General features: G+C 50.6%; 2 protein-coding genes across 14 annotated transcripts; one reads left to right on the forward strand and one right to left on the reverse strand.

Annotated features, from left to right (window-relative positions):
• The first annotated feature begins 27,293 nt into the window (after window positions 1-27,293).
• Window positions 27,294-81,225, forward strand: Pknox1 (PBX/knotted 1 homeobox 1). 9 transcript variants are annotated; one of them, XM_047563829.1, is made up of 14 exons: window positions 27,368-27,413; window positions 34,928-35,086; window positions 40,966-41,868; window positions 48,145-48,212; window positions 50,201-50,309; window positions 53,170-53,297; window positions 57,165-57,336; window positions 59,244-59,414; window positions 63,241-63,340; window positions 64,290-64,387; window positions 68,888-69,016; window positions 71,585-71,661; window positions 74,720-74,892; window positions 78,137-81,225. In XM_047563829.1, the coding sequence occupies exons 5-14, from the start codon at window positions 50,259-50,261 to the stop codon at window positions 78,346-78,348; spliced, it is 1,311 nt and encodes a 436-aa protein (XP_047419785.1). In that variant the 5' UTR covers window positions 27,368-27,413; window positions 34,928-35,086; window positions 40,966-41,868; window positions 48,145-48,212; window positions 50,201-50,258; the 3' UTR covers window positions 78,349-81,225. The 9 variants fall into 9 exon arrangements, with proteins under 9 accessions (XP_047419784.1, XP_047419790.1, XP_047419788.1 ...); XM_047563828.1 differs by lacking the exons at window positions 34,928-35,086; window positions 40,966-41,868 and having other exon boundaries at window positions 27,294-27,413; XM_047563834.1 differs by lacking the exons at window positions 34,928-35,086; window positions 40,966-41,868 and having other exon boundaries at window positions 27,294-27,413; window positions 63,244-63,340.
• Window positions 81,226-93,498: 12,273 nt separating this feature from the next.
• On the reverse strand, window positions 93,499-119,840 carry Cbs (cystathionine beta-synthase). 5 transcript variants are annotated; one of them, XM_047564465.1, is made up of 19 exons: window positions 119,683-119,840; window positions 119,087-119,598; window positions 118,413-118,577; window positions 109,878-110,082; window positions 107,159-107,265; window positions 105,487-105,621; window positions 105,325-105,404; window positions 105,113-105,247; window positions 104,686-104,755; window positions 103,609-103,700; window positions 102,825-102,950; window positions 102,159-102,243; window positions 100,753-100,858; window positions 99,453-99,530; window positions 99,232-99,366; window positions 98,649-98,757; window positions 96,497-96,581; window positions 95,580-95,621; window positions 93,499-94,131 (listed from the first exon to the last, which is right to left on the reverse strand). In XM_047564465.1, the coding sequence occupies exons 4-19, from the start codon at window positions 110,072-110,074 to the stop codon at window positions 94,028-94,030; spliced, it is 1,686 nt and encodes a 561-aa protein (XP_047420421.1). In that variant the 5' UTR covers window positions 110,075-110,082; window positions 118,413-118,577; window positions 119,087-119,598; window positions 119,683-119,840; the 3' UTR covers window positions 93,499-94,027. The 5 variants fall into 5 exon arrangements, with proteins under 5 accessions (XP_047420421.1, XP_047420422.1, XP_047420419.1 ...); XM_047564466.1 differs by lacking the exon at window positions 118,413-118,577; XM_047564463.1 differs by lacking the exons at window positions 118,413-118,577; window positions 119,087-119,598; window positions 119,683-119,840 and adding an exon at window positions 118,578-118,733.
• Between the last annotated feature and the right edge of the window lie 12,880 nt (window positions 119,841-132,720).

Here is a 132,720-nt window from a genome sequence, read left to right on the forward strand (position 1 = left end):
ACGTCAGCATCCAGGAGCTGAGTTCACCTTAGAACTCAGGACTGGGTCAGCCCTGGAGCCTGTCCCAGGTGGAGTTGGTGCTCAGCACCTGGGGCGGCTGTGGTCAAGGCAGAATGCACTCGTCACCCTGAAGGAAGGGAAAATAGCACCCACCAGAGGTAGAGGAGGGACGGCGTCGGGAGGGCCTCGGGAGCCTCTTGGCCGCCCAGTCGGCAGCGCTGTGGGACGTTCACCCCGCGAGCCCGCTGCCCCCAGTCTGCTGCTCAGGCTTCCTGGGCACTTTCTAGGAGCAGTACCTTAAAAATTCATTTGTCTGAGGCTTAGCAATTCCTTTTTTTTTTGTTTCTTTTCTTGGTTAAATTTAATATTTTAATATGTAATTTCATACCTAAACATGAAGTGCTTAATTGATTAACATTTAATGAATTATTTTAAATCTGAGAGGAGATTCTTATATAGAAAAGACCAAGGATTTCAAAAATTAATAGTTAATCATGTTAAACATCTAACTGTTCTTAAAGTTTTAGGCTTACTAATCTTATTCATTTATTTATAAATAAGTTCAGATTTTTGTGCAAGACCCTAAATTCAGTTCCCAGCACCCCAAATAACTAAATCAAATATTAATGAACATTTTAAACTTGAAAAGTAGAACTTGATTGGATGACATTTCTTAGTTGGAGGTTGGAACTCTTTTTCCAAGTAGCTTAAGGCTGTGGAACTGTGATCTGGACCTTGAGTGTCCCCAAAGGCTCGTGTGTCCCCAGTATGGTGCTGGGGAGTGGCGGGGCCTCTGGGGGCAGTCAGGTCACCGCGTGTGCCCTCCGGCCTCTTCTTCCTCTCTCCTGCTTCCTGGCCCCCAGGTGAGCAGCCCAGTCCACCACTGGTTCCCCGATCGCTGCGCTGCCTCAGCACAGGACCCAAACGAGGCCACCGACTCACGACCCAAAATCTGCAGAACAGCTAAGAGAAGCCTTTTTGCCTTATGAGTTGGTTATTGAAGGTATTTTGCCACAGTGTTAGAAAGCACACTAAGAGACGAGGTCAGTGATCACAACAGGGGTGGGTGATGCGGCCGTTGTCAGGGACGGTGGGTTCAGGGAGCTATTCAGTAAAAATAACACAGAATCATGAATTCAAATCAGCTGCGAAAGTCAACGCCACCAAGTGAGAAAAACAGCCTGTACATTTTAAAAGCTGATAACTATGAACATTGCAAAAATCCAGGGAAAATGACCCTTGAACTACATGCCAGGCAGTCAAAAATTATTTGTAAATATTCTTAGTTGTAGGTGGACACATACCTTTATTTTACTTGTTTACATGCGGTGCCAGAGATCAAACCCAGTGCCTCACAAATGCTAGGCAAGTGCTTTACCACTGAGCCACAACCCCAGCCCACTAAATATTATTTTTAACTACACGTTTTGTTTTGTTTTGTTTTGAATTTTGAGACAGGGCCTCAATAAGTTGCCCAGGAGACCTGGAACTTGTGACCCTCCAGCCTCATCCTCCCAGGTAGCCGGGATCGTGAGCATGCACCACCGTGTCCGTATTCTGTTCTTAACAGAAACATGAACATGGGACCGGGAAGGCGTGGCCATGCGGTCGCGCTGCCCTGACGCAGGAGGCTCTGCCCCGCCTCTGCCTCTTGCCCTGGAGACCGTCTCTCCCCGCGTGAGGCTCCATCGCAGGCTCCCTGCCGGGCGTGAGGGGGACTGGGCTGCTGATGACAGCCACCTGCCACCCTGTCTCCAGAACACTGGTGTCCAGGAAGAGCGTGTGGGAAGATGAGCGTGTACCAACTCCTTTCTCCAAAGTCCCTGCTGTGCTTGGAGTGTCCCCAAACCAAATGTAGGGACCTCCGTTCCTCCGTGCAGCAGTGTGGGGAAGTGGGGCCTGGCGGGAGGTTTCGGGACGTGGGAAAGCCCTGGTACATGGATGGATGTCTGTGGAGAGCAGGCTGTGCCTGCCTGAGTGACCCCAAGGGCTACAGGAAGCAGCTTTCAGTCCTCGCCTGCCCCAAGCGACTCCATGTTGAAAAGCAGCAGTTTGCCATGAGCTACTCCATTTTGAATACAAGTGCCAAGGTAGAAACCGATCATTTATTCATGCCAATAAAAAATTACCGAGAACTTACCTAACTCAGGAGTACATGGACACATGGCCATATCAGATCATCAGAAACACCAGACACATGAACTTACCAATCACACCAGACGTAATCCCTCACTTAAGACCCGTAAATGGAGGGGGACCTCAAACTGGCCCTGCAGGCACACTGACCAACCATTTGGTCACGTGTCCAGGTCTTGCAGGAAAATTGTCACAGCAATGAACTTCTGACTCTCTCTCTGCAGCTGTCAACTAAGTGGTTTCTCCTGCCCAAGAGGTAGGGCCCACTTCAAGTGACATGTCAAGCTGATACTTCAAAACTGCCTGCCACCCTGACCCTGACCCTGACTCTGGCAGCTCTGCCCTTGGGTTCCTTCGATGCTTATCTAGCCACCCGTATGGGCTCTCTGCCCTGGCTCTCACTGTGGCCTCTATGCCCTCTGGCTGCACTGACCCTTTCTTAGCTGTCCTGTATCCTGTATGTCAACATGTGAAATGTCATGTGTGGCATGAGTGTTACTGATAACAATAATTAAGATTGGATTGGAGCCTGTGCAGTGGTTCATGCTTGTAACCCCAGTGACGTGGGAAGCTGAGGAGAATTACAAGTTCAAGGCCAGCCTCAGCAACTTGGTGAGATCCTGTCTCAAAATAAAAATTAAAAGGGATAAGGATGTGGCTCAGTAAAGTGCCATGGGTTCAATCCCAATGAAATTGACCTAGCTGGTGAATTTATTATGATGCAATAAATTCTGACATTGTAGAACAACATGAATGTGTCTGCTCTATGTTAATGGCATAGCTCACTCATGACAATGCCTTTCTCTTAACAGGTTAGCAATTGAAGGAGTTCAGCCTCTTTTCTCTTCCTCATGTCTGCCCTCTCTTCCTTTCCACCTTCTGCCACATTATGAAGCAGCACAAGATGTGGCTGCCTAATCTCAGGCTTCCCAAACACCAGAATCATGAGCCCAAATAAACCTCTTTTCTTTATAAATTACCCACTCTCAGGTGTTTTATTACAGCAACAGAAAACAGACTTAACACACAACCCAGGTTGGGTGCTCCTGGCAAAGTCTATACCTTCAGGACTGCTGCTCTATAGCACACTAAACTAGCACAGGGCACTAGCACTTACAAAGCAGATTTTAACGATGTCATAATTGAGCTGAAATGGGAAAACTGAGTACCTTCCTTGGCTGCTGTGGGTGTAAGGCATGAAACCAGGTGTCCTGGAGAGTGGACTATTTGGGCTCCAATTAAGAAGTGATGCTTTTTACCAAAAGAGGTTGAAAGTCACTTCTCTTGACCCCAGGAAGTGTAGCTGTCTAGACAACTCAGGGAGTGGGGCACGGTGGGTGCCTTTGCGGCTGGTCTGATGAGTGAAGCAAGCAGCTGGCATCTTGCACTGTGTGTTAAAGAGAGCAAATAAGCAACCATGAGGTAGGTGAGGGAGGTAGTTGAACCTGTCACCTGGTCTCCAGGACAGTGGCCTCCGGGAGGCTCCAAGGACCCCAGAGCAGTTTCAAGGTGCCCGCGACCAATGCTTGGAGGGAAAAGTCGCACTTCTCCGAGTTGGTACTTGCTGGTCTTCTTTCTCCCCAGACACTGACTCTGAAGTCAGGAAACCCAAACAAACGGGAGCCCAGGTATGAGCGTATCTTGATGATCGTAGTGCCCCAGAGACCGACGGTGCCCGATATTATTTTTTGCAGGGTTGGGGATCAAATCCAGGCCTAGAGATGCTAAGTGAGTGCTCTGCCACGGAGCTGCCCTCCACCCTGTTGTTATTTGTAAATGTAGAGCTTAACCTACATCATCTCAGTTCTGAGCCAGCCAGGGGAGGCCAAAGGAAAGCTGTCTCTGCAGAACGTGCAGAATGTTGCTGCTGTCGCAAGCACAAGGATAGTCTAGAAAGGATGTTCTCATACCAGGGCGAAGCTTGAAGTCACCAAAGCTACTTTCAGGGTCTGGGTCCAGCTCAGCAGTTGAGTACCCTGGGTTCATCCCAATACATGACAAAAGCTATTTTCAGGGGGATTTTTAAACTATGGAATTCATGGGAAAAAGTAGAGACAGAGGAAGAGGCATGAGCCCCAGGGATCTGGCCTTCTCACTCAGGTGCCCAGCAGGGCAGGAGGGCAGGGGAGGCAGGGAGGCTGGGGCAGGGGTGGGGGGCGTCACCCAGCCCCACTGGGCCAGACACACCTGGTTGGCTCTCGCTCAGCCTGCGGCACTGCGGCCATGCAGGAAGGGCCTGTCTTCCCCTGGCTCCTGGTTTCCACCCTTCCTCCCTTTTCACTGCGCCGCTGGGTCCTTTAAAATCCCTGCTCGTCCTGCCAGAGACACGGCCAGACACTAAGGACATCTGCAGGCAGGAGGCAGCTCCTATGGTGCTTCTACTGTGCTTACGGGTCATTTTCCAGTACCTACTGGTGTTGGCTGTTTTTTTTTTTTTTTTCTTTTGAAAAAAGCTTTTAGTTATTTAAACTAAAATGCATAATATCTTGCCGTGATTTTAGCACTGGGGGGTTCCCACTTCTTTCCTCTAACAGCAAATGCTGTATTTGTTATTGTTAAAGATCTGACAGTGGAGTAGGACATTTTAGGTAGTGTTACTAGATACTCAAAGTTTCTGATTTTTTAGTTCGTTGCTGAAGTTAGTGTATCATCAGAGAAAACATAAGATGCAAAGGGGCTGTTGGCGGTGTAAGTGTGGAGCGCCAGGTTGGTGCGCAGCATTCGAGTCTGTGTAATGGAGAGCTTCTGTTCGCTATGAATTCTAAGTGACTCACAGACGTGTGGTGCCACAGCTGTTCCTCCCTGGCTGATGTGCGGGGCTGTGACTCAGAGCAGAGTCTGTGCCAGGGCGTCCTGTGATACTCCCTGCGGGAGCCGCTCATTGCTGGTGGTGATGGTGACGATGCAATGACAGGCTGCAGGCGAGGCTGGTGGCAGCAGCACTGTGGGCCGGCCGTCTCCAGAGCCCTTCCCAACAGACACACCCCAGCCTCAGAATCCCTGCAATGCACCCACTTAAACCCTTCTCTTTACAACACTCCCTACCCTGCAAACCAGTGGCTTCTGAGAAAAGTTCAAGAACTGATTCCCCAGCCCAGTGTCCACCAGGTCCTACCCCTGCTAATGTAAAGTGTCCAAGGTTCACCTGTTAGCCCTTGTGACACTGCTGGGTCACCCTGGCCTGAGGGCAGAGTTGCTCAAACTTGAGCAAGAGTAGGAGCGGCCCGCCGGCACTAGCTGCAGTGCTGACCCCTGATTTAGAAGGTCTGGGCCAGGCGTGGAGGGAGCGCGCACCTCAGTGGTAGAGCGTGTGCTTAGCATGGGCAAGGCCCTGGTTCAACCCCGGCAACCAAAGTGCCAAACGTGAGATCAATTTTATTCATGCTATCACAATAGGGAGGAGCCCCAGATTCAAGATCAGAGGTCTCTGCCGGTGGCTTGACCTTAGCCTGCTGTTGGCCACTGAGTCCGTAAGTTTGAGGTCGGCCTAGGCAAAATAGAAGGACCCTGTCTCAAAAGCAAACAAATGAAAAAACTGGTCCCCCTGAAACCAGCCAGACCCGACGAACATTTCCTGTTCACTGAGGGATGGCTCCCCCCCCCCCCATCCCAGCACAACCTGTGTCCCTCCTGCTCAGCCTCCAGAGTGGCTGGGACTGCAGGGGCATGTCCCTGCCCGAAGCAGGGGACAAACAATCCCAATCTCACTAATCATCTGTGAACAAAGAGTGCAAAGGTGCTGGGTCAAGTCTGGCATGTCCCAAGCCCGGGGGCGAGATGGGTGGGGAAGATGGAAGGCAGAGGAAGGGGCCTCTGGAGGTGGCGCTTTCTGAGGCACAGGCGCGTTCCGTTACTGGCAGTGCCCATAATGTCCATTTCTGGCACTGATGGAGATTAAGGATCAGGTGGAACTAGCCATACCTCGAGAAGCTCTCCAGGGCAGCAGAGTGACACAGGCACTGCCCGTGGCGCCCCAGGAACCCTCCGACTCCTGGCAGTGCCAGGGATGGAAGCCAGGCCCGTGCTCGTGCTGGACAAGCACTCCACCGCTGAGCTCCCCTGACCACACTTCTGGCCTTTCTTGGTTGGTGTTGCCTGTCATGGGAACCTGAGAGGCCAAGGCGTGGCTCAGGCAAGACCAGGACACCCAGGAGCCGCTCACCCTTCTCCAGCCTTTGCTGTTACCTCTGCTCATGAGGTCGATCGTTAAACTTTGGAGCCCTCAGGCCTATCCATCCCGTGATGGGCAAAGACACTCTTGACAGATGTCACACAGAGGGCCTGTAGCAGGGACGGCCCAGTCTGCCCAGCTGAGGGAGCTTGGCCTCTGCCTTCTCTCCTCGGTGATCTGGGACGACTCCATGACAAACCCTGGTGCTGAGCAGTGACCCTGGCCCAGGCTGCCTTCTGCTGCCCCTCCCCACCCCTGCCCTACGCGGGGGCCAGTGGGGTGCAGAATGCATGTGCAGACCAGACAGACTGAGGACACTCTCCCGGCACTGTCTCCAGGCTAAGGGAGGTGGCAGTGTCCCTGGGGAGGGGCAGCAAGGGATGGAGCGAGCTGGGGCTGTGAGCAGAGGGCTGCTGCAGCATGGAGCCCACCAAGAGCCCCGCCCCCTCCTCTTTCTTTCTGAATCCTGACAGGGGCCTCCACTTGGCCAGACCCAGTGGGAGCCAGAAAGGGAGGGAGCCTGTGTTTCAGCTGTGCAGGTGGCCCTGTAGGCCACAGGGCAGAGGCAGAAGGCCAGGGTAGCCGTGAGTAGCACCAGCCTGAGGGCCTCCCTGTGGGGAGCAGGGACAGCCTCAGATGGTTGGTGGTCCTTGAAAGCACGGACAGAACACCTTCCAGAGGGCGCGGTTGCCTCCGGGGTCACTGTTCATTCACTGAGTTGTCTGTTTTGTTATTACTTCTGTAGGGGTGGAGGGAACGTTCTCCTCCTCCCTCTGAAGTTCAGCTGGAATGAATGAACAATTTGTTGAACAAAAGAACAGGCAGATTTGTTAATGTGAAGAAGGGAAAAGTCACAGTGGGGGGAGGTGTCACAGGAGTGTGATTACCCACACCTCCCACGTGATCTGGAAATGGACATGCCCTTTCCTGATAGGGTGTGTGAGGAAGAGCAGGTGATTTGGGGGACTCTGTGGGTTTGGAGAGCACACTATGGCCTGGGACAAAGCCTGTTGGAACAGGCAGGGACTCTAAAGGAGTCACTGTAGGACAGAGGGGGACAATGGTGTGTGACAAAGGCAGCCCAGGTGTGTTGACAGACTCCAGCCTTTCCTCCTGCAGTGCAAGTTCAGTCCTCCCCGGGCAGGGACTTTTCAGAGGCCTGAAGGCTACTGTGCTCCTCTGTTGGCCATCCCTGATCCCTAGGGGACTTTGCAGGTCTCTTCCCTCCCCCCAGTGCATGGAGAGACAGGGAAGGTCTCAACGTCCTGGCTTCTGGCCAGGGAGCTCCAGGCGTCTCTCGGGTGTTGTTTTCTGAACCCGAGTACTCACTCATGCCGCTGGACTTCAACTGCATTGTGCTGCTCAGCGACTAAATCTAGCACGACTGTTCTAACACGTGAGTCGATAAGCTGGTGGCAGGAAGAAACACGGAGAGGGCAGCTCAGGAAAAGCCCGCGTGTCCCTGAGAAGGGTGGCTTGGGACTGCGTGGCCTGCATGGTCGAGGGGAGAGAGCCCGGGTCCCTAGACACTGGGTGGCACCTGGGGTGGTGGCGGGACTGAGAGGGACGAGGTATCCCAGGAAGGTTGCCAACCAAGAAGCCCATCTGAGGTCGAGGTCCACTCCTGGGCAGGATGGGACTGCAAGTAGAACAGAAGTATGAAGAGGCAGGTAGAGGAGGAGAGGAAGGGCAAGGAAAAGACAGCTTCCCTCAGAACCTCTCACCGCGGGTCCCCATCCCTCTACTCCCAGGCCAGTCTCAAATTTCTGGGAAATCTAAAAATCTTCACTAACAATCTTAAAGTTATCGGAAATCCACTTAAGAAACTTGCCCTGTGCACTGTTAACTAACCCACAGGGATTGAGCCCAGGGGTGCTCAAACGCTGAGCCACACCCCCAGCCCTTTGTAATATTTTATTTGGAGGCAGGGTCTCACTGAGTTGCTTAGCCCCTTGCTGTTGCTGAGGCTGGCTTTGAACTCGTGATCCTCCTGCCTCAGCCTCCCTAGTCACTGGCTTAATACATGTATTTTTAAAATGGACTGAGCAAAGGGATGCGAGACCTGTGACGTTGGTGCTTTGCTAGGTTATCTAATGATCAACTGAGGACCCTGAGAACCACCAGACCACCACACAGTGTCCTGCGATCACAGCCCCATGTCAGCCTACACACCACCACATGCCCAGCCCTTTAGAAGAAGAGCTGGGAACCCAGCTGTCCCTCTGGACGTGGCCAGGTTCTCCCTGGAAGTGCACACCTTGCTTTCCTGAATAAACCCCTGGGCTTCAATGCCTGATGCTGAGATTCTTTTCCATCACCTTCATCAGGGACCCTCATCCTGAGTTGAGGTCCCCCTCTCTGGGACCACCTTGGACCCGTTCTGGTGACAGAATCCCTGGCCACCAGACTGAATTCCATCTGCAACGCCCTCCTCCTGGGAGCTCATGCTGCTCTTTCTAGCCTGACCACCCCCATCCTGAGCGCACAGACCTACCACAGAGCAAAGACACTCAGAGTCCGGGGAATCAGAAGCTCTCTCGCAGGGACAAATTTTTGTTGTACCACAGCTCCCCAGTACCAGTGCAAGGGACCAAAGAAAATCTCCAGTTCAGTCTTCTGTCCTCTGGGGCCCATGCGGAGAGCCACACCTCTGAGAGGGCCTGAGCCTGCTGACCTGTCTGACCATATCCCCAACCCTCAAATAAGGGCCAGGAGAGACCCCCAGGAAGCTACGATGTTTTGGGTGGGAGGAGACATGCTCACTAAAAGTCTCCCCAGGACACTGTGCTCTAGACGCCACGCTGCCATTCGCAGTCGCAAAAGGAACAACCAGGAGTTCCTCCAGGGTCCCAGCTGGCCAAGGGGCATGCTCCTGTTCCCGTGACTCCTCATGCGTGGCTTTTGGAAAACATTCTTGTGGGTAGGTATAACTTGGGGGACTCAACTTCCTATTCATTATTTAAAGGTGAGGCAGGATAGTAGAAATAAAAAATAGGTAGAATAGAGAGTTAAAGGAAGAACACAGTAATAAGTGCTTTTTGGGGTTTTTTTGTTTTTGTTTTTTTGCAGCACTGGGAATTGAACCCAGGGGCCCTGACCACTGAGCCATATCCTCAGTCCTTTTATATATTTTATGTTGAGACAGGGTCTCACTGAGTTGCTTAGGGCCTCAACAAATTGCTGAGGCTGGCTTTGAACTCGCGATCCTCTTGCCTCAGCCTCCAAGCTTCTGGGATTATAGGCATGAGCCTCCGTACCTGGTTAGTAATAAGATTTTAATTCAGAAGTTCCACATACTTTTCCAGGCCTGCCACTCCCTAAGCCAGTCTCTTAAGGCCTGTTGCTCCCAAACTCCTGGGAGATCTGTAAATCTACCTGTGCACTATTAATTAACCTCCCAATAAATAAAACAAAGAGAGAGATGTTATCTTGAGGAACCTATAATTTAGGGGGCTTTCCAGAACTATGTATTGATCAGGTAATGAGGATCATGCCTGTCTGAGGTTCCCGAGACTGACTAGACCACTAGAGACGGGCCTGGAATCACCAGACTGACATCATTCCCAAATACCTTCCCATGGTTTCCTTTAAAAGAAGAGCTGAGAATCTCAAAACTGAATCTTTCACTCTGGAGATGATCCACACTTTCCCTTGAATGTGTATTTACTGCTGTGAGCAAGCCATGCTCTTAACATGGACCCAACACCCTTGTGTCTTTCCACAGTGTTGGAATTTACTGAATAAAAAGGAAATCATAGGGACTGGGGATATAACTCAGTTGGTAGAGTGCTTGCCTCGCATGCACAAAGCTCTGGGTTGAATCCCCAGCACCAAAAAAAAAAAAAACGAACTCACAAGATACATCACTTTCAGTGGTGCCAATTCACCAAATATTTGTGGATCACTTGACAGTTATAAGCTGGGCAGATACAAGTTCTTTTATTCTAGACTTCATTTCTAATATCTATAACACTCAAGTCACACAGCCTGCTCCACACGATGATGTACATCGCAGGAGGACTGCGAGGGGTCGAGGCATGGTTACAGGCTGCAGAGCCAAGATCCAGGCAGAGAGACGTGACTGCAGAGTCAAAGAGTGGTCAGAAGAGGGTTTTAACAAACCAGTTCCACAGAGTTGTCAAGGCAGAGGGTTTGGATGGATGGATGGACAGCAGTTTTAGAACATCAGCTTGAAGTGTTCGCTCAAAGTGCCAGCTGGGCATGGGCCACTCATGGTTGTCATGGGCAGAAGGAACCGCACTCTGCTGAAGCCCAATGGGGCAGGAAAATGCAGGCTTGTCACTGTAGTGATTATCTGGAAGAGGCTCTGACAAGTGGAGAGGTAACAGGATTGAGGCGCTGCGGCGTGCTGTCTCGGAGCTCCTCCTTTTGTGGGTCTTGGGGAGTTGCATCTGGTGAGGTGGAGAAGCTGCTGTGTCTGGTGTTGCTGCTATGATTTGGGATGTCCACGTGTCCAGGTGCTCCTGATTTAGTTTGATAAGTTGGCACAGGTAAGTATTTATCAGTGAGTGCCTTGTGGCTGTGCTGGCCGCTGGTGGGTGTGCACTGGCACAGACAAGGTGTGGAGTCACCTGCCTGGGCACCTGTGCTCCAGATGGAGCGGCTCATGGCAAACGGCTGCTTCACAGGGTGGAGTGACCGGGTGAGGCCAGCCTGAGGGCTGCTTTTCCGTGCGACATGGAGTAGCTCAGGGCAGGGCAGGGCCTGCTGTCCACATCTGCTTTCCTAAATAACCTCTGCCTATGCCTCTGACTAGCACGTGCAGAAATCCTTTCCGTCACATAGCTAAGGACCCTGGTGGTCCTGAGCTGAGTTCCCCCTCTCTCCAGGAGCTCCTTGGACCCTTCTCCGGGGGACCTCTTCTCCCGCGACAGAGGGACTCTGATTTTGAGTTTCCAGACGTTTACCTGGAACAGTCAGGGGTCACTCAGGGAGCAGACAAGTTTGGCCTGCTACCTGCTGGAAGCATGGTGTGTGTCTCTCCCCAGCCTCTCGCTCACTCGACGTTGCGGTTGAGTCTCTCCCTCTTTCTGCCTCACAAGGCACACATCTTTCCCTGACTTCTTAGTCTTTTTATCAGTTTGACCATAAAAGACCAGATGCAGGGTAAAAATCAGGATGGCGCCATGATGTCTTCAAGGCCAAGCCAATGGCTGGTCTGCATCTTTCACAAGGAGATTTCTTGTGGGGGAAAAAAAAATACACTCATGACCAGTGGAAAATGACCAGATTTGATCTGGCCCACCCAACAACTCCGTGAAGCTGGCCCATCCCTGGTTCTGGGAACAACCTGCTCTCTGGGTGCCATCTCCCTCTCCTGGAGCTAATCCCCCAACCAAAGCTGGGCCTTCCTGCTCTGCTCCTGGCTTAGTTTCCTTACCACTGTCACCAGGTCAGAAGTCCTGGAACCCAGTATCAAACTCCCAATTTACTTGAACACTATGACTAAAACAAATAAATCTGTGTCATTAATCTGTTTCAAAGTCATTGCCACAATTAATTTTTGTAGTAGGTGACATGCTTAACATGTAATTACATAACTAAGTGCTAAAAAGGTAACTAAGTAGCCGGGCATGGTGGTGCTCACTTGTGATGCAGGTCACTCAGGAGCCTGAGGCAGGAGGATGGCAAGTTTGAGGCCAGCCTGGGCAACTAAGCAAGTCCTCAGCAACTTAGCAAGACTCTGTCTAAAATAAAAGGGGCTGAGGATGTGGTGGAACGTTCCCGGGTTCAATCCCCAGTACCACCAAAGCAAACAGCAACAAAGCCGGTAACTAAGGAAAATATTTTTTAGAGATGTCTTCTTTCTTTTTCTTTGTTTCCCACTGTTGGGGACAGAACCCAGGGCCTCAGACATGCCACCGAGTGCTCTGCCTCTGAGTGCTTCTCCAGCCTGGGAGTGATTTCTTTAGCTCGTAGGAGCACTGCATTGGAAAGAAATTCTCTATGACATCCAGTTTTCCTACGGACTCTGTGTCATTTCGAGTGAAATTCTTAACTTTTCAGTACCTTTCCCCCAAAATTGAATTAATGATATGTGCCCCTGCTTCAGTGAAATAACGTGATGTCTGCGGTTTGCTTTAAAATCTGAAAACCTAAGGTTTACTGAAAAGAACAAATAAAAAATTTTTAAAAATAAAATATGTAAGGCGGGGTGGCTGGGGTGTAGCTCAGTGGTAGAGTGCTCGCCTAGCCCGTGAGGCCCTGGCAAGCACCCAGCAACACAAACAAAGAGCGGGGATGAGAACAGATACAAGATTGGCACAACGCTAACTGGCTTTGTGTGTGTGCACGTGCTGAGTGCACACTTTGCCACCGGGCTCGTCCCCAAACCCTAAGTTACAGCTGAATGCTGGGCACGTGGAGGCTCATTCCATCTACCCTTCTCTCTGCTTCCGTGCATGTGAAAATTTCCAAAATAAAATGTTAAAAAAAAAAAAAAATGCCTGGCCTTGCTAACACACGACATCACCGTAGCTTCGAAGTCTTCTTCGGGCACTTCCTGTTCCTGAGAGAAGGCTGCTGCCCGAACACAAGATCAAGTTTTACTCCGCGGCCCTGAAATCATCGCATCACACTGTGAGGTCCTGTCGACAAGGAGATAAAAACAGATCAGAACCCAGGGAAGCACAGTTATGCCAGACGAAGATAAAACTTTCAAAGATGAGAGGCTCTGCGGAGGATCTGGCCTTAGTGTGAAAACTGGGACTCCCACCTGGGAAGATTGGTGACACAGGAAATGAATGTGCAATACATCAAGAATATGTGGCCCAGTAGCTGACAATTTAGTTCTGGAATTCCACGTGTGTAACGGTTCCAGTCTCTTAAATGATAAATAGTAAGTTTTATTTATAACTCACTTCTTCCCAGAGGCAGATGAGCAGTGAGTGGAAGGGGCTCCGAGGAGGTGGGTTAGTCCCCAGTCCTGTCGACGCTCTGCTCTGTGAGTCGAGGGAGTTAGTGTGCCAGCAGGCGAATCCAAGGAGCGTAGGAAGCTAGCCTAGTAAGACACAAACACGACTGTGGGACGCGCAGTACAAGCCATCTAGAAGGAAAAGCGCTGAACTAGGTTCTGTGACAGTTATTAAACATCAGTAACAGCAACCTTGTCCCCACACGGAGGGACGTTATACCTGAGAATAAACTATTTTTGGCTCCTTTGAGGCCCCTGAGTTTTCTGTAATCATACAAAGTGAATTTTCTAGAGATTAGGAGTAAGTCTTCTGTGAAGCCCGGGAGGGAAGCATGGCTGCTCCCCATACCAAGAACCTTCCCTCAGAGAGCCGGGTGTCTGTTGATCCACACATGAACGGGGCCAGCCAAGGGGCACGGGGCTCCAGGTCTCCCCGAGACCACAACCAGCAAGAAAGGCGACATGACTCTTGCTGAAATCAGGGCAGGGGGGACCCCAAATTATTCAGGAGCTCCGTGGGTGAATGCAGTGAGCCCATCTCTCGGTGAGTGCGAAGCTGCTGGGCAGGTCCAGGAGATGGAGCAGCAAGAAAGGGTCATCACCTGTAGTAAGCAGGAAGCCCACGGGACTTAACTGGCAAAGCAGTGTTCTCTCCAAAGAGAGAAAGCAGGCTTCGCACTGTCACCCGCCCACAAGACCATTCCTGAGCTCAGTCCAAGTCAGAGGCGCGTGTTCACGCAGAGATGGTGGGCACATTCCTTGAGCATAGAATTTAGTCCTTGTACGCTTTCCAAAGAGCCTTAGCTGAAACAAAAAGAAAAACAACTCTGAGAACACGTCAGCAGTCTTTCCTGGGCAGCAGCTTCCCATCAGTTTAGGAGCCTGCCCCGCCCAGTGTCAGCCTCGCGGAGCTAGCCACTCAAGGCCGCCCCAAGCTTTTAAATCATAAAACACCCCATCGCTGCCAAAACAAAAACAAACAACAACAAAAACCTACAAAACAAACTCCAGTTACAGAAGTCTTTGGCAACACAGGATCACTGAAGATTGAAATGAGACAGGAGTTGAAGCTGATTTTTGTTCAGCCTTTGGTCCTGGGATTAGATGGTATAGAGCAGGCCTTGGGGGGAATCTGAGGAAGTAAGAAATGTTTCTTAAGGGACTTTGAAAACTTTTATATGACCTTAGCAAACACTAAATTATTACACATCATTTCCACCTAGCTGCTAAGTAATTCTTCTACAGATCTTTACTAGGCAAGATTTCTTATTTGAATTGAAAGTAGTGAAAGAAAACCAGGCATGGTAGCACACACCTGTAATCCCAGCAGTTTGAAAGGCTGAGGCAGGAGGAATGCAAGTTTGAGGCTACCTCAGCAACTTAGCAAGACCCTCTCTCAAAATAAAAGATAAAAAGGATTGGGGATGTGGTTCAGTGGTAAAGCACCTCTGAGTTCAATGCCTGGTGCCAAAAAAAAAAGTGAAAGAAGACACCCATTTGCAGGACATCAGAATAAGTCACCCAAATATGCCTTGTGGGCATGAGCTGATTATTTTGAAAACTAGCAGACACTGAAAGACACTGAAGCAGTTCTGAAGACAGAGTACAGGGTACTTTGTAAGGGAAATTCACATTTATCAAGGAAATCTTCATTTGTAAGAGTGGATTCTCTCTCTCTCTGTCTCTCGCTCTCTCGCTCTCTTTCTCTCTGAAAGATGACTAAATCACAAGAGACAGATCCGCATAAGGAGTGCTACCTAGGTTTACCTGGGCCACCTTCTCCCCTTCTGCCTCCCACACCCTTCCCTTCCTGAACCTGAAGGAGGTATCTAGACTGTTTACTGCCTCTTTGCATTCACTCATTCCCGAGTTTCTCCCACCCTTAGAAGAGTCACGTGTTAACCCACCTCCATTGGTTGGTCGCTTGTTCATATGCCTTTTCTAACAGGGGCCCCAGGGAGACACAGCAGGGTAGGAGGAAAGAGAGATTTCCCCTCCATAGGCTGCTGAGCACCAGCCAGGACCCGGAGCCAGCCTCCAGCTAGTGTCCTACAAAAGGACCAGGCGAGAGTCCTCCCAGGCTTAGAACTTCTCGTTTTACAACCTGCTCACTAATTTTCCCCCAAAGCTGACTGACACACTTACAGAAGTGCCTTTATCTGCAGGTGTGCAAGGAATGTGGACACAGCCCACGCAGAGTGCCGCCGACAGGCCGCAGGAGAGGCGCTCACTGGCCACCAGGAAGCCACCTGCGCTTCCGTCTTCCTGTTGTATTCTCGTTGGAAACACGTTGCAGACGCAGAGACTGTGTTCTTTGACGTCGCAGGACATCAGATGGCAGACACTCACTTTGGCGTGATGAGGTGGACAGGCAAGAAGAAGGGACAAGAAGTCCAACCAGATGCTCCTTTTAGTGCTGAACATGCCATCCTGGGCCCAGGAAGGCTGCGGGCCCGTCACCTCCGCCTGCCCTCAGGGTGCTCACCGTCAGCCTCCCCAGAGGAGCCACAGCAGTCTGAGTCCCTGGAAGGACTGGGCAGAGAGATGGACAGGCCTGTAGCCAGGCAGCCACGGTTTCTCCCTTGCCTCTCCACTCTCCCCACGGCTGAGCCAGGTTGAGAGGGGCCCAAGTCCCTCCAGGTTAAGGGCCCTGTGCGAGCAGACGCACAACTCTCCAGGTGACCCTGCTCTGCCGCAGAAGAGCAGGAAATGGGAATCTGAAAGCATCTTTTCCGTGGCCAGTCCTCAGCTGCACTGTCCGTCCCTCAAGAAGATCTGAGGGGCTCAGTTCACAATAGCCAGATTGTGGAACCAACCTAGATGTCCTTCAATTGATGAACGGATAAAGAAACTGTGGTATATATATATACAATGGAATATTACTCAGCCATAAAGAATGATAAAATTATGGCATTTGCAGGCAAATGGATGAAATTGGAGAATATCATGCTAAGTGAGATAAGCCAATCTCAAAAAACCAAAGGACGAATGATATCGCTAATAAGTGGATGATGACACATAATGGGGGGTGAGAGGGGTTAGTGTTAGGGTTAGAGTTAGGGTTAGGGAGGAGGGCAAGAATGGAGGAAGGAAGGACTGTATAGAGGGAAAAGAGGGATGGGAGGGATGGGAAAAAATAACAGAATGAATCAAACAACATTACCCTATGTAAATTTATGATTACACAAATGGTATGCCTTTACGCCATGTACAGACAGAGAAACAACATGTATCCCATTTGTTTACAATTAAAAAAAAAAGAAAAGAAAAAAAGAAAAAAAATAATAAATAATTTCTTCTTGTTTTTCTTTGAAAGTGTTTTATTGGCTATTATCTCACATTTAATCTCCAGAACTTCAGAATTATTTTTTAAAGTTCAAAAAAAAAAAAAAAGAAGAAGAAGAAAAAAGAGTCTGATACTTTGCTATAAAATTAAATCCTAGATTTTTTTTTTCATGAATTACCATGTTTATAATTTGTATCTTCTGGTCAGGAATAAACTGCTGTTAAGAGTCATCTTTCATAAAGAAAAAGAAGATCTGAGGGAGCGAGGTGAGCAGGACCATGGGCCTTCCAGGGTCTTCCCATGGTGGCCTTGACCATCCCGAGGATGGAAATGGTACAACAGACCCGTGAAGGACAGATGGCTGTAGCTCTCTATCTGTCTGTCTATCTCTACCTATTGAGAGAGACTGGAAGGGACTGGGGACTGGCTCGTCTGAGGTGTGCAGGTGTAGGGAGGTTCAAACTTGCCCTGCGAGGTTTGGTGATTGAGTAGATGCTTAGTCAATGGACAGCAGACAGATCGACAGGAGGGAAGGATTTCTGCCTGTGCACATGTGCACAGGAGCCTCACCAGGAAACTCAAAGGAGGGCCCAGGTGAAGACTGAGCACCCTCTTCATGGGGGAGAGGGATGGGGGCTAGAGGCCATTTTAGAGGGCCATGATTTTTTAGAGAAATAAATGGATCTGAAGAATGGACAACAGCCTGAGACAAAGCTCCCCAGGAGAGAAGGTGGCAACAGGATGGAGGGGAGGGTGGGACTGTCCTGGAACAAGTTGGCCTCTGCAGGAAAGGCTCTCTGTGCTCCTCGTAAGAGATGACACCTTTAGTCTGCTTTGCCAGTCACACTTCTTTGGAAGAACTCCCTCAGTCAGGGAACGGGGCTCCATGGGCACCCTCCTCCCCATGTGAAAATGGGAAAGCCCTGCTCTACAGCTTGCTTCCAGGGCCTCGTGGTTTCCCGTAGTTCTAAGTGCTCGGGAGCATCTTTTTTCCAAGTTTGAACACAGGGCAAGCCGCAACTGGGAGCTCCAGCAAGGCGTGATGTGCAGCCTGGAGTAGGAACGCTTGCTCACTGGGCCCCCAGGCTTTTCTCTGAAGGCCTCATCATTATGGAGAGTCATCCGCTCTGCTTATTAAAATGTCAGCCTCGCGGGTATGGTGGTGCACAACTGTAGGTAAGCCCAGCTACTTGGGAGGCTGAGGCAGGAGGATCACAAGTTTAAGGCCAGCCTGGACAACCTAGCAAGATCCTGTCTCAAAACAAAAAACAAAAAGGGCTGAGGGTATATTGCAGTGGTAAAGTACTCTTGGATTCAATCTCCTATAACAAAAAAAAAAAAAAAAAAAGAAATTAAATAATAATTAAATGACAAAATTAAAATATAAAATAAAACATTAGCCTTATTTAAAACTGCTCTTTCACAGAAACATCTTGTCTGCCTTTCACCATTTAACTGGGCACACAGCCTAGCCTTCTTGACCCCACAACCAACCGTCACAGGAACGTTGTCCTGTCCCAGCCCAGCTGCGACAGGGCCGGCGGACGCACCGGGGTTCCCAGAGCCTTCTCACGGAGCCCCTTCTGCTGCCCCGGTCTGTTTCCTTCCTGGCGCAGGCAGAGTCCACTGTCTGCCCAGAGTCCATGTTTTGTCTGTAACCCTAACTTTCCAGGAGGTGGAAGCCAGAGTATTGCTTGAGTCTGAGAGTCTGGGGCTGGCCTGAACAATGTGGTGAGAAAAAGAATTTTTTAATTGAGCAAAGCAGCTTGTCACTTCAACCATGGACGTCATTTGCCATCAGTGATAGAATCTGAGATTTCAAGCTGAAGTTAGAAGTCTGAAAAGCTTGTATTTGTCATTATGAACTTGACCACGTTCTAATATTCACTGATTTTCTTTCTGTGTGTGTGTGTGCGTGTGTGTGTGTGCATGCTCATGTGTGTACTGGGGATTGAACCCAGGGGTGCTCTACCACTGATCTATACCCCCAGCTCTTTTTGTTTTATTGAGAACTTGTCTCAGAATACCTTGAATCCTCCTGCCTCGGCCCACTGAGTAGCTGAGGATCACAGGTATGCACCACCACACCCGCACCTACTGACTTGTCTGATGAGAGTAATATTAACAACTGTGATTTTTAAATTTAGTTTGGAGAAGTGCACCAACATTTGGAAGGCCCACATAACTCAGTGAATTATTTTCCAAAAGGCCATGTTACAAAATCACTGGTGGGTAAGACCCACTAGATGTGCCAGGAAGAAAACGGCTTTGTCTATAGAGTACAGGTTCACCCATACGTGACCCACATCCATACAGACGGACCCATAAGGAGGTCCATGTGTCCACATTACCTGCAAAGGCTGTATGAAAACCCCTCCCTTTTCCCACACAAATCTCCACAAGTTCCAAGTTTCTTCACATGTGTCAACCAAAATGACCTATCGTGTTGGGCGCATATCACGTGGTTGTAGTCCCAATAACTCAGGAGGCTGAGGCAAGAGGATCACAAGTTTGAGGCCAGCCTCAGCAATTTAACAAGACCATCTCAAAATAAAAAACAAAAAGGGCTGGGGGAGTGGCTCAGTGGTAAAGCACACCTGGTTCAATCACCATTACCCCCACCCCCAGAAAACACAAAAAACATTACAACTTGCTGAATGAGAGGCAGGCAACAGCACTCTGGTCTTCTTCAGCCAAGTCAGACATCCAGGAGATTCTCAAAAATGTAAAACAAAGACTCCCTTTTCATTCATTATTATTTTTTTTTTGGGGGGGGGGAAACAGTTATTTTTCATAAAACCTGTTGTTTAGTCTATCATAGAATAACATGGAATAGGTCTCATTGTAATTTTAACAAGTTAACAAGTTTTTTAAAAAAGCCACTGGTTTTGCTTCCTAGCGCCACATACTTTCGTGAGCTCAACGGCTCCTGTGGAGGGAGTCCGCTCAGCCTCTGGCCGGGGGCGTTCAGAGTGGCATGAACGGACCCACCACCATGGCTCTGAGGAATTTAACCTTCTTAGTTCCTTTACTTAGGAAATTTCTTCTCATGAGCTAACTTTCCTGAATATTTTGGGAGCTCAGAGGGGAGAGAGAGGGCATTAAAGAGATTTGGAAACGAAGGGACCTTAAAAATCATGGCACCACTCCATACCCATCAGCACGGGTACAGCCAGAAACCCAGAAAATGGGACGTGCTGGTGAAGACTGGAGAGAGCAGCCCCTGCGCACTGCACTGCCGATGGGAATGCAGAAGGTGCAGCAGCCGTGCAGACAGGAGGCGCCTCCAGCAGCTCCCTTAGGGCTGCGTCCCCGGCACTGACGCCGTGGCCTGAAGAAGCATCCGCGCACCATGAGGGAGCCACCTTGTTCACGGCAGCCCACGGAGGGACCCGCTCAAGTGTCCATCGACAGAAAAGGACGAGCATGAGGTGGCCATCCGTACCACGGGGCATTGGTCAACTTCAAAAAGAAGGACCTCTTGGCCACGTGCTCCAGTGGGTGAACCTTGAGGACATTATGCCAAGTGAAATAGACCAGGGGCGCCAAGAAACAGTGGGAATGGATCGGTATTCACGCAGACAGCAGAGAGAAGCTCAGCTGCTGACTGATCCTCCCTCAGACCAGCGACGGGCATGCCAGGCTGCCGGCTGCCAGCAGCCCTGACATTGGGCTGCGGGACACACGGCGAAGCCTTCTTGGCCCTGTGAACTGTAATTTCAATGAGAAAAATGATATCCCACACAACCTCCCTTGACTGTAGATCTAATTTAGCAACTGGCCCAATCTTAAAAGAAGTTGAAGCCGCAGCTGGAAGGCAGACCCAGAGACATCTCCAGCCGTAGTGCAGATATTCCAGGCAGGCAGTGGGACAAAGGCCTCGAAAGCTGTCCAGTGCCTCACGTTGTTATGGCAATGCCAGGAACCCTGGAAGCAGAGCCACGTGTTGTCTGTGTGGCTGGTTAAAATTCCAGGTAGGTGAGCCCAGAGACCAGTGGCCACCACAGTACTGTCTCCAGGCACAGCCTCTGCACACCTTTCAGTGATGGGCAGATTTTAAGTAACCCACTAAGATATACCCTGAGTAAGAAGTGTCACTGTGGAGCCAGGGTTGAAGCTCATGGTACGGAGGACCTTCGATGTAGACAGGTGTGGCCTATTGTGGCTGTGCAGTGTCCAGCCATGAAACAGGTCATGGGATCCTGCTGACCTATTGGTAGTTATGGGGCAGGACAGACCCTCACAGAGCAGGGTCCTGGTGCCACGGATGCTGCAGTCAGAGCTCAGGTCCCAGGCCTCCCAACAACTCTGCCAGGACGACTATTTGCAGGTTGGGGTTTCTGACGGTGGGCTGAAGTGGGCTGAAGTGGGCTGTTCCTCCTACTGCTCACACACTGGAAGCAGGGCCCCTCCATGACCTTGCAGGTGCACTCTGCAAACAGCAGTTCGCTGGTGGACAACGTGGCTCAGTTTTGACACTATCCGACTGGAGACAGCATCAGACCCCACAGGTTAAGGGCTCAGTCCCCAAGACAACCCCACCTCAGACACCAGTCCTAAGTCTGGTTGGGACCTATGCTTCTGACCAACCCTCTGAATTGGAGGTTCCTATTCATCCCACCCCCTGACCCAGACCAGGCTTGACCATTTACTAGAAAGACTCACAGAACACAGGAAAACACTATACTCAGGTTGACCCATTTTTATAATGGATATAACTTGGGTTGTGACCAGCCCCCATCCAGGAGCCCACCAGGAACCACCTCATAGGGGCAAAAGATGATCCTGTCACCCTGGAAACTCCCAGGGATTAGGAGCTCTGGACTGAACCAGGGTTAAAGGCCAAATATTAGAACAAAAGATGTTACCAGCACCCCTTATTGCTCAGGAAATAGCAAGGATTTTAAGGAGTTCTGTGCCAGGCATGAAAGACAAAGATCAAAACATGTATTTCTGACTATAAATCACAATTTCACAAATTATGCCCCCCCAATTTATGTGTTGGTGTCTTAACCCCTGGTACCTAAGAATGTGCCCTTTCTTATAGATTTTAACTTTACCAAGTTAAAAAGAGGTTATCAGGGTGGGCTCTGATCTAACATGACTGGTGTCCTTACAAAAATGGGGAAATCTGCACACAGACACAGGTGCAGGGAGAGGATTGTGTGAAAGCACAGGGTAAGACTATGGCCATACTTTTATAAACCAAGGAACAGGAGAGATGGTCAGCAAGCTTCCAGACGTGGGTGGCTCCAGGGTCTGCCTCACAGTCTCCAGGGCATGTGGCCCATCTTGAGACTGGACTTCTGGCCTCTTGCATCGGTAGAGAAAAGGTGTCTGTTGTTTAAGTCACTCAGTTTGTAGGACTTGGTGACAGTAGCCCTAGGAAATGGACACACCTGATGTAAAGAGACTTGGAATGAGCAAAAATAAACAAATAAGTAGCTCCACTGGGAAATCACCCATTCTTTCTAACTTGCCCTCTTGGGTTATCTAGGCTAGCTTTTCATTGCCTTTGGACCAGTTCCATTTTTGAGTTTTAGATGAGGGATGAGAGTGGACATTATTATTATTATTATTATTTGGTACTGGAGATTGAACCCAGGGGCACTTAACCTCTGAGCCACATCCCCACCCCTTTTTTATGTTTTATTTAGAGACGAGATCTTACTAATTTGTTTAGGGCCTCACTAAGTTGCTGAGGCTGACTTTGAATTTGCCATCCTCCTGCCTCAGTCTTCTGAGACACTGGGATTACAGATGTGCACCACTGGGCCCCACTGTAAATTATTTTTGTCTATGCACAGGCTAATGCATTTGTGCAATGGAGGGACAACCCTGAGTCTCCCAAACTGCCCCATTCGAAAGTAAGTTTTGCACAATTTAAAAGCTCATTTAAATATACCTAACCCACGTGTGTGTTCTTCACATTCTCCTTTGAACTGGTTGTAACATCTTAGCAGTTCCTATTCAGTTAATGAATTCAAAACCATATTTACCACATGCCCAGGGCATAGCTATATGACAATCATGGTCTTTCTTCCTTTTCGGTCAAAATTATTATTTTTTAACATTGTAAAGTCTCAAATTTGGGCTGTGGCTGACATTTCCCTGCTGCATTTTGCTGGAGTCTTTGTGGGGGAAGGGCAGTGGTGGGGACAGCAGCCCTCCCTGATCTCTTTGGGGACTTTCCTGTTGGAATTGCTGTTTTGAGAAAATGTGAGGTTTAGGAATGAAGAACTGGGGGTCCTCCCCACGGTCCTGCCTGCTCCCAGTTCTCCACTCAGAGGCCTTACAATGCAGAAGGCTATTTCTGTGTGAAACCACTTCCTCTTCTGCATTCCATGAGAGATGCACTGTTGTCCTGCTTGAAGATGGAGGGAACTGGATCCCAGAAGTGGATCACCCCCTTTAGATCACGAGGCGAGTGCAAAGCAGTGCACATCTAGCACTCTGAGGATGGCACCATACCTGCCTCGTGTGGGCAGCCCAGACGGCCCCCAAGACCCCTCTCCCCTTGAGTGTGGGCAGGACTTCAACTTGCTTCTGTTTGGCAAAGGGGATGGGATGTCACCACTTGCGTGATTATGTAAGATCATAAAGTCTGTCTTCCAAGCAGAAGTTTTGATGACCCAGCTGCCATGTATGAGTTCCTTGTGGCAAGATCCACATGACCAGAAATCAGGGGAGCTCTAGCCAACACCCAGCAAGGAGCTGAGGCCTGCAGTGCATCTGTCCACACGGAATTTAAACCTGCCAACAACCAGACCCTTCCCCAGGGGATCTTCAGGAAAGACCCAGCCCTGGCCGACACTCCACTGCAGACTCGGGAGAGGCACCGAAACAGAAGACACTGTGCTGTGCCCAGACTCCCATTCACAGAGACTGAGCTCATGAGCGGGCATCGTTTTAAGCCACTACATCCACAATGATTGTTAGGACAGCAGTAGGTAGCTAACGCAGCAGGCTTTGGAAACATTCACTCACACATTCAACGTCCCAGGTGCTTGGTGCACATCTGTGAAAGAAATAGAGCAAAATTCCTGCTCTAATGGATCATGTTTTCTAGGGTCAGGATGTGTGCATGTTAGCAACAGACGTAAGAAATAAGTTATACAGAGGCATTAGCCAGGGTGCTCAGAGAGACGGGAGCAACAGGATATTCAGATGGAGACAGCGATGCACAAGAGTGAATGTACTGGGGAGCTGGCTTGCATGTTTATGGCAGGTGAGTGTTCCATAGTGGGCCATCTGCAGGCTGGAGACTCTGGGGTGGCTCCTCCATCCTAGTCCTAAGGCCTCCAAACCAGGGAGACCAATGGCACAATTTTCAAAGGCTGAAGACCTGGTAACCTGGAGAGGGACAAGCCTGGTGTTCTGGTGTCCAAGCAGGAGGTGGGCATGTCCCAGCTCTGTGGGGTGAGGGGACACCATTTCACCTTCTGTTTGTTCTGGTGCTCACCCACACTGAGGGTGGATCGTCCCCACCTGGTCCACTCAGACTCACATGCTAAGCTCCTCTGGAAATACCCCAGCACACACATGCAAAGTAATGCTTTGCCAGGTTTCTGGGTAATCCTTTGTCTAGCCAAGGTGGCGTGTGAAATTAGCCATCACAAGTGTCCTATCCGTTCAGCCTGCAGACCAGTGGCATATAAACAGGCATATTTTCCTCACAGTTGTGGAGACTGAGTCTGCTGTCAGGGGCCAGTGTAGTTGGGTGCTTGGTGAGGGCTCTTCTGATTCGGGGATGGCTGCCTCCATACTGTATCCTCACATGGTAACAACAGGGTGCTCTGGTTCCTTCCTCTCCACACCCATGGTTTCATCTAGGCCTAATCACCTTGGAGTCTGCACCTCCGAGCTTCACATTGGTGATTACAGTTCAACATCACAAATGCTGTGGTCACATTCAGTCCATAGCACATGCTATAGTTAAATGGTTATAAAACATGCTAGAAATACCTACACAACACTGGAAGGTAGGATGAGGAAGGTGGGGAGTGGGCTGGGCATTTGTTATTTTAAACCTGTCCTAGGAGAGTGATTGGGGCAAAGACTGCAGGAGGGAGACAGCCATGCAGATAGACTAGGGAGGAGCACTTCATGCAGAGGGACCAGCGAGTGCAAAGGCCCTGAGACTGAATCACCTCTGGAGTGAAGAGGAGAAGCCAGAGGCCCTGACTGGAGCAGATGAAAGGCAGGGTGGATAGAGCGGAGGTCAGTGGTGCAGACGCAGAGGGAAGATCTTGCAGGTCCTCATGGGTTACTGCAAGAACTTTGCTTTTACTCTTGGAGGAGTGACATGCTCTGACCATTAACCGCTGGTCACTCCACCTCCTGCCCACTCTTGCAAACTGGAGGAATTTATAAATCAGCCAAACGGCACCTTAATAAGCAAGATACTTGCCCTGCTTTGAGGTGGTTTTCTTGATGAAGACTTTTCAGGATCCCAAACATTTTCTGAGGACACCCAAAGCCCTGCCTTCTCCCACCTCCTCTAGCTATATTCTCAAATTCTCAGCAGGGTGGGCTGCATCCATCTGGTTGCTTCTGGCCTTTGTGCACTGTGCAGGAAGCTGTGCTGGGCAGGGCTTACATCCTACCTTTCTGTTAGGTGCCCAGGAGCTCTGTCTTTCTGGCTGGTACTTGGGCAGAGTTCTGCCATTCCTGTGGCTTTCTATGAAGAGCTTCTCCTCCAGCCTGTTCCTGCATCTGCCATACTTCTTCCTTGCAGCTCCAAGGCACACAGTCCATGCTTAGTGCCTGTGACCATCTGGTCCTCCCCTTCCCTATTTCACCAGTGGGGTTTACATATGCTGGAGCCATCAACACTTCAAGGATTAAAATGCCCTATTAATGAGGATGATAGATGAATTTTAAGGAATGCAATGAGTAAGGGTGTTGGTTGTTTAAATAAGTTCATGTCCAAGTGAAAGAGGGAAAAGCAGTTTGCATATTTAAATTCCAATGTTCTTTTAACATTACAAGTTGCACCCAGTGTTCCTGGCAACAGGAAAGGAATACCACTCATGTTTCTATAAAGAATAACTGTATATGTGGCTTTTAATTTTATACACCTAAACATGTTCTTTGGGGAAATAGTAACATATCTTTAGGAAACACACCCAAATTCAAAGTCTTGTCCTTAAGGAAGGTCCCCTAATGTATGAGTTTCAAGGCCCCTGATGTGTGGGCCCCTCTTTGGAGGTGATTGGAGATGATAATTTCTTCTTTCTGGAGACAAATTGGTGGCAAAGAAGGGAGAAGTGGCAGATCCTATTGGGAAAGGAACAGTGTTGCAGGCTGAGAAGGCTTAGCTGCTGATCCCTGGCACCCAGAGACCAGGTGGAAGGTGGGTAGGCCTCTTGTATGCCTCTGCAGTTTGGGGCAGCAGCTTGTACTAGGGTTCACCAGGTGACCACTGCTGCCTCACAGACTGGATGGGAATCAAATAAAAGCTTCAGACAGAGGCTCAGACTAGGTAAGGGCAGCAAGGCCAGGGACTCTTCATGGACGTGACCCAGCAGTGCTTGCAGGGCCCTGCGTAGGCGGGCCTATACTTGGTTCACTTTCTGCTGTTGCTGCCCAGAAATTCTTGATAATTTTTAAGACCTTATACTTCTATTTTGCACTAGGCCCTGCAAATTTTGTAGAGGTCTTGATTACCGAGTTTTTTGTGTCCCCTTGAAATTCTGCCCGAGGCAAAAATTCACTGACCTCCCCCTAGTGCCTGCTGCAAGCCCTTTCCACCCCAGCTGCGCTCCAGTCATTAGTTCTGGTCCTAGGTCTGGTTTCCTCCTGGGGCACCATGGGGTCAGCAGAGCTGCCCTCCTTCAAGCTGTGTGGACTCAATGCAATGACCACACTTGGTGAGCCACTGCATAAATCAATGTCCACAACTACGTGTGACCAGCCAGACCAACATCCTCTTCCCTTAGCGCTGCTCTTACGTCTTTGAGTGAAGCCAACAGTGGGACCTGTGGGTACACTGCGACAGATGATCTGGTCCAGACGGTTTTCTTAAGTACAGCTTGAAATGGAGACCACAATGTCCAACCATCCAAAGGAAGGACGACTTTTCCTGGAGCTAGGGTCACCTGGGCGGGAAGGTGCACTCCAGGGAGAGCAGGCAGGCAAAAGGTCAGCCCGAAGTCACGGCTGCGATGCTTCTTGGTGTGAAGCCCTCACACCAAAGGGAGAGGGTGCACGGGATTAGGTCTTTAGGGAGAGACCTCAGGCTCGGGGTACACCCGCCGCCAAAGATTGTTGTGCACGTTTGCATCCCCTACATCGCCCCAGCCGGCAACCACCAGGGCGGCAGAACTCCGGAAAGGCGGCGGCGGGGCGGACGAGTCTGCAACCAAAGAGCGTGTGGTTCGAAGCGCGGGACGTCCCGCGCGGCCATGGCCTCTAATGGTACATCCCTCACCCCCCAACTCAGGCCACAGTTGGTTCCGCCCGGCTCAGCACACTTCCCCCCAGCCGCGGCGGAGCGCTTAGAGGGGGCGTGATCATGCCCCGCTGAATAGTCATGAGTCGGGAAGCTCGGCCTCCGGGGCGGGGCAGGCCGTTGCTCGCGCCCCGACGCGGCCGGCCGGGGAGGGGCCTGACTGCGGTCGCGAGGGGCGGAGCCGAACGTCGCTCCGCCCCCGCGCAGGCCCCACCCCGCGCCCGCCGCCGCGCAGAGCGGGGGCGGGGCCCGTCGCCCGCAGGCCCCGCCCCCGCGGTGAATATTGATGCGGCGCGCGTCGGCGTCGCCCTCCTCCCATTGAGCGAAGCTGTGTCGCGTGGCCCGGCGTCGGCGTGACGGTTGGACGCGGGCGCGGCACTGCGGGTCCCGATTGCTGCAGCCGCTTGTCAGTGTGATGAAGATTGGCACCCAGGTAAGCTGTCACTCAACCGCTCCGCCGCCGCCGCCGCCGCTCTCGCCGCCGCCGTCCCTATCAATCACACCGGCCGCGGCCGCCGCTGCCGCACCGCTGCGCCGCCTCGGGTCGGGCGGGCGGCGCCCGGGGCCCGCACTTGCCCCGCCGCCCGGGGCTGGGGGCGGGCGCGGGGGAGGGGAGCGCGGCCGGGGGAGGGGGCGCCGTCCGCCCGCGGCGCGGGGGCGCGCCCGGCCTGTTTTCCTGTGTGGGCTCAGGGACGCGGAAATTTCTGGAAGGCGCCGCGGCCGCCGCTCAGGGCCCGCTCGCGGCGCGCGCTGCTAACCGTCCCTTTCGGAGCGCGGCGCGCGCCCCTGCGCGGGCGGCGGGGGCGGCGGGGGCGCGCCGAGCCGCGGGCGGGGCGCGGCCGGGGGCGCGCGGGCCGGGGCGGGGGCGGGCCGAGGGTCGGAGCGGGCGCGGCGGCCCGGGCCGGGCGGAGGGCCGCGGCGGAACATGGCGGCGGGGTCCCGGCGGTGCGGGGGCCGCGGCGGGCGGGCGGCTGCGGGCGGCGGAGACGCGTGCGGGAGGTGCCTGGCCCGGCTGCCCCGCAGCGCCGCTCGCGTTCCTTAGAGAGGTCGTGCCGCCCGAAGAAAACGTGAGGAGCACGGAGGCGCGGCGTTTCGCCGGGGTGCGGCGGCGCCTTCGGAGGGAGGCCCGGGACCGACCGCCGGGACCGACCGCCAGGCCCGCCGCGGACGCCCGCGCCCGGGACCCCTGCCCGGGGCTGCGTGTCGAGGCGGGTTCAAGTCGGCGAGCGGCGCCCGCATTTTGTCTGAATTTGATCGCAGACTCGCCGCAATCCAAGATGGATCTGACGTAGACAAGCGGTCTAAGTGAATATTTGGGCTGAGAGTTAGCTTTTTGTAAAAGTAACCCATTTTTCCTGAAGATACGGGTACTTCCCGCCAAAGGATGGATGGAAACCCCAGCTTCAGGCCTCATCTCAAGATCCTGAGTAAAGGAGCGTTCTGTTGGTATTGGATCTGATGGACTTAGGTGAAGGGCAGACGTGCTTGCCGGTGCACACGGTGATGCAGTCGAATCCGGTTGACTTGGAAGGGGGCGAGTGACTCTTTTCATCTCTTGTTCCTTAATGTGCTTAGTCTGGAGAGTGATGTGTGGATCGTCTAGTCGCAATAGTTGATTGGATCTAAAATGCACTATTGTTTTAGGTACTCTGCTCACAATTCCTACCGTTGCAGTGCTTTCTTAGCTGGGCGGTTGGAGTTGAAGCATTGAAGAGTTAAGTGTACTGTAGAATTGAGGAAACTTGGGGAATGAAGGATGGCTAGTTCCAAAGATTAACAGTCTGTTTATAATTTTAAGTGTCAGCAAGTTACCTGGTTAATGACTCGGGGTTCCTGTCCTCTAGCTTACATTTAGTTACATTTCTGACAGTGTATCCTAATTTTAGGGAAGTTCTAATTGTGAATAGCAGAAATAGAAAGTTGCAACTTGAGTAGTAACATTCTGTTTACAATTTTCATTTTTGTTTCAAATTGTTAACTGCCTGAAACTTTCAAAGAAAAGCCTGAAAGTGAGAAAGTGATGCAGAGTGTAGACCTCAGGGACCTTCACTCTCCAGGCCAAAATAAAAATATCAAGAGAATGAATGATATTTGAAATACAGTCATCAAAATATTGAACCAAATTGTTGATAGAGTCCAGTCTGAGCCTTCTGTTAGCGCAGTACATCACCCAGCTGTGACTCTGGTAAGTGTTTTGGAGTAGTAATGAGATTTCCTTGACAACTGGGCGCTTTGTGAACTTGTCTGTCACTGATCCTGCTGAAAATCCAGGGCTTATTGTCTGCTTTCCTCATTGAAGAAGTGCTAAATTTCAGCTGGAAGTTATGGCAGATAAAAGTTTTTTTCTTAGGTTCACATACTGGGTTCTTCAATAGAAGTTCATGTGCTCTGAGCCCATCCTTTTAGGAGTATGGATGGATGTGCCCCATTTCCCCCTTTTGACAGTTTCATTGATGGCAGAGGTGACTATGAATTTAGATAGCAGGGCTAGGGAAACAGCTTAGCTGTGTAGGCTCGTGTTGGGGCAAGGCTGTGAGGGTGAAAGACAAAGCCACAGCTGTAGGAGAGGCTCTCCCACTGGTTGTGCTAACTGCAGCTGTTATGGGTCTGTCCTAAGCTGTTTAAGAAAAAATGTAAAGTGGGTGCATGTTGTGCAAAAAATTCAGTCTGGAAATGGTGAACATTTGAGGAATGGGAGGCATGGTCATGTGTTGGGAAGTGCCTGTAGGCCTGGCCGCCAAAGGCTGCCAAGTGTCCTGTGTCCTGCAGATGAAAGTGAGTGCCAGGTACGTAGCCTGCTGTCTGCCTTCTGCAGGTGAATGGCAGTCCCTTGATAGACTCTGCCAGTCCCTGCCAGTTTTCTATTTCTGGAAAATTCACACCAAAGGCAGTGTGATATTACAGCAAATAAGTTGTTAGACCTGTAGTTTAAAACTTGTTTCTCTGAAGTTCTATGGTTCTGAGAACATGTCTTAGGGACTTGGGAAGGGGACAGAGCAGCCTTTTAATTCTATGTAAGATTTTTTGGGATAAAGGTCTACAGCTTTTCAAAAGTCTTGAAAACTGCCAATCTCCAGGTTCAGAGACTGAGGGTCTGTGAACTAGGACAGCATTTGTGTTTATTGTGCTGGGGATGTCACTTGGTAAAATGTATGCTCAGAGGGTGCAAAGCCCCAGGTTTGATCCTTGTGAGCGCTCGCGCGTGCACGCGCGCACACACACACACACACACACACACACACAAATGGGATTCATTTTACCATCTGGGGCCTTTCTCTAAAATGATGTCATGTGGTTATGCTGACAGGTCAAGCTGCCAGGCCCCTACCTTCACTCACTCATCAGGTTAAACTGCTCAGCATGAATTGTTAGTGTCCCTGCCTGGGGGAGATTATTTTTGCCCAGGGTGATATTGTTACCCTAAAGGTTTGTTTTCTTTGGCTTATCCTCTAGCAAGAGTAAACTTATCTCCAGGTGAGGCTGCAGAGGGAGGTCTGCTGTGATCACCAGGAATAAGCATAACAGAAATCTAGGAGGACCCCTGGAATCAACATTGCTGGATGTCTGGGCAACTGGACCATGGTCAACTCTGTGTTAGCTTGTCGTCACTGTGGCCAAAATACCTGACAACAACTTAGAGGAGGAAAAAGTATTTTGGACTCACAGTTTCAAAGGTTCAGTCCATGGTCGGCAGATTCCTTTGTTGTGGGCGTGAGTTGAAGTAGAACCTTATGGTGAAAGGGTGTGGGAGGAAAACTCTTTAACTCATGGCAGCCAGAAAGCAAGAGGTGGGAGGAGATAGAGCATGGACAAAATAGAGACCCCAAAAGCACACACCCAGTGACCTGCTTCCTCCAGCCATTGCACCACCTGCCTATGGTTGTCACCAATTAGTCCATTCAGATTATTAATCCATCAAATGGATTAATCCACTGGTTAGGGTACAGCTCTCAATTTAATCATTTCTCTGTTGGACATTTCTGCATTAGCACAGGAGCTTTGGGGAAACACCTCATACAAACCATAACAGGCTCTGACAGTATACAGCTGCCAACCAGGGATCTTGGCTGCCCTCAGGAAATTAGGCTGTTGCTCTCAGATCTGTGCTCCTTTCTGTACATTGACTCTCCAGTTTGGATCACACCCAGCTCTACCTGCCTCATCTTCTTCCCTTTCTCCAGCATACCTCAGTAAGACTGACCAAGTTCTTTACTCTGCATACCACATCCCAGGGGCTTCCAGGTGTAGTGAGGAAGGATGAGCCTCTGCATCTGCACAGTGTCCCCTTGCAGCAGGGCCTGTAGTTGGGATGGGTCACTTAGGCTGTGGATTGGTAGGTACCATGATTGCAATTTCTAGAACAGTCTGATCAGATTTGTGCAAAAATAATGCCTTCATGAGAGTTTGGTAAGCTTCCAATATGTTTTGTTATATGTTCTCCAAGATGTTTTATTATTAAGATCTGCATTTTTTTATACTAAAAGAATTTAAGGCTATAACTACAGGAAAAGAAAATGATAAACATTAAATTATCAAACTTTTAAAAATTAAAAAAATTTTTTTAAAAAAATTCCGTTTTTAAAAATTCAGTTATATGTTTATGTGTACTTTCTCCCAAACTTTTATTGTGGAGATTGATCTATCTATCTGGATACATAAACAAATTTTACTCTCTTGACCACTTTTAAGTGTACTGCTCCGTGGCATTTAGTTCATTCTTGTTCTGCATCCATCAATTTTCAGAACTGTTTTCTTAAACTGAAACTCCTCATCATTAAACTCCTCATTGACCCTCTTCCCAGCCCCTTGGCAACCACCAGTCTACTGTCTCTGAATTTGCCTGTGTACATTCCTCAGACAAGTACAGTCACACAGTACTTGTCTTTTTGTGTTTAGCTATTTTATTTAGCAAATGTTCATCCATGTTTTAGGATGTGTCAGAATTTTCATGTTTTTAAAGCAGATTAATCTTCTATTGCATGTAAGTATCATATTTTGTGTTTACATCTGTTGTTGGGTACTTGAGTTTGTTCCACTGTTCGGTTATTATGAATAATGTGGCTACAAACACAGGTGTGCAAAGACCCTGCATTCAGTTCCTCGGGGTATAGACTAAGAATTGGAATTCCTATACCATATATTAGTTATATGTTTAATCTTTTTTTTTTTTTCCCCTTCAGTACTGGTGATTGAACCAGGGTGTTCTACCACTGAGCTCCCTCCACAGCCCTTTTTATTTCGAGACAGGGTCTTGCTGAGTTGCTGAGACTGGCCTTGAACTTGGCAGTCTTGCCTTAGTCTCCTGAGTTGCTAGGATTATAGATGTGTGCCACTGCACGTGACTCTACGTGTAACTTCTTGAGGAACCACCATACTATTTCCTATAGTGTCTATACCAATTTATATTTCCAACAACACTGCACAAAGCTTCCAGTTCATATCTTCTCTATCATCTTCATTGTTTATGGTGCTTGGGGTAAAACCTAGGCCTTATGCAGCTAGGCAGGTGATCTATTACTGGACTATATCTCCAGGTCCAGTTTCCTATTTTTTGATAGTAGCCTTCCTAGTGGATGTGAGATGGCATCATATTATTTTGATTTACATTTCCCTAATGGTCAGTGTGATGTTGAGCTTCAAGTCCTTTGTCCATTTTTGAGTCTAGTGGTTTATGTACATACATTTTACATATTGATCTGTTAAGGTATTTTGTGTTGTATTGTCAGTTGATGTTGTAGGGTATTTTTGTGTATATTTACATAAATGTTTCTCATTAAAATCTAAGATCTAACAGTTTTTCAATTGTTTCTATGTCTGTGTATACACATAATTATTTATAGTCATGTCCAGTGTGTCAAAGTCTTTAGCACTTAGGTTTTTTGACATTTTATGTGTTTTGCCCTCTGAAAGCTGACTTTCCTCACCAAGCTTGGTGCTAGCCAGGTTGATTGGGAGTGTGGGTCTGAAGGGCAGCAGCTTCTGAAAGGGGTGGGCCTGCTAAGGCCATTTCTACACTACCGAATCTCTGAGCATAAGCAGTGCCATGGGAGAAAGACTGTCATTGGGAAAGGCTTCCTTGGTGTAAGGGTTAAGGCTCCTATTTTTCTTTCTTTTCTGGTGCTGGGGATTGCACTTAAGGCCTCATGCCTACTAAGCACATGCTCTACCACTGGGCTACATCCCCAACTCCCTCTTTTTCATATAGCTCATGCCGTGATCCTTAATAACAAGGACATGATGGAAGTTGTGCATGTCTCACTACTGGAAGATGTCTTGTGCTTTTAATTATGATGAACAGTGATAACATAGTAAGCTCATTTCTATAGTTCTGTACACTGAATGTGACAACTAGGAAAAGTAGTATAACATGATCCGAGGTGAACTCTAAACCATTTATAGAAGTTGGTTTTCTTGAATACGATAAAAATTGTGTTAACTTACAAAAAAAAAATTTGCATGCCAGTTTGTAACGATGTCAATGAGAGTTAATCTTTGATGTGAATGCAAATTTACTGCAATAGGTGTCTACTAAAATAAATTCTAAATGCACTAAAATGTTTTTGTTAGAATTTTGCTTTGTCTTCAGTAGACATGTACAGACTTTTGGATTAGAGATACTTTCTTTGTACAAGTTTTCAAAGAATTTAATATCTGTGATTTTATTTGGATGTTAAATTTCAGGTGGGACCCCCCCAAACCTTGTTTGAAAAATAAAGTAATTTCTTGGCAAATGCTTTTCGTTGAATGAAATTATTTGTTGATTGAACATCTCCGGGGTGGGAAATGAGGGGCTTGTCTTTTGAGCCCCAACTGGCTAAAACTTGTCAAAAATAGTGAAAACTCCCTAAATTATAGTGATGTGTAGTGTCCCAAAAGGTGGGTTAGAGAAGGTGTCTTTTATGAATATAGAATTTTGGCAATTTTCTTGGGTGCCTTGAGAGTTTTTGTAGGTTTGTTAATAGATTTAGTTTGGGAAAGGATCATCAGTTAAGTGTTTTTTGGAAAAAATAATGAGGAAAAAATCTAGAGATTCAGCCCCAGGACTCTTGCTATTGCCTCCAGTTCTTTTCTAGTTTCATAGCTATGTGTCTTAATAAGGCCTTTGACCTCGAAGATACTAGAACTGAGCTTACCCTTCTGTGCTGGGTAACATGTTCTGTGTTTTGCCAACAGCAGGGAGGTGCTCTGCTAGAGTGGTAGTCCTGTGGGTGTGGCAACTGGAGAGGAACTCGGGATGCTTGGACTTATCAGGCACCAGTGCATGATATATGTCATCAGAATGAGTAGAGAACTTTTCCACAGGGCTGAAAGAAGTACATTTTTTTTTTTTTTTTTTTTTTTTAAAGACATGGCTTTAAACAGCTGTACTTCAGGCCAGGGATTGGCAGACTCCAGGCCTGTGAGTCATATCCCAGTGCATTCTGGTTTCATATGCCCAGAGCTGAGAATGGTTCATACATATTTTTAAAAAAATCTATAAAGAATATGAATAGAAGTAGTATGTGGTTCACAAACCTACAATACTTAATATCTAGCCCTTAATAGAAGCAGTTCACGGGACCACCCCATCCCTCACCCCTACCCTGGCCATAGTTCTCAATGGAAACAAATCAAAGTTGATCTGGATCTAAGTGAAATCAAATAGCATTATTTTGGAGGAAATACGAATAACAATGAGGAATAGTTAAGATAATTTCCCCTTAATGGGCTCCTGCCTTGATATGATGGGTATGTAGGTCACCTATAAAAAGAGAGCCTAAGGAAATAGCTCTTAAATCATTAGGATTGTAAGAGTACACGTATGTAGGTCCTAGAACTTGACTCTAGAACTCTTTGCCCTAGTGACTAGTTCCCTTTGAACATTGGGAACGCTTACTTTGCTTTTGTGTAATTGATGATGCTCAGTTATGGAAACCAATTGGGATGGGGTGTTCTGTTTTTTTTTAGGTGGTGGAAGATAACTACTAGATGCCTGAAGTTAGGATGCGTAACTCCTGAAGTGCAGAGGGGGAAAACACAAAGAAAAACCTCGACAAGAGAGACTAAAGGAAAAACAGAAACCCAAGGAAATGCGCTTGGGATATTTTTCTTAAAAACAAAACTAAGGTGATATGAATATGCCAAATATATGAGGAATCACAGCTAATGTGAAAGGGTAAATGTAAGGTAATAAACTTCCAGATTTAGTACAAAAGAGACATCTCGCTGAGTGTTCTGCATAAGTCAGACATCTAAAGCTAACACATAGAGGAGAAATAAGGGATGGAGAACTGAATCAGTCCAACAAGAAAGAGTGGAGCATCATCGTCACCATCAAACAAGGCTGAAGTCATGATAATGGCACTGGACAGAGGAGAAGAGCTATTGAGGGCTACTAACGTCACTACTTACACCTCACTGCAGTCGATCCTGATGGGATGGGGGCTTGTCAGCTCTGCATGCGGAGGGAGGGACCTTGCCCTGACTTCTATAACCCAGGTCAAATGGAGTTCTCAGCCTGGCATCAGGGTCAGCCTCCATTGAGATCACCCTTATGCTAATAACAGTGTCTCCAGGCTTTGCCAAATGCCCTTGGGGGGCCAAAATTGTCTCCAGTTGAGAATTGTTGATGTAGGGGATTTAAGTAATATGGTGACTATGTTGGAGCTAATGGACAAGTACAGAAATTTGTGCCCAATAAACAAATGTAGATTCTTATCAGTCACATAAGACACTTCAACAAAATTGGCTATATATTAGGCCATAAAGAAAAATCCCAAGTGTTCAAAAGTAAATCCTATAGGTCAAAATCTCAGACTGCAGTGACACCAGCTGCTTGGAACTTCAGAGTAGGATAGCTTGCAGGGTGTGGTGGCCATGCCTGTAAGTGACTTGGGGGCTGAGGCAGGCTGGCAACTTAGCAAGATCCTGTCTCAATAATTGAAAAGGGGCTTAGGATGTAGCCAGTGGTAGGGCACCCTTGAGTTCAACCCCAGTACCACAGAGAGAGAACAGACATCTAAAGGTATCTGATCATCTGGATATTTTAAGATCTGTATATATCTTGGATTAAAGAGGAGTTCACAAACTACTTTCTGACTACAAGTGAATGACAGTAAAGGTCCTGACCTGTGGGGTGAGGCACAAACTGCTTTTGGGAGAAAAACATGATGGAGCCTAGAGTGCATTTATTGGAGAACAAGCAAGTAAGTGAATTGAGCTTTCAGCATGATATCAGAAAAATAAAATCAGCCCCAAAAGAAGACAGGCAAATAGATTAAGGAGCAAGGACAGTGTTTTTTAAAGGAACGTAATGGCAGATTAAAGGCACACCTAAGAACATGCCGTGTACAACTCGATGACTTGAGGAGCTCTGGGTAGCTTATGACTGGGCTATAAATGGTCAGAGTCAACCTTTGAGGTAGAACACCTGTATAGACCAGAAGTTTGAGACAAGATTGAGAAGGTAGGCAAGATGTATCTCCTTCAGAAGGCACTAGGCACAGATGGGTGAGTTAGATTGAATTTTCATGAAACAGGTAATTTCTGTGTTGTGCAGATTGTAGCAACGATTTGCTAAACCAAAGTCAGCACCTGCCAAGTTTGAGCACCCCACATCGTGATAGTAGCAGTGGTGAACAAACAGGAGAGGGTCTCTGCTGATCGGTAGTAGTGAAGGAAGGAGCTCTCAAGATCCTTCAGATAACGGTGGCTCACAACTGTGCCGAGGACTGAAAGGGAGGCCAGTATGCCTTGAACTGGGGGTCAGAGGTCAGGGATGACTCCTTCCTGGGATGGGAGGGAGTGAAGCCATGCCAGATGGAAGAGAACTGGAGCTCAGAGGAACCCAAAAGGACTGGCATGACTGTGGTGCAGGGAGGGGCTGGATGAGGCCCAGGCTTGCCCAGGATCATTGACTGTGCTCAGCTTTAGGGTCTTTATCTGGTAAGCAATAGAAATGCCCTGAAGGGTTTTAAACAGGTGTGTCATGATCAGATTGAAGTTTCCAGAAACTCTCTTAAAAAGACTTGGAAACATGCCTGTGCCCACGCAGGGGAATGGCTAGGTAGATAGTGGTCAGTTTAGGTGCAGCTGAGCGTGCTGCAGCTCTAAGCAGGAGCGAAGGTGATCTCCACCTACTAAGAGGCATCCGTAGGCCAAGTGAGGAGAGCAAGGCCCAGGATGTGAGGACCAGGCCCTTTACCTAGACAGGCCCCAGGCCAGTCAGCAGGAGATCCTTGTGGAGGAGGCAGCTGGCAGTTCATTTTCCTCCTAGCCATTTTAGGATTATTGCTGGATCCCCTGCAACCAAGAATAGCAAGAGAAAGGCACACAATTTACTTAATCTAAGTTTTGCATGACATGGGAACCATCACAAGGAAATGAGGACCCAGTGGAGTGTTTGAACCTGAGTTTTTTTTACAAAGTTTGATTAAGAGTGGAAAGTCATGGAGAAAAGGATAGGACCAAGGGAGTTATATATAATCCACTGGGGAAACTGAGCAGGGCTGATTTACTCCAGTTCCTCTCAGCGTCCCTGCTTTAGGGATAAGACCATGCCCTTCCTCCAGTATAGGGAAGGCACCACTTATTGGAGGGTCTTATGACCTGTTCTAGGGGAGACTGTGGGGGACAGTAGACTCCCTTACATGCATTTTCTCAAATTTGCTCAGTTTAAAATATTTAATATACCAAGGTGCCACCCTGAGGATAGCATGACCTGAGCTCTATCAAAGCCCTATGCTTATGTATAGTTGTTTAAAAATTAGAACAAAAAGAACCTAGGCAGTTTTTTAGTACTTATATTTTTAGTAAAATTATTCGTGTTATTTCGAAACTACTATGTATATCATGATAGATGAATCATTATGTTGCTGTTAGGCAACAAGAGTTTAAGGATAGGAGAAAAGACATACAGATATGAAATTAAAGCAATTAAATAAATACCCTGTAATCCCAAATTTGATTAGATCTATCTATTTTAAGAATTTTTTATGAGAAATATTTCTTGTCTCACTAGAAACTACTCTAAAGGGGGATAGGCTTGGGAATAGTGGCCACCCAGTAGCAAGGAGCACAAACAGACTTGGATTGTGCCCTCTGTCTCACCCTGAGGAGTCACAGCCCCTGGGATCAATGGCAGTGTCTAGGTTTGGTACAGAAAATGAGACATGATTATCTCATTTTATCTGAAAGCAAGAAAGCTACTAAGAATTAGTAGGATCGTGTTAAAGGCCAGAGAGGCTAATGGAAGGGACTTGTGTTGGCTGGTGATGGGATTATTTGTAACATTAAAAAATATGTATGTAACTGTGATCTCAGCCACTTGGGAGACTGAAGCGGGAGAATCCCCAGTTTGAGACCAGCCTGGGCAACTGGGCAAGAGCCTGTCTCAAAATAAAATAAAAAGGACTGAGGATGTAACTTAGTAGTAGAACACTTAACCTAACATTTATGTGAGACCCTGAACTCAATTCCCAGTTTAAAAAAGAGAGGCATATATATATATAATATATTAAGAATGTCTATTTATCTAACAAAATGTTCAAAACCATGAGATCATAACGTGCTAAAAACAGCCTCACTGGTCACTACTTGGAAACACTAGGGAACCAGTATATTGTTCTGAAAACCAAAGGGAAAGAAACAGGCATTTAAAAACCCCAGAGTTTCTGGTCATGGTGGTGCAGGCCTGTAATGTAACTAGCAATGTGGGAGGCTGAGTCAAGTTCAAGGTAAGCCTCAACAACTTGGCAAAACCCTGTTTCAAAAAAATAGAAAGGGCTGGGGATGTAGCTCAGTGGTAGAGTGCCTCTGGGTTCAATTCCCAGTATTGAAACAAAACAGAAGGAAGCAAACAAGCCCATGTTTGAGACTGCCATGTGGAGAATGGACTTAGGGGTTGGTAGGTGTGGCATGGAAGAAAGGCCAGAGGCTGAGTCTGGGATTCAGAGATGGGGAGGCGATGGGGTGCCTCACCTGCTCTGCAGTGACGTGATGGAGCGACCAATAAACTTTGTTGTCCACTTCCAGCTGACTCTTCTCTAGAGTGTAAATTTGGAGAATACTCTGCAATTGTAGTCAGGTTCTTTGTCATCCAGAACAAGCCTTTCTATTCTCAGGAGCAGTGTCCAGTATCCTTCGTGGCCATCAGTACCTGGTGGTGCGCCTGTGTTACTTATGTGAGCAGGTCAGGTGGAAAGAGTGACCCTTCCATTTCAGGAACTGTGTTCTGGCTATTGAAGATGCCCTAGCTCCAGGAGGCCTTCCCTACTTCAACCGATGAGCCTGTCATTCTCCTTGAAGCAGAATCACGTGTGTGTGCAGCAATGAAAGTGTATCCTGGTCTTGATAGAACCTGGGTCATGCTGTTTACCTGACAGGTCGCCTTTTGCTGCCTTGATGTTTGTAGATGGAACTGAAGTCAGCAGGCACCAAAGCTGTGCTGATTGTTGAAGATGCTTCTGATTCTCTGTGTGAGGTCCACATTCTCTTAGAAACAAAACCGTCTTATTCTCAGACACAGTGTCAAGTACAACAAATGACAGGGCTTTAGTGCCTGACAAACTGAGCTGAGAAAGTTGCTCAACCTTGGTACCAGTTTCCTTAACAGTGTTAATGTGTTTTAAAGCACCTACTAGAGTGTCCGGTCCTTCCTGGTGTGAACCCAATAACCCCATCACTGACATAGAACAGCCTTTTTATCTTCTGTGCCAGGAGATTGGGAAAGATATAGAGGAAGGAGCCTTTCTCTCCTCCACCAAGTTTGTGTCCTTGGCTGGGAGGACAGAGGCCAGGGGTGGCTTGAGGACTGAGGAACAGAATTGTTTAAATTATTTTTAGTTGTAGCTGGACACAATGCCTTTATTTATTTATTTATTTATTTCTATGGGTGCTGAGGATCAAACCCAGTGCCTTACACATGCCAGGCAAGTGCTGTACCACTGAGCTACAATGGAGTTCCAAGGAATAGGATCTTATTTTGGTACTGGGGATGGAACCCAGGATTGTTTAACCACCGAACCATATCCTTAGCCCTTTTTATTTTTTATTTTGACACAGGGTCTTGGTAAGTTGTTTAGGGCCTTGCTAAATTGCTGGGGCTGGCCTTGAACTTGCAATCCTCCTGCCTCAGCCTCCTGAGTTACTAGGATTACAAATGTGCACCTCTGTGCCCAAGGAGGGACAGAATCTTTTGCAGGCATTTTCTCAAGTCTGGCAGTTGATGGCAATAAGCTGAAAGATAAGTGGGGGTGCTGACCAGAGCAACTATCTGTGGATGTCCCATGTGACTTGAGTTTCTCACAGCCTGGGGTCTCCCTCACAGCCTGGGGCCTCCCTCACAGCCTGGGCTCTTCCTCACAGCCTGGGACCTCCCTCACAGCCTGGGGTCTCCCTCACAGTCTGGGGCCTCCCTCACAGCCTGGGGCCTCCCTCACAGCCTGGGACCTAACTCACAGCCTGGGACCTCCCTCACAGCCTGGGGCCTCCCTCACAGCCTGGGGCCTCCCTCAAGCCTGGGGCCTCCCTCACAACCTGGGGTCTCCCGCACAGCCTGGGGTCTCCCGCACAGTCTTGGGGTCTCCTTCACAGCACTGTGGACTTCATGGCAGCTTCTAGAGGCCCTCCTCACACTGTAAGGCCTTGGTCTCATCGGTCTTCCTTCCAGGGGTCAAGGAGTGAGTACTCTTGCTGATAAGGCAGGAGCTGCCTCATCTTATGAACCAGGCCTGGAGTCACGCCTTGGTCTGTTTTTGTTGCTGTAACGGAGTACCACTGAGTTGGTTGCAGGAGTAATGTCCTCCAAGGTTCGCACATTGAAGGCTTGGTGCTCAGTGCATCCAGGTTCAAGGGCAAGGCTTTTGGGAATCACTGGATCACTATATTCTGATCTCATCAATGGAGTACCAGAGAAAGGGGATCTGCTGGCATGGGCAATATACAGTAGGCACTCCAACACTAACTCTCCTCATGCTCCCCTCCTCCACTCCCTTCTCCTGATGCAGGACTTGAAGATGTGGCCTCTTGGGAAACTCTTCTGTGTGTCTGTCATCTGCATGGACTGTGTCAACAAGACTGCTGGGGGCTTTTGAAACACGTTCCTTCCAAGCATCACACGTTCACCTCTTGGGCGCCTGTGCTATACACAGTCCAGGACACAGCCATATATCCCAGATTAAGCAAGAGGAAGCTGGCCTGGCCCTGCTTGGTGTGGGTGCAGACAGCACCAGACCTGTCTCACCAGAGCCTTAGTCTGTGCTGGAGTTCGTTGCATTCAGCAGGATTTTTGTAAAAACAAAAATTTCAAAGTTTTGTGTATTTTAAATATTTTTAAAAGCTCTCCCTAGTCCAGTGTCTTATTTCTTCTATTCCATTGACTTTTTAGTCTGTTCTTATGCTATTACCCACCCTTTTTTGTTGTTACTGTGACCTTATGTTTTGAAATTTGGTATTTCTTAAACTGTTTTTTAGGGCACTTCAGCTACTCACAGATCTTCGCTCTGTTTACATTTGAGAGTAGTTGGAATTTGTCTAATACAACAGGATTTTTTGGGGGATCGGGGGAGCAGTGCTAGAATGGAGCCAGGGTCCTGTGCATGTTAGGCAAGTACTTTTACCTCTGCTAGGTCCTGAGGCCAACAGCAGGAGTTTTGATTGGGATCTGCATGACTTACAGATGATGTCTACTGAGAAAACCCAGCAGAATGCACATCAACTGTTAGAGTTAAAGGAGAGTTCAGCAAAATCGGCAAGTGCATGGTCAGTCTGTCCAAACCAGTGACATTTCTCATTAATAATCCACCAAAAAGTGTAATTTCACTGAGGTACTTGAGACAACCACAAGATAACCCATGAGGAATTCAACATTTAGAAGACTTCCCTAAAGAAGACATCAGACTTCACAGTAGGTGACGAGGTGTGGACCTGAGTAATGAAGAGGACTCTGCGCTCTTGGAGAAGATGACTGGGATGTCGAAGATGTCTCTTCTCCCCAGATTAGTCCATAAATAAGTTTCACAGTTGAAGTTGTTTCTTGACAGCAGGGACTGCATTTGTTTACTGCTCCCTGCCAGCACTTAGGACAGATCCTCGCAAGAAGAGGGACCTTCAGAGATAGCTGTGGAGCTGATGATGGCGCAGAGATGCTGGTGTGGCTGCCTTCTCACTGTGGGGTGCCACTCGCTGCTCTGCGCGCCTCAGGGTCAGGCCCTCTCGTTTCGTGATGGCGTGATGGATGCTTATGGCTGATTTCACTGTTCCCCTGTGCCTGGGTGTGAACAGGCTCTGTTTCCATTCTTTATTATTATAAAGTAAAAAACATCTTTGCCATCTAGCTTTTCCTGTCATGATTTTTTTTTTTTTTTTTAATTCTGCTTTTGGTGCTTGGGATGGATCCCAGGGCTCCCAGCAGGCTGAGCATGTGCTCTACCACTGAGCTCTACCCCAGCCCCTTGCCATGATTTTTAAATGCCCTTTGAAATGAGGCTTTTAAACCCAGAGAAGATAGAGATACTTTCAAATCAGTATTTCTTAGGGCTATACTTACAGGCCTGGTTTTTCCTTATGCTTTTATGTAGAATTTGTAATTCTACATAGATTCAGTAAGTTTGAACTTTCCACCTTTAGGATGACCTGTGAATAACTCCAGTTGATCACGTTAGGTATGCTGTTTTTAATGATCAGTTCCATTTACAACTTGAATTTTATGCATTTTGAACTATAGTTTTAAGTTTAGTAGATACAGTTTTTTTGGGGAGCGGGGCAGGGTACTGGGGATTGAAGTCAGGTGCACTCGACCAGTGAGCCACATCACCAGCCCTATTTTATATTTTATTTAGAGATAGGGTCTCACTAAGTTGCTTAGCACCTCGCTGTTGCTGAGGCTGGCTTTGAACTCCTGCCCTGCCCTCTGGAGCTGCTGGGATTACAGGCATGCACCATCATACCCGGCAATAAGAGTTTATTTTTAAGAGTTTTGTTGTTTTTTTCCCCACTTGAGGGGCCGGGGATTCTGCAGTCCTTGCGCAGAGTTTATTTTTAAAAGCACCTTAGTGCCTGATTAAAGAATTCCCTTCTTAAGTAGATCTAATAATTTGGAAATACAGTAGATCTCAAGTTCTCACACTTTGTAAACCCATCTACCAGGAAGTGAGCTCTGTGGGACCAGGTCCGGGCCCTGCCCACTAGGCACCACCAGTTTGAGAAGAGTGCTTAGCAGTCTTATTAGCTTCAAAAAGTGAGGAAAAGTAAGCAGTCTTAGTAAATTTCTCTCTTAGATCTTTTGACTGAAAAAGAGCTCATTTCTAAAATTTAGTAATTCATTCTATGTTGGAATCAAGGCCAAAATCAAAGAGTATTTGCCAAATTTTCTAAAATACTACAAACAATTTCTCTTGGTCTTTTTTCTATTGCTAAAACAAAATACCTGAGATGAGGTAATTCATGAAGAATAGGGGGTTTCCTTGCTTACAGTTCTAAAGGCTGGAAAGTCCAGAGTGTGGCGCCTGCGTCTGCTTAGCCCTGGCGGGGCCTTCTTGCTGCATCACGACATGGCAGAGGGCATCACATGGGGGACAGCAGGTGTGCCAGCTTGGGTCTCTTCCTCTTCCTGTAGTACTACCCTCATGACCTCATCTACCCTTATTGCCTTCCAAACTCCCCCTCCATATACCATGAGAATATGGATTGGGGGATTGCTTCCAGTACATGGAATTTGGGATAACACATTCAAACCAGAGCATACCTTTAATACCAAATACATTGACTATTCTGAAACTGAAGACTAGAATTAGAATGTTAAAGTCGAAACCTTCCTTTAGGATACCACTAAGATAATTACTGAATCATTCAGTCAAGTAGAGGGTCCCCTCTGAGACCCCATCGGCAGGAGGCCCTTGGTGGTAGGGATGAGCAGGGATGGGGGAATGCCACATCCAGCTTTCCTGTCTGTGCTGGGTCTCATCTCTCTGGGACTTTACACCAGAGTCACTGTCCAAACTTAGCAAAGGGTGGACATCACTGCTGATGGGACTCACTCAGTCTGGTCACATCTGACTCTTCTGCTCTGTTCTTCCAGTGGCCAGACTAGCATGCTTAAAAATATCATTAACACGCCAGCCTGTTAGAGGCAGCCCATATTTCATACTCTGTCAGCCTTTAAGGCCACCACGCTAAAGCTGTATTCTCAATTTTGAGATACATGTAATATTTCTGTGGCTAGGCTTGTATATGGTCAAACTGCTTTCCAAAGCAGTGCACGTGTGACCTGGGGCCAACACCCATGAGTTCCAGGTTATACTTCAGCTTTGCTTCAAACATAGTAATTGGTAGGTGAAAAAGGAACTATCTATCATCTATCTATCTATCTATCTATCTATCTATCTATCTATCTCTCTGCCACTGAGCTATATCCCCAGTGTCTGCCTATCTGTCTGTCTGTCTCTGTCTCTCTCTCTCTCTCTGTCCTGGGGATTGAACCCAGGGATGCCTTACCATTGAGCTGCATCCCTCATTCTTTAGAAAAAAAATTTTTTTGAGACTGGTCTCACTAAGTTGCTGAGATCCTCCAGTCTCCCAGATCTCTGGGATTATAGGTATGCACCACTGCACTTGGCCTTGATTGCCTCTCAATTTGAAATCAGCATTGGGTTTTGATGTAATGCCTATTAGAATGGTTTTCGATAAAGGTGGGCCTGCTTACCACTCCTTGTGGGCTGGGTTCTTTCCCAGTTAATGAAAGGTTTCACTTCATCACTCAGGTTCTGTCTTGGGCCTGTCCTGCCCTGAGTTGATGGACAGAGGTGATGGCCTGAGCTTAATTCAGATCATGGCCTTGTAAAGACTAAGAAGTTGAGCTTCAGCGAGACTGGGATTCTGCTGGGAACTGTTGGCCTGCCAGATTCAAGGGACTGTCAACTCTGCTACCAAAAAGGTGGTATGTCCCTCTGCTGGAGAGTGGGATTCAGTGAACAATTCTACAAATGATGAGCAGCAGTTTTGCAAGTGACTCTTTTATGAGTGGGGCCATCTTGAGTGGGAGGCACCATCTGTAGGCAATTTCTCTCTGGCTTCCTTTCTTGGTGGTCAGTAGGAGTGTTGGCCATCACAGTACTCTGCTCCCCTGAATTTACTCAACAGTATTTGTTGTAAGGAGTTGTTTGTTTATTTATTTATTTATTTATTTATTTATTTATTTATTTATTTATTTTGGGGAGTACCAGGGATTGAACTCAGGGGCACTTGACCACTGAGCCACACCCCCAGCCCTATTTTGTATTTTATTTAGAGACAGGATCTCACTGAGTTGCTTAGTGCCTCACTTATGCTGAGTCTGGCTTTGAACTCACAATCCTCCTGCCTCAGCCTCCCAAGCAGCAGGTGTTGCCTTTAAAAAAAAAAAAAAATTCTTTGTATGGTGTTTTGATGTAGGGAGAGCACATTTTCAGAGCTTTTGACACAACTTTCAAAATTTTGCTTTAGAATGTTTTAATAAATGTATATCAAATTTAGAATTTTTTTATCAGTTTTGAAAAAGGGTTACAAATATTGAAGCTTTTGAAGTAAAATTCTGACTTTCCCCCAATATTTATTATGAACATTTGGAAAGAGAAAGCTGAAAGAGAAGAAAAGTGATTACCAACCTGGATTCCACTGTGGTTGATGTCTGGCCCAAGTTTACTTAGTTATGTGTGTACTTTTGTTGATCCAGTTGAAATAAGTGTGGCTTTCATAACCCTAAATCAACACACCTCGGCATGAGCCTCTCAGAATGAAGATACTTATGCAGCAAATATACATAAATAGCTTTATCAAACTGTCAAGGCAACAATCTCTAATACTAATTTTATTTTATTTTATTTATTTTATTTTTTTTTTTTGGGGGAGTGCTGGGAATCGAACCCAGGGCCTTATGCTTACAAGGCAAGCACTCTACCAACTGAGCTATCTCCCCAGCCCCTAATACTAATTTTATTTTCATGTCTCCCCAGATTTCCTTAAATTATCTTCTACAGCATTTTCCTCTCTTTTCTTTTGTTGTGGTGGGGTTTTTGTTTTTGGATTTTTGAGACAGGTCTTGCTATGTTGCCCAGGCTGTTCTCAATCTTGTGGGCTCAAGTGATCCTCCTGTCTCAGCCTCCTGATTAGCTGGGACAAGAGCCATGCACCACTATTCCTGGCCAGCTTTTGTTTTGATCACATACGTGTTTGGTTGTTGTTTCTTTTAACTCAAAATACTTACTACACCTCTTGTATAATTTTAAAATTTAAAAAGCCCTGTGCTTTGAATTTCAGACAGAGAAGTTACAGAGATTATACAAAGATTTCCTATATACTTTTCCCAGATGTTAACATTTTACCAAACTCTAGCTTTATCATGCTTGTTCTCTCCATCTCTTATATTCTCTCTGTATAGACACACACACAAACTCTTAAACATTTGATTCACAGTATGCCTCTCAAAACCAGAATACTCCACTAACTAACCCTAATACAGTGAGTGGTTAGGTAGGAAAGAAGTACTGGTACAGTACTAAAATCCACTCTTTGTTTAGATTCTGCCATTTGTTTTACTAATAAGCTTTATAGACCCAGTTCAGAGTCACATGCTGTTCTGTTGTTTCTTTCTGACTTGGAGAGGTCCATTAGTCTTTTGTTATCTTCACACTTCTTAGGAGCACTGGCTACTTATTTTCCAAAATGCCTCTTGTTTTAGTCAGCTTTTTTTTACTGCCATGACCAAAAGACCTGACAAGAACAATTTTATGTAGGAAAAGTTTATTTGAGGGCTCACGGTTTCAGAGGTCTCAGTCCACAGACAGCTGGTTCCAACTGAGGTGAGACCAATTTGGTGAAAGAAAGCAGCTGAGGACATGGTGCCAGGAAGAAGAGAGGCTAAGCTGAGCTCACAAAATATATACCCCAAAGGCGTGCCCCCAGCGACCTGTTCCTTCAACCACAGGCCACCTGTCTGTAGTCACCATTCAATTAATCCCTGTCCTGCAACTAGTGGGGTCCCAGGTGATCACGGTCTGGGGATGGTGCTAGGCTGGAGTCCGCATGGGCAGAGGGGCAGGTGAAAGTGAAATTAGAGAGAAGGTGGAATTTGGAGGAGGGCCAGGTTTTGGTTAAGGAGAAGCCCTTAGGAGACACTCAGGGACAAGTTTGTGTGGTGTCTGTGCCTTGAGAGTGGGGCTGAGGGTAGGATTGAGCACAGCTTGGGGATCCACATGGTCGTGGTTCACGAAGCTTTTCCTTGTGTCTTCACTGTGACACACGTGCCTTGGCTTCCTAGTTGAGCTGCTCATGATGTCACTACAGTTGCTCCTGGTGTGGAGTTTCAGGCGACAGTGCTTCTTCCTGTCCTGCTCCCCTCAGGCTCTCCACTTACCAGCTGTGGTGCTCAGCCTTCTTTTTCTTGACCTTCAGCTGTTCTTCGTGTGATCGCCACCCACCCCCCATGTGACTTCAGTGGCACAACCTGGTTCTGCTCATCCCACCTGCTGCTGCTCCTCATCCTGTGCTTTGTCCTCCTGTCTTCCTGACCTCCAGACCAACTTGGTCTCGTCCAGTCTGGGGGCTTTACACAGTGCGTTTGTTTGCTAGGGCTGCCGTGACAAATTGCCACAAACCAGGTAGGCTAGAGCAGCGTGCTCTCCTGGCAAGGGTGAGGCCTCGGATTCAATCCCAGGTCCTGTTAAAACCAAACCAAAACAAAACACGGGACTTTTCTCTCACATTTCTGGAGACCAGAAGTTCAGGGTTTGATGCCTCTAAAGTCTTCAAGGGAGGCTCCTCCCTTGTCTCTTTGACCTCTGGTGGCACCAGCCATCCTTGGCCTCTGCCACTAGTGGATGCCCTTGCAGTCCCTGCTTTTATCTTTTGATGTTCCCCAGTGTGCCTCAGATCTTCTCTCTTCTCATATGTACAGCCTGTCACTGGATTCTAAACCTGGGATTCTGTCACCTCAGACCCTGACATCATTTCATGTGTAATCCATTTCTAAATCAGGTCCCACACACAGGTCCCAGCAGGAGGGAGTTAGATGTGTCTCGTGAAGGATGCAGTCCACCCTCCACACGTACTAGCCATACCCTGATGATGACCAAGTGTGTTTCCAGCCCAGATGCCTGCGTGGTTCTGAGAAGCCTTTCCAACCTGAAATCTCTCCTTGTTTTCCCTCCCAGGCCAAGAAGTTACTCTTTACCTGTCTGCTCGTCTTGGGACCTACATCTCTGCTCTTCCAGGTGCTCAGGTGGGAAGCTCATACCTGTCCTGTACCCCTTCCCCCTCCACTCCAGTCTGCCCATAGTCCCCTTGGCTCACCTCTGCCTGGACTCTGCAGTGCTCACACCCCAACCCCATCTTTCCTGGGCTCCAAAGCTACACAGTCTCTTTTGCACACGTAATCAGAGCTTGAGTCACATCATGGACTGTTTACATCTCTTGTGATTTTCCATTCTGCTTGGGACACAGGCATCTTCCCTGTGGCCATAGAATCACCTCTCCTGCATCTCCTCTGCTCTACCCAGTCACCCTGTCTCCTGACTTCCTTTGGTCCCAACACCTCCTGACATTTACCTGCATACACATCAGTGCCTGTGGTGTCATCAGTTTGTGTCTGCCCTGCCTGTCTTGTTGGCCTGTTGTGTCTATGCCCCAGTGTGTAGAACTGCCCAACACAACAAGCATTTGCAGAAGGAGGGAGAGAGTGATCCCGTGCCCCCATGGTTTCATGAAGTCATGCATCAGCCCTTCCATACACCAGCTCCTCAACCTGTGACAAGCCCTGGCCCCTGGTGACGGCCGCAGAACCTTGCTGCTGAAGTTGAGACCAGCAAGCCTTTGGCTAGCTCTGTGGGCTTGGCCTCATTACTTAGCTCCTCAGCAATAAAGTGGACATTATATGAAGAATCCCTCCTGGGGTAGCATGCTCAGGAGGTGACCTGGCTGCAGCATTAGTGGGCAGGACACCTACATTGTCTCATTAAGGCTGCTGCCGATTCCTTCCCTGGCTTGCTTGGCTCGCACTTAGCAAAGTCCCTGAAGTGCTACTGGACTTCCCCTGTGACCTTGGTGGTCTGGCTAGTGCAGGACAAGTGGCATGACTGCCCCTGACTTGCATGTGGCCTTCTTGGCAAGCCCCAGCTCGCCTGACTCTCAGTGGCCACACCGGACCCGTGCTGGTCTTGCCGGCTGGGTTGGACCTGCACTCCTGCGCGGCTCTGCAATGCCTCTCGTAGCCCCGACTGTCCTTCCAACTCATCAGTGTGGAGGTTTTGTGTCACAAGGCAGGTAGCCATCACATACATATTCGTGTTACATGCAGGTATACAGCAGTGCTGTTGTGGCCACCTCTATTCTGTCATTTCATTCCTCATTCACCCATCTCCCTGTTCCCAGTGTATCAGCAGGTCTGGCTTAAATGGCCTTCTCTGGGTGCCTGCGTGACCACATAGTCACTCCCACCTCTCCTCACCCTGTGCTCATGTCTGCTTGCTGTCCCTCCTGTTGTTCTTCCTCTCTGCATCTGTCTATTCCCAGAAGACAGGGTCTCTCAAGGCTAGCTCACTCCTCACTGCACCCCAGGTCTCCTGTGTTAGTTGACCTTTGGTCACTGTGACCAAAATACCTGATTAGAACAACTTAGAGGAGGAAATTTTATTTTGGCTCCCAGTTTCAGAGGTTCAGTCCTTATCTCTGGACTCAAGGTGAGGTAGCATGTCGTGGTGGAAGGACATGGCAGAAGAAAGCAACTCAGGACAGGGCAACCGAGGGGGGGGGGGGCGGAGAGAGAGAATGAATATAAATCCCCCCCAGGGACCTACTTCCTCTAGCCATACTCTACCTGCCTACAGTTATTGCCCAGTTAACCTATCAGTGGATCAGTCCTCTGATTAGGTCAAATCTCTCATAGTCTAATTGTTTCACCTCTGAAAATTCCTGCATTGTCTTACACATGAGTTTTTGGGGGACAACTCACAACTAAGCCATAATCACCCTCAACCCTTGTCTTGGATAGGAGGCATTTGCTAGGTATCGCTGGGTGGTAGGCAAACTTGGTTGATAATACCAGAGCAAAGAGGGCTCAGCAAGTGAAGGAGGGTCCTGGTCATAAAAGGATGTCAGGGTGTGTTTTCTATATAAAAATATGTGTGCTTTAAAAAATTATATAGATGCTGTGGAATAAAGAACATGTTGAATAACTGTTAAACTAATGCACTTCTCCTTTTATTTTCCCAGATACCATTTGCTTCTGTCTCAGGATGATTTGATGTCTTAAATAAAACCCTTGTCCACCATGATGGCCACACAGACTTTGAGTATAGACAGCTATCAAGATGGGCAGCAAGTGAGAGCTTGAGCTTTATTCCGTATTCTAATTACTGCCACTCACTGTTGCACATTCAATTTTAAATACATTATGCATTTATTGTGTATTGGTGTTCAGAAAGATTAGCTATAGAATTATTCAAATTATTTCCCTAAGTGATATCAAGATTGCCAGTAATTTTGGAGTCTCCCCTCATCATATGAATTCTTTGGGAATTTACCTTTTTAAGGTCAGTGTTAATTAGTATTGTGACTTTTAAAGAAAAATTGGATGCTTGCCTAGCATATGTGAAACCCTGGGTTCAATCTCTAGCACTAGAAAAAATAAAATAAAGAGAACCAGATGTGGTGGCATGTACCTGTAATCCAGCCACTAAGGATGCTGAGGCAGAAGGATTGCAAGTTCCAGGCCAGCTTCAGCAACTTAGCAAGGCTCTAAGCAACTTCTTGAGACTCTTGTCTCAAAATATAAAAGGGGCTAGAGATGTGACTCAGTGGCAAAGTGCCCCTGGGTTCAATTCCTGGTACCAAAAAAGAAAACAATTAATTTAAAAAATTCATTTTTAAAAATTAACTTATTTTTATTTGTTTGTTTTTGATGCTGGGGATCAAACCCAGGGTCTTCTGGATATTAGGCAACTGCTGTACCACCAAGGTACAGCCCCAAGTTTTGACAGCCACAGATTCCCTCATTGACAGTCATTCATCTCAGTGCCTTACTGGATCAACTTTTCCCCTAGTTTCATCTCCCCACTTGTAAGTGTGGGCACTGACCCAGTAACCAGCCCTCCTAGCAGAGCTACAGAGCAGACCTGTTTACCTGAAACATGCTGCCACTGGCTTCTTGACTGTCTCCCACTATGGAGGAGTCTGCCTTCCTTGGAACTGCAGTTTGTGTGTTTGTCTATCTGGTGGTGTGTGCTCTGTGACCAGCAAGGGTTGGGGAGGAGAAGGAGCCCAGCCGAGACACAGGCTTTCTCAGGACCCCTCAGAACATCCTAAGTGCCCTGAGTGTTCCACATCCTGCTGGGGTTTGGTCTATTCTCTATCGAAAGATCTGCCCCTGCCATTGCATTCCTGCTAATCAGGGTCTTCCTACAGAGTCAGGAGAGGAAATGGAATGCATCCTCTCAGTGCTCCTGCTCCCGATGAGGATTCCTGAGACTGGGGAGGCTTCTGCAGCTGAGCAAGCCATGCCTCCCTTGCCCTGGTGGCCACTTTTGCATCATTCTTCTTTGGTTCCTGTTGCAGAGACTGTTTTTTGTTACATGTTTTTGCATCTTGCAGGCATCAAGGGAGGGTTATCCTGGGATGTAATCTTGGCCTGAAAGTTGTTAGGTATTTCCACAGCACTTTTTCCCCCTAAAGTGCAAATCTGACAATACGCCTTCTTTCTAACTCCTCCAGTGACTCCCCATGGGTTTTAGGCAAAGTCCAAGCTGCCACAAGCCCACATGGCTTAGTTTCTGTGGCCCCTCAGTCCACACCCCCCTCTGCCAGACACACCTTGGCACCTCTCACCTGCTTGGGGGCTGGCCCTGGCTCTTTCTGGCACTCTTCCCCTCTTACCCCTCTTTGGCTCAGCCTTGCCACCTGCCTCCCATCGTGTGTTCTGTCAGAGAAGTGGAGATGGTCCTCTGACCTGGCCTGGGCTCCCTACTACGTCTTGCTGCTGTGTGTGGTACTCTTTCAATAGTTGAAAGTATCCCCAGGACTTGGAAGGCCTGTCGTGAGCATTATTTTAAACAAACATTTCATTGTTTCTAGTGTAACATAATCATACTTAGTCATTTATCTAAGGTCAAACTCTTAGGTTTCTCTTTTTTCAGTCATTAAAAAGAAAGCACTGAAATAAGTCTTTTAAGGCTTTTTATACTACTGTGAGATTCCCTTCCAGAAGGATTGTATTTGATTGTACTTTAGTTGCTTTTTAAAAAAATTTCTTAAGAGAAAGATAAAAACACATTCTCAAGTATGTAAACTTATCTAAAGGCAGCAAAATGGACATCTAGCTCCTTCCTGGACTGAGAGAAGAGAGCAAAGGGCCAAGGGGAGTCTCTTGGGGTTGGGCATGCCTGGATGCCTTGGAGGGTAGAAGCCTGGCAAGCTCCTCACAGAATTTCCTAAGTCCTGGGTCCTGAAGAAACTAGGACTGAGCAGTCCAGTCTTCTCATGGCTACTTAGAAGTTTACTGCAGCAATTTTGTTGTTTTGTAAAACTGAATTCTTTAACAATTTAAATCAATTTTACCTAAGGGACAAACACATAGATTGTCTAAAGCAATCTTACGTCTTTAAGGCTTTAAGTAAAACACTAGTTTTTACTTCCTAAATGCATGACATTTTATAAACTTGTATTGTGTGTGTGCACATGTGCAGGCATCAAGCATGTGCTCACCACAGAGCTATGCCCCCAGCCCGTGTTAAATTTTTATAGCTTATGTATTCCTGAGGGATAGGGTGGACACGAGAAAATTTAATCCTGTCACAAGTATGTAGCATATTGAACTTGAGTCATTCTTGTGAGAAGAACAGAACTTGCACTATTTGTTTATCCTTCTCATTATTTTATTAAATATGGGGATTTATAGTAAGAAGTTATAGAAGAGTAAGGTTGCAAATGTATGATTACTTCAATGGTACATAGTTAGTATGATTTTTTATATCATAAGCCTTTCATAGATTTTGAAAAATCTCAGTTCTTAGGCACTTTGGAAATTAAGCCTTTATGTTATTCACTTTTAAAGCATGTTAAATAAAAAGGAATTTTGTTGATGGTATTTTTTAGATATAATTTACCAGTCTGAATGCATTCCTGTTTGACAATAGAATACTTAGTAGGAACGTGTTTTTGTATTTACCAAAAATTCTTTTTTATAGATGCAAGTGGTAACGGAGTTAAAAACAGAGCAAGATCCAAACTGCTCTGAACCGGATGCAGAAGGAGTGAGCCCTCCTCCTGTAGAGTCTCAGACCCCAATGGATGCGGACAAGCAGGCCATTTACAGGTAGCACCTGTGTGTGGAGGGTGTGGATTTTCAGAGGACAATGGAGAATACAAACCTGTAAAGTGGAAGACCAGAACTGGTAGCTAGGCAGAGTGGGAGGTACCATCCTGAGGCTGTTACTGCCTGATGGGTGAAAAATTTTCAGTTTAAGATGTTATTTTTTAGAAAGTTTTATAATGTAAGCCATTTTGGTTAACCTTACAAAAAGAAATCTTCAAGCCCAGATGTTTTTGGTATGTCTGTATATACCATATGTTGTTTATCCATTTGTCAATGGATACCTGGGTTGCATCTACCATTTGACTATTGTTTTTTGAGATTTTTGGGTTTTGTGATGCTTCGAGTGGAACCCAGGGCCTTGTACATGCTAGGCAAGTGCTCTACCACTGAGCATATTCCAGCCACTAAACATAAGTGTACAAATACCTATTCAGATCTATGCTGATGTCAATAGAGGCTTTATTCACAATCGTCCAAAACTGGAACCAACTTAAGAGTTTCTTGCCTGATGAATTGATAGACACATAGTAGTGTATCCATACCATGGAATGTTATGCAACTAAAAGGAAGGAGTATGGATATGTGAACAGCTAAGTCAGTCCTAGCTACACTGTGCTGATTCATTGAAGCCTCTGAAGGTCACATATTACATGATTTCATTTGCTCTTGTAAGGATACAACATTGGTGATGATGACCAGGTAGTCAGTCATCTGGGGCTAGGGGCTGGACCAAATGTTCATAACATTTAAAGTAGGTAAAAGCCAGGTGTGGAGGGTCACAAGTTTGAGTCCAGCCTTAGCAACTTTAGCAAGACCCTGTCTCAAAATAAAAAATAAAAAGGACTGGGGATATTACTCAGTGGTAGGGCAAAGGAAGGAAAGAAGGAAGGAAGGAAGGCAGGAAGGAAGGAAGGAGGGAGAAAGAAAAAGAAAAAGAATGTAAGAAGTTTGGAGATAGAAATATGGGTGAAACCTTCAATCCAGGATACCTTCTTAAATAAGCACAAACTCAGAAAACAAAGTAAAATGACTGATAAATTTCATCACCACAAATCAAACTCTGTATGTGACCAAAGATGGCGTAAACAAGTAGTAGATAGGGGCAAATGTGTGTAGCAAAGGGGCAAAGTATTGATTTCCTAAAAGCTCAAAGCAATCAATAAGAAAAAGACAAATAGCCTAAAGTGAAAGTAGGCAGGTCCCTGAAGAGGTCAGTAGATGACTGAATGTGAAATAAATTCAACAGTGAGACACATTTTTTGGCTCACAGGTTAGCCAAAATGAAAAAGATCAGTAACAGTGGTGACAGCCATGTTTGGGGAGATGACAATGCCTTGTAGCCCTTTTTGGAAAGGTAATTAGGGATACTCCTTTTTGGAGAGCATTTGGTCCTTGAATAACTTCTTTTTATGTTAATTACTGACTTTGCTTTTTAAAATTGCAGTGAAGAAAGAATTTATATATTTTTGTGTGGCACTGGGAATTGAACTCATGCCAAGCACACACTCTACCAGTATACCATTTTAATCTTGAAGCGTAAGGTTTGGTAGTGTGAAGTGTATTTGCATTGTTGTGAAACAGATCTTCAAAAATTTTCATCTTTCGGGCTGGGGTTGTGGCTCAGTGGTGGAGCGCTCGCCTAGCATGCATGAGGCCCTGGGTTCAATCCTCAGCACCACATAAAAATAAAATAAAGGTATTCTGTCCACCTGTAACTAAAACAAAGTATTAATAAAAAAAATTTTTTTTTTCATCTTCCAAATCTGAGACTCTACCCATTAAATAACAAATCATCTTTCCCTTGTCTTTGCTTTCAGTCTGGTGATCACCATTCTCCTTTGTTTTTATGAATGTAACTTTTGTAAATAACTTACATGATGCTTGGCTTTTGATGATGCTCATAATAACTTTCACAATGTACATTCAATTCCATTCTAGGCAGCTCTTCTAGCAGATAATTGCAAGTATATATTAAGGCTTACCTACATTGCAGACATTGTCAACTACAAACAACCTAAACAGCCAATAGGCAAGTGACCACACTTGTTGAGGTTTCCTTTTACAGGTTACCATCCATGATTTAAAGAATAACAAGATTTCCGTACACTGACACAGGCAGTCTCTTTTTTAACTTAATTTAAACATTATTATTATTATTGATATTACTTTTTTGCAGGACTAGGAATGAAACCCAGGGCCTTGTTTCACTAGACAAGTACTCTACCACTGAGCTACATGGACAGTCCGTAGACAGTCTCTTAAGCAACGCTGGCTGCATAATTTGTGGGGCTCAGTACAAAAGAAATCACAAGGCTCCTTGTGTTGGTCATCTCTTTGTCGCTGTGACTGTAATACCTGACAAGTACAATTTAGACAGGAAAATTCATTTTGGCTCATAGTTTCAGAGGTTCAGTACATGATGGGCGAACCCATTACTCAGGGCCCAGGTAAGACAGAATATCATGGCGGAAGGTGTGGTGGGAGAGCCCTGCTCCATTCATGGTGGCCAGGAAGCAGAGAGAGGGCAAGAGACCACAGGGAAGATGCGCCCTTCCTGGGCATGCCTGAAGTGATCCAGCCATGCCCTAGCTACCTGTAGTTACCACCCTGTTAGTTCAGTTAAACTAGGATGCACTGATTAGGTTACAACTCTCATAATCTAATCATTTCACCTCGAAATATTTCTCGAAACATTAGCATAGGAGGGTTTTTTTTTTTTTGAGGGGGGTAACACCTCATATCCAAACTATAGCATTCTTTGTTCCAAATCTAAGAGTTTTAATCTGGCACTAGCAGGGCATTGAACTGATGGGGGGCCCTGCACAGCTGTCCATGCCATACACCCTTATAGTCAGTCTTGTGTGTGTAACAGACTTTAGAGAACAAAGCAAGTTTCTAGAACCACGTGAAGGTGCAGTGTACTCTGAAGAAGGGTACACACCAAAATACCAACACCTTTGGGGAAAGCAAGGAAGGAGCACAGTGTGATATTCCAGAGGGTTATGGTTGATCCAGGTGGTCTGAATTTTTTCCAAGAGGTATATATTCAGTTATTATGTAATTAAAAATAAATACCAGAGATACACCACTTTGCACCTGTTAGGCTGACTGTAATTAAAAAGAAAATCAGAAACTAGAAAGTGTTGATGAGAAGGTAGAGAAATTAAAATCCTTGTACTTTGCTGGCATGTATGTAAAAAGGTGCAGCCACTTTAGAAAACTTTGGAAAACAATCTGTCAATTTCTCAGAACATTGAACATAGAGTTCCATTTGATCCAGAAATTTCACTCCCGTGCATATACCCAAGAGAAATGACAGCATGTGTTCCCACAAACACCAATACATGATTGTTCATAGCAGCATTATCCATAATAGTCAAAAGGAAGAAACAACCCAGATGTCCATCAACTGGAAAAACTAAATGTGGTATCACCTTACAATGGGATACTATTCAGCCATGAAGGAATGAAGGACCCATACTTGTTACTACACTGGTAAGTCCTTGAAACATGCTAAGTGACAGTCACCAGAGACCTCATGAGTCCCTTTATGTGTAATGTCTAATTTATGTGAGCTTAGAGATAGAAAGCAGATTTGTGGTGGGCTGGGGCTTGTGGAAATGGAGAGTGACTGCTAGTGGGTATCACAATTCTTTAGGGGATGATGATGTTCTAAAATTGTGGTGATAGTTGCCCAACTCTAGAATATACTAGACCCCACTGAATGGTACCCTTTAAACAGTGACTTGTGTGGCATATGGATTAGAGCTCAACAAAATCACTCTATGAAATTGTGCATCCTGAGTGCCAAAGCATTCTTGTAGAAACGTGGAAAGTATCTGTGTTCTTTGTTCTTTTGTCCCCCAGGCATCCACTGTTTCCATTATTAGCTTTGTTGTTTGAAAAATGCGAGCAGTCCACACAGGGCTCAGAAGGCACAACTTCTGCCAGTTTTGATGTGGACATTGAGAACTTTGTCAGGAAGCAAGAGAAGGAAGGGAAACCCTTCTTTTGTGAAGATCCAGAAACTGACAACTTAGTAAGTAAAGTAACTGCTTTATTTTTGTTTATTTTTCATAATTCAAAATCTGATCATGAAATTTTAAACTTCTCATTGGAACTTCAAGCTGCTTGTAGTTCTGCTAAAGAATTGTGTAACTATGAGGTAGCTTGTCTTCCAATATGTGTAACTTGAATGTCCCCAGGTCTTCCAGTCTAGTTACGTTTCCTTTAACAAGCCAGTGAAGTAATCTGCACCTCTGTCCTAAACGCTTGGGGGCTCAGTGCTCTCCTGAAGGTCCCAAGTCTCCCCAGGGCTGGGGTGTTCCGCAACATGTCTGTGCCCAACTTCTGCTCTTAATCTTGGGTACAGGACTTGGACTGTATCCTTAAGACAACTCTGAGTCTTGAGGCTAATGCTAACTTCCTGCTCCCAGTGCTCCAAAATCAGGGCTTCCTGGACTCTGTAGAGGAAATAAAGAAGTTCTTGTGGCTAAAATCACTGGTACACCCAAAGCCAGCTATTCCTTACAGGACTTGGGTGGTGCTGGCAGTCTTTCTTAGGCACCTGCTCTCTCTGCCCTCTCGCCTTAGCATGCCACATGTTTTCATCCCTTCCAGATTCAGATTGACACAGATCTGGCATCAGGGTACTATTGCTGGGTCACTAATGCCTTCTAGGGCCTTATCAAACCTTAGTCGGGCTCTGAGCATAGAAGGGTCTTTGGAAAACAATTTCTTTCCTGGATAAATTGCCCATTTCTAACTTTCCTAAAAAGTTTTTATTGTATATTTCATCTTTACTATCTAATAATTCTGTAAGTGGGTTATCTGGCTTTGACCCTGCCTGCTCGTCTCTGGAAGGAGACTAATGGTGCATGCCCTTTTGGGTACAGGTCAGAGCTCTCTCTGCTCCTGGGACAGTCATGCAGTCAGTCATCCTTCTGGCATGGTGCAGTGAGTTGGGGGTAGGCATCCTCCACACCTGCCTGGCTGCAGGAACACAGTCCTCCCACTCTGTCTTTAGCACAGGCCCTTGCAGAGTTTGATGCTTGGAAATTATCGGTTTTGATTGATTCTTTCATGCCATGGATACATATGACCTATTTTATATGTTAGCTTACAAGTGGACTTTGGAGTTATCAGGCAGGTAGTGCTAATGAAAACAATTTTATTATTGGCATTAGTGATCTGTTGCTGTGGGGCAGATTACCTCAAAACTTAGTGACTTAATATAAAACTAAAATACTTTTGGAAAAAACCCAAAAGAAAATCTTTGAGATTTAGGGATAGGAAAGCATTCTTAGACTTGACACATGACCCAGAAACATGATCCAGAAAAGATGGATGTATTGGGTGTGAGGGCCCATGCCTGTATTTCTAGTAACTCAGGAGGCTGAGGCAGGAGGATCACAAGTTCAAGGCCAGCCTCAGTACCGTAACCAAGGCCCTAAGCCTTAACTTTATGACACCCTGTCTTAAAATTGAAAAATTTGAAAGTAAAAGGGCTGGGGAGGTGGTTCACTGGCAAAATGCCCTGGGTTCAGTCCATAGTACCTAAAAAAGAAAAAAGAAAATCAAGAACCACGAGTCCAGATTTGTCCCTACTTATAGATATAGAAATAGAGTGAGGGTAAGAAACCCCCTGGGCCATGGAGTGATCCAGTGGCTGGTGAAACAACCCAGCTGTCTTCAGGCAGAGCTTCACTGCCAGCACAGCCTCCCTGAGGCTGGTGCCAGGCTCCCATGTTCCCCATACACCACGCACGGCCAAAGCGCAGGTTGGTAGTGCTGTGGCAGTGCAGCTGTTTATGTGCCTTCTGATGGAATTCCACTTCTCTTGCTTTCTCTGAGGAGGTTTCTGACAAACTAGGAACCAGTATGATAATGATGACTATACTACTACCTTTTTCTCATCTAAAAGTTTTCATTTTCTCTTGTTTCTAGATGGTAAAAGCAATCCAGGTCTTGCGTATTCATCTTCTTGAACTGGAAAAAGTTAATGAACTCTGCAAAGATTTCTGTAGTCGGTACATTGCTTGTCTGAAGACGAAAATGAACAGTGAGACTCTGTTGAGTGGAGAGCCTGGAAGCCCGTACTCCCCTGTGCAGTCCCAGGTACTTGCCTTTGGTGTCCACCTCACTTTTGGGGGTCACTGTGACTTTGGCATTGACCTAAGACCAACAACCCTTTCAGATTGCTGGGGCTGCCTCAGTGACTGTCCTGCTTGAAGTACCCTCTAGGTCTCTAAACCTGAGCTAGCTTGGTAGTAAATTCAGGCCAGAGGTGAAATCTTCCTAGACTTCATGCAGGGAATGGCTGAGTCCTCAGTCTTTTTTTTGGCTTCTGCTAACACCACCCCATGTTTATGGAGAGTAGAGTACCATTCATTTCTTTTTTTATTGGGGAAAAACACACACATTTTTAAAAATTGAATAACGTATGCATAAATTTTACCATCTTAACCATTTTGTTCATGTAACCATTTTTAAATGCACATTTAGTGGTTTAGTTCATTCACATTGCTGTGCATCCTTCACTGTCATCCCTCTTCAGAACTCTCATTTGCCACCCAAGCTCTGTCCTAATTAAACACTGACTCCCTCTCCTCCGTCCCAGCCCCGGCAGCCACCAGCCTACACTTTGTCTCCTTGGCCTTCTCTGGGGACCTTGTATAAGTAGAATCAGGTAGTATTTGTCCTTTGTGCCTGGCTCACTTCACTTAGCATAATGCCCTTAAGGTTTTTGTGATGAAGCAGTGCTCCCTTTTAGCCATTCTAATGATGTGCAATGGTGGTTCACTGGGGTTTTTATTTTCATGTTTCTGCTGACTAACAATGTTGATTTTTGTGCATATCCAGCTTCTGTTTATCATCTTTGGTAAAATGTCTGTTTGTGTCTTCTGCCTATTTTCTGATTTGATTTTCTTTAAATTGCTAAGTTTTGAGAGTTCTTGTCTATTCTAGATACTAGTCCTTTTTTTGATATATGATTTGCAAATACATTTTCCAAGTCGATAGCTAAGTATCTTCCCATCCTCTTAACATGTCTTTTGCAGAAGCATTTTTTAATTTTGATGAAGTTTAATTTTTCAGCACTTTTATGGTTTGTGCTTTGGGTATCAAGTCTAAGACCTTTGCCTATCTTTAGGTCCCAAAGATTTTGTCTTTCATTTTTTTTTTTCTCCTGAATGTTTTATAGTCTTATATTTTACATTTAAATTCATTATCAGTTTTTTTTTTTTTTTTTTTTTTTATGCAGTGCTGGGGATCGAACCCAGGGCCTTGTGCGTGCAAGGCAAGCACTCTACCAACTGAGCTATCTCCCCAGCCCTCATTCTCAGTTTTGAGTTAGCTTGTGCAGAAAGTGTGAGGTTTCATTGAGGTTTTCTTTTTGTCTGTGATGTCTGTCTGCACCAGCACCTTTGGTGCTATTCTACTTCCACTGAATTGCTTTTGTACCTTTGTCAAAAATCAGTTGGGCCTGTTGGGGGCCTGTCTCCTGTGTTTTCTGCTCTGCTCCATTGATCTGTGTGTCTACTACATAGTTTTGATTGCTATAGTATATTAGTAAATCTCCAAATTGAGTAGATGCTTTCCTTCCACTTCTTGTTTCTTTTCAAAATTGTTTTAACTGCTCTGGTTCCTTTACCTTTCCACATAAATTTTAGAATGATTTTGTCTAGGTCTAGTTTCGAAAAATCCTACTGGAATTTTGATAGGAATTTCATTTAATCTGTATGTTGATTTGGGGAGAATTGACATCTTTACTGTGTTGAATCTTCCAACCCATAAATACGGTTATGTCTCTCCATTTATTTACGTCTTCTAGGGTCTTTTTTTCCATCAGTATTTTATAGTTTTCAAAATATTTGTCCTATACATGTGTTTTTAGAGTTACATCTAAGCATTTCATCTTCTGAGTGATCATGAATAGGTTATATTTTTAGTTTTTGTGTCCGTGTATTTGTTGTTAGTTTACAGAAATATAGTTCATTTTTGTATGTTTATGCTGTGTCCTGTGACCTTGCTGAACTCATTTATTAGTTCTGGGAGTTTTGTTTTGGTAGGATATTTGGATTTTATTCCTGCTAAGCCATGTGGTACACCAGTAGGGACAGTTCTGTATGCTTCTGTTCTAACCTTATGTCTTTTACTTCCTGTTCTTGTGTTATTGCATTAACTGGACCATTCAGCACCGTCTTTGAGAGTATGGAGATCAGACTCCCCAGCCTTGCTCCAACCTTAGGGAACCTTTCAGCCCCCACCTTGCTTGTATTGGTATTTTAAGACGCTCTTATCTGGTGAGGACACTCCCCTCTATTACTGTTTTTCTTAGAGTTTCCTCCCCCTCCCCCAGACTGGGGATTGAATCTAGAGGTGTTTAACCACTGAGCCACATCCCAGCCCTTTTTTTTATTTTTTATTTTGAGACAGGGTCTTGCTAAGTTTCTTAAGGTCTCAGTAAGTTGCTGAGAATGTCTCCAGCTTGTGATCCTCTTGCCTCAGCTTCCCAAGTTGCTGGGATTACAGGAATGTACTGCCTTACCTGGCATTCTGAATGTTTTTATTATGTTGAATTTTGTCGGGTGCTTTCTCTGCACCAGTTTATATGATCATATGATTTTCCTTCTTGGTCTTGTTGGGAGATTACATGGATTGGTTTTTCTAATATCAAATGTCTTGCATTCCAGGAATAAACTCCACTTGGTCATGGCACATAATTATTTATATATGTGCCTAAATTGTGTTTGTTAATATTTTGTCAAGTATTTTTGTATTCATAAGGGATATTGGATTGAATTTTGGTTTCTGAACTGTCTTTGTTTTTGGTGTCAGGATAATACAAGATTCATAAAATGGATCGGGGAGTGTTTTTGGCTCTTGTTTTCTGGAAGAGATTGTAGTAGGTGTGGATTCTTCTTCAGGTATTTGATAGTTAGAAGTTCCTATTGAAAATGCACAAACCTGTAGAGTTCTTTTCTGAGAGTTTTAAATTACAACTCCAGTTTCCTTAACAGGGCAGGGCTGCTCAGAAGGTTCCATCTATGCTGAATGAGCTGGGGTGGCTGAGTTTTGGGATGCTCATCTGCCTCACCTTGCGCCAGACCTGGGTTGAGGTTGTGTTCACTTCTTCTGACCTTTGGTGTCTGCAGGATCTGTAGTGATCCCATGATTGGGAATCTGGGTCTCCCCTCCCTCTTCCCCTACCCCTTCTCTCCTTCTCCCTCTCTCTTTTTGTGTCTTACTGGGGGTTTGTTTTGTTCTTTTCAATAAACAAGCATTTTGTTTGTTTCTTTTTTTTTTTTTTTTTTTGCTTTTCTATTTCCAATTTCATTGATTTCTGCTTTGATCTTTATTATTTCCTTTCTTCTTGTTTTAGGTTCATTTTGTTCCTCTTTTTCTGGGATCTTAAGGTGGGAGCTTGGGTTATTGATTCTAATGGCTTAACTTCTATTATGACCAAATTAGTGTGTCAAACTTTAAGGGAACCTACCAGTCACTTCCAGTTACCTCCCAGTCTGTGGTATGATCTGTATTGTGCATCCTGTCCTGTCCTGACCAGGAGGCTTTAGTTTGTGGAAATCTCAGTTATCTGAGCAAGCTCTAAGGAGAAAGGTGTGTGATTAGGTAGCAGGGTTTTCCTGGTCACCTCCTGGGCTTTACAGCACATGGAATGTGAGAGTGAGACACATGGTAATCTTTTAGAAACCACATTGCCACCTAACATTTCAACCTTGGTTGTTGTATATTAAATAGTCAGTTTGCCTCTCTTGGTTTCCTATATGTGATGCTTGCTTTCTGAAAGCTTGGCCTCTGACTCTGCTCTAGACCCAAGTCTCCCTTTCCTTTCCTGTGATATCATCAGGCTGCTTACTTTGAGGTTTTAACATGGGTTTTCCGTTTTCTAATAATTCCTACAATGTGCATGTTCTAATTTCAGCAGATTCAAAGTGCCATCACAGGCACGCTCAGCCCACAGGGAATTGTGGTGCCTGCCTCTGCCCTGCAACAGGGGAACGTGACCATGGCAACAGTGGCAGGTATGGCTGTGGGAAAGGGGTGCTTTCTACAGGAGCTTTTGCAGAAAACAGGTCTACTGTATTAGAATGAGTATAAAAATACAACTTTTTAAATGTTTAATTTTTTTCTTGATTTCACAGTATTTTAACTAATACTGATATAATAGTTCCCGATATAATAGTGCTAAAATATAGAGCTTCTTGAATGTGTGTTTCTTGTTAATTCTCCACAAATATATTATGCACAATGTGTTTTCCTACCAAAAGTGTATTGGAACGGAAAAAGTTTTTATATCAGAGTTGGAAATATATAGCAAAAACCAATTATGATTTCCAGATTAGATAGTTCTTAATTGTGTTTGTAGCAGCACCTGGAAAATACTAAGTTGTATCATGAATTGATGACAATCAAGTGAAAATACAGCTTAATCTCAGTATTATTTGTATAACAAAAGCACTATAGGAGGTCGCAGATTCCAGTGTTCCCATATGTGAAGAACATCATAAAGATAAAACATCATGACAACAAAACAGGGCATGTAGGAAGAAGGTGCAGTGTATACTAAACACTTCATGCCACCTTGATGGTGAAATCTCAGGAGCAGAGGTAGAATGAAAATGTGTATTATTCAGCACCTTTGGCCAAATCCCTAATGTGTGCTAATTATAGGAAAGAGCAGAAAGCCAAACAAGCAGAAGGAAAGGGCGTGCCAAGCTGCTAATCAGCCGGTGGCTTCCAGCGCATGGAACTCCAAGGAGCCTGAGCATGGCCGGTTCAGCAGATTCCTTTGATAATTTACAGTGAAAGGTCAACTTGCAAAGTATTCTTGATCATTTGAAATGATTAAAACCTTATCCAACTAAAGATTTGATTCCATAAGTTATAGTCCATAAATATATCAGGAAGAATGTTTAAAGTCATCAAGACTTAAAAGTAGCTTAATTTATAAATTTTCTTCTCCCTTTTGAGGAGGCACAGTGTACCAGCCTGTCACAGTTGTGACTCCGCAAGGCCAAGTAGTCACACAGGCATTGTCACCCGGGACGATTAGGATCCAGAACTCCCAGGTGTGTATGCCATCTTCTGGAGGGTTTGGGGGTAAGTGCTGCCCGTGTGCGCCAGCACAGTACAGCAGGCTGAGCTAGCCCTTCTGCGTGAACATCCTCTGTCTCCTGAAGCTGTCTCCGGTTGATGGAAATGTCAGTGTTGGTTTCTTCTCATTCCTCCTCTCCCTATGTAGAAAATTTGTAAAAGCTCAGTAAAATATAAAGAAGCAGGAAAGTCATTCATGCCCCCAGGAGCAACCCACTGCCCACTGCTGAGGCTGGCTTGTGTGCAGGCTCACTTTGCATATCTATTTGGAATTTGAGGTCCAGTAGGTGCAGAAGAGCAAGTTCTTCACCCTTGCAGCGCTTGGCTTATACCTCCACCGTGAATTCTCCAGCATGAGGCTGCCATTGTGGTCCCAAGCTTAGGAAGCTCTTCAGTCCTCTCTGCTGTGCATCTTTTTTGTGTCTGGGACACTTCAGTGAAAGCAGACCCTGATGGGAGGTGGAGGGGTCCCAGTGGTGGTGCTCAACCCTGCTGCCCCGGGCCCCTGCCTTTGCATGTCTGGCTCCCAGAACATGGACGGTGCCTGTGCAAGCAGCAGGTCGTAGCAGAAACGCCTGTGACGTGGCCACCTCTCCCTGTGCCTTTGGGCGAGGCAAGGAGGCTAGATCTGCTGGACTTCGGTGACCCTGTAGATTCTGGAGATGCACATGCATTTTTTACATTGATCAAGTTAGGTAGATCAGACCAAGTTTATTTTAAAGTTCTTATTCTAAAAGCATTGACTCATTCTTTGTGTTAGACCTTGAATGTGACCTGCACAGACATTTTCTACATTCTTGTTAAGAACTCTCTGTGCCCAGCAGTGTAGGCAGTCTGGGGCTGCTGCCTTGAACTTAACAGGTCTTGTTGACAAAGTCAGCTAAAGCCATAGGCCATGAAGCAGGTACCAGTGTGAGGTTGGGGGACTTCAGAGACCATCTGGGCTGTGGTAGCTGCCCAGACCCAGGCTTTCCTAGGGGAAGAGCTAGATCCCACTTGTGCTATTCCTTGATTCTCTGACCAGTCTTCTTTCCTCATGGTTTTCCATTTAAGATACCTGTGACAATAAAGTCATGTCGGGTTGCAGAATAGTTTCCTAGGATCACATTATTCTCTTTTAGAGCATTTTCAGGTCAGATGCCTTGTCCTGTTGTTTAAGAAGGATGTTTTCTATTTAACTGAGTTTTTTTCAGAAACAATTTAAATAGCAAACATGCAAGGTTTGTAGAACTCTCTTACTGGAAGTTGGAGTGGTGATCCGCCAACTCCTTTAGCTGGACTTCGGGGAATGTAACTTCATTTTAGTCCAGTTGCAGAACCCCATCTGTGCATGATATTGCTTGTCCTCTGCCCTGCATTGCATCCCCTTTGTTGGCTTTCCGTCACTGTGACAAAACACCCAATGAAATCAGCTTGAAGAAGAAAGGTGTATTTTGGTTCATTGAAAGGTTTCAGAGATCTCAGTCCATTGTTGTTTGGCCCCATCACCGAGGGCTCATGGTGAGGCAGAACATCATGACAGGGAGGGCATAGAAGAGCTGCTTATCTCATGACAGCCAGGAAGCACAGCGAGAGACAGGAAGGGGCTAAGGACACAATGTAGTCATGAAAGGCATGCCCCCAAGGACCCACTTCCTTCACTAGGTTCCACCTCCTGCAGTTTCCATCACCTTCCATTAGTCCATTTGGTTATAGATCCATCTGTGCATTAATTCATGGGTGAGCCTCAGGCTCCCATGATCCAGTCAGTTCCCAAAAGCCCCGCCTCTGAACATCGCGCATTGGGGACCAGCCTTCAACACTTGGGAGTTTTTGTGGGGGCATTCCAGATTGGAACCAATCTACCTCTGGCCCCAAGATTCATCCCTCTCATAATGCAAAATGCATAATCTATCTCCAAGAGTCCTGAAAGTCTCCAAAATAGTTCCAGCATTTCTTGAAAAGTCCAAGTTCCAAATCTCCAAGACTCACAGCAAACTCTTAGCTGTGAGCCCTTGTAAAAATGAAAAAGCAAACTACATGCTTCCAGTGTACAATATCACAGAGTAAACATTCTTATTCCAAAAGGGAAGAATAAAATACCAAGGAAATATCACACCAAAGTAAGACTGAAACCCAGCAGGACAAACATTAAATCCTGTAGTTCCATGTCCAGCAACCAGGGCTTGTGTTGGTAATGTCTGTCCAAAGGACCTGGGCAGGCCTAGCCCTGTGTCTTCCCAGTGGCAGTTCACATGACCTGTCTGGAGTTGAATCTGCTTGCTGCCTGCCCCTTTCCTTGACAGATGTTGCATGCTCCTGGCATCTCTTAACTTCTTGGGGTCTTCATTGCAGCTTCAACTTTACTTTCAGCTCTATGCACCACCCTCTCAGGGGCTCCCCATAGGGAAGCTTACCCTGCCATACATTGTCTGTCCTCCCAGATACTCCTTTAAAATCTCAGTGGATGCCTCTGTGATCCCATAACTTGCATTTTGTATGCCTGCAAATCCAGCACCACATGGACAATGCCAAAGACGGCTGCCTGTGGGAACAGTAGCCGGTCCCACTGGACCATTGCTGCAATGGCCTCTGAGTGCCAGGATGGCTACACAGGGGAAATGCTTCCTATAAGCCTCTGAGAGCAGGATACCTTGGCTGTCTCTTCTCAAAGCAGAGTCCTTCAAATAACTTGATACTTTTATGTCCTTTAGTGGGTGGGGCCTGGCCAATTCCTGAAATGCCTTCAAGGCATCTTTCCTACGGTTTCTGTTCACAGTACTTGGTTTTTCCTTAATGGCACTAATCTCTTCAGCAACCACATCTTCCTTGGTCCCGATTTTTCATGTACTTTTTGTCCAAACTGCAGGTTTTCTACCTATTTCCACTCTGCTCCTTGTTCCTGATTATTAACTACAAACCTGGCTAAAAATTGCCACCAATACCTACATGCTGAGCTCCTTTGAAATTTCCTCCACCAGATCAGTGAGTCCATCACCTTTAAATTCAGCCTCACACAAAGCCTCAGGGCATGGACAAAACATAGACGAGTTCTTTGCCAGAATGTAACATGAATGACTTTTGGTTCAGTTTCTAGCAGTCCTCTGTAGCCTTATGAGCCCAGTCTTCACTGTCTACACTTCTGTCAGCATTCTGATCTTCAGCGCTTCAGAGTTCCCACCAGAATTGCCCATTAAACTCCTCTTACAGTATTTCTTTTTGGGTACCAGGGATTGGACCACCGAGGCCATCCCCAGCCCTTTCACTTTCTATTTTTAGATATGATTTCACTAGGGCTGGGGTTGTAGCTCAGTGGTAGAGCACTTGCCCTGACATGTGTTAGGCACTGGGTTTGATCCTCAGCACCACAAAAAAATCAATAAATAAAAATAAAGGTAGTGTGTCCACCTACAACTTTAAAAAAATAAACAAAAACGCATGATCTAGTTCCAGTCTGAGACTGAAGGCATGGAGCTCCCTGGACAGTCACTGGTGTGAGTCCACGCTGAGAGCCTGAAGAAGCTGCAGTCTGATGTCCACGGGCCATGGCATAGACACACCTGCTGGAGAGAAATAGGTCTTGCACACGCTGACAGGCTTCCTTCTTCATCTGCTTTTGTTCCATCTGTGCCCCTGGCCTGTTGGTGTTACCCATAGTCAGGGCAGGCTTCCCCTCACCCCGTTAGTTTCCTGTCCCACATGCCAGTCATCTCTGGAAACACCCCTACAACCCATTGGGGAGTGTGTTCTATGAGCTTCCTAGGCATCTCAGTCCAGTTGGGTGACCGTCAAGATTAGCTGTCACATTCCCCCCATATTTATGTCTTCTAGTGTAGCAGATTTTGGAAACATTCCAACTGATGAGGGTTTTTAGGATGGACAGAGGGTTTGACTGAGGACTTTACCAGGGAGGTGTTCTTTGGGTGAAACAAATGTAGGTGTGTATGATTCTTTTGTAGAGATGCAGGGTGTGGGGAGGGCAAAGCTCCTGTGCCCTCTCCAGGTGCACCACCTTCCAGGAATTTCCATGCACTCAGCAACCCGGAAAGACTCTGAGCCCTGTCCCTTGGGTTTTCATGGATACTTCATTATATAGGCATGATTGTTAAATCATTGGCTACCGGTGATCAACTTAACCTTCTGCCCACACCCTCCCCAGTGGTTGGGGCTGAAAATCCCTGTGATTCTACCTTTGTCTTTCCCATACCCACTCCAAGGGCCTGGAGTCCCCTGAGGGCTGCCAGCCAGCAGTCAGCTCATAGGACATGAAAGACTTCACTTACCACTTTGAGGATTCCAAGGATTTTAGGAGCTGTGTGCCAGGACATGGAAGGAAGATCACTTTTACAATACCATGCACATCCCAGCAGGAATCCTGTTAGTGCAAATTGTCACGAATCTGTAAGACCCTTGACTGCCCCTCCGGCTGAAGTCATAGCCTACTTGCACATGTCATTGCTTGCTGTCTCTAACATCAGCTTTCAATTGTGCAAAAGCTTCAGTTACAGTTAAACCAAGACCTCAGCATCCTGCACCAAGATGATAGCTCATCCAAGAACAAGCGAGGCGTCCTGCCGAAGCATGCCACCAATGTGATGCGGTCCTGGCTCTTTCAGCACATAGGGGTAAGATCAGTGGACTGGTGCTGTGGGCAGCTCTCTGAGATCTTTCTTCCTGACTGTGTGTCATGGAAAAATTCTCGTGTGTCTTGTAGGCCTGATCCTAAGAATCACGTTTTGTTGAGTGTTGTGATGGGTTGAGCATGGGACAGGGGGCTCCCTAACAAATGGCTCCAGGAAGCTTCAGATGTAACAAGGATCTCATTGGTGGAAAGGGAGTCAAGTCCCCTTGTGCTGGTTATGTATGTGCAGGTAGAAAAACCCGACCCAGGAGAGTGATTGAGATGAATGGGTGGAGAAGTGGGGTGAGAAGAGATGCATTTAGGCACATCCTCTGGAAGCAGCAGTGCTTTATGTTGGATCTGAAAGGAAGCCACAACAAGGTTGAGGAGAGGACCATGCTGATGAGGGCCAGCACGTGACTCACGTAATGACATGAGTCTGGCCTAGCAGGGAGCAGTTTGTTCAGTGCTCTGCGGCTCACTGCCTCCCAGAGTGAGCAGAAACCTTGTCTCCTCTTCCCCAGGAGGTCTCAGGAAGCATGGTGACACACCTGCCCTGCTGGCCACATTATGGGTGTTGTGGTTGTGGCCAGCCATCTACCCAGGGAGCAGCCAGAGTGACTCCCTGGTCCAGTGCCAGGACCAGGGGTGATCAGGCTCGGCTCTCTGAGGAGGAATGCATGAGGCCCAGGCTGGAGGTATACATGGAGTGAGGGGGGCCAGAGGCAGTGGGTGCATGGGGACCAGCAGCGAGGGAGGAAGCACGCACTAGGGTTCCCACAGCAGCCAGGGCGCAGGCTTGGCGCATCAGCTATAGCTCAGGGAGAAGTGGGTGGCTTCCTTCCTGTTATTTTTTCTTTAGTGTTTTTGTGACTTCTCAGCACTGAACCCTGCTTGCAGGAGCCCTTAGAATGACGATTTTTGCCTCATACTACCTTCTTGCCCCTCTTCTACGTGACGCCTCTTCCCTAGAGCAGCCCTGGGTGCTGTTTGTTTCTGGCTGTGTGCTCATGTCTTCTTCCTCATTTCTGTATCACGAGCTTTTTAAAGGGCAAAAGCAATGTTTATGTTTCCACAGCCTTGAACTCACAGCCACATACTCATCTGTTGGGTCAGCTTGAATTATCCTGTTGATCATTTGCAGAGATAAATAAGTGGCTGCCAAGTAAATCTGATGCAGGTTCATTCCTACCTCATTGTGCACTGAATTTTCCAGATTCTATCAAGTATTTAAAATCAAACCACAACAAATGCCCACCTCCTATTGTGAGTGCCATTCACACCTGGGGACCCTGTGGTCCAAAATGAGGGATTTGGCGTGTGCAGTTTTAGCAGAAAGTCTTCTTGATTTCCATGCACAGACATCTGTCAGTCATGGAGGGACTGTTCTCCTTTGGTACTTCTGGGAGTTCTTATATTTGCTTCTGGTTAAAATTGGTCTTTTTTTTTTTTTAAGTGGAATGTTTCCATTGTACATAAGAGAGGGCCACTACAATGGACACTCTCAGCCACAGCCCCAGGTGTGGTTCTTCACTGACAGCCTTGGTGTGTTAGTCAGCTTTCCCTCACTTTAAAAGTATACCTGAGATAATCAGCTTATAAAGAAAAAAGGTTTATTCAGGCTCACAGTTGTAGAGGTTCTGTGCCATGACTGAGCAGACCAACAGTTCTGGGCCTCTGGCAGGAGTGTTGGATAGTAATGGCAAAGAATGACTGGCAGAGCAGATGCTCACCTCATGGTCAGGAAGCAGAAGAGAAAGCAAGGGGCCAAGGCCACCATCTCCTTCGAGGTTATGCTCCAGTAACCCAAAGACCTCCCACTAGGCCCCACCCCCTAAATGTTCTACCAGCTCCCAGTATACCAGCCTGGGGAAGCCCTGCAACACATGGGCCTCAGGGGACAGTCAGTATCCAAACCGTAAAACCAGGTCAGTCCAGCAGGGATTTGATCCCGAGAGCGCCTTGGGTGACAGCCCATCCCAGTGTCAGTTTATTCTCATGGTACTAATGACCGAAACATGTCACCTGCCATGTGATGGGCCCGGAGCAGCCTGCTTCCACCCCTCCACCAGCTGAGGTAGGACAGTGTTTGCCACAGAGGGCGCTGTGAGACATTCAGGAGTGACAGGGAATATGCACCTAGTGGCAGAAGTGTGCGTGGGCCACACTCACCCACCGACCTGCTTGCAGTCCATGGGGTTCGTTGTTCATAAATGGAACCTCAGTGGACTCGCTGCAGGTCTGCAGATGTGTCATGTGCTCACTTGGGGCTGGCATAGCACACCTCACAGCAGGTCAGGGCTGCTCCTCCTGCTGCCTCATCCTCCTCTGTGCCCCGGGGGATGTTATGGCTGACCACACCTCTGTGCACTGACCAGCATCGGCAGCATGGAGAAATGATTCATTCTGTTCTGGATTATTTTCAAAAAACTTATTTGTAAGTTATGTTTGGCTACAAGCATTATCAATACCAGTTTTTATTAATACTTAACTTCTATTCTTATATTTTGCCTAGATAATCTTGCTTTCCTTTTCAAAACTCAAAGTCCATGGTAATCCTCTTTATTTTTAGCATCCTTACCCAACAGAGGACGAGAAGAAGCAGATTGCTGCTCAGACAAACCTGACACTACTCCAAGTCAACAACTGGTAAGATGCACCCTTTCTGAAGTTGTGCCTTACCACCAGAGGGCCTTGGAAGTGCTGACGCTGGTGAATGGCGAACTTCGTTGAACATGCATGCGTGCTCTTAACTGGCAGCAGTCTCAGCAGAGTGCTGCAATCTGTGGCCGGGGACTTGAGAATAAATCAGCCCAGATTTCAGCCTGACGTGATTGCCAGTGCTCCCTATGCAGTACGACCCATTCACCTGACTAGAAGGCTTTCTCTGTGGTGTTCCTACCCCAGTCCTGCATTCATTCAAAACTGGGATGTTTTAGTGGATGACCTCTGTGGCAAGTGGGGTGACGGTGAGGTGTGCTGACCCTGGGGGACCCTCTGTTCTCCTTTTGAAAACTGCCCTCACTTTTCACCTGTAGCTTAGGGATGCAGTCCCTCTGTGGTCTGTTTCTGTGGCTATTCTGCATAGCAGGGCCTAGAGCTGTCCCCCAGTCACACCTAGTGCAGGGTGGGATCTGTGTTTATTAAGAAACATCCCTCCTGATCCTGGGGTTACAGTTGTGATGGGCACTTGGATCCTGGCCACATGTTTCTCTCCAAAAGAGCTGATGCTCATCACTCGAGCTCATGTGGGAATGCAGCTCCTCTGGGTGCCAGTCATTTGTCTCATTTTTGTTATTGATCAGTTGTAGGAAGCAATGTCAACTTGGTAAAATGGATGCAGTAAAGAAATGTTATCTTCTGTAAACACTACTATCTTTTCATTTTAATTATGCTAAAATGTAAACTTGCTTAGGTTCCAATATAAACAATTAAATTTTCAATTGTAGATGCAGAGATATGCTTTGGTGTAGCATTAAATATTTCTATTTTCTTAGATTTGGGCTGTGTTTTTTTAATTTGGATAGCAATAATAGACCATACTGCTTGAGTCATTTTCTATTAAGTCTCCTAAATAGAGAGCTAACAAAACTGTTAGGCTTCAAACATATTGCTGAAACGTGTGATTTGTCAAGCCTGTCCTGGTTATTTCCACATAGGCATGCTGGAGTGTCATGTTTGGTTGAGTCTTACTGCAGGTAATGTTAGATGAACGTTGCCAGGGGCACTGGGGCTGCCCTGGGGTGTTGCCCTGCTGTGTGCACCTCCACTTTCACCCTTTCACAACTTCCTTGTGTCCCCTGGTGTGCTATCTGTTGAGTTCCAGGACTGTCCTATCTAGAAGGCCTCATGTCAACTTTTAGCTTTAAAATTAGTAGCATATCGTTTTTAAATTCTAAAATTTCTAAGATCCTTTAATATTTATAGCTACTTTTAGTTTCTGTGGTTTTCTTTCCTTTTATATTTACCAAACTTACATTTTAAATGGAGAGAACAGGCCCAGTGTTAGCAGGGGACCGCTGCCTAGTATCAGTGTGAATAGGGAGACAGAAAGGGGTGCTGGGATGCAGTGGGGGCTCCAGAGCCTGGTGGCACCCTTAGCTGGGTGCCACTCTCAGTGCTGGTGCTGCAGGGACCATTTGTTTCCCTGAGTGCAGTCTAGCCCCTGGTGAGAACATGTCTTCAGATCATTCTAGGTGTTCCTTATTTTAAAGCCTAACGTGGAGCATCCTTGGAGCTGACCCTGTTCTGGTTCTGGTGTTTTATGGATGAGGGCCTTCAAAGAGGGAAGTCGACTCCTCATTTTCCACCAAGTCTAGCTCATAGAGGTGGCGTGTACGGATCTAGCAAGGGGTTAACTGCCTGTCTCTCATGCTACTGAAACAGAAGCTCAGTAACTCTAGAGTTTCTACATTAGATGAGCAATACTGTGTGAACCTGAAGTGCTAGGGAGTGATATTGACCAAATTATATTGTAATTGTGTGCATGTACAGATAAGTAACAACAAATCCCATCCTTGCTACGTACAACTATAATGCACCAGTAAAAAAAGTGGGGTGGGGGAAAAAAGAAATAGTGTGCAAACCTGAACAGGTTCAGGGTGGTGGTGGTGGTTTCCTGTGCACTGCAGCTGGCTCTGTAGCAGAGCAGCCCTGGGAGCAGTGTAGAGCAGCATCACACGACAGTGCAGTGCGGGTGTTATCGGTCCTCACACTCCAGCAGCCTGGGAGGAGCTGCTGGGGCGAGGTCCTTCTTGCCCTCCATGTTGTCACATTCAAAGCCATCAGCTTGGTGCATTCGGGGATGGAGTTGGAAACAAGCAGTCCTTTCTCAGCGTGTCTTTGGCGTAAAGCCATGTCCAGCCTGACCTTATAATTTTGCTGATGTCTCCGTGGGGATCACAGCTCAGGTGTGAGGTCTTAGTCTTGCAGAGCAACCAGAGTCCATCAGGGACTCTCCATGCACAGGTATTGTGCCGGCTGGGCTTCCAGGACAGCTGATGAAGAGGGGCTTCTCCTTTGGAATGGTCTTTTGCGAAGGGGAAGCTTTTACCTCAGACTTCTGCTTTATGAACCAAGATACCTCCCTGAAGGCGTGGTGTGACAGCTGCCAGAGGCACAACCATGCTGGGAAGAACAAGCAGTAGCTTCAGGTGTAAGGAGACGTCAAGTCACCTATTACGGTGATCTGCCTTAGAGAAAGTAATGTCAAGTTATATCTGATTCACAGACACTAAGCAAATCAGGTAAGGTGAAAAAAAAAGTGCCCTTCTTATTTAAATGGTCCTTGAATAAATGAGTAATTTTTAAACCAACAGGCTCTGTTTTTTCTGAAGATTTAAATAATTAATATGCTTGTTATTCCTCTGAAATGTTTATTATAGTGAGAGGATGCGAGTTCATCTTTTTGGCATGGTTCATTAAGCTGTGTGTTCATTAAGAGCATTCATTGCCATATGCAGTGAACCACATCTATAATCCCAGTGACTAGGGAGGCTGAAGCAAGAGGATTGCAAGTTCAAGGCCAACCTGGGCAACTTAGCGAGGCCCTAAGCAACTTACAAAAATATGAAAAGAGCTGGGAATGTGGCTGGGTGGTAAAGCACCTCGGATTCCATCCCTGCACCCCCACCATAAAAAGTGTTTGTTGATTCTACACAGGTCTTTACAAAGGCCGCTTTGGCCTAAGTTTCATGTCTGCACACAGGTTCATCAATGCTAGAAGACGAATTCTCCAGCCAATGTTGGATTCCAGTTGTTCAGAGACCCCGAAAACAAAGAAAAAAACTGCTCAGAACAGACCAGTCCAGAGGTTCTGGCCCGATTCCATTGCGTCAGGAGTGGCACAGCCAGCACCGAGCGAGCTCAGCATGTCAGAAGGTGGGCAGTGCTGCAGGAGCAGCGAGAGAGAGCGCAGGAGAGGCTGGGCGGCGCCGTGGGAGGTGGGGGGTGTGCCCAGGGCGCTCCCTGCAGCCACCAGCCTGGGAGCTGCCTGCAGAGGTGCTGGAGGGAGCTGCACCTGGGAGAAGTGGAGGCGTTTGCCTTACGGTCACAGCAAGGTGTCCTGTCCTTTGCTCCCATCTTTGCGCTTCTTCCCGACTTCAGGGGCAGACAGTGGAGGTCATTTTCTTCTCACCACTGGAATCTCACCTTTTAGGCCATCTGCCTGCCTCCTGCTTCTGTTTATTCCCTGTGACCTGCATCCTCTCCCTGTCTCTAGCCACCATTCTAATGTGTTTCATGACATCTTTCTGGTTACATGAGCTCCTCAAGTGTCAGATTGCTCTAGTGCACATTTTTTATTATTATGATTATCATTATTTATGTTTTTGCACTACTGGGGATTGAACCCAGGGTGCTCTACCACTGAGGCACATCCCCAACCCACTCCCCACCCCTGCTTTTTTCTTTTCTCTCTCTCTTTTTTTTGAGCCCAAACCCCAGTAAGTTGGTGAGGGTCTCCCTAAGTTGCCAACCTTGAACCTGAGATCCTCCTGCCTCAGCCTGTCAGATTGCTGGGATTACAGGTGTGCACCACCACCCTCAGTTCCATTTTTTCTTGAAGTCTATTTTCTTTCTTTTTTTTTTTTTAATTTTTTTTAGTCATTGATGGACCTTTACTTATTTATGTGTGGTGCTGAGAATTGAATCAAACCCAGTGCCTCACACATGCCAGGCAAGTGCTCTCCCACTAAACCACAACCCCAGCCCCTTGAAGTCTATTTTCTGACACCTACCCCCCACCCACACTTTGAAGAACATCAATTGTCCATGTATTAGGTAGTTTAAAGTTTCACATTTTTATTGACGCTCTTTTCAGTTTATCTTTATTTCATTTTGTATAGTTTCTACTACTCTCCTTTTATTTCACTAACCTTTCTTCTCTAGTGTTAATCTTGCTTTAATCCCATACAGTTGGATTATTTATATTATCATTATCATCAATTACTATCTTAGACATAATACTCTTCATCTTTCCAGGCATTCTGTTTGAGCTTTTGTGTCTGCCACGTGTTCACTGACTTTTGAACACACAGAACACTGTTGTGGTAACTGTTTCAATGTCCTTGTCTGCTCTCACGTCTCTGTCAGCTCTGGGTAAGCTTTCTGTCTGTCTGCCTCGTAATCTCTGACTGGATGCCAGTCATCGGGCATTTTGTCTTGTGGGTGCTGGGTGTTCTGTACTCCTGCGAGTCTTCCTGGGCATTGCTCTGGACTGTAGCTAGACTGCCTGTTAACAACTGGATCCTTCTGGGTTTGGCTGCCACAATCTCCTTGGTGTCCATAGGAGTTCTCAGGGTAGAGTCAACCATACCCACCACCGAAGCCAGAGCTTCCTGAGTCTCCACCCAGGGCCTGTGGCCGAGTTTTCCAGGCCTAGCTCTATGAGTGCTTGAAACTGTTTTCCTGTATCCTCAGGTGATTCTTATGAGTTCTCTACTGAATGCTCAAGGGGGTTTTCAGTGGTGGTATGCTAGTTCTGAGGTTAGGTTAGTGAATCACACTCGTTCTCTTAAGTTGTGTTTTATACATTTAAAGCTAAGTTCTCCCAGATAATGCTTTGGCTTCCTCGTTTAGGTTTTAATGTACGGGAGTCTCATGTGCATACCTGAGGAATTTATATTTTCAGGTTTTTCTCTTTTAGTCCAATAATTTGAAAGGTATTCTTAGATGAATCAGCTTTCCATCACCATAATAGAATACCTAAGGCAATTAACTTATAAAGACAAAAGGTTTGTTTTGGTTCATGGTTCTAGAGGTTCCAGTTCAAGATCAGGTGGCCCCGTTGGGTTAGCCTCTGGTAGTGGCGGCACATCATGGCAGGAGCACATGATAGAACAAACCACTTGACAGCATGAATCAGGAATTGGAGCACATGGTAGAGCAAACCACTGACAGCATGAACCAGGAATTGGAGAGATAGGAAGAGGAAGAGACCAGGATCCCACAATTCCCTCTGAGGCATGCCCCCAATGACCTGAGGACCTCCCTCAGTACTGAGTACCTTCTAGTACTGTCACCTGGGACCATGGAATATGGGCCTTTGGGGGACACTCATTCAGACCACAGCAATGCCTGTTTTTCTCTCTCTCCTCCTACTTCAGAAAGGGCAGGGAAAGAATTTAAAAGAGTACCCAGTGAAAAGAGGGTCCTCTTCCATCCTGCTGTCTGGTCTTCTCCAGGAGGTCCTCTCCTCTACCCTCCGGTGCAGAGTCACGGATGAACAAATGTGTCTCTTAAAATGTCCCCATTCATTAGCATGTCGCATAACACCATCTCTTCTTGCTTTTATCATTCACTAATACACCTTAGGGAGTTTGCAGATGAGTCCTTCTAGGTTTGCTGTGTTGTGATGGCTTGCAACCTGGCATCCATCCCTTGTGTGGTTCCTTTGGGCCTAGTTCATGCATGTTTGGGTGGTTTCTGTCCTCTGTGGGAGGCTGCATGACAGGGGTTTGCATGTTACGAGGTTTTCTCCCCACCCTCCCTTTCAGTCATCCTTTTTCTTAACTATTCTTTTTACTTTGTTTCCCCATTTATCTTCTTGTATATCTTTCTCCTGTATTTCTGGTTTCTTTTGCTCTCCTTGCAATATACTTTGCTGTGGAAATCTGCTCTTTATTGTCCTGATCCTCACTGAGACTGTCTTCAGATCAGGATCTTATTAGCAGCTGGGCATTAGTACTTGTAGATTCACTGTATGGTGATTACTCACAGCCTGGCGTCCCACTGTTGAGTGTGTGTCGTTTGGGCCCTATTCATGCATATTTGGGAGTCCGGAGGCCGAGGCAGAAAGATGACAAGTTTGAGGCCAGCCTCAGCAACTTAGCAAGACCCTAAGCAACTGTCTCTTTGAGACAGATGCTGTCTCAAAACAAAAAAATAAAAATAAAAAGGGCTGGGGATGTTGCTTAGTGGTTATTCACCCCTGAGTTCAATCCCAGTACCAGAAGAAAAAAAAAGAAAGAAAAAAGCTTGTTCCGCCCCAGGTTCTTAAATTCCTGTGGAGCTTTTCCTAAACACATAATAGATGTCTTGACTTTAGGTCATAAAGCAAGCCGCACCCACAAAATGTTCCTCTCGAGTACCGACTGAAGCAGTGATGCGCTGTGCTCTGCTCCAGGTGCCGTTGTGACCATCACCACACCTGTGAACATGAACGTGGACAGCCTCCAGTCCCTGTCCTCAGATGGGGCCACCCTGGCCGTGCAGCAGGTCATGATGGCAGGACAGAGTGAGGACGAGTCTGTGGACAGCACAGAGGACGACGGGGGTGCCCTGGCGCCCTCCCACATGGGGGGACTGGTGCTGGAGAACAGCGACTCCCTGCAGTAGGAGCAGCTGCCCCGTGCAGGAGCCAGCACACCGGACTTTTTATAGTTTGCACAGCAAACATTTTACACAGTTTTATTTCTAATGTTTTATATGTAGATATAGAAGAGTGCACTTTTGTATTTCATAGTAAGCTTCAAGAGCGTCTTTGCCAGTGCAGCGATTTCTTTCCAATGTGTGCGCGTGTGGGTTTTTAAAGAAATTCTTTAAAGTTTTAACACTAGAAATGTGATGGATGACCCCCCTGCCCCAGTCTCTGATTAGGTTCAGGAGTAGTGCTGCCATTTTCCAAATTATAATTTCAACCTGTGGTTCATAGCAGGTCTCAGGGGCTCTCCATTTGTACAGCTCACAGACCTGAGAGCAACTCTGCCCCTGAGACTGTCAGTACACGGCAGCAAGAACACAGCAGACTGAGTTTCATAGTGAGTGGATGGCAATTTCAGCAAGTTTAAGTTCTCTCATGGTCAGTGAGCCTGTTTCATTTGCTATATATAAAAAGAAACTCCTATTTTTACCTTGCTGGAATTATTGGATAAAAAGCTATTTTTATAAATTCATTATGAATTGGATTATGACTATATTGAGGATAAAATTTCTAGAGAAGGAACAATACATGATTATATTTCGAATGTTCTGAATTACTCAAATTTAGTGACCTGCCCACAGCTAGCTACTGTTGCACAGTCTCCTGCTCCCCAGGTGGTTTACATTTACTGCTGAAAAGAAACAACTCTCTAGTAGGATTTTGGTATCCCCAAATTTGTGCTGATATGTAATGCTCAGATTGCATTTTACACTTGACCTACACAAGTGTCTAAAGGTGTGTGCTAAGTAGGACTTCAGGTAAGTGAGGTGGAGTGTAGCCCTAATGAGTTGAAAGCTCTCGCCACACATATTCCAGTCTGATTTGAATTGACTTCAGTTACATGGTTCCTCTACTGTGTTAACTGTATTGTTTTAGAACTTTTTTAGTCAAAATACGTTATGCATAGAATGTGTATTATAAACTAATGTAAAAAGTGCTTGACCCCACTGGCTCAGAGCTGGGGAGCACAGCCATCCAGACTTCCTTTCGCAATTGGCGACATCCGCCAAGCCACTGCAGTGATCTGAACTGTGCCGGGTTGGGACAGCGCACCCCATGGCTCACACACGTGGGCCTTGGTCCCTGGTGTTGGCTCCTGTACTTGCATGTTGCTTCAGAGTTCTCGGAGCCCTCCCCCTTTACCTGATCACATGGGTATAGGTTGATTTGGGGACTTCCATTTCCTGGTGATGAGAAATTAAGAGTCAGTGGCTCTTGTTCTTTGGCATGATTTGGTTTGACTTAGAAGTGGAGACTTTTCCTCAGAGAAAACCAGCCACCTGCTTCATGTAGTGTCTTCTTGTCATCCTAGACAGGTGCCCAGAGTTCATCTGCTGACCAGGGCCGCTGTGGGGCCAGCACTGCCTCCAGTTCTTGAGATCCAGCAATGTGATTGGTTAAGGACCAAGGCTACACTGAGGACACTTTTAGCTAATGTAGAGTTTTCTAAAACTGACTGCCCCAGCCCAGTGGTTACAGTCAGCTGTATGTTGTCCTGGACAACCTACAGTCAGAAAGAAGCACAGAGGTTTCTTTAAAACTCCTTTAGGAGCTTCAACTGAAAGAAAAACTTGATCGATCATCAACTTTTGGGGAGAGAATAACATTTTAAAGCTGCCATGGATTCCTTATTTTCTTTTTATAATGTTTCAAGTCAGGTCTGCACATGCTTAAGAGATTATTTTAACTTTAAGTGCCAACTTTGTTGGACTTCTTACAACTTGGACCTGTGGGAACCACAGCCCTTCCTCCTTCCTCCTGCCCTGTCTCCCAAGGCCCTCAGCTGCCCTGCTCTTCAGCAGAGCAGGGAACATGTTCTCAGGATGTGAACTCCTGCAGAGGGCATTGTTTCTTCCCCACAGAAATCATGCATGGTGGGTTGTGTCTGAGAGGGTGGGGTAAGCTGTGTCTGCATGGAGGCCTCGTGGCAGGCTGTTCTAGCTGAGGGTCAAACATCACGCTGAAGGACACAGTATATATTCTGTCAAGCTGAAATTGGTTTTCTTAAGACCTGAGCTTCCCCTTGCTAAATTCAGAGGATTAGAAAGAGGGTACTGAAGGTCATAGCCTGGGTTTCCTTCACCCTCTCCATAAAAACTAAGGTGATTTTGAGTAACTTCCACCAGGTGAGCTGTTCTGGTTCATAAAATCACTACACAGCTTTGTGTTACCAGTTTGCACCTTAAAAACACCGGTTTTCTAGCCCTTGGTTGGTGGAGAGTATCTGAAAGTGCATCCCCTTGAGCTTTCATTTCAAATGGTCAGATTGGATCCCCCAGCTTCATTCTTGTCAAATTCCTCACCATGGTGGAGCTTTTTGAATGTGCCCTGAGACTCACAGTGAGCCTGTCATTCCTGCTGTTTGCTGCTGAGCAGAAGCTGGACTGCCTTGCCTGTACTAGCAAGCTCCATCTGGCGGGCTCAGCGCTCCAATTTTAAATTCCAGATAGTCAAAAAAGTATAAGCATCTGTCCAATATGCAGAGTGACCCTGATAGCTAAGGGCTGCAGGGATTGCTCTGGGTGACCTTGAGTGAGGAAGCAAGGGATACTTCCTCCTGTGGACGAGCTGCGGCGGACCAGCAGGTGTGTGCCGTCCTGAAGGACATCTCTGGCTGCCAGTGACACAACTAACTCAGCAACCTGCCTTTTTTAGTTATGTTCGGTCTTTGAAACTGACAATCTTTAAAATGTGAATACTGTAACAATATGTTTTCTTGGATTGTTGTCTTTAAAAAGGATTTTTGTGAAGCAATTGATTTATCAAAGCAAAAAATTAAAAATAGAAACATGCCTTATGGATGTTTTATTTTATAAGGTTCATGTCACCAAAACTACTTTGAATTTAAGGAGACATTCAGGTGGTCACATGCTCTGTGGGGATGCTTAGGGTCTGTGGTGACCCCTGCACGTCTTGAAGCCGAGGCTGGCACTGCACTCAACTGTTAGAATTGTTTACATTTGCAGGCATCTTTTCTAAAATTGCTTACTTCAGCCAACCATTGTTTTCCAGGAGAAAAGCAAGGTTTTGTCATTGCTGTGGTTTTCTATAAATTATCTTGACAGTAATGAGAAGAAAATGATTTATCTGTGAGGCAGCATGTAGCCTTCTGTCATGCCAGTTGTAAAACTTCATGGTGAGGAGGCTGCTGAGCATGTTCAGGAGTACGTGATGACCCCTGATGGTTTTTCTCTCTTGTCCAGAGTGTTGCAACCTCCCAACAGCTGCTGTTCTTAGAGGCTAAGGCATGTCAGCAGACAAGGGTTTTTAAAAAGCACATCTGACATTGTGAACTTGGTAGTGATCAAAGTGAGAACTGAGTGTGTTATTTCAGGAAATGTTTTGAAATGTCTGTATGAGATGTTGGGTCTATAGAAAATGGAGGCACTGGGTTGCTCCAGCTCCTGAGGTGGGAGAGGGGCATGAAATTCCCCAGGACCACAGGCCAGCCTCGAGCTCTCAGGCTGCACAGGCTTTGCTGGTAAGGAGGATATTCTAGCACTGAAATGATGTTGATGATTAATGAAATTCTGTCTGTCTAAGTAGACAGAGATGAGCAAACAGTAATGTTCTAGCAAATCCTGAAAATAAGAAATACATGTGGTTTAAATGTTTTAGTGTTTTGCATTTGGTTGAGTTATGCAAACATCAACAATGTATTAGGTTTAGCACACAGCCCTTCTGTGTACTCCAAGAAGGAAACCATTGGTATAGAGCACCTTCGCCCTCAAACAGTTAGGTCTTTCCACCTGCACCAAGACCTGGGATCAGCATACCACTTTAAACTAAAACACACAGATCTGCAGAGCCAGGCACCCAAGCGCCATGCTGAGAGGGAAATGCTGGTCTGGAGGGCCAGCTGCCCACGAGAGCCTGAGCTAACGTTCCTGCCTCCTCCACAGAGTGGCTCCAACTGCTCCTCCTTCCAGGCCTCTTCCAGCTCTGAGGGACGGGCACAGCCCAGCTGTCCTCTGATGAGTGCTTTGTGTACAGTGTTCAGACGGTGTCCTCTGGCAGAATTGGTTCTACTCTTTATCTTGTTCTTTGAATGGACCCAAGACTTCTGCTATGTACAGACCAGTGGTGGCTTTAATATAAGTTCTTCTAGCATAAGTTCTTAAGATAAATTCTCCTAGCGTGTTTGGAAAGGACCATTTTAATGGTAGTAATGGCTTTGTTTGCTACTTTCAGAAAATGGCTCATCGAAAAATCAGGCATATTTTAAAATATTTTGTTAGCACCATTTTCTTTGGTCATCTAGTCACAGCAATCCAATTCAGAAATATGCTGTGATGTTCTTACTACTTCTGCTGTCTTGGATGTTAGTGGAAACTGTCCTGTCAGTAGAGCGGAGGAGGGCTCAGCTTGATTGTGCCCTTCTGCCAAGACAGGAGTGGCCCAGGAGGGGAGCTGGGTGCGGGGACTGTGCTGGGAGGCCAGAGAGAGGTGACTGGCGACTTAGGTAGAGCATGTTCAGAGAAGGTCACGGGTTCGGGGAGTGATGGAGCCAGTAGGAGATAATGCGGGAGCTCATCTCTGTTACCCTCGGGGAAGGAAGCTCTTAAGACCCCAGATGCACACATGCCAGGATGAAGCATTGCTAGCTCTAGCCAGTCAGAACTAAGGCTCGTTCTGTGCAGTGCAGAGCACCGTGGGCTGGCAGGTGAGAATCTGGAGGGGCATCTTTCTCTTTCTTCCTTTTTTGTTTATTGTGTGCTTATTTTTAAAATTCCTTTTAGATCTCTTTCTTCCTGTTTTGATGTCTAAATCTGGTAAGGGGTGAATGTTCAGGACTGTGGGAGGACTCCTTCAAGATCAGTGGGGAAGTGGCAGGCTGTTAACAGAGCACTGAGGGGGAGCAAGTGGCCAGCGCGCAGTGCCCTTCCTCTCCACCACCCAGACGTGCCGACGGGAGCCACACCAGCTCACCGCGGCCTCCCCAGCAGTGTGTGGAGCTCTGCAGAGGTGAGAGCTGCGGCACGGGAGAGGGCCACGTGTCCCTGGGTCCTCACCCTCAGTCAGGAGAAGTGTTCGGCAGGCTCACGTGAGGACCTACAGAGGTGCTGCTGCAGACTTGTGGTGACGGACATGGCAGCAGCCACCATGCCGAATGGACGTGCCAGCAAGCTGGGCACCGCTGAAGATGACCTTTGGTTTCTGGAGTGGGGCAGCTGGGTGACAGGGCAGCTGTTCTTGGGTCTGGTTCCATTGGTGGCTCTATTCCCTGGTAGTTGGTTGACTTTTCTTCACCGTGTGCCTTGTGACTCTTAAGGGCTAGATTTTCTCTTGTAGGATGGTATAGAGACCAAGTTAGAGTCCTCAGGCCCAGCAGTGGGCAGGCCCCTCTGGACAGGCTGCGAGTGGGTCTCTGCTGGAGCAAGTCCTCACTTGCAGCCCTGGGACCCTCCAGTGCTGGGCCGTGGCTGCAGCTGGCCTGTGCTCAGTCAGAGGCTCCAGGGGGGTTTTCCATGTTGCTGCTCTGCCTCCAGCAGGGCATGTGCCACCCTGTGGCATCTCTGCTCTTGGCCCCACCCCAGCAGAAGGCTGCCACTGCCAGTGACAGAGTTCCCAGTTCTGTTTATCCTCAGTCATGGCAGGTCCCTTCCCCCTGGGTGCAAAGCTCATGCCCACTCCTGTGTCTGCTCCCACACCTGGCCTGATGTCTGGGCAGCACTGGGGCAGGGCATCATGCAGGCCTGACAGGGTCTTCTCTGCTGGAGGTGCTGTTCCTCCTGGGCAGGGAGCCCTGGTGTTCCTGAGCCCTGCAAGCCCCCCAGGCGTCACCCCACAGCCACCACCGCGCACTGTGGAGCGTCTCTTGGTGTTTGAAGTGCCTGTGCTGTGTTCTTCCCGTGTTCTGCTCCTGGGAGGAGCTCGGCCCTCTCTGGAAGTTAGTCTGTCAGTGGTCTTAAGCTGTGATGATTCTCTGAGCTCCAGGATGGTTAAGATCTTGTGCACTGGCCACTTCTGCCCGTGCCAAGGTGAAGTAGTGCTCTTGTGACCTTCTGCCTTAGAGTGGAAGTGGAGCTGTGAAAATGGTGACTAGACAAGTTTGAACATAGAGAAAAGCCACAGACAGACTGCACCCTCCTGTGCAGCCTCCGAGGCCGGGGGACACAGGCTTCCTCAGGACACATGCAGAGTTGTGCATCCCGGGGTCCCTGCAGAATGAGTGCAGTGGGGGTGCAGCCAGGTCCTGAACCGTAGGGTGCACCTGGCTCTGAGCCTCATGTCCAGGAGCTGAGCCACAGGAACGTGCAAGGGAGAGCTGGGTTCAGAGGTCGCTTTCCTCAGAAGGAGGGCGCTGCTCCATGTCTCCTGCCTGCCGTCAGGCCATCTGCACCCTGACTCCCGAGGCACGTGCCCTTCAGGTGAGGCCCTGCTCTTGACCAGGGCTGTGGTGCGAAGGGACTGGGATGCAGCGCGGGGCTAGAGTACCCCAGGTTCCATCTCCAGTGCTGCAGCCAAACAAAGCAAAACTGACACGTGTCTGCCTTTACATGTCACAGGAAGTTTCATTCTAGCATTTAAAAAAATTAGAGAGCTTAAAAACAATCCTGAGGAAAGAGCCAGCACACAGCCCTCTGCCCACTGCCCACCCTCCTGTCAGCATTGGCCTGTGTAGGAGCAGGCGGTGCTCAGAGATGCCAGTGGGCATGTGCACTGCGGGGGCCTGTGTGAACCTCCCAGGGAGATGGGGTCCAGCACTTGAGACAGAGCCTCCAGTTTTGACCAGAGCTGGCCTGCGTGCAGGCTCCGCCCTGCTCCTGCAAGCCTTGCCTGTGCCAGCTGCAGGCCTGCCGCCGGGTTCCCAGCCTCCCGCTGCCTGGTCCCTGCTCTGCTGAGCACTGTCAGAATTGTTGCCAATGTGCTTTTTCTCATGATTATGAGGACTTGGTGACACCACTCTGAGGGACCCTGGAAGCCCCTCTGTGTCCGGACAACAGTCAGGAGGCAGGTGTCCATCGAGAGCATCCTACCAACTGGCCCAGACCCCACTGGGCGGGTGTCTTGGGATGTATCCAGCCTGGGTCATCTGGAAGGGATTCTCAGCAGCCATGAGGGAGACTGTGCCTGGGGCTGCTGTCCAGTTGGAGCTGGGCTCTGTCCCATTGGTTCACCAGAGGCTCCAGAGCCTGCCATGCATGCTCACAAATAGGAGTGATGGGTCCTGGAGGGGGAGGCAGAGGCGGCACATGGCGGGAGCTAGGCGCTCTTTACTTGGGACGCTTCTGTAAAACTTAACATTGCGGCTGCCTTGAGAGCAGCTGTCTCTGCCACTCCCCTGCGTTCCCTGTGAAGCCTCGGCAGGCTCAGTTCTGTTGTGACTTTGTGCACGGCCTCCTCAGTGGGGTGGCAGTGAAGCCGCGGAAGAGGAACATTGTCAGAGATGCGCAGCCTGAGACTGCGGGGAAGGGACCTAGGTGAGTTGACATCACTCTTGAAGATCCTCCTTGAGATTGGTGCCAGGGGTTTTTAGTATTGCCTAGAACAGGTTCAGCTGTCAGATGGAACCTGTGTCCTTGAAGGAGCTCACAGAGGCTGGAGCTGAGAGGCAGTGCCCTGTGCTGGGCTGGGGGGTGGATGGCTGCAAGTTCCTGTGCGTCCCTTCCCCTGACAGTGACCGAAGCTGCTCTCCTGCTCAGCAGTGCCCAGGAGCTGTTTGTTCCCCCTGCCACACACCCTCTCTGGCTTCTGGCGGGCATTCTCCCCCTGCGTTCTGCAGCTGTTCCCTCCTCCCCGCAGTTACCGATGCGTTCGCACAAGGAGGCTGCGACGCCCCATCTCCAAAGCCTGCCTGCCCCCTCCTGCCCGAGGGCAGGCATTCCAAGAACATGAAGCGCGGTTTCCAGAGGGCAGAGTGCTGCGACTGCTGAGTTTCCTCTCCTCCTTCCCATCACTGGCTCTTGGTCCTGGTTCCTCTGAGGGCCAGCCCCTCCCTGGTCCCCTGGCTGCAGGGAGAGGAGCACCCATGTCCAGCAGCCCAGGGATGCTGCTCCCCAGACTCCAGGCTACAGGGAGCCAGCTTCCGTGCCAGGCGAGCCTGGGCATTCCTAGCTGCTCAGGCTTCCCAACCTGTCCGCCTCAGGGCCCTGAGGCCCTGTCAGCAAGGCCGTGTCCCTGGGCTTCCATGCTGCAGACCACAAGAAGCACCACAAGGAGGGCCTGAGAGTTAGAGGACCACCAGGCCATTAGGGATGGCCTGCAGAATGCCAGGGAGGACTCTGCCCCTACCCTGTGGGCAGGCTCCATGCCAGGCACATTTGAGGCCATTGCTAAGATGCCCGGAGACAGGCCCATGAAGCTAGCCAGGCTCTGACATTTACCAAAGCATGAGTTGTCAGCACCTGCCACCTCGTGGCCTTTATTCTATGACTGCCTAGGTGCCAGGATCCTTCAGGGTGGTACTGGGGGTCAGTTACAGAGGCTTACAACCAGGTAGTACTATGTAAATGGTTGCAGAGGTTTGGGGAGGACACATGCAGTGACCTCACCCCATCTGAAATCAGCTGCTGTGGATGGGTGGGCAGGTTGTGGACTGCACAAGTCCATGCCTCCATGCCCATCAGAGTACCTGGATGGGCACATGTAGCACCCTGTGTGGACTTCCTCAGTTTCCTTCGCTTCAGTGTTCCCAGGTGACCAGGGCACTCAGACCCTGAAGGAAGAGCTCTTCCTCCCTGTGAGCCCATGCTCTGCCCTGCTCTGCAGTCTTCACTGGGCACCTGTGTCTCCTTCCACCTGCCCTCTTGCCATGCTCCTGCTGAGGGCCTTTGCACCAGCTGTGCCTTCAGCCTGGAACATTTTGCTAGCCCTGGGCAGCCCCTGCACCTCTGTCCAGTCTCTGCCCCGATGTTATCTTCTCGGTGAGCACACCCTCTCTTCCCGTGGGAAACCCAGCTGCTCCACCTCCCAGCATGCACCAGCCCTTTGCCTCTTCTCCTTTGTTTTGTTTTGGGGGCTACTGGGGATCTAACCCAGAAGCTTTTTTTTACCGCTGAGCCATATCCCCAGTCCCGTTTTATTTTATTTTTGCTTTTGGGATAGGGACTTACTTGGTTGCTGAGGCTGGCCTACTGCAAGTAGCCTCCTGCCCCAGCCTCCCCCAGGGCTGGGATCACAGGCGTGCAGCACCGCGCCCGGCAGCAGTCAGCTCTTTTAAGTGCGCTGCTCATCATTTGTCATTCACACCTGGGCGACGTCACCTCCATCGGTCACCAGGTCTTTCCCAGTGCCCCAAGTGGAGCTCTGACCCCTTAAATACTGGCCCCGGCCCCCCCCAGCCCTGGCTCCCACCCTCTACTTCCCATCCCCATGCCTCTTGCCCTCCAGGACTTCACAGCCTGTGTCTGGCCATTTAACTCTGTGGGACTCTCGGGGTCCATCCATGTCGGGATCTCCCTCCTTAGGGCTGAGTGACCCGCTGTGGTCCTCCCAGTCCTTGCTTCCTGATGCTCCCCCGCCCGGCAGGACACTCAGCTTCCCATTTTGCTCCACACGCCCTTGCTGGGTCTGTTCATCAGAGCAGCAGGCTTGACCTCGTGGGGCCTCAGGAACTCCAGTGAGTGACCAGCACTGTGTGGCCCTTCATATTGCCAGACCTTCCCCAGGGCTGTGCCCATGGCCCCTTGCCAGGACTGAGGACAGCAGGTGGGACGCCTCCCTGGGCATCCCCGGCACGGGTGGTCTCACTGCTGGGGTCTCCTTCCTCCTCCTGGTCCTCGTGTCTGTGGTGGATCAGCAGCAGCAGCTCTCTGGGGGCTCATGTGTCCTTGAGGACAGGGTCAAGCCAGCCTCCCAGGAAGCAAAGCTCTGTGAAGGTGCTTTAATCTATAGCCTGGGAAGAGCTGAGGGGGCCTGGAGCCTTTCCAGCACTTCCCAAGCTGCTGGTTCACCCTCCAGCAGACGTGGCTCCTGGAAGAGGGAGATCCTTCTGGAATCCAGGCTGCATGGGGCTGTGACAGAGCCTGGGGGGAGGCACTCAAAATGGCTGTCCAGTCTGTGTGGAGGAAGTGTCCGCACTCAGGGCCTGTGGCCCACTTAGCAAGAAGGGACCCTCTGGGAGGCCCTTGGGCAGACTCTGGTTGGTCAGGGGGCAGCTGACCCGGAGGGGTGACAGCCATCTCTGCCATCAGCAGTGGACACAGCAGTGCCACCTCTACATGTGGTCCCTTCCTGCAGAGACACTGTCCACATTCTCCTGGTGGCACAGGGTCCGTGGGTAGAGAGGAATGAGTACCCTCCAGTCCTGAGGTCGGGGTGACTCTCTTCCCCTAGGACGTGAACCAGGAGGGAGGCTCTCCCAGTCTAGGGACAGTCCTCGCCTACGGGAACCAGGGCCACCACCCCAGCTCAAAGGGAGGGAGACATAAACCTGCCGCATGGCTGACCCCAGGCTGGACCGGAGGAGACAGCTGGCCTTCCCTGGGGATACTAGTCCTCAGCCATCTCTCTCCCTTGGGAGCTTCGCAGGAAAGACATCTGGGGAAGGTGTGGGAGCTGCCCCTTCATGGGTGGGCAGCGGTGGTTGGGACCGGCCCCAGTGCCCTTTTCCTCCTTAGGACGAGCCCCCTGCCTGTCTCAGCTTGGACCCTGGCCTCCTGAATGAGGCCTGGCTGCCCAGCTTCTTGCAGCTGCGGGCACGTCCTGAGTTCAGGCAGATAGACAAGTGGCGCCTGGGCTCAGGAGCAGTTGGAAGTGTAGAAGCCAGACTTGAACTCTGCTGGCCCCCTGGCCCAGCCCTGGGCTGCCCAGGGGCCACCTGCAGGAAGGCTCGTTCACTTTTCCAATGCACCTTCCGAGCTATGCTTGCCAGGGCTGCACCCAGCAGGGCGATCGCCTCTTCAGATTCACGCAAAGGCACCGTGGGGGCCTGCGGCAGGGTCAGCCAGTGGGGTCCAGTGTGTCTGTGACTTCAGGAAGTGTCAGAGAAAGGAGGCTCCTGCTTCTTTATCCCATCCTTAGCAATGAGACCTGATGGCTAGTCTCAAACACTTGGACCAGTGTGTTGAGGAAATAGCAAGGTAGAGAGGTGTCCGGTGGCTGGTGCTGCTGGAGCTGCACCTTGTCCTGCAAGCTACCAGCCCTGTCCTGCAGGCCTCTGGACTGTGACCCAGAGAAAAGGCCACTTCTCTAACAAAGAAAGTGCTTGCCTCCTGGGGTTTTCTGTCACTTGCAGCAGAACCAAACAGTGTCCACCGCGGGCATGATGCTCCTGCACACTGAAGGCTGGGAAGTCCTGCAGAAGCAGCAAGCGTGTCTCACCCGGCTGGCGGCGTGAGTCAGCCAGACTCGCCCCACTGTGCAGCTCTTCACCACCCAGGGGTCCCTTTGTTCAGAGAGCAGTGTTGTGGGCAGCAGCTTCAACAAATGAAAACCGCGGCTCTTACTGATGACCTCAGCTCAGAGCACTTTCTAAAGAACTGAAGCCATAATGATTCAGTTACGGCTAGGGATATTCTGGCTTCCTAAACATATTAAACTCTTAGAAGCAGACCCTGTGAAATCTCACACCCTGTAGTTTTTAAAACAATCTATCCTCAAATAGAAATGCTTCCTGCAGAGGTTGATTCTAGTCTAGTGACGGTGGACATGCATCTACGTATGCAGAGCCTGAGAAGCACACGCCAAGGAGGGACAAGCAGACAGGAACGGGCAGATGGCCATAGCACTGCTGACTGTGGAATCGTGGGCCAGCTCTACTGTGAGGTGGGTATTACTGTCTCTGTAGAATGGGAATGGGAGCAGCTTGCCCAAGAACCCCTGATTGTGGCCAAGGCAGGATTCAAATCCAGACCAGACTGGGGTCCTATTTGCAGCTTCTCTGGGACACGCCCCAATGTTAGGGGTGGCTCTGCTGAAGGAACTCAGATGCTGGCAGCGTGGGGATGGGGGTTGTTACCAGCTGAATTGTGCCCCCTGAATTTGTGTTGAAGTCCTAACCCCAGGACTTCAGAATGTGACTTACTTGGAGACAGGGTCTTTTTAAATTAGTAACTAGTGTTAACAGGCCATCAGGGTGGGTCCTGACCCCATGAGCAGCATCCTCACCAAGAGGAGTCACTGGGACACAGGTGGATGCGGAGGGAGATCGCCAGGTGAAGACCAAAGTAGAGATGGAGAGCATCCTAGGTCAACTGAGCAATGTCAGAGGTGGCCCTCAAGCCACCTGTTGGGACAGGTTCTCCTGCAGCCACAGGAGCCTGCCCTGCTACCTGATGGACTTCTTGGAATTCCTGCTGGCCAAGCCCCTGGGTTTGTGTGCTCTGCTGCAGCAGCCCTAACCAACTCATATGGAGAAGGACCTCGCAGCCACCGGAATGACCGACTGTCTCCCCAGCTCAGGGTCCTGTTGAATCACAAGGGCGAAGACCCTTTCCAAGGTAACCACAGGGAATGGGACACAATGCCTTTGGTGCTGTTGTCCCCCCTCCACTGTTCTACTGGAAATACCTCAAATTCCCACCCTTGGAAGAACTGTCAGAGGGCATTAACCCCAGGGAAACATACTTCCCAATGGTTTTGCACCCTTCTCCCCTCCCCTTTGGGGCCTGGTTGGGGCAAAGCTGGCTTTTTTCTGGGATCCAAGAAGACTCTAGCCTTCAGGAGGTCAAGGGCTGGGCAGGGACGTCTGCAGTCCTCCCACAGCAAGTGGACACAAGACCAGTGGGGCCTGCCCTGCCTGGGGTCCTCCTGTTGAGAAGCCCAGCTCAGAGCTGAGGAGCAGCAGAGCCATGGCTGGTGCCAGGGTGCAGGGGACCAGGTCATCAGGGGATGGCAGTGCCTCCTGGGTTTTGCTCTCATGAAGCAGCTGAGATGGGGGAGGAGGAGAATCCCAGGAACACTCTAGAGGCACTTGGTGACCCCCAGGATCTGCACCATGGCCAGCCTAGCCAGGGGACTTGAAGGGAGTTGCATGACATCCAGGGCTGTGGCCTCACAAGAGCATGGCTGTCCTCAGCCTGCAGGGGCAGCAGGGCAGCCAGTCCCCAAGAAGCTCTAGGACCAGGAAGCCTTGTCCTCCCAGCCTTCCTGTGCAGACCTGAGGTAGGGCCCAGGCTTGGACATGGAGAGTGGCTCTGGACCCCTTGGTGACAACACTGTCACTGTCAGTGCTCTGCATGGTGCTGAGGCTGGACCACAAAACCAGTCCCTTTAACTATGTTAGACACCAGCACTGACAGCGGGGCTGCTGGTGGTACTGGAGAGTGGTCACGGACTGGAGCACTGTCCCCAGAGGCTCCCTCCAGCCACTGTCCCATCCCCTCCATCTGGCCATTGGTCCACAGAAACCTAACACCCCTGAGCTTTCCAAATATGTCATCAAGTCACGCCCACCCCATTCTCCATAGACTAAGCTTTACTGGCTTCAGGCAAACTATTTTTAAACCCATGTGGTTAAACACCATAGGTCAGAGTTCTAGATGCTTTATAATGACGCCCTCTGCCCCCAGTTCTTCTAGCTGGGTCTTGGGAAGTCTGTGTCCTTATTTCCAAACACTTGCTTATGCCGCTTTTGTTCCAGGTAGATGTGATGGGGCCCACCCTTCCGTGGGAGTGTTCAGTGTCTGTGTCCCTGGAAGGGCCTAGTGCTTCACAAGGACCTTCTGTGGGGTCCCTCTCCACCCTGTGTGCTAGGCAATAGAGGGGCCTCTCATGCTGCAAGTCTTTTGGTTCTGGGGAGTTTCAAGAATTATTTCATTGGTGGTTTACTTTCCTGTTTTCTCTTTTTGGAACTCTTCTCATATGTTGGAATTCTGGAAGCTCAAAGAATTTCACGCTCAGGAAACACGAAGACAAACACATGATTCCGAAACAGTGCTGAAGAACAAGCCGGAGGCCATGCTCGCCAACCTCCAAGTGTGCTACACGGGCTCTCCAGATCAGCGGAACAGACTGGGGTTCAGTAGCAAGCCCACAGTTGGACAAGGGTGGCAGGGCCATTCTGTGGGAGAAATGGCCCATTGAATAAATGGTGCTGCCATTTATTATACAGGCGCACACCTGTAATCCCAGTGGCTTGGGTGGCTGAGGAAGGAGGATCTCGAGTTCAAAGTCAGCCTCAGTGACTAAGCAAGGTCCTAAGTAACTCAGTCAGCCCCTGTCTCTAAATAAGACATTAAAAGGGCTGGGGATGTGGCTCAGTGGTTAAGCACCCCTGGGTTCAATCGCTGGTACCAGGAAAAAAAAAAAAAAAAAAGGTGCCGAGACAAATGGATCATCTCTGCAGAAAAGTGGCGACTCTCCTGCATTCTCCCACCTAGAAAAGTTAGAATGGATCAGGAGCTAAAGCCATAGAACTCTTAGAAGAAAAAAATAGGTGTGAATTTTCACCATCTTAGATGTTGCAACATGTATCACCAAAAGTAAGAGGAAAACAGACAAAATTTTGATTTTGCTAAAATTAAAAATCATGCCTCAATATCAAAAAAGTGAAGATAACCTAGAAAATAGAAAATATTTGCTAATCACGTAACTGGTAAGAGCTTAGAATCCAGAATGTGCAAATAATCTTTACAACTCAACAAAAAAAGAAAACCTAATTTTAAAATGGGCAAAGGACAAGGCTGGGGCTGGGGCTGGGGCTGAGCGGGAGAGCGCTTGCCTAGCGGGTAAAGGACTTTCCCAGGGATGTGTGACTGACCAACAAGCACAGGAAGACCTTCAACAGCAGGTGTCAAAGGCAGATCCAAACCAGCCAGGTGCCAGTCACAGTGCTAGCGTGACTACGATTCAGCAGGTGCAAAGTAACACGTTGGCAAGGACGCGGAAAAGCGGACGCTGTGTGCCTGGTGGTCAGGAAGCAGGTTAGTCACCAGGCCGCCCTGTGACCTGGCACCTCTTCTGGGTACGTCTGTGTGCCCCCGAAGAGTGAAGGTGGTGCTGAGACACTTGCACGAGGGCAGCAGTGCTGCTCACGGCCCCACAGGCGGACCTGAGTGTCCACACGTGGTTGTGTGCAGACGGCTCGCACACCAGCACCCTTGACTCACGTGGCCATGCCAGGGCCCCGTGCACACCGCAGCACAGGGGCCGAGACACAGCAGAGAGATGCGGGGCCAGACTGCAATTCTACCTTTATGGATTGTTCAGAACAGGTCAACCCACAGACAGGAAGTGGACCAATGGTTGCCGGGGAGCAGCAAGAGGTGGGGATATGGGGTGACAAAATGCCTTGGAACTCTACAGAGCTGGTGACTGCACACTAACTGTCCACTTGAGGACCACTGATTCTGTGAATCTCACTTCAGTTAAACGCAAGTGCAGAAGCTGCCCCTTCCTGCTGCTCCCCGTTCTGGATTCTTCTCTGGCAGAGGGGATTCCTTTTGCCTGCAGCCCACCTCCCATCCCTGCCTGTGTTTCAGGCTCCTGTGGTGAAGTGGATGTGAAAAGAGAGCCACAGAATGAATCTAGCAGTGGTTCAGGCTGCGTGCGAGGGCACAAAGGCCTCTGCTGGCCTGGTGCTGCTACCTGCCAGGGGAAGGCCATGCCCAGCCTCAGGAGGTTAAAAATCAGAGGTTTGCTTAGCATCTAGGAAAGCAGAGCGGATCAGCTCCAAGCAGGGAGGGTGGGGGAAAGACGGGACTTGCAGGCTTATTTCCCATCCTGCTCGCGGGCCGCCACGAAGTTCAGCAGGTCAATGGCGGTGACGACCCCGAACACCATCTGCCGCTCACTGGACTTGCCATTGCTGTGGTCTGAGGAGGAAAACAGGGCCACTGGTCAGGAGGCACCCAGCCCACAGAGGATCTGAGGCAGCATGCCCACCTCAGGCCCAGCCCAGTGTTTTCTGCCCAGCAGGGAGGGTGTGCCAGCCTCTCCCCAGCCGCCTGCAGGTGGTGAGAACCAGGCAACCCAGGTTCCCACGCTGGTTCCCTCCAACCTGAGCACGTGGCAGAGCCAGACAGTGGGCTGACCCGATCCAGGCCCCCAGGATGGCTGACCCGGGAGGCGCCACTGCTGGGCTCAGGCCCCGGTCACACCTGAGGTCTCACACCTCAGGACAAGCCTCAGTCCTCTCCATGCCCAAGGCACCCTAGCAGGAGACTCAGGCCTGATTCTGTCAGCAGACAGTTCTTTCTCCTGGGCTCACGCTTCAGATCAGTGCCAGCCCAGCCCACATCACACAGCCAGCAGGCAGAGAGGATGGTCGTGGTGGGTACGCTTGGCTGGGTCCCAGGGAGTCTAGAGGTCTGCCCAGATAGTATCGGGATATGTATGTGAGAATGTTTTGGATGAGTTCAGCCTCAGAGTCCAGAGACCCAGTAAAGCAGATGCCCTCCCCAGTGTGGTGGGCTGTCCAATCAGTCAAGGGTCCAGACCAGCAAGGTGGGTCTCCTAGAGGAAGGAGGACTTTTCCTGCTTCTGACTTAACTGACCTATCAGCTCTCCAGGGGCTCCAGGCTGCCAACTCACCCCACAGTCCTCAGGACTGGTCAACCTCCAAATCAGGTGAGCCAGTTCCTCACAACGCATCCCTTTCTACAGATCCATACCTGTCAGCCCTTTCTCTGGAGGTCAATGAAGAGCCGCCACCAGGCACGTGGGAGGGCAGCAGGAGAACTACCCAGAACTATTCTGTTCTCACGAGCAGGGACCCTCAGGACTGGGGAGACCAGGTGGGCAGGGACTGTGGTGCCCAACTAGGGGCCTCAGAAAAATAGAACCCAGATTCATCAGTGGCCTGTGTTTGGGAGACACGGTGAGGCTTGTCCATGCTGCCTTTGCCCTATGGACCCCCTGAAGCCTGGCTCCACAGAGGCAGTGGTATTTGAGGTCTGCAAACCCTGTGGTCTGTCAGTCATTCAGCTCTGCCAGCATCACGTGAGGAGAGCCCCGGGGTGGGGACGAGCAGGCCAAGTTCCAACAAGACCTGCTCTGTGGGACCGGGGTGTGCTCCACGCAGAGCACTTGCCTAGCGTGTCCAAGGCACGTTCCATCCCCAGCACTGCACAAAAACCAAAACGCTTCACGGACGTTGACGTGGGAGTCCACTTTTTTCTGAGACGTTCAGATATAAGCAAATGTGAGACAGGAGGAGCACCCCCACCCAAACTCAGGGTGGGACCCCGATGCCTGTTGCCCTCGGGAGGCTGTGGTTCTGACCCTGAGGGCCGTTTTCAAGGGGCAGGATGGACGTACATACCTGCAGGCCCCCCCACCACTCCTGACCAGGCCTGGTCCCGTGCTGCAGAGCCAAGGACGGGAGAGGGTTAGATTGCGGTCACCCCAGGCCCTCACTGACCAGCCTTGCCTGGGCCGGGCTTACACACTCCCCTGCACTCAGCAGGCTCTCTGGGCTGGGCCCGGGCCCTCTGTTTCCCAGGCACTTAAATCCGGGGCCCTTACTTAGATTGTGAGGAGGACCTTCCTGGCCTATAGATGCCTGAGAAGCAGCTCTGTGAGCAGGGACCACGGATCCCCAGAGCTGGCTGGAAGCAGACACCAAGGTGTGGCCATTAGTAGTCCCTCTGAGCCATCAGGGTTTCCTCCAGGACAACCCCTGAGGGCAGGGCTCTCAGGTCACTGTGGCCTCTCCTGGGGATGGAGGACGTCGCCAGTAGCCATGCAACCTGGAACACCAGTCTCTCTGGGATTGTCCCTTATGATCCTGGAGACAGGTCAGGTGTAGTGGCACACATCTGTAATACTCACTGCTCAGGTTAGATTTTACAATTCGAGTTGGGATGTAGATGTGGTAGAGTGTGTGAGGCTCAATCCCCTGCACTGCAGAAACAATCCCTGCCACTGCCTGCCTGCCACCTGGGGACCACGGGCCACTAAGGCCGAGCCCACGCACTCCAGCAGAGGAACCCCAGCCCAGACGACATGGGGTTCACCAAGCACCGCCTGTCCTGGACGTCCCTCAAGACATGGTGGGCATCACTGGCCCCCATGGTTCAAGAGCCTGGGGTGAGGGAGACGGAAGGTCCGCACCATCCACTCCCTGTCGCCCACGAAGGACAGGCCCACCTGCCGCACTCGGAAGGACTGTGCCGTGGGGACCCAGGGAAAACCAGCATCCCACCCCACAGAAGGCAGAGCACCGTGTGGCCCACTTACACTGGATCTGCTCGTGGACCACCAGGGCGAAGTGGTCGATTTCCAGGACGTGAGAGAGCGTGCCCAGCGTGTCCGTCAGGCGGATCTGGAAGAGAAGTCACGGAGTGCTCACCTGCCAGAACCTAAGGGCTGCGGGCTACGGCAATGGCCACCGGCCAGTCCCCCATGGAAAGAGTGCGGCAAGTGGAGGGCTCAGGGCACTGCCATGCCAGTCAGGGTGGCGCAGCATACACGAGAGACCCTGGATGAGCTGCCCGTCAGGGAAAGGGTGTTGGCGCACGGTTCTGAGGTGGATCTGAATGGCAGCAAGCTGTGTGAGCCCAACTCTGACCGGTCAGAGGTGAAAGCAGGCCAGGGTTTGCAGGGTGGTGGAGGCGGGACTGGTTCTGGAACTCCTAGGCCCATGCACACAGGGTTCTGTGACACCGTGATACTTCCACTGGAGAATGCCTTGCAGCCCTGAGCACACGGGACACAGGATGCTGGCCCGGGAGTCGCCCTGCTCTCTGAAGGTGCCTCCACCCCACAGCCCTCACACCCTTCCCAGGGCTTGGTGAGGGATACTAGTTGGTCACAGCTGGACAGATCAAAAGGCATTTCCCAATCCCCCGACACACCAGGACCTCGCTGGGTACAGCCACCTCCAGTGAGAATCAGCATCAGGCCAAGCAGAGGCAAGTCAGCTGGGGTGGAGCAGAAGTCGCCTCTGCAGGCCAGAGCATGCCAGGCCAGGCACAGGCGGGAGAACGCACAGGAGGCCAGAGGGCAGTGGACAGACTCCACTGGGAGGAAGGAGGCAGGTTGGGCGCATGCTTCCAGGCACATGGCGTGGACAGGTCAGTGGTGGGAGGGGAGGGCTGGGGGGCGGGCAGGAAGACTGGGGCTGATGGATGTGTGTGGATGACCAGAATCATCCAACCACACCTCAGTGAAGAACAGCAGAGGATGGAGGAAGGAAACTTCCACAGGACCGGGCGCAGTGGGGTAGGCTGAAAGGCTGCCCCAGCTGCAGGCCACTGACATCATGCCTCCCTTCGACGGACACCAGAGCCTAGGACAGCCCCTCAAGCAACAAAGGCTCAAAGAAGCCAGGTGTGGTGGCACACGTCTGTAATCAGAAGGCTGAGGATCAGGACTTCAAAGCCACCTCAGCAACTTAGGGAGGTTCTAAGCAACTCGGTGAGACCTGTCTCTAAATAAAATACAAAAACAGGGCTGGGGACGTGGCTCAGTGGTTGAGTGCCCCTGGGTTTAAGCCCCAGTACCAAAAAAACAAGAAAGGCTCCAACAAATACCCCGCCTCTGCAGGTGCTCTGCAGATGAAACAGAGGTCCTATGGTCAGGCAGACCCAGGAGGCCCTGTGAGCTGTCACCTGCCACAGGGAAGCCATGCCAGAGGGAATAGGAGGACCGGGGAGAAGCAGAGGCTGGACTCTGGGCATGTGGAGGGGCAGGGGGCTTAGATTTTGCTCCAGGTGGGCTGGTTTGGTGCGAGTTAGAGACCCCAAGGGCCCTGTGATGACCACAGAAGAGGCAGTGATGGGTGATGGGAAGGGAATCTGGCATTGTTTCGTGGGTGTGTGAGACGGCGGAGAGGGAAGTCAGACTTGCTGCCTGATCTGGACAGAGACCCTTGGCTTTGCAGGGTTAGCAACCAACACCCTTTTTTGCCAGTTCATGGGATTTGTATGGAATGCCAGGTGCTGCCTGGGGCCAGCAGAAGCAATGCCAACCCAACTGCTGCCAGGGTACGGAGGCAGGAGGCCCAGAGAAGCCAGCTGAGCAGTAGGGCCCAGCTCTGAACATTTAGTTCTTGTCAGGTGGTTGGCTGCACAAGGTGGTGTCCCATGGAAGCAGAGGATGAGGCGTGCACTATGGAGCACCTGGCCGAGGCTGAGCTGGTGGTCCCGGGGCTGTGCTGACCCCAGGCCCCATCATGTGGCGGCTGAGGGGAATGGCCCTGGTCAGAGCCGCCCCTCCTGGCTCCTCCTTATACAGGCAAAAGCCCTTGGCCTTTGGCTTTGATGGGCTGCAGCAGACACCAGCTGGCACCCGAGTGGTGGGGTGGCCGGGGACCCTTGCCCAGGAAGTACTTACGCCTGCTGTGAGGACTGGGCTGGGGCAGCCAGTGCTCCACTGAAACAGGGCTTACCGGTTTGAACTGCTTGTAGATGACTTTGGAGACCTGGTCTGAAGGCTGCACCTTCCCAGCAAGCAGGGACGACAGCATGTTCCCAAGAGTCACCATTCCCAGGATGGCCCTGCGGGGGCAGCGAACAGGTAGGGAAGGCAGGGGTCAAACTCGCCCATAACTATGGCTGGAGCACAGAGATCCCACAGGGAGACTGGAGACTCAAATCCTAGGTGGTTTCTGTTCCCTCAGGTGTGGACAGGCCCAGGACTTTCAGTGCTAGACGTGGGACAGCTGGTCACCTGGCATAGCTACCACGGACTTCCCCGGTGAGACACACCTCAGGGGGCCTGTCACGGGCAGAGGCCCAGTGCAGGGCTGCATAACCGGGCACCAGGCAGGCAGGACGGCGGCACTGGGGCCTGAAGAGCTCCCCGCCCCCGCTGCTCCAGGGAGCTCCTCCAGGAGGTGGCCTAGGTTCTGACACTGCAGGGACCACAGCCTGGCAGCGTGGGCCTCGGCTACCCTGTCTGGTGACACCAACACAGCAGGGCCCAAGAACAGCTCCGCCAGGTGGGGGTGGGGGAGGGAGGCCGAGACTGACCCTGACTCCTCCACCACGGGCGCCTGGTCGAAGCCCTTCTCACGGAGGATGGTGATGGTGTGCTCACAGGTGACCGTGGGCAGCACGGTCAGAGGGGCTGACAGGCTCAGCTCCTGAACTCGCAGGTGCCACCACCTAGGGAAAGGACAGGGCCTGGGCTCAGAGCCTCACTGCAGGGCATCACGCAGGGGGCGGCGGTACCTCTGCCCAGGACATCATACCATGGCCTCTTCACGGAGAGGTCTTCCTCCTTCAGAAAGCCCTTCTGTAGCATCCACTTGTCACTCAGGAACTTGGACCTGCAGGGATTGGGGTGTCACCAAGGCCGAGGCTCCCGCCTCGTCTTCTGCACACGCCAGATGCACAGGTGAAATGCACTCAGGGACATGGTTCTAGGAAAGTCCTACACCCTGCCTGGACCTCACTAGTCCAAGGGACAGGGAGTGGCTGGCAGAGGCTCCAGGGTTAAGAAGGGCCTGGCCTGGGAACTGCAGGAGGAAGGGGTCTCTGGTCAGCCAGGGCTCCGTGCCTGGGCTGACGAGCTCAGAGCCGTGGGGGAGGTTGCTCTCCAGGGTCTCTGTGATCCCTGGCCCTCTAGGTGGCCTCTTCCTTGGCCTCCAGGTCTGTCCTGGCAGAGGAAGTCCATCCCGCTCAGCCAAAGGGCAGCAGAGCCAGCCACATGGCTGCTGCGACCTCCTAAGAGGCAGCCAAGGACCACCACGGTGGGGGGGGAGTGTTGCACCAGAGGCCCTCACTGCCCTGCGCACACTGGTGACCACTCTCCGGCCAGGTCGCTCATGAGCCCACACGTGCAGACACAGCGGGCCAGCCAAGCGCACGGGTGCTGCGGGGGCAGACGGGAGCCCTGCTTGGGGCAACTTGGCAGTGGGGACCCAGATGTGAGTCATCCCACACCTGGGAACCCAACTGGGGGTTGCCCACCCATCACGCCTGCCCAGCAAGGACAGCAGGGGCCATGCAGGCTCAGGCCACGGAGGAAGCCCTGTACGCAGGGGAGGGAGCGGGTAAAGGTGTCGGTCACCCCACCCCCTGCAGAGCAGCTTCCTCCAGCTTCAGCTGGGGTCCTGGGTGAGGCATCGGCCCCACGGGAGGAACTGAAAGCTGACTGGCCACTCAAGGAGCCAGGTCTGTCCTGCAAGTCTACACGTCAGTGTCTGGGGCCTTGGAGGCCATGGCAATGGTGTCACAGCAAGTCCTGAGGGACCCCAGCCAGGACTGTCCCTGCCCAGGTTCTCCCAGGTCCAGGCCAGGAGTGTGGGTGCAGCACCTGAGTAGGTGTGAGGATGGGCAGGTGAGCCAGGGCCCGCCCATGAGGACACTGGTGCCACACGCCTGGCCCACGGAGCAGCGGCCAGTGGAGGAGACGCACTCCCGAGAGGCAGCAACGGGGCCCCCGCCGCCCCTGGCTTCCTGCTGTCGGTTCCCGGGGCCGCGAGCGCAGTGCAGGAACAGCAGCCAGGAGGCGACGGAGAGCAGGGCCGGAGGACAGGGAGCACTCACATGTAGTTACGCACTGAGTCGGGCAGGATGACCACACAGCGCTGACCCTCCTGCAGATCCTGCGCCGCCTTCACAGCCACAGCCATGGCGCTGCCGGAGCTGCCGCCTGCCGGGAGGACCATGCGGCTGGCCGTCCACAAGCGCCCACGCATGTGCATGCGTGCCCAGGCCCACTCTAGGGGCGCTTGGGAAGCCCAGCAACGTGTGTGCTCACGTGCCCGTGTGTGCGTGTGGCATGCCTAACATGCTCTCGAAGGGCTGTGCGCACCATCAACAGGAGCTGGCCCGCAGGACCACTGTCCTCGGGCATGACCTCCCTGTCGTGTGCAATGGCTCAGCTTCACAGCTTGGCCTCCACTGAAGTTGAAACATGAAGACCCAGGAGGAAGGGGGTCCTTCTGCTTGGCCTGGGCAAGGCTGGCACCAGGGAATGCCCACGGTGGCTCTGGGTCCCAAGCCAACACCCTGGCCCTGAACTGAGTGCCGGGGACAGCCTGCTCAGTCACCCCACGAGGCAGGCGAGTGATACCAGGTCCCACTTTGTAAACAAGAGGCCCAGTCTCAGCAACACCTCAGTCTCAGCCTGAGCCCAGGGTCTGAGGCTGCCCCTCCAGCTGACCACACCTGGGCTACATCTGCCTCAGTGCCAACTGGCTGCAAGAGTGCAGCCTGCGGGCAGACGCGCCTCTCCAGGGAGGGGTGGGCCTGCTGCCCGGCTCCCCAGGCCCAGGCTTGTCCCACTGAAGCTGGCGACTCTGTGGTCCAGCACCAGGGAGCAAGTCACCTTTCCCTACGGTGTCATTTTGCAGGTTCCTGTCATCAGCAGGGGCTTGGTCCCAGGTCCAGGATGGGGCTGGGGTGGGGACTGGCTGCGTGGAGGGACTCCCCACACCGACACGGCACTCCAGGTGTATCTGCAGTGTGTCCCCCAGAGTCCCCTGGGGTTTCACCAAGGTGGCCCCGATGCCCTGCATGGTCTCCAGTACTGCTTTGTCCACCCCGGCTGAGGGCTCAGGTGAGGCCCGTGGACAGTACTAGGTGGGCCTCTGGGTCCACAGAGAAGGGGGCTGACACGAAGCACCATCCCATCTCCCTTGGGCCACAAAGGTGGAGGGAGATCCTCCCCAGCCTCTCCAGGGCACTGCAGGCACCCTGTCCTGGCCTTGGCTAGAAGAGCGCCCCAGAGTTCTGCCTCCCCTAGAGCACCCCACGGGAGGGCACCGGGAGCCCTGCCCTGCCCTGCCTGCCTCACCTGCGCGGAGCCGTGGGCGAGAGCAAGCGCTCGGGGGAAGGCCGGGACAGACGGTTCCCTGCAGCGCACTGCCGCTGGCGCGCTGCCCCAGGGTGCCCGGGAGCTGGCAGGGGCCATGGCCCTGGCTATCGCCGCCCGGGCCGCAGTCACTCACCACACAACAGTCCTTCCTGTGCGATCAGCATGCGGGCAAAGGTGAAGGACTCCTGGTCGCTGCTCTTGAACCACTTGTCCACCACCTGCGGCCGGACGGGGCCACCTCAGACCTCCCCAGGCAGGCGTGGCCCCAAAGCACCCTGCACTCACGTCTGCAGGCCTGGAGCTCCCTGCTCTCCTGTTCTGACACGCCTCCCAGTTAGAACCCCGCCAGCCCACGGCGGCTGCAGCGCCTGGAACCCGCCCAGGTTCACCCGCTCACCCGCCCAGGCCACCCCCACTGCCTTCCCTGGAGCTGCCCCGGCAGGGCCAGGGCGTGAACTGGATCCAGTACTGCACCTTCCCAGGATCCAACCCTGAGGACACCTGCTTTTATTTTTTTGAACCCAGGGGTGCTCTTCCACTGAGCCACATCCCCAGCCCTTTTTATTATTTTGAGATGAGGTCTCACTAAGTTGCTAAGGCTGGCCTAGATCTTGCGATCCTCCTGCCCCAGCCTCCTGCATGGCTGGGACCACAATCGTGCACCACCACACCCAACCTCAAGACCAGAGCCTTCCAACTTCTGACGCCAGTGCTTGCTCTTCCATCCCACTCAGTGGAAAGCCAGTGCCCAGGCACTGGGCGTAGCTGCCTGGCAGGGCAGAGCTCTGGCCCAACCTACCGCCCTGTCCAGCACTGTGGGGATGAAGTCGTAGCCAATCCCTTCCACCTCGTAGAATGTCTGCTCCGTCTGGTTCAGCTCTTCTGGTTCTGCGAGGATGGACCCTTCTGGGTCCACCCCAATGATCTGTAGGGCGGGTGGGTTTAGTGTCCACATGGGAACCAAACTTCATCTGGACGTTTTTGGAGCGGCCACCCTCCACTGCAAACTCACGCCTCTTAACCACCAGCCCACAGGGTACACACGCTGCTCTGGGCTCAGAGGCAGGACAAGATGCCCAGGAAGTCAGGCCCAGAGGACAAGCTGGAACAGCCCATCCAAAACAATGTCCTGAGCAGGACTGAGAGGTGATCTCCAGGGGCTCCTCGGGAAGGGACCCCAGTATTGGGGCAGCCAGGGCCTTAGGGGACAAAGGGCAGCTCTGGGCACCGACCTCTTCCTGGTAGGCCAGGTTCTGCTACAAGTCCCTCTTCAGTCCAGCCCTAAACTCCAAATCCAGGGTCTTTCCCAACTCGCAAACCCCCAGGCAAGCTGTCCTCCAGGTGGGCTCCTGGGCTAACCCTCGGTGTCAGTGGAACCCTCGCCTCCACTTAGCACAGAATCCCCGGGTCACGGCTGGCAGAGGCCTCCCAGCCCGGAAGCTCCTGGACCGGGCACCACTCCCAAACACCTCATGGGCAGTGTGGACACAGCCTCCTACAGCCCCACGCCCAGGGGCCCTGCAGCCCCAGGCGAGAGACGCCAGCTGGTCCAGGCCACCACCCCGCCCCTGGGCCCCACTCACTCTGCACCCAGGACACTTCTCCTTCAGCTTCCTGGCGATGCCCGTGATGGTACCGCCCGTGCCCGCAGTAGCCACAAGCATGTCCAGCTTTCCTGGTGGCAGGAGAAGGTTTTCAGGCCACAGGTGGCCAGCCCACCCATCCTCACAACAACCAGAGCAAGCGACCAGTGACCAGACGCTCCCAAGGAAAGCCCAGCCACAGCCCAGCCTTCACGGGTCCAGAGGACGAAGACAGAGCTGGTGGGTTTTGCCCTGTTCTGCTCAGAGACCCCCGGCCCTCGAACGCCCCCATGGTGGAGTGTGTGGGGCTGATGCCCACGGGGGTGTGGGAGGCAGGACTGTGCCCCATCCCAGGCTGACTGATTCTTGGTGACCGGAATAAGCACACCAAATGTTAAAAGGAAACGCAGCAGACGGCTCGGGCTGGGCTCCCGCACGGCCTGCCCCCCAGACACCGGGAGCGAGTCTGAGCACGGCTGGCCGGGAACGCCGGCAGGGCCCCGCCAAGCCAGAGAACGCTGGCTCGTAAACAGGGCGAGCAAAGGCTTGGGCTTCACAGCCTGGGCCAGTGCCAACAGGAAGCCGAGGCCCCCGCCTCCCAGCACTTTCCCACAGGGATCTGTTGGAAAGCATCGCCCCCAACCCCCAGGGGCCTGGCACTCATGGGTGGACACGGTTCCAAGGAGCCACATGCCTGTATGGACAATAAGCTAATTGCGGCCTCACTACCCAGCTCAGAGGGGAGGGAAGCGTGAATTCACTGCCCAAGCTGGAACTTGGTCCCAGCGGCCCTTCCACAATGTGGACCCCCGACGTGTGAGACCAGCACCAGCCGGGCCCTGAAGGTCTGGGGCAGAGACAGGGACAAGCAACAGCCCATGCCATGAGATAAGAGAGGCACAGGAGACCAGGACACCAAGGGAGGAAACGGTCTAGAGGCCATTTCAGAGGGAGGGACATCTGAGGTGGGTTTTGCAGGGTGGACAGAAGTTCGCCAGGGAGAGCACAAGAGATTTGTACCCTCAAGGGCAACCAGGGACAAAAGCCGCCAAGCTAGCAGGGGCGGGAGGCACACACCATCACACTGCTGCAGGATCTCCTCCGCGGTGGCGTCGTAGTGAGCCAGGGGGTTGCTGGCATTGCGATACTGTGCAGAAAGCATGGACCATGAGCCGAGGGCCGGCCACACCTACAGCAGCACTGTCACCCGGCCAACAGCTCAGGGTGGGCCAGGGAGGAGCCAGCAGCACAGGGACCTCCAGAAGGGAGTCCCCACGTGGCCCTCCAGAGCACGCGACTTCCGACATGCTTCCCGCCTGCAGAGTGCTCCCGGGGCCTGGTGGCCGGGCTGAGCTCTGCAGCTGGCAGCCACGGCAGAGCTGCAGGCCCCTGACTCCAGGGGCCAGGAGCACCACAGGCCCGGCACCGACACGCCACCCAGAGCCCGCAGAGCACCCGGCTGGGTGCAGGTCCACCGGCGACGCCCCCGGCTGCCACGCCTCACCTGGTCCAGGATGTGAGAATTGGGGATCTCGTTCTTCAGCCGCCACGCCACCCCCACGTGGGACTCCGGGGAGTCAAACCTGGCGTTGGTGGGTGTCCTCACGATCTCCGCCCCCAAGGCCCGCAGGACGTCCACCTGCGGGTGGAAAGCCACGCCTTCGTCCTCCCACCAGCCCGTGCCCGGCACCCGTGCGCCCCGTGCCCAGCACCCACCTTCTCCATGCTCATCTTCTCGGGCATCACGATGATGCAGCGATAGCCCTTCACAGCCGCGGCCAGCGCCAGCCCGATCCCTGAGGGTGCGGGAGGGTGAGAGAGGCCCTGCCCACCCCACCCTGCCCGGCTGGCTGCCCTCCTGCTGGACCCTGCACCTACCTGTGTTCCCAGACGTCGGCTCGATGATTGTGTCCCCGGGTCTCAGAGTCCCAGCACGCTCGGCGTCCTCGATCATCCGCAGGCTGATGCGGTCCTTCACACTTCCACCCGCGTTGAAGAACTCACACTTGGCCACTGGGAGCCACAGATGGATCAGGAGGGAGGAGGAGACCCCGACCCCGAGGATTCCCGCTTATCCCCGTTACCAGGCGTGGCCACAGGTTTGGTGTTCGCCAGTCCTGGAAATCGCCCCTCCACTCCTCTGCTCCTGCCCCTGGGCGCTCACAGAGCAGAGCCGCCTGCTGAAGCCCACCCACGCACCGCTGCAGGGCACAGGGCCGCTCTGGGTGAGCAAGGAAAAGGCACCAAGGAGCCCCCACTGGGTGGAGGGGGGAGGGAGACACCAACAGCAGCAGGTAGGACTGTAGCAGTGGCTGGCTTTGAACCCACACCCACGCCCAGGAGAACCGGCTGCCCCATGGACCATCATCCTCTTGCTGTCCTTGGCCATGGCCGGGGTCACTGGCCGGCCCGAAGCCCCTCCTGACTGCTCTCCCAGGCCAGGGCTCTCGCTTGGCTCTTCTTCCTTCACGGAAGGCCCTCCGCCAGCTCTAGAAGCGTTCAGTTTTCAGGGGCTTGGGGGGCACATTAAGTCTGCACCAGGTATGATTTGAAGAATCCTGACTTGCAACACCCACAAAATTACCCCCGTTGGCTCTTCCTGGTTTCTGAAAACCCCCACCAAACACTTCACCCCAGAAGTGTTTAGAACCAGGCGGAGGTGCTGGGTGCACGGGTGCTGGGTGCTGAGTGATGCTGCCCCCAGAAGGCCTGCACCCCGGGCCCTGCCGCGAATCGCCCAGCAGGACGATCCTAACTAGCTGGGGAAGGCCCCGGGCGAGACGTGGAACCCAGCGTGCCCTGGTCAGGTGGCCCACCTCAGAGGCCACCACCAAGTACAGATGCGGTCTGTGCGGACGGCTGGTGCGGCCCTCGCCAGCCTCCGCCACCTGGTCTCCCTGCGGGCTGTTCTGAGTAGGCCAGGCGGAGCTCTCTAGGGATCCTCCCCCGGGGAAGGCGGGAGGCGGGCCCCACAGGGCTCCAGGCCTGGCCAGGGCTGTCTCGTGACACCCGGTGGGGACACCGCCTCTCCTTGCAGCAGGGGTCTCAGGTGCCCGCCCCGGCCTCCTCCTGGCCCGCTGCCCTCTCCCCCTGGACAGGGGTCCCTCAGCTTGCTGCTGCCTGGCCGTGCCTGCCCCTTCCGCCCCGGGAGCGGCGCCCTCAAGGCTGCCCGCCAAGGCTGAGGACCCCCAGCTCCCACGCTGCCTCACCAGGACTGGCTGGACGGGGTCCTCAGGGACGAGTGAGACAGACAGCGCTTCTCGTCCTGTCACACCCCTTCCTAGGACTTGCCCCCTCCCCCTGAAATGGCCGGCGGGAAGCCACCGGCACAATCGGCCGCACTCCTGCCTTTGGGGCCTTCCACCTGGCTCCTCACCCAGCTCAGCGCCCCTGCCACAGCTCCCCGCCCTGGGCACCCCCTGACGAGCCCCTGTGCGCTTCCTTCCTGAACTGATGTGACCTGTGGCACCCAGAGGCTGCGGCTCCCTGTCCCACTGCCTCACCCCGGCCTCAGCTGGGGCCCGCCGGGCGGCGCGGGGCCGGCACTCACAGAGCTCGCACTGGAGGCCGGCGTTCTTCCCGATCTTGTTGATTCTGACCATCGGGGTGTTCCCGATTTTCCTCAGAACATCTGGCAAGATTTTTGGAGATTTTGTCCTAAAACAAAGAGGGGTCCTCGGTTACTCAGAAACAAACAGAACCACACACCCACAGGCTGGCAGCCCGGCTACACTTCAAAAACATGAATCAAGAACCATGGGACTGGCTTTAAGGGAGGGTCTGGACGGCCCAACAAGCCACATGTGGGAGAAGGTGACGCGGTGACCCCACACACAAACACACCCTCCAAACACCTGCAAAACCGAACACTGTAATGCCCTGGGGTCAGCCAACAACACTGGAAGTCTACAACATCGGCGGCCTGGTCTGAACCTGTCCTTTGGTCATGAAGACATTATCAGTGGGAATCTGGGTGAAAGGCACAAAGGACCTTTATCATATTTGCAACTTCTTGTGAGTTTTGAATTATTTCCCAGTAAAAAAGTTAAAATAGCCAGGTGCAGTGGCACATGCCTGTAATACTCCCAGAGGCTTGGAAGGCTGAAGCAGGAGGATTGCAAGTTTGAGGCCAGCCCCAGCAATTTAGAGAGACCCTGCTTCAAAATAAAAAGGGTGGGGTGTAGGTCAGTGGTAGAGCATCCTAGCATGCACGTGCTCTGGGTTCCACCCCTACCATCACAGGAGAAAAAAAAGAATCAAAAACAGATCTTGACTTTGAAATGATGAGCAAGCCCCTGTTTCTAGAAAGTCTCTACTAGGATCTGAGGGCTAGGGCGGCTCATCCCCTAACTCTGACCTGGGGGAGCCTCCTCAGACCCCAGCCAGCAAGGCAGACCTCAGGGCGAAGGCTCAGCAGGACTCTCCATCCCCTGGGACCAGGACAAGGCCAGCGGTTCCACCTGACAGATGGTGACAGGTGACAGGGAGGATGTCGGGCCAGTGTGTGTCCAGCAGCTCTGGAGCATCTCCATGTGCACAAAGTGCGGCCCAGGCAGATTCCCAGATAACCTTTCTGTGGCTCCCTCCAACCCCAGGGGCTGTCCTGCGGGTTGCCGGGTGCTCGCCGTGTTCCTGGGGACACAGATCCTGGGCCCTGGCTTCCTAGCTCCCCCACGCCCTCACACTTGCGTGCCCCACCACCAGCCCACGCCTACTGAACAGACTCCCTGGAGACGGGTCTGGGGCGAGCAGCTCCCCAGTCCCCACGAGTCAAGCAATGCCAGGAGGGTGCGCCACCCGCCCCCCAGGCGCGGCACCTGCCTGCAACACCCACGGAAGAGATGGGCGGGAGCTCCCCCGACCACAGCCTTCCCGGAGGTGAGGACAGGGAATAGGAAGACCAGGAGCCAAGGGGCTCTGGGTGGTCCCTGGGTCAGCAGGGTCAGGCTCAGCACACGGGACCCCACCCCCAGGGAGAGGTCGAGGACAGGTGGCTCAGGGCGCTCACCTGGCAGGGCCCACAGTCTGCCGGAGACGGGCTGATAAGGTCCCGATTTGCCCTCAGCGTGAGGGCTCTTGCTTTCGGCCCAGGAGGCTTCAGGGCATCCCCGGATCTTAGCTTAGACCCACCTTCCTTGCCAGAGCCACCTTCCTGCCTTCCCCGGAGGCTCCCACAGGGCCTCTTCAAGAGCCCACACCATCTGGGAAACCTCTGGCGCTGTCCCCACTTGCCTGCTCTATCTCTTGCCCCACAGGGTCTCCCTACCCGTAATCCCCAGGGACTATGTCTCCCTCCAGGGGACCGTGATTCATGGGGGGCCTCCTCCACACCTCTCCGGACCTTGGGGTCGGGTGGCAGGGCTGTTTCAGGACAAGACTGCCCCTGAGGCTGGGCTCAGGCAGCCCCCAGAGACCCACTGCCCCCGCCAGCCCCGCGGCCACACCCAGCCTCCCGCAGGCCTCTCGCCTACTGCTCTGGTCTGTTTTGGCAGTGAGGACTCATCCCTCTGGCCAGCTGCCTGCATGGCCTGCAGGCTCCCAGCACTGAGGCTCCTGCAGAACTTCCAGGCTTGTGAATCTGGGAATGAGCCGCACACTCACTGACCACAGGCGCTGGTGGCGGCAGGCAGGGAGGGAGAGCAGACACCTTGAAAGTGTGTTCCGGGATCTGTGTGTGCTGCCCGGGGAGACTCTGCTAGGGAAAGAGCCTCCAGCAGCAAGGCCGGGGTGTTCTCGATGGGAAAGGGATCTCGGTCTCGTTTCTTTTCCAGATACACCTTCTACACTTAGACTGGGTGGTGAAATAGAGCAGGCGTCCAGCAGACTGAGCGGACACGCGGTGTTTCTAGTGCAGTTCTCTAAAATGAGAGCTTTGAGGACATTTCTACCCAACGAGGGCCGGCCATCCACAGGCCCTGTGACTCCACGGGGGCCCACCACGGAGGGATCCTCCATGCCCTGCAGAGTCTTGAACAGAGGCACGGGCCCGCCAGCCTGGGCAGCTAGGTGCCTGGGGTGGGGACACCTCTCCTGGCCACTCCCAGCATGCACCTGGGCATGCCAATAAGCGTCCAGGACTTGCTGCAGATAGGCCTGGACCTCAGGCTTGCCTGGTCCTCCCAGCCCAGCCCCAACCCGCCCTTTGGCAGCCAGTGACCACAAAGGGCACCCTACCCACCCCAAGCCCTCCTGGATATGGCTTCCAGGTAACAAGCTGCTCCTGTCCAGGTAACAGAGCAGCCACCTTGTGATCAGAAACGCAGACTTACAGAGTGACGTGGTGATGCGGGGAGTCGGTGACAGGCCTGCCCAGCTGCCAGGTGCACCTGCTGGGGGTGTCAGGCGGGATCCACAGATGCTCCTTGGCCTCCTTGTCCCCTAGAGGTCCCCTCTCAAGGCTCCCTTTCCCCAAGTGGTGGGGGCACCCTGCAGACCCCTCTTCTGCCTGGGGTGTCTCCGAAGGCATGTTGGGATCTGGCAATGGAAGGGAGAGGTGTCAGCTCAGTCTCCAATGCTGCTGGATTCCGGCAAATTGGGCTGTCAGGAGCCCTTGGGGTGCCGGGTTCCACGAATCAACCCAGCAAGAAGCGCGTAGATGCACAGGCTCCAGCTGCCACAGATGACAGTCTGGCTTCTCAGAAGGTTAAACATAGAACTACCATATGACCCAGCAATTCGACTCCTAGGCATCAATCCAAAAAATGGGAACAGATATTTGCACACCCAAGTTCATGGCAGCATGATTCCCAATAGATCAAAGGTGGCAGATGCACGGATAAACCAGAACCGGGTCCATCTGTGCAATGGAGTACTCTTCAGCCATGAAGAGGAAGGAATTCTGAAACTGGGCAGCAATTCCATCATGAGGTCACTGGAACAGGCAAACCCAGAGGGGCCAAAAGCAGAAGAGAAGCTAGCAGGGTCATGGCAGGGGGAGAGTCATTATGTGGTGAAGTGCTTATGTCACACAGTGGGACCCGTAGAAATGGATCTGACACGAAATCCAGTCAGCCCTCAGTGAAACCAGCTGCTGAATTAAAGGGTTCAGAGGGCTGGGGCCAGGCTCCGAGGCACAGACCAGCAGGAACCGAGCCGGGCCACTCAGGGTGCGATCTCCTGCTGCGTGTCGCACCTGGGAGATGCTTCGAAGCCCATGGGAGGATGGAGGGGAGCGGGGGTCCCAGAACCAACACGGAGGAAGACGGTGAGGTGTGAGGGGGGCCTCACCCAGTTTACAGAGGATGGCCCACCTTCTCCGGAACACAAGTCCAAAACAGGGAGGGCTCCTGCCCAGGCGGGCGCCCTGAGCCACTGGAGCAGCCCAGTGGACCCGTGGGTCCTTCCTGATCTGCCTGGCCCCTGGCCCAGCGTGGCGAACAAAAACCAGCATCTTAAGACAGATGAAACCATAACAGGAAAAAAGAAAAGGACAAAGGGGAGGACCAGATGCTCCTAGGGCAAGGTCTCCTCGCCTCAGCTGTAACTGGAGGCTTCCTCGCCTGGCAACAGCTGTTGGCAGCCATCCCCGGGGCTGAGGAGGCCCCAGCGGCCCCCTTCCTCCCAGCACAGCCCTGGGCAAGCGGCTGCGGCTGCAGGAGGCAGAGGCCAGGTGGGCAGGGGAGGCTGGGCCAGTCTCTCTGGCCTGTCCACGCCTTTGCAATTCACCAGGAGTAGCCACACCACCCCAGATGGCCCTGAAGCAGAGCTGCCGGCGAGCTCTTCGAATCAGACTCGAGACCCTGCTGTTGCAATGGCTTCTCAGGCAAGACGTGCCTGTTTCCAGAGGCTGGACTCTCCCCTCAACCCAGGTCACCTGGAGCTATGCCACGTTCTTCCCCAACATTTTAAAAAGGCCCTGCTCTAAGTACGACATACAGCCGCTTCCCTCCAGGGGCCACCTGATGCCTGCAGCAGGTGATTCTTCTGGCCCAAGATCCCTGTTCTACACTGGCATCCTCCACAGAGGCCAACGGCTGGCCTCAGTTCCCCAGGCTGTGGGACCAGCCAGAAAGCCTTGCAGATGCGGGTGGCCATGCACTTCCTTTTTCGGCATGGCCTGGGGTAATCTCCCACAGGTAAGGGGCTGCTGGATTCAGATCCCATGGGCGGAGTCACCACAGAATCCAAGTCAGGAGGCAGGAAGTTGGCTCTGCAATCAGGTCACACCCAAGGGCTGCAGGGCTCCCTGGGGTCTTACCTCCAGGTGGCTAAATGCACCGGTGTCCTGGAGAGGCGGGCTCAACTGGTTCCAGCTGCACCTTAAACCTCAAGCCACCCCTGGGGACACCACCCTGTAGCCCTGGGGACACCACCAGCAGTCAGAAGGGCCCCGTTTGGGCCAAATGGGTGGACCGCAGCAAGTCCTCTTGACGTGGGAACTGTCCAGTGGGATGACACAGAGCATCCGGAACCATGGCCGTGTGGCCTCTAGAAGGGGCACTCAGGGGACAAAGGTTGGGAGAAGTACACCCAGAAAATCCTTGGGAAGTTAGACGCTCTGGGCTCCCTCCCTCCCCTGCGTTGCCTTGGCATTCCAGGGGCTCAGCAATCCACCTCGCCTGGGATTCAGGGGGCACCCTCTAGCCCCAGACACCCAGGATAAAGCCCCGCACACCGGTAACAGTGTCCACTTTATGCTTTGAATCAGCCCTGCTGCTCCACCACTGCGATTTATGATTAAGATGGACACCTTTCTTTCTCTTCCTCTCTCCCTGCTCCTCCCTGGTCTCTCCCTCCCTAATCTCAGGGAACAGGATCACCTTTCCTCCCCATCCTGGGCAGTTATCTGTGCTGAGCACACACCCGCCACAGGGAGAGTAATCCTGACTTTGGGGATTACAGAAGGTCTCAGGAATGGCTGTCTCCCAAATTCACAAGTGGATCACAACTCCAGCAAAGAACACGTGGAATGCAGCCCCCGAGTCACCTCTTTAAAAGCCCCTGTTCCTACTGAGGGGCAGACCCCAGCCTGTGGGACGTGAGTCCCCTGAGTTTCTCCTTTGCTAGCAAAACAAGAAGCCTTCTTTTTCCTTTTTCTCAAAACCGTGTCCTCCTTATTGGATTGGTATTGGGGACAAGGACAAAGATTTTGGTAATAAATCTGGTGGCCCAGATGGGACCTGAGAGCAGCCCCCGCCCCAGCTTTCTTGGGCAGGCCTGGCTCCCCAGGAACCCCACTTCCGTGCTGAGGTGCGAGGTGCTGGTGAACTTGTTGAGAGCCGACTGCAGGAGAGTTAGGAGACGGGTGAGTTTGCCTGGGGTCGAGCCAGAGGAGCTGCTCCTGTGAGTGAAGGGAGGACTGAGGGACCGTCCAGCAGCTGCTGAAGCCCCTTTGGCTTCAGGTCAACTCCTGAATTCTCTCACTGAACAGTACAGGTTGCTCCATCTTGATCCACTGTGAGAAAAAGGAATCTGATTCCACACATCCGATTCCTCTTCATGGGGACATCTGGTCCCTCTTTCTGGGGACATCTGTGGCACCAGTGGTGTAGGAATCACGGTTAAGTGGGACTCAAGAACCCAGGGATGTGTCCTCCCTTCTGATCTGTTCAGGTTCCCATCTGTTGGTTGGCCTTGGGTTGGGGATTCCCTCTGGCTGTCTCTGGTTTGGTTTAGACAAAGACATGGCCAGTACTGCACTGGTCCTGTAGCTAGTCTCTTGGGAAAGTCCTTGGCTGGTCAACTTAAAGGTTCCCGTCTATGGGCCATGGTCTGGGCCTCCTCTCTGGTGTCTATCTGTCTGTCTGTCTGTCTCTCTCTGCTTCTTTTCTGTACAATCTTGCACTTGGAGTTGGTCTGCAGAGGTAAAGTGAGTTGAAGAAAGGGCCACCTGTGGGTCTATGTCTGTCTGAGATAATGTTTTACTATATGAAGGGTTATGGAAAATAACATTCCTACAAGACAGCTCCCCAAGAAAATGGAGGGAAATCGGTCAAACATTAAGCCTCTCCCCCTGCATTCCTGATAACAATGGGCCCTAAAGGAAAGGGGCGGATGTGGAAGGCCAGGCCTAAACCTTGACCTTCCCTGGGGCAACTTAGTCCTGAATGACAATGGTAAGATTTGAGGACTCATCCCTCAGGGTCTGGTTTTAACCTGTACGACTAGCCTCTGAAGGTGGGTTTCCAAAGATGACATCATCCTCATTGTACCCTATAAAGCCAGGATGCCCTCTGTAACTGGCAGTCATTTTCCCATCTGGAAAGTGGAACTGAATGGCGCCCGAGTCCACGAGGAATAAAGGCTTCTCTGACTCCGTGGAGGTCTGCTTGCGTCCTTTTGCGCTTGCACTACAACACCTGGCTTTTCGAATAGCTTTCTGGATTACACAATCCTGCAACTGGAGTTGGTCTGGCAGAGGTAAGTGAGTGGAAGAAATTTGTACCTGCAGTTCTGCCTGTTTCAAAGGTTCCCGTCTCTCGCCCTGGTTTTGGTGATCCTCTCGCCTGCGTTTTTGACTGTTACTGGCCCTTTAAGACAAGGGCCATGCCGCATTGGTCTGCCTGGTACCCTCTTGAGCAGAGAGATCTTGGCTGCAGGGCCACCTATAGGGACGAGCCTGTCTCTGAGAAAGAGGGCTTGCTGTCACAAACCTGGCCTCGGAATGGCTTTTCTGGGTGAGTACACAATCTTGACGCCGAGGTCGGTCTGTCAGGGTGAAGACGGGCAAGAGCTTCTGCGTGCACAGGATCCATGCAGCTGCGTGAGGAGGGCCTGAGCCCTGGCACTGCCTCTGGGTGCAAGGACAGCAGGACACCAGAAGACCCAGGGCTGCTGCTCCCAGCACCGTGTCTCAGCCTGGCCTGGGCAGCCGCAGACCATCCCCTGTGGTCAAGGACACCAGCCCTACACTGGGAAACAAATTCCCAGGAAAGCTGCCTGGGCTGCAGGAAAGGGCTCCTCGATCCATGGCAATGCCTAGTACAGGAAAAGGGCCCCACGGGAGCCCCTGGGGACAACTGGCAGTGGGGAGCCACTTAACGCTGATGGCACTGTGATGGTGATGACCAGACAGGCCAGGCTCAAAAACACCGTGTGCTCCCACCCCGGGGGGCACCCTGGGAGGAAAAGATGAAGGCAGCTTTCATATGCTGGACTGCCCACCCTCTCCCGGGGTGAAGTTGTGTGGATCCCATGCACAGATAACGTTCCCAGGGACTGCTTCAGAGTATTGACTTAAGAAAGGGGCCAAAACTAGAAGAGATTAAAGTTATAGGTATGGAAATATATCTTAGTACGGAAAATTAGAAGGTAAAAGAAATGTTTCTGGATGAGAAAGTATTTTCTCTGGTAAAGTGATATTCTTGTGCTAAAGTCCGAGATGAAAGAGGACAAAACTAAGGATGAAAAGAAGTTGTGAATATCTAAGTAAGTTGCAGAAGGTAAATCTCAAAAAGTTTGTGTTTGTGATTACATTAGCTATACTTAGCTGTCGTTCAAAGTTATTTGAACTTCAATGCACTGGTATGGAGCAAAGCCCGGAACACTGATCTGCTCTCATCTATCAAGATAATTTTCTTGTATCTGTTAGGTTTTTAAGTCTTAAATGATTACTTTGTAACTGGTTAAACAAACAACTATTGTTTTAGGTTATAACAATATAGTTGACATACTACATATGTGACTAGGTATGTATGCATCTGACAACTATATCTATCTGAGCCTGGTCTACAAAGTTTACAAAATGAAGTTTATCTAGGTTTACTGGCAAGGTAACCAACAGGTGCTCTCTCTTTTGGATCTGACATAGAAGAGTCACACTGTCATTTGAAGGCCTGTCTTATACCTGTTTGCTTTGACCAAGTCAACTTCTGATCATTAACACTGTTTCCTTAATGTACGAGATTAAGGCTACCTTTTGTTTTTTCAAGTACTGCTAACCCACGCAGATTATTATTACCGTACGCTATGGATTCTAAATCACACTTAAAAAGTTAAGCTTAGGGGAGCACTTTACGAAGCTGGTGTTCTCTAAACTATCTGTAGCAGTAATCTCCTTCAGATTTATATGGAAATAACATATGTTGTTTTATGGCTGGATAAAGGTAACCTGTTGTCAATAAGTTATATATACAATTTTGTGTTACTTTTTTCACTGGAATAGGAATTCAAATGTTTTTTTGGAAGGTAACAAGGAGAGCCTGATCTATTTAAAGGTCACATTGTAAAGCATGGAAACATTTTGCCACTTTTTCTACAAAAAGAAAGTTAAAAGCTCTATTGGGGGCTGAGGTTGCTGCTCAGTGGTAGAGCCCTTGCCTGGCAGGTGTGAGGCACTGGGTTCGATCCTTAACACCACATAAAAATAAATACAAATAAAGGTATTATGTCCCTCTACATTTAAAAGAATATTTTTAAAAAAGCTCTCTAAGTCTTTGTTTGATTCCTGTTTCAGATGTAATGTATTTTTATTTGTCAAGGGTCCCGCCTTCCCTGAGACTAGGCTCTGCCTCTCAACTTACTCCATGTTAGAATGGCTCCTAAGTACACTAGACTTCAGCTTGCTTAAAGTTGTGTTCAAAAGATTGACTTTTGGGTTGGGGAGATAGCTCAGTTGGTAGAGTGCTTTCCTTGCAAGCACAAGTCCCTGTACCGCAAAACAACAACAACAACAACAACAACAAAAAGATTGACTTTTGTTGTAAAGATTACTGTGATCTCAAAATAAACAGGATATAACAACACATAAGTAATGGTTTAAGATTCTAAAACTCATTTTCTTGGTTCATAGCTATTATACAAACTGAGTATGCTTTTGCTCTGTTAATTTCATTTTGTGTTTTCCTTGTAAATTTTGTAACTGTTGCCTGTTAGTGTTTTGCAGAGGTACTGCTTCTAATAAAACAACCTGAGCTAATTTGAGACAATAAGCCATCACCTACAGGACAGATAGTATGTAATGCTGACTGCCGGTACCAATACTAACCCCAATTAAATGAAAGGAGTAACTGTAAAATTATAGATATTGAAGTTACAACTGGTTACTGCCTCTTTAAGACTGGTGAGAATGGGCTCGCTGGGTGTTTAAAACCAAAAACTTGGAGACCAAAGTCAAGGAAGTAAAAGGGCAGGGAGAAGGCATCCAACATTTTGGACCTTGCCCTCCAAGGTCAGCCAGGACGTTTTCTCTGGGCTCTGCAACTCTGTTGAGTCACCAGACCTGCCGACAAGATGAGATGGAGAGGACTCTAGAAAATAGGAATATTAGGCAAAAAGGAGGATCATCGGAGACAGAATGTCCCTGATGCTTCCCAGAGAAGCCCTGTGTGGTCAGCCAGACCCCCACCCACTCGCGGTGCGGCACCACTGGCAGAGGAAAGCCGAAGGAGCCAGGAGGCTTTGCACACGTCCCCGAGAGTGATCTCAGGAATCTCAGCCGACTCTTAGAGTAGACAGGAACAAGGCTGGTTTTGACCAACTTGGTCGTAAACTCCTGGCAGGAGAGTGTAGTATAGCCTGAGCGCAGTCCTCATGGACATTTAAAAGGAAAAACAATGGTTTTTTAAATGCAACTTGAGGTGTACACTTGTGTCAGCCCTAACACAAGTAAGTAAAGCTGGAGGCCATGAAGGAAGGGTTCCTGTGTGGGCGTGCCAAAGAGGAAAGATCACAAAGGACTCTAGAGTCACAGGTTTGTCCTGAGTTACTCTGAGTCTGAGTCCCAGGCCTACGAATCTTCCTAACCTCCTGCTTTGATGAACTCAATCTGTTTTTCACTGATATGATCACGAGCTACTGTCTTCGTGGTTTTCAGAGACTGGCTGAAGCTTTTGTGCCAATTGTGTATAAAAAAGTAGTGCTTTCCCGTCTTTATTGTTGTCTTAGCATGTCCCTGCCCCATGGGTGCCTTGTCCAGTCCCCTCCACTGGCCACCGTGGACCTCTGACTGCTCTGAGGCTGAAATGCCCTTAACTGTCCCCGCGGCGCCTCGAAGAGAACAGGACTTGGGGTACTTCCCCCAACTTCACCCCTCTCAGCAGGAAGCAGCTTGGAGATGTTGGTGCCCACTTTCCACAGAAACCGACAGTGGAGACATGTGTCCATCGTCTTCCTGATGCTTTGAATCAGCCCTGCTGCTCCGCCACTGAGACTGATGTTCAAGATGGACACCTTTCTTCTCTTCCTCTCTCCCTGCTCCTCCCTAGTCTCTCTCCTCCCTAGTCTCAGGGAAACAGGATCACCTTTCCTCCCATCCTGGGCAGTTATCTGTGCTGAGCACACACCCGCCACAGGAGAGTAATCCAGACTTTGGGATGGCACCAGAAGGTCAGGAATGACTGTCTCCCAAATTCACATGGGATTTACAACACTAGACAGAGAACACGTGGAATATAGGATTTGAATCACTTCCTTAAAAGCCCCAGTCCCCTGTGTTTCTGCTCTGCTAGAAAAGCAGTAAAACTCTCTTTTTCAAAACCGTGTCCTCATTATTGGATTGGCATCCGGATAAGGAGCAAGCGGTAACACGCCCGCCCCCTCCAGCACCACCTCACATGCCAACCCCGCAACTATTTCAATATTTACTCCCACCCCACATTATTTAAGAGCAATTTGGGAAACAGTCTTTCCCGCCCCCAAATGCAGCGAAAAGTCAATGATCCACGCCAATAGAACGTCTCTCCGAAATTTCCACCCCGTCCAGGCTACGAGCTTTGGCGCTCACGGCCAGCACCGTGTCATCCGCAGACCGGAGGGCTGGGGTGGGGGCCCGGGACTGGAAACCTGGTTCCGGGCTTTAGGGCCCTCCTTACTCTGGGAAAGGGAAGGCTGACCGCGGGGACGCGCAGGACGCTGGAAGGACCCACCGCCTCGCCGAGGTGCGGAGGACCGGGCACGTGGTATGGCCCCTGCTCCGCGAGTCCAGGTGCAGATGATGCAACTCGGCGCCCACGTGTGGGAGTGGGTGCGATCGGACCGCAGCGAGGGCCTCGGTCCAGGCGCGGCGAGGGTCTCGGCGGGCCGGAGCTCACCTGTATGCAGATACCAGACAGCGGGCGGGCTGGGCCGATCCAGTCCGACTCCGGGGCGGCCTGGCGAGCTGCTGCCCCAACAGTGGCGCGGAGGAGATGAAGACCCAGGGGGCTGGCGGGCCTCGGCGGACCCGGCGGAGGACAGTGAGCGGAAGCGATTGGCCCAGCGGCGGAGGCGGAGGGCCGGTGCCGGCCAATCTCCGGGCACAGAAAGTCCGGCCCTCGGGCGCCGTGGGCCCCGCCCCGCGCCGCCCCCTCCCCACCGCCCTGCCCCCGCCGCAGTCAGTCTGCCGTTCTGGCCGGTCTCCCGGCGACCCCCGCCCGCCGCGGACTTCAATTGCCAGGCCTTGCTGGCCCCTGCCTGCCCCCCGCCCCTCCCCCACCCGAGTCCCTCCCTCCCCGCCCCCACCTGGCCCTGGCGTCCTGCCCCGCTCGCCCCCCGGTCCCCCCGGTTGACGCCACCGCGCGGGGGCGCGCGACCCCTCCCGGGCCCAGCTCCCGGGTCTCACCTGTGAACTCGCGGCACCTGGGGAGGATGAGAAGTGTTTACTGCTGAGTCAGGGAGCGAGCCGTCCCCAAAGGGGAGGACCCGCTGTCCTAGGATGGAGCCCAGCCCAGGTTTGCCGCCCGGCGCGGGCGGACCCCGTGGGTCCAAGTCCGCGCCCGGGGCCTAGGGCGCTGTCGCCGCGGGCGGGCCTCGGGGACGCTGTGCTGCCGGCGGCCACTTGGTGGGACTGGGCGCCCCTCCTCCCTGGCTCCGCGATTGCGGGGCTTGGTGACCGCTCCCGCTGGACAGAGCAACCTGACGCTCGGAAGGCGCTTGGCCAAAAGTCACGGAAGCGGTGCGGAACGGAAGTGTCCCCGCAGCTTTCCCTGTACCAGGGCTCCAGAGTGGACGGCCCGAAAGGGGCGCCGACGGCGAGGCGCGAGTCCTGCGCTCCTGGCTTAGGAAGAGGCCGATCTCGGTTCCTCCTCCCGGTTGGCTGAACAGGTGGCCCCAACTCTTGAGTTACTCGGGGACCTAAAACGAGTGATGGGTCTCGGGAGGTGCCCGCGGGTGTTGACGGGGTACCTGCGCGGGGCACCTTCGCCTGCACTTACTCACCAGGCATGGAGGCTCAGCCTGGGGAGGGCGCAGGAGTACAGCCGAGTCTCCCCAGGGGCCCTGATGAGAAGGACAACGCGCAGGCATGAGCTGGCGAGCTAGCTCTGGACCCGCAGTCCGGAGACGTCTTCCTGGACAGGCGACATTTGAATGGAGACCTGAGGAGCCACACCTTGTTCTGGGGAAGAATGTTCCAGGCCGAAAACCGCCCAGGTAATGCCTGGGGCAGGAGCAAGCTCCCAGGTCAGAGAAGGTGCGGAAGATCACGAGAATGGAAGAAAGCATTGAGGGAAGCCGGTGGGGGCAGTCCCGGTCTCTGGGGCCAAGACAAAGTGACATGAGACCCTAGAGGGTTTCAAGCTAGGAGGTTTTGAATATGTTCTGATTTTTCTTTTAATCCCAGCATTTCTTTTATCATAAAAGTGGCAAGAACAGCACAAAATTCCCCAGGCACCCTCCTCCCAGTTCCCCCAATGTTAGATTCGCCAACCAGGGGCCCTGTGAACAGGACGCACTGGGAAAGAGGTCTCTGTGGTGTGGTGGAGGAAGAGGGGGAAACGCTCTGGCTAAATCCCATGTGACAGGTGGCCCCCTGGGAAGAGAAGAATTGGCCGTGGAAGTAGCGTTGGGCTGGGTGCCAGGGGAAATAAGACTCAGGCCGCCAGAGGCCTGGGCAGCTACCACACCTCATTGCACTGGTAGCCTGTGGAACTGGAACAGGACACATTTGTGTTTGTTTTAAGCCAAGTTTCTGGTAATTTGTTATGGCCGCCCAAACTTTTTAAAAAAATGTTTTAAATTTAAGACCATCAGAAAAGTGGCAAGAAAAATACAAAGAATTACCAGAGCCCATTCACAGAATTTTCCAAATGTTAATATTCTTATTAATCTGCTCCTGCCCCTCCCCGTTCCCTCTTCACTGTCTGTCAGGCCTCTCAGGAGCCGAGAGTTGCAAACTGTGACATCCCTGCTCCCGCTTGCTCTGCCAGTGGCCCCAACAGGCTTCCAGCAAGTCCCTGTGGGGTAGTGTCTCTCACCTCTCCTTATGTGGAGCAGTTTCTTGGTCACTCCTGGTTCTCATGAGGTTGACCTCGGCTTTTTTTTTTTTCCTTTTTCCTTTTGCACTAGGGACTGAACCCAGGGGTGCTTTACTGCTGAACTGCATCTCCAGCGCTTCTTGCTAAGTTGCCCAAGCAGGCCCGGAACTTGCCGTCTTCCTGCCTGAGGCTCCCAAGTTGCTAGGATCACAGGCCTGTGCCTCACCCGGGGAGGTGGGCAGTTTTGAGTGTATGGGACAGATATTTTGCAGGATGGCCTTGAACTTGATGTGCCTCTTGTTTCATTATAGACCCAGGGGATAACGCACCTGGCTGGAAGGCCACGGAAGGGATGTGCACCTGATCCAGACTCCAGCCAGGGCCTCCTTCTTCCTGGCTGTGGTGTCCACGTGAGCATGGGGGTCAGGCACCTCTGCCGTGTTTCTCCACTGTGAAGTTACTGTCTTACTCTTGGTAATTAATAAATGTCTCTCAAGGCATGTTTTATAACTACGTGACTATTTTGTGATTCTCAATCATTCCCTAGTTTTAACACTTACTGATTTCATCTGAATCAGTTCTTATTTAAATGTTTGCCAAATCCTGAGTTTTCCAGACCCAGTTGTCATCAGGCTTAATTAGCTCCTTTATTTAATCAGTGTGGATGGCTAGATTCATTTTCTTTTCACACGTGCATTTAGCTGGCTGTGAAGCTGTGCACCTGCAGTCCAGCTGCTCAGGAGCGGAGGCAGGGGATGGCTCGAGGCCAGGAGTTAAAGGCCAGCCAGGCAACATAGTGAGACCTCATCTCAAAAGAAAAATGAGAGAGAGAGAAAAAAGCATGTTTTATCATTGAAAATACACAATGGATATTAGAATAAACACAAGTGTTTAGTAGTCACAGACTTGTGAAACTATCACTACAATTTAATTTTAACATTTTTGTCACTGTAAAAGAAACGATGTACCTATGAGCAGTCATGCCTGCTCCCCATCCCAACCTATACTGCCAAATACAGGTAAAGCACTACCTTATGCCAAAAAAAAAAAAAAAAAAAAAAAGAAGAAGAAGAAGAAAAAGAAAAGAAAACTGCATGTAAGTATCTTATTTAAAAAGTCATTACAAGTGGGTGGATAGCTCATCCTGTAGAGAGCTCTCGCCCAGCCTGTGCTCGGACCCAGGTTCAAATCCCTGGCACCTGGGAGAAGAACCAATAAAAAATCATTACAAAGGGGGCTGGATCTGGGTGCAGTCGTGCACGCCTGTAATCCCAGCAACTCCAGAGGCCAAGACAGGAGGATTGCAAGTTGGAGGACGGTCTCAGCAACTTAGCAAGGCCCTGTCTCACAATAAAAAGGGCTAGGCTGAAGCTCAGTGGTAGAGTGCCCCCAGGGTTCAATCTCCAGTATCGAGAGAGAGAGAGAGAGAGAGAGAGAGAGGGGGAGAGAGAGAGAGAGAGAGAGAAGAGAAGAGAGAGGAGAGAGGAGAGAGAGAGAGGGAGAGAGAAAGAGGGAGAAAGAGGGAGAGAGAAAGTGAGTCAGGAACTAGGGATGTAGCTCAGTGGCATAATGCATACCCAGCATGCACAAAGCTGTGAGTTCCATTCCCAGCAGTGACAAAAGAAAAGAAGAAAAATTCTTCCCAAAGATTCCTAAACCTCAAACATTGTGCTCTGGAATCGTAGTGAGATGTGCCTTCCGTTGGGCGTGGGGGCGATTCTTCCAACAGCCACATGATCTCTCTACCTTTGAACTATTAACTTAACCAGTAGTTCTGCTGTGCTGGGCAGAGTGGCACATTTAGCAACTTGGGAGGCTGAACCAGAAGGATCGCTAATTGGAGGCCAGCCTCAGCAACTTAGTGGGACTCTGTCCCAAAATAAAAAAAAATAAAAAGGAGTAGATCTGTGGCTCAGTGGTGGAGTGCCCCTGAATTCAATCTTCAGTACCATGAAAAAAAGAAAAAGTACTAATCTTTTAAAAATGAACAGCACTGATGGCAGAGGATATTCTTTCTTTTTGGCACTGGGGGCTGCACCCATGGATGCTCTACCACTCAGCTGCACTCTAGCCCTTCTTCCTTTTATTTTGAGACAGGAGAGAGGATCGCAAGTTTGAGGCCAGTCTGGCAACTTAGTGAGACCCTGTCTCAGAAATAAGATTAAATACAAAATAAAACACAGGCAGGAGATGTAGCTCAGCGGTAGCGCCCTTGCCTGGGACACGCATGCGAGAACCCGGCAACTTGGTCTGTGCACCTGTGTTGGCTCCCTGAAGACGGAGGACAGCAGTCCTTCCTCTCAGGTGACAGTGGCAATTAACCCAGGCCGGGCCCCAGATGTGCTCCCGGCTACTGGGAGGTCCTTTCTGGACCCCTGTAGTGAATGAACAGGGTGGGGGGCAGGTGAGTGCAGAGAGACACCCGTGTGCACACACACCTGCCGCATTCGCTACACGGAACCATCTGGGGTTCACGCGACTCCCTCAGTTCCAAATCAAAGAGCAGGGTTTATTCCACCCACCCGTGTAGGCCGGGGACCTGAATAAGCCCTCTGGTGCTTTCCGCTGGCTTTAGCAGCTGAGCAGTGCACCATCGGTGCTCAGCTGGCTTTGCTCTAATGTCACCTCTGACATATGGCTTCTGATGGTAGCGGTGACCTTGGTGACTCTCCAGGGACCAGAAAACTCTGACCTTCCCTGTTGTTTTGACCTGAATTTACCCAGTCTCTGCCTCCCTTTCAAGGCTGAAGACGCCCAGATGAGAGTCACCAAGACAACCTCCTGCTCAGGCCCCGGAGCAGCAGGTGGCCTCTCCAGGTGGGACTCCCCTCCTGTCCCTGCTCCTCTCCCGGTGCCGAGTGCAGTGAGGTGGCCTTGCTGGCTCTAGCCCCATGTCCTCTTTGGGATTCCGGCTTCCGGAGAACTCTTCCTCCTAACCCCAGCTCCTGGAACCTGGGCTTCCGGAACTTGGGCTCGGTAACTGCGCTTCCCCAGGAGAACTTGGGCTCACACTGTCCGTCCCAAGCGCACGCGCTTGCTCCATCTTAGAACATGCAGGTCAGCTTCGGACTGTGACTTGGGCCTCTGGGTAAAACATTAGCAGTAACGAGAGCAGGGTTTGCGTCACTGTGTCCAGCTGAAGGCACAAGGTCCAAGTGCTGCCTTGAAAGGCCCGCTTGTTTATGTCCGTATTCAGCTTGGGGGTCCTGCCCCTTCGCTCCTTTCCTTTTCACAAGTATGACTCGTCACCATCATTCCAAAAGCCAGGGCTGTGCCAAAGGCACGTGCGGGAAGTGTCGCTGACGTGCTGTCCTCCTGGCCCGTCTCATTGGCTCTGGTTCTGCTGGGACTTAACAGGGCATTTCTAGCACGTGTGTGGGGAGAGGGCCGAGGGGAAAGGGCCGTGGAAGGACGCCTGTGTCCACTGCCTTAGCAGGTGGCCTTGCTCCAGGCTGGTGAAGAGCATTTGGAAGGCAAAGGCAGAGGGGCCTGCTGTGCCAGGTGTGCTCAGCGGGAAAAGGAGCCAGGACGGCAGGAGAGGGTAGCAGGGCCGCACTGGGGAGTCCTGCAGCTGGGTGCCGAGGGCCGGAATGTCCCGGATGTGCTAGGGAGCTTCCTCTGAGGCCAGGCAGAGATGCCCAGTAGCCACCAGGGAAGCTAGTCGGTCATTAAGAGAAGAGGCTAAATTTGGAAGGAGTCTGTTAACTGGTGCTACCTGAAGCCACTGGAAGGAAGACGTCACCCGTCGCAGGACTGGGAAGAGGCCAGAAGACGTGTCCTGGAGCGTCAGGGGCTGACGGGGCCGGGCAGGCCTGAGCCTTGAGGTGGGAAATGCCACATGCCACGTTCTGGAGCCAAGTGGAGGGCACAGCTCAGAGGGAAGGGCGCTCCAGCCGGCCAGGTCCCGCCAGGCCCCAGGTGGAAGGAGCACTCGGCTAGCGGGACGGTGGATTCGATGGCAAGGTCAGCTCTGTCAAGTGAATTCTGCCGCTCGGGGTAGAAATCTCAATTGTTGAGGGCTGAGGAGGGGGGAGGACAGAGGACGTGGAGGCCTGGCCACCCAGACTGAACAACTTGCCTTTGTCACAAAGGGAGGTGCAGGAATGAGACCAGGACTAGAGAATGGCAAGGGCCCAAGGAAAAGTGGCTGCTAACGGCAGGAGGTGGGCGCCATGTTGTCAGAGGGAGCCATGCAGCAGACCGGAAGGCCAGAGGGCAAGGGTGCCACGGGGTCCAAGGCAGGAGGGTGTGGCTTGCGCTGAGCTGTGGTGTGCCGGGAAGGCCCCGTGCGTGGCGTCCCACGGAGCCCTGGCCTCACCACAGAAACGGAGCTGCAGAGCCCAGGGTGCAGGCAGGCCGGGAGGCTTGGTGTGCACCAGGTGAAGTCGTTCTTCCAGGGACCTCTGTTTTCTCAAAGGAATAAGCTGGAATAGATGATCAGCAGAAGGTGGACAGAGGAAAAGCTGGTGAGGCTTTGCAGTTACTTTTGTTTAAAGTCTAACAAATACTCAGAAAGTGCACCTACTGTGGCGAGTGGCTTGGCTGGAGAATTGTCATCAGCTGGGGGCCTGCAGACTGGGGACTGGAGGAGAGGTGGCCACCGGAGGCCTTCCAAGCTCCTGGGCCCTGGGGTAACAGATGCTGGGCAGCATTGGCAGAGACAGCCAGAGGCTGCTCACCTGGGCGGCAGGCAGTGGCGGCTGCAGGATTGCTGTGTTTCTGCCCTGCCCCTGGCAGCCTCTCTGTGGGGAGGAAACTTCCACCCCTTTGGCTCCTGCCAACCTGGCTGCTTCCCAGTGGGGCTGGGGCAGAAGGGAGCCACCTTTAAAGTGGTCTAGACGAAGCCTCCCTGACTGCCCCCAGGCAACACTGGGGGTCTGTTGTGAGCCTTTGAAGGGACACAGTCACATTGGGTCATGTGCAGGTTGGGTTTGCACAAGTTCTGCTCGGGCTGGACATGGGCAGGGCCGGGCGTGTGCCCACTGGGTCACTCTCAGCTAGGTCCTGTACAGGCTGGTTCTGTAGTGGGTCTGGATGGAGGGGAGAAGGGTGTGGCACGCACTGAGCTGCTTGGCTGAGCTGGGGGTGACCCCTGCCGTGACTCATGGAGTCCACGTGGGGCTGGGCTCGGGAGTAGCAGGGATGGAAGGGCAGTGAGCAGTGCCTGACGGACGGAGTGACGGTGAATCCTGGGGCGTCCTAGAGTAAGCCGCTGGGACCTGCGTGGCTCAGAGAGCGGGGCTGCAGTGGAGACCCTGAAGGGGCTGCTGTGGCAACAGTGGCGACTTGGGGTCAGGGAGAGGCGCGAGGGGCCTGGGTCGAATGGGGCTCAGACCATCCTCTGAATGGATGGAGCTGCTGAGGGGCACAGCCACCGGCCAGGGTGGCAAGGGGGGACTGGAGAGAGAGGGCAGATGAGGTGCTGAGCTCCTCAGCCAAGGACGGAGGACTCGGAGAGGCGGCAGAGTCAGGAGCCCCGGGCTCCTGCTGCAGGAAGAGCCTTGCCTCCTCCGGAGCGGGGAGGCTTCTCCGCCCTCCACACTGCAGGCGCTGAGACTCAGCTTGACAGAGGCTCCACCTCCACACTCGGGTCACTGTGGTGGGGAATGAGACCTGTCCCATCCCCTCGGGGCTCTCAAAGCTCCTAAAAGTGACACATGTCATGTCCACCCACATGCATGGACTGAAATCGGTCCCTTGGTGGTACCTAACTTGGGAGGCAGCTGGGGGAGGGCAGTCCCTAGGAGCCTGCAGAAAGGAAGGGTCTGTGGATGCCCTGATGGGCTGCAGGGCCAGCCTGATGACCCCAAGGGTGGGCGCAAGGTGCCATCGTGGTGGTAAGGAGCCAGGGGGCTTGTCCTGCAGGACGGCAGCCCATGCAGAGGTTCAGAAAGGACCTCTGGGTCTCAGGGTTCTATGGCACCGCACCTGAGTTCCCCAGGAACCTGCAAGGGTTTGAGGGCTCAGGAAGATGGTGATCAGCTTGGCCCAGGTGAGGAGGTGACTGAGAGGTCAGGGCTGTGCTTCCAGGTGAGCCTCCTAATTTCACGTCCCACATCTCAGGGTGGCAAGCCAAGATGGAGGATGGTGGACAGGAGCTGCCAGGCCACTCCGCCACCTCCCCACCTCCTGGCTTCTTGCTCAGAGCACGCTCTGGCCACCTCTGCTCACTGTTAGTGCCCGTCTCCACAGCGCAGACAAGAGCCTGAGCGTTTCTGTGGATATATGAGCTTTCAACAGTATTATTTTACATAATTAAAGTAAATGCTATCTGTCTTGTTCTGATAACACTTGACTGACAGTTGTGCTGAGATAGAATCCACCCATGTGAAGTGTACAACTCATGCCTTTAGTGGACTGGTGGTGGTGCGGTGGGCAGTCCACCGCTCAGGAAGTGCAGGGCAGGCTGGGCAGCAGCGAGGCCCCGTCTTAGAAGCTTCTAACGTCTTCCCGGAGCGTGCACCCTGAGCCGCTCCTCAGCTTTGGGACGTGGAGAGGAGGCGCTCCACACCCCATCTGCAGCCCTGGAAAACCAGGGACCTGTTCCTGTCTGCAGGGATTTGCCTGGGTAGACGTGGCGTAGAAAAGGAATCCCAGCACCTGCGGCTTTTCCTTTGGTACTGGGTATTGAACCCAGCAGTGCTTTTCTACTGAGCTACTTCTTATTTTTTGAGGCAGGGTCTCGCTGCGTTGCCGAGGCTGGCCTTGAGGTTGTGATCCTCCTGCCTCACCTCCCGAGTCGCTGGAGTCCGTCACTGTGGTGTGAGGTTCTCAGGGCTTTGCCCCTGCCGGCTCTCCCAGCCCTGATGACACCGCCGTGGACATTCCTGTGTGTTCGTGTGGACAGGTGCTTGCTCTCTGGGCTTATTCCCCCAGGCGGTTCACAGCCACCGCCAGCCTGCCCTCCTGCCGCGTGCAAGTCTGTCCACCTGCTGGCTGGCGCTCAGCACTGACCCGTCCCTGGGGGCACGAGTGCTCTACCCCTGGGTTTTGGCCTCTGGGTACCGGGCCTTCTGCGCATCCTCTTTGAGGTGCTCGGGTCGTCTGTCCTTTGGTTGTGAAGCTACACGAAGTTGCTGTGTACTCTAGATGCTAGATCCTTACCAGATCCGTGATTGCTGAGTATTTTCTTCCATTATGTGTACAGTGCAATAAGCATCCAACATTGTTCTCTCCCTTTTTTCTTTCTTTCTTTCTTTTTTCTGGCATTAGGGATTGAACCCAGAGGCGCTTAACCACTGAGCCGTGTCCCCAGCCCTTCTTATTTTTTATCTTGAGACAGGGTCTTGCTAAGTTGCTGAGGCTGGCTTTGAACTCTCGATCCTCCGGCCTCAGCCTCCTGAGCCCTGGGATCACAGGTGTGGCCACCGTGGCTGCAACATGGTTCTCTTGCTTGTGGCTACCTAGTCGTCCAAGCTTCATTTGTTGCTTTCCCCTGAAAGGTCTCGTCACTCGTTTGACGTCCGCTGGCCACAGAGTGTGGGTTTAGACCCTGCTTCACTCCGGATCTGTGCAGCTGCCCCTCCCTTCCCGCTGCCTTTTCCTCGGGTCTGTAGTCTCCCTGCTCTGAAGTACTTTCCTGTCTCACAGGACCTTCATCCTGGCAGACAGCCTAATGCCACGTGTCCACCTGTGACCAGGTGTCCCCCCCACAGGAAGCTTTTTAGACCCACCGAAGCCCTGTGGCTCTTGTCTGACCTGTGTCCGGTTTCCTCCTGCCAAGGGGGCCTCACTGGGAGGGGAGTGAGGTTTGGGGGTTAGGCCGGTGAGACAGAGGAGGCAGAGAAACAGCGCAGGGACACAGGCCAGTGGGGTGGTGCAGCTGTCCTGCAGGGAGGTCACAGGAGGGGAGAACTGGCAGCTGTCAGGTGACCAGGCCCTGCTGCTGGCACCCGCATCTGCCTTGTGCTCACAGTGAGTTGCTCTGGGGCCTCACTGCCCTGGCCACTGCACTCTGTAACCAGGGCAGGCAGGTCTCTCCTCCAACACTGCCTTCCTTCTTCCACGGGCCTTTAGGATCTGCTTTCCCATTTGCACAGAAGAGTTGCTAGCCCAGTGCTGGGGCTGGCGTGTGGCCCTTGGCGGGCTCTGGGGAGCACAGCTGTGTCCCCGTCACGTCCTCCCCCGTGGACGTGGGCTGTGTGCTCAGGTCTCCCTTCCCTTCGGTGATGCTGTGCATTTCAGGTGCACACTGCACTTGGTTGGTGGTGTTTCCCTCTGACTTGGGGAGCGGTCTTCTGGTCGGCTGACAGTCCTTCTCCAGGAAGGCTTGGTCATCTTCTGGGTACAGGTTTTGGGCTCGGCAACTCCTCACACACCCTTTGCAAACGTCAGGCTCCTGCTGTCCTCCCGCCGGCCCTCAGCACCACCACTGCCCACCTCCCATGCTAGCTTACGTCCAGCACTGCCTGCAGGTGCCGGGAACCGAGCCCGCATTGGCTGATGGGGCCCTCTAACCCCTGCAGGTGTGGGTACCACCCAGTCATCACTATGCAGAGGAAAGGGGACACGGCGGGGGTGGGGGTGGTGAAGTGACTTGCCTGTCTGCGACCAGCAGGGCTGAGCCAGGATTCTGCCTCCGGGTCCCTTTGATCCACTAAACTCCGCACCGTCCCATGAAGACCATGGAGCCCACCTTGAGATCCCAGCTAACTCACCTGCTGTGCTAGGATGCTCCTGTCCCCTGAAGCCCACGCACTGCAAGCCAGGTCTCTTCTGTGCCGGTGTTGAGGTGGTGGGACCTCTGATTATGGGGTCAGTGGGCAGGTTCTGGGCCTGCTCCCTCATGAGTGGATTAATGCCCCTGGGGAAGGGTCAGGTCCCCTAGGAGCACAGTTCCTTAGAGAGGGGCTGTGATAAAGCAGGACCACCCCATATACTTTGCCTATGTTTTGACACAGCCAAGGGGCCCTCACCAGGACACTGGTGTCATGCTGTTTAGACTTCCCCGTCACCAGGACTGTGATCAAATAAACCTATTAATTAAGATGGGGAGTATGTTGCCCAGCCTGGTCTCAAATACTTGGGATCAATTGGTCTTCCTGCCTCAGCCTCCCGAGAAGCTGGACCCACGGGCACGTGCCACCAAGTCTGGGTTAAACCTCTTACACAGTGCCCAGTCCCAGCTGTTTTATTACAGCAACACAAAACAGACTAAGCCATTGACCTTTCTCAACCTACAAAAGAAGGGCACTTTCATAGGATCCCAGTTACGTGGATGGTGCCTGGGTGGGTCCACCAGCTAGGCCAGGTGGCACCTCCGAGTCAGAAGTTCTTTTTTTTAGTATATTTTTTATAACTCGATTTTGTTTATTTTTATGTGGTGCTGAGATAGAACGCAGTGCCTCACACATGCTAGTCCGCGCTCTACCACTGGGCCACCACCAAAGTCGGAAGTTTGCTGAGTAAGGTCCACTTGTGCCCTTCACGTGCACTCCAGTGGACGGAAGTACATCGCAGACACGAGCACCTTCTGAGCAAGACTGGTCTGTTCTGAGACCAGGGTTGCCAAAGGAGCTGAAGGGACAGATCCCATCCCCCAGCGCCCTCACCACTTAAAAACCACCCCCCTGGACAGGTCAACAATCCTGTCACGCTGGCCACAGCCCTCTGAATGCTGGACCTCTCTTGAAAGGGCCTTGTGGACCTGGAATGGCTCTGGATTTTTTTCCCTGCTGTCCTTGGAACAAAGGCAAGGGAAAACTGCCACCTGGCTGGTCTCAGGATTGTTTGGTTCAGAGACTGTGAACCTCCATTATTTTGAACACTAAAGAGGGGAAGGCAAGTTCAGCGTGGAGTTTGCTTTCTTAGGCATCTGATAGTGGGAGGGCCGCACTTTCAACCTCAGGCAGTTTTAGATGGCTGGCTCCTTCTCATTGGGTCTCTTACAAAGCAGCTGGGCAGGGAGCCTCCCTGGACAGCGGGGGGCAGTACTACCTGAGCCAGGGGTGTCAAGGGATCCCCTTTGGCTGTGGTGGTCATTGGTTCACTGTGGCATGGCTCAACACCTCCTAGGGGTGGAAGCCCACTGCCAATCCAGAGAACCAGGAGGCTCACCAAGGAGGACTGGTGCGTACTTAGCAGAGGCCCACTCTGGGCGACCATGGCCTTAGCCCAGCGGGCCGAGAGGACACGGAGCAATACCAGATTACTGTCCCCAGGAGACCAGTACTGCATCTGGCCTCTCAGTCCCCTCCTTCATGCCTAGGAAAGGAGGCGTTTAGTTTGCATGTGTGGTGACAAGGCCCTGACACTAGTGTGGCGCTTGTCTTGGCTGCAGGACACTATCTGTTTAAAAGGTGCACCCCCTGGGACCCAGTCTTTTCATCCCTTTCCCAGTCTTGCATCGGGCAGCCACTCTGGTGGTAGCACATGCTCTGCAGACCCACATCCTCCTCCAGGTGGGCTGTCCCAAGGCCAAAACATGCATGGGGGTGGGGTGCTCTCACAGGTTGGTTGGGCCTTAAAACCTGAATTCATGCTCTCTAATCAGCTCTATCAGTAATAAGTTAGTAAAGATGAAAAAAAAAAAATCTACCCAGGTGAAACTCCTTGGCAGCCTCTCAATCCTCATCTTCACCTGACTGACCATCAGTCCTGCTGGCCCACATCCTCCGTGGCACGAGGTCAGTCATTTAGCACAAAGACCCCTGTAGTTCAGTGAGGAAAGGTGGCCATATGCAACCATCCTGCTGACAACTGACTTCCATGCAGGAAAAATCAATCTCACACCAAACACAGGGAATGACTGGAGGGCTGGGGATGTAGCTCAGCTGGTAGAGTGCCTACCGTGCATGCACGAGGCCCTGGGTTCAATCCCCAGCACGGCCAAAAAAAAGAAGACAAGGTAATCACAGACTTGAACATGGATAAAAAACACGAAGCTCACGGACAGAACATCAGCAAGAAGTTGGGAAGATAAAAATGACACAGGACACTGGGAGAAGTGTGCGCAGTACACATCAACACAGGCTTCATCTCCACATGGACAAGGGCCCCAGAACAAGCCAGAAAAAGCCAAATCACCCAACATTTTAAATGAGCAAGACTTGAAGAGGGTCACCTAATGACATGCAAATGGCCAACAGCATGACAAGGTGCAGTCTCATTGGTCACCAGGGATATGCAAATTAAAACTACCCACCAGTGCACCCCATCAGAGTAGCTAAGAACATGGAGAGGCTCCGCCCCTCCTGCCTGGGTCAGCCTCCTTCCACTCCTCTGTACCTTATTCCAGACTGAAGCGAGACACTCCTGCACAATCCCTCCTCCCCAAACAAGACCCCAGCCAGGTCTTCCCACAGCCCATCTGGGGTCCCGAGTTCTGATGCTCTCCGACCTTTTCCGACCTTTTCCGGCAGTCTTCAGCACAGCAGAGTAGCAAGCGCCTTGCTGTAGGCATCATGCGCTAATGAAACTCGGCAGCTAGTGAGGAGTGGCACAGATCAGCCTTTGATAAAGCCCATCCTTGAATCACGGAGTGAATCCCACTCAGTCGTGGCACGTGCTGTGCTGCTAGTCTGTGACATCTGCTGCTGTGCCGTGGGTTCTATCAGTGCCAGGCTCACTCCATATAGAGGATTTCTGATTTAAAAAGGCAGCACTGATTTGGGCAATGAGACATGAGTGCTGTGTCCTGGCTCTTTGTCTGTGGCCTCCATCAGCCACCTTGGTATTCACCCAGGCTCTTCTGATCACAGACACCATGACAGCACAAGACACCAGACTGTCTCCGCTGCTATAAAACGAGATTCTAGTTCTTGGCACACAGATTAACTGGGATGAAGACTCAGATCCAAAGAGGTCCCTCTCCCCTCTTGCTGCTTTATGTCAACTCTGACTCCCCTTGCCCATGGAGGGATTTTGAGGGACAGTGCTTCAACACCTATGCCTCACAGCTCAGTTCCAGTTTTGCTATGTCCAGAGCCTTTGGAATTCTGCTGCCCCACAAAGGGCCTCTCCCAGCCCCCTTTCCAAGTTGCTCATGTGAACCAACTGGCAG

The sequence above is a fragment of the Sciurus carolinensis genome, chromosome 9 (assembly GCF_902686445.1).
Source record: "Sciurus carolinensis chromosome 9, mSciCar1.2, whole genome shotgun sequence".
Lineage (NCBI taxonomy): Eukaryota > Metazoa > Chordata > Mammalia > Rodentia > Sciuridae > Sciurus > Sciurus carolinensis.

What these genes read in the sequence shown, in the direction of transcription:
- Pknox1 (XM_047563828.1), top strand. Translation starts at nt 50,259, where the DNA reads ATGATGGCCACACAGACTTTGAGTATAGACAGCTATCAAGATGGGCAG. An exon ending in GACAAGCAGGCCATTTACAG is followed by an intron (nt 53,298 to 57,164) that starts GTAGCACCTGTG and finishes TTTGTCCCCCAG; the next exon opens with GCATCCACTGTTTCCATTAT. An exon ending in GGCTCTTTCAGCACATAGGG is followed by an intron (nt 69,017 to 71,584) that starts GTAAGATCAGTG and finishes CTTTATTTTTAG; the next exon opens with CATCCTTACCCAACAGAGGA.
- Cbs (XM_047564466.1), bottom strand. Translation starts at nt 110,074, where the DNA reads ATGCCTTCGGAGACACCCCAGGCAGAAGAGGGGTCTGCAGGGTGCCCC. An exon ending in CCACAGTGCTGGACAGGGCG is followed by an intron (nt 102,244 to 102,824) that starts GTAGGTTGGGCC and finishes GTCCGGCCGCAG; the next exon opens with GTGGTGGACAAGTGGTTCAA. An exon ending in CTCTCCGTGAAGAGGCCATG is followed by an intron (nt 99,367 to 99,452) that starts GTATGATGTCCT and finishes TCCTTTCCCTAG; the next exon opens with GTGGTGGCACCTGCGAGTTC.